The sequence below is a fragment of the Pristis pectinata genome, chromosome 10, assembly GCF_009764475.1.
Source record: "Pristis pectinata isolate sPriPec2 chromosome 10, sPriPec2.1.pri, whole genome shotgun sequence".
In the NCBI taxonomy this organism is placed as follows: domain Eukaryota; kingdom Metazoa; phylum Chordata; class Chondrichthyes; order Rhinopristiformes; family Pristidae; genus Pristis; species Pristis pectinata.
In genome coordinates this window covers 7,571,527-7,715,705 of record NC_067414.1, presented here as the reverse complement: position 1 = coordinate 7,715,705, position 144,179 = coordinate 7,571,527, and the positions used below count along the sequence as shown (strand labels likewise).

General features: G+C 45.8%; 1 protein-coding gene across 1 annotated transcript; it reads right to left on the bottom strand.

Annotated features, from left to right (window-relative positions):
• Nucleotides 1–40,143: 40,143 nt before the first annotated feature.
• fam83b (family with sequence similarity 83 member B) lies at nt 40,144–89,362 on the bottom strand. The gene is made up of 5 exons (XM_052024378.1): nt 89,071–89,362; nt 85,893–86,378; nt 72,093–72,257; nt 51,033–51,157; nt 40,144–46,345 (listed from the first exon to the last, which is right to left on the bottom strand). The coding sequence occupies exons 2-5, from the start codon at nt 86,331–86,333 to the stop codon at nt 44,197–44,199; spliced, it is 2,880 nt and encodes a 959-aa protein (XP_051880338.1). The 5' UTR covers nt 86,334–86,378; nt 89,071–89,362; the 3' UTR covers nt 40,144–44,196.
• Between the last annotated feature and the right edge of the window lie 54,817 nt (nt 89,363–144,179).

Sequence of the window (144,179 nt, the reverse complement as noted above, 5' to 3'; positions counted from 1 at the left end):
CTCCCAGCACGCACTGCCCCCGGGAGGACTGCGCCGGGGACGAGAGGGTCGCCCACCTCTTTGCGGGCTGTAGGTTTGCGAGGAGGGTGTGGCGAAAGATGCAAGGGTCTTTGTCACGGTTCAACCCCAGCAGCAGCGTAACAGAGGATTCTCTGATCTACAGGCTGTTCCCGGGGAAACACACAGAGACGGACGTCAACTGCTGCTGGAAGGTCATCAACTCGGTGAAAGACGCCCTTTGGTCTGCACGAAACTTGTTGGTCTTCCAGCACAGCGAGATGTCCGTAGGGGAATGCTGCCGGCTGGCACATTCCAGGCTGCAGGAGTACGTGCTGAGGGACGCACTGAAGCTGGGTGCAGCCAACACAAAGGCTCGGTGGGGAAGGACTACAGTTTAGGGTTCTTCTGCCACTGGAGAGGGAGGGGCGGGGTCAGGTGAGGAAGCCGCTAAATATTGTAAATACGGGACTGGGTAGCCCCCAGGGAGCCACACGTGTGGCATCGGTGCTGTTTTTTTATATAAAAAGGTAACACTAATGAATGATCTGTACAAGAATGTAAAGGCTTGCACTGTTTTATAATTGTATATAGTTTGTCTTTTATTATGAATAAAGTTTATTTTGGAATAAAAAAAACTTCATACAGGCCTCTCAAGGGCTGCTGTACTTGGCACAGGTGTGGCCTGTTCCTCGCTCCTCCAGCTTGTGAATCACCCGTGCCGTCTTCTGGTTCATCTGGGGATCCAAGATGGAGCGGGTCCGCCGGGTCACCATGCACAAGTCCCTGGACAATGGGGGCAAAGGTGTCCCCAGTGTCGCCCTCATCCCGATGACCACCTTCGTCTGTGGCTGCATCAGGCTGTGCATGGAGCCAAAGTATGTGGGCACGTGTCACTACGTACCAAGGTTCTACCTCTCCCTGCTGTTGCGAAGGATGGGCCTGGCCCTGTTGCCACGTAACATCCCAGTCAGCTGGACGTTGCCGCGCTACCTGTCCTTCGTAGAAAAGTTCTTCCAGACCAACACATTTGACCACAAGTCCATCAGGCAGTGGTCAGCACGGAACATCCGGCAGACACTGCAGGAGAAGGACTTGATGGACACTGTGGGTTGGTTCCCTAAGCAGACTGTCCAGACCATCTGGCAGAATGTCTCATCACCAGAACTCACCAACAAGCACCAAGACCTCGCTTGGCTGGTGATGAGAGGGGCCCTCCCAGTCAGATCCTTCCTGCATGGTCAGAACATTACTCCCAGCGCGCGCTGCCCCCGGGAGGACTGTGCTGGAGACGAGACGGTCACCCACCTCTTTGCGGGCTGTGGGTTTGCAAGAAGGGTGTGGTGAAAGATGCGAGGGTCCTTGTCATGGTTCATCCCCAGCAGCAGCGTAACAGAGGATTCTCTGATCTACAGGCTGTTCCCGGGGACACACATGGAGACGGACATCAACTGCTGCTGGAAGGTCATCAACTCGGTGAAAGACGCCCTTTGGTCGGCCCGAAACTTGTTGGTCTCCCAGCACTGCGAGATGTCCAAAGGGGAATGCTGCTGACTGGCACCTTCCAGGTTGCAGGAGTACGTGCTGAGGGACGCACTGAAGCTGGGTGCAGCCAACGCAAGGGCTCGGAGGCGAAGGACTACAGTTTAGGGTTGTTCTGCCACTGGAGGTGGAGGGGCGGGGTCAGGCGAGGAAGTTCCTTAAATATTGTAAATACGGGATTGGGGGTAGCATCCCAGGGAGCCACATGTGTGGCATCGGTGCTGTGGTTTCTATAAAGAGTAACACTAATGATTGATCCGTACACGAATGGAAAGGTTTGCACTTTTTTATTATTGTATATAGTTTGTCTTTTATTATGAATAAAGTTTATTTTGGTAAAAAAATAACTTCATACAGGGAAAGACTCTGGCTGTGATCCTAAAGTCACTGGACACTGAGGGGCTGGGCTCTGTGCAACTGTTTCTGTTATTGTTTTACCTTGTATTACTTCAATGCACCGTGTAATGAATTGATCTGTACGAACAGTATGCAAGACAAGTTTTTCACTGTACCTCGGTACATGTGACAATAATAAAGCAATTCCAATTCTACTGCGTTCGGTGCTCCAAGTGTGGCCTGCTCTACATTGGTGAGACCAAATGTAGACTAGGTGACCATTTCGCAGAACACCTGTGCACTGTCTGTAACCGCGACCTGCATCTCCCCGTTGCCAGTCACTTCAACTCCCCCTCCCACACTATCACTGATATATCAGTCCTCAGCCCCACTGCAGGGAGAATTCCAAGCGCAAACTGGAGGAACAGCACCTCATTTTCCGTCTTGGAACCTTGCAGCCTAACGGCACGAACATTGAATTCTCCCACTTTAGGTAATCCCCACCCCCTTCCCCACAACCGCCCCCCCCCACCCCACACCATGCTTCTTCTCTTCTTCCCTTCCCTAGCCATTTTTCCTCTCTCTTCTTACCTTTGACCCATCCCCCCGTGGATCTACTCTCCCCTCCTCCCCCGCACCTGCCTATCACTATCTCTTACCTGCATCTACCTATCACCACCCTGTGCCCACCCCGCCTCCCCTCTTCTGTCCACCTATCACGGCTCTGTTTTTCCCTCCTATATATCGGGCTTCCCCTTTTCCTATCTTCAGTCCTGAAGACGGGTCCTGACCCGAAACGTTGACCACCTGCTTTTCTCCACGGATGCTGCCTGGCCTGCTGAGTTCCTCCAGCTTCATTGTGTTTTTCATCCAATTCCAATTCCAACTGCCTCTCGAGGACTTCACTGATTCAATGCTTAGAGATGAGAATTTAATGATGTAGATGTAATGTAAGGGAATGTATTGGATTGCTTAGAACAGTGAGTGAATAACATGTATTTACTTACAGACACTTCATTGGAAGGGTGTCCACACATTCCACCAGCCTGTCCGTAGACTCTCGATTGCTGCCTTCCTCGTTTTTACTGCTCTTTCAAATTTCATATCATTTGCAAATTTAAAACTGTGAACTGTAATCTAGCCGCCAGGACAATAATCTATCAAAGCAGTGGTCCCAGATTTGAACTCTGACGAACTCCACAACACACCTCCATCTGGTCTGAGAAACCGTTTTCACTGCAACTCTCATTTCCATGCCAACACCCAATGTATCCGTGCTGTTACTGCTCTGTATGTCCCTCAGGCTTCCATTCCGTTAACAGTTAACTTCTTGTACTTCATCAGATGCACCTTGAACCTCATCACCAAACTCCAAGACCTGGTATTCAACACTTCCCTCTGCAACTGGATCCTTGACTTTCTGACCAGCAGATCGCAATCAGTGAGGATAGGCAGCAAAACCTCCAGCACGATTATTCTCAACACTGGTGCCCCACAAGGCTGCATTCTCAGCCCTCTACTCTACTCCCTAAATACTCATGACTGTGTGGCCAGATTCTGCTCCAGCTCCATCAAAAAGTTGGCAGATGATACCACTGTAGTGGGCTGTATCTCAGATAACGATGAGTCGGAGAACAGGAAGGAGATAGAGAGCTTAGTGACATGGTGTCATGACAACAATCTTTCCCTCAATGGCAGCAAAACAAAAGAGCTGGTCATTGACTTCAGGAAATGGTGCGTGTACATGCCTGTCCTGGTCCAACCACATAGACACCATGGCCAAGAATACTCATCAGCACCTCTACTTCCTCAGGAAGCTAAAGAAATTAGACATGTCCCCTTTGACTCTCACCAACTTTTATCGATGCACCATAGAAAGCATCCTATCTGGATACATCACTGCTTGGTACGGCAACTGCTCTGCCCAAGACCGCAAGAAACTGCAGAGAGTTGTGGACACAGCCCAGCGCGTCATGGAAACCAGCCTCCCCTCCATGGACTTTGTCTATACTCCTCGCTGCCTTGGTGAAGCAGTCATCATAATTAAAAATCCCACCCACCCGGGACATTCTCTCTTCTCCCCCCTCCCATCAAGCAGAAGGTACAAAAGCCTGAAATCACGTACCACCAGGCTCAAGGACAGCTTCTATTCCACTGTGATAAGACTATTGAACAGTCCCCTAGTACAATAAAATGGACCCTTGACCTCACAATCTACCTCGTTATGACCTTGCACCTTATTGTCTACCTGCACGGCACTTCCCATGTTGCTGTGACACTTTGCATTCTGTTATTGTTTTACCCTGTACTACCTCAACGCACTGTGTAATGAATTGACCTGTACGAACGGTATGCAAGACAAGATTATCACTGTACCTCAGTACATGTGACAATAATAAACTAATTTACCAACTTCTTTTTCTCCTCAATTTGCACTAATGTGTTTATGTTTATCTTGTCATATAGGTTATGTATACCATAGAACCATAGAACCATACAGCACAAAACAGGCCCTTCGGCCCACCATGTTGTGCCGTCCATCAAACCACCCTCACACTATCTAACCCTTTCTTCCCGCATATCCCTCTATCTCACACTCCTCCATATGCCTATCCAACAAACTCTTGAACCTGTCCAATGTATCTGCCTCCACCACCACCACCAATTTAAGTTTATATTAACTTGTGTTTGTCATGTCTGTAATGCACTGTGCTGCTGCTGCAAAAAGCTAATTTTTATGCCACTTATATCCTGGGTATGTATGCATATGACAATAAACTTGAACTTGAATTAACGGCAGTGTAGGACAAGGGAGTATGTCCGATGTCAAAATCATTTTGTTTTGGGGAAAAAGATGGAATGCATGTAAGTGAGTGATGCAGTCCCCCAGTACGTGAATTCCTGCAATAGAATCGAGACTATGTATCATATACGACGTGTGCAATCTTGGTTAGTACCACTTAAGAATTGTACCCGCTGTAAGCTATTGATCAGTGTTTCAGCTTCCATTGCCTCTCCCACCTCTGGGGAAAAGCTGCCTGCTTGGTAATTGGTAAACTGGTTTATCATTGTCACATGGACTGAGATACAGTGAACAACTTTGTTCTGCATGCCTTCCATACAGATCATTTCATTACATCAGTGCATCGAGGTAGTACAAGGGAAAAGCAATAACAGAATGCAGAATAAGGTGTTACCGTTACAGAGGAAATGTAGTGCAGGCAGACAATAAGGTGCAAGGTCATGACGAGGTAGATTATGAGGTCAAGAGTCTATCTTAACATATAAGAGGTCTGTTTAATAGTCTTATAACAGCGGGATAGAAGCTGTCCTTGAGCCTGGTGGTACGTGCTTTCAGGCTTTTGTATCTTCTGCCCGATGGGAGAGGGGAAGAAGAGAGAATGTCCGGGGTGGGTGGGGTCTTTGATTATGTCGGCTGCTTTAATGAGGCAGCAAGAAGTGTAGACGGAGTCCATAGAGGGGAAGCTGGTTTCCGTGACGTGCTGAGCTGTGTCCATGACTCTCTGCAGTTTCTTGCAGTCACGGGCAGAGCAGATGCCATACCAAGCTGTGATGCATCTGGATAGGATGCGTTCTATGGTGCATCAATAAAAATTGGTGAGGATCAACAGAGACATGCTGACTTTCTTTGGCCTCCTGAACGAGGTGAGGCACTGGTGTGCTTTCTTGGCCATGGCGGCTACATGGTTGGACAAGGACAAACTATTGGTGAAGTTTATACCTAGGAACCTGAAGCACTCAACCATCTCCACCTCAACAATATAGTAGTAGACAGTCTTTTTGCAAATTATTTTTAATAAGTTCTTTCATTCATTTGGTCTGTTTTAATAACTGGCTCTCACTACTAAGTGTGTGAGTGAGAGGGGGTGGGAAGTATTGGGGCGATGGAGGGGGAGACGAGATTGAGACAGGCACATTTCCATACTTTGTCCTTTCACTATTCCTTTCAAAGTGAGGAAATTCTTGCAGAAGAGCAGAACACTATTGCGTTCACAGGAGAAGACAGCTGACACTTTCCATATGTTGCGTACTTCTCTTGCATCTTCACGGCAAAAATTTCTTCCTGAAGAAGATTGTTTCCATTGTGGTTGAGGGACATTATACTTTGTCCAAATAAGGTCAGAGTTTTTGGCACAATGAACATGCACCAGTCCTCTGAAGGGTACCGAAAGGGCCAACATTGAATGTTGCCTTTTTCTGTAAATTGACAGCAGTTGTTAATTAAATCCTGTTACGTTTGATATCCTCCGTCAGAAAGGAGCCAGAAATGATGGAATATGGAGCAAAAAAAAAACGAGCTGCTGGAGGAACTCAGGGGGTCAGGCAGCGTCTGTGGAGGGAAGTGGACAGTCGACGTTTCGAGTCTGGGCTGAAAGAGTAGAGGGGAGATAGCCAGTAACAAAGAGGTGAGGGGAAGGGGGTGGGGCCAGAGCTGGCAGGTGATAGGTGGATCCAGGTGAGGAGGGGTTGATTGGCAGATGGAGTCAGGTAGGAGATAGCGACAGAGGCTGTGAGGTAATAGGTGGAGGTAACAAGGGGATGATGATTGAGATAGGAACATAATGGGCCTTATCCAACATTGGCATGCATTTAAGGTGAGAGGGGGAACGTTCAAAGAAGATGCACGGGGCAAATTTTTTTTTATATATATGCACAGAGAATGGTGGGTGCCTGGAATGAGCTGCCAGGGGTGTCATGCTGGAGGCAGATATGATAGAGGCATTTAAGAGGCTCTTAGGTTGGCACACAAGTTTGGAATTGGAATATTATTGTCACATATACTGAGGTACAGTGAAAAACTTGTCTTACATGCCGTTCAGTATGCAGAGAATGGAGGGATTATGGACTATGTGCAGGCAGAAGGAATTAGTTTGATTAGCTGTCATTAGCTTAATTAGCTCAGCACAACATCGTGGGCTGAAGGGCCTGTTCCTGTGCTCAGAATCAGGTTTATTACCACTGACACATGTCGTGAAATGTGTTGTTTTGCGGCAGCAGTACAGTGCAAGATATAAAATTACTATAAGTTACAAAAATAAATATATAGTGCAAAAAAGGAATAACGAGGTAGTTTTCATGGATTATTCAGAAAACTGACAGCAGAGGGGAAAAAGCTGTTCCTGAAACGTTGAGTGTGGGTCTTCAGGCTCCTGTACCTCCTCCCCGATGGTAGTAACGTTGAAAGGGCATGTCCTGGGTGGTGAGGGTCCTTGGCGATCGATGCCACCTTCTTGAGGCATCGCCTCTTGAAGACGTCCTCAATGGTGGGGAGGGTTCTGCCCTTGATGGAGCTGGCGGAGTCTACAACCCTCTGCAGCCTCTTTCAAACTGGTGCATTGGAGCCTCCATGCCAGGCGGTGATGCAACCAGTCTGAATGCTCTCCACCGTACATCTGTAGAAATTTTCAAGAGTCTTTGGTGACAGACCAAATCTCCTCAAACTCCCAATGAAGTAGAGTGGCTGGCATGGTTTCTTTGTGATTTGTGATATTCTCCTGCATATTTGTAATATTTTGCTCACTTAGTCTGCCATTGCAGACAGATGGGGTTGGGGAAGGACAAGAGATTGTAGTGTATACAATTTATGTAGTTGCATATATAATTGAAAGAATATAGTTGTTCTCCTCCAACCCAGCAGAGGTCTTCACGCTTTTGGGACTTATCTTGTTGTCACTGCTTTGTTTTTTGGCAGACAGTTTTGGTTTGCAGAGCTGTGCTTGAAGACTTCAGTTTAAAACTTCATTTATACAGCACATTAACAGGCCCTTCTGGCCCAATGAGCCCGCGCCGCCCAATTACACCCACGTTAACCTACTAACCCGTACGTCTTTGGAATGTGGGAGGAAACTGGAGCAGCTGGAGGAAACCCATGCAGACACGGGGAGAACGTACAAACTCCTTACAGACAGCGGCTGGAATTGAACTCCGATCGCTGGCGCTGTAGTAATGTTAAGCTAACTGCTACGGTCAGCAGGCTTGAAGAAAAAAACTTCAAGGATGAAATGCAGCCTCCACCTTTCCTGCATGTTAAGACATAGCATGGATGGAACCGGGAAATGCAAATGCCTCCCATCCATAGGCTGCAGTCTGGACAGTGCCAAGCTATCGTCCCTCAGCCCTGCCTCGCGGTTGGGTCCACCACTGTGCTAACAGAGTTGCTCACGGTCCACTTGCTCCAAATCTCGCAGAAAGCTCTGTTCAAGGTTGGGGCCGGTTTCCTCCAACGTCCCAAAGATGTGAGGGTTGGTGGGTTAATTGGCTGCTGTTAGTTGCCCCCCAGTGTGTGGGTGAGTGGTAGAATGTGGGGGGGGTGTGTTGATGGGAATGTGGGGACAATGAAATGGGATCACACATCCGCCCCGGGTTACAACAAGGTTCTGCTCCTGAGCACTGGTCATAACCCGAACAGTTCGCAAATTGGGAATGGAGACACCCGGCAATATACTTAAATAAAAACATCGGCCAACCGAGGGCAAGATGTCCTTCAACCAGGGCGTTGAACTCAACCATTCAGATCTTCGTCCAAGATGCAATGATATCGCAGCGAACTGAGTTCCCAGCCAGCAGAAGATACCTTCTGTATCCAGTAAATCCATCCCTCCAGTCTCCCAGATGCACAATCGTGTGTTCGGGCTGTACGCAAGTCAGCTGTTCATAACCTGGAGAGGACTTGTATTCTAAATGATGATCAGCACAGATTCGGTGGGCCAAAGGGTCTCTTTCTGTGCTGTAGCTCTCCAAGCTCCTCCCCGTTGCACAGAGGTCTTCCTGCAGGCCTCCTACAACAGGCACACACCCCCACCACCTTCTGTAGGCTGCCCCTCACTGCGGATGTCCTCTGACACCGAGGCAACAGAACTGTGGCCAATGCTTTCCCCCTGTCAAGATAGCTGAGCTCTCACATCCAGTCAGATGATGTCTGCAGGAGGTATCTGAGTTGGCAGCGATGGCTGTCATATCATGCGGCTACGCTCTCTGGCGTGTTTGGGCAAGGTTGGCTGTCTGACAGGAACAGGTTGAGATGAAGGGGTGGTGTTGGAAGAGGGATAATGATGTCCCATCTGCAGCTTACAGTCAATAGAGGGATGACTACGGTGTGAGAGGAAGGATTAGTTTGAGCACACCATCGTCTTTTGAAGTCTCAGCCATGGACTCTGTTAAGAACATAAGATACCTTTATTAGTCACACGTACGTCGAAACACACAATGAAATGCATCTTTTGCATAGAGTGTTCTGGGGGCAGCCCTCAGGTGTCGCCACGCTTCCGGCGCCAACATAGCATGCCCACAACTTCCTAACTCGTACGTCTTTGGAATGTGGGAGGAAACCGGAGCACCCGGAGGAAACCCACGCAGACACGGGGGGAACATACAAACTCCTTACAGACAGCAGCCAGGATTGAACCTGGGTTGCTGGTGCTGTAATAGCGTTATGCTAACTGCAGTCTCCTCCAGAAGAGTAAAATATTGCTTGTTCTCCTGACTCACCTTTGTTTAAGTGCATCTGTAACCCATGGCCCAACAAGAAAAGGAACTGTGTGAGCGAGGGTCTGAAACGGGCTCAGATGATGTGTCACGTTTGAATAGTCGGTTGTGTGATGTGGATGAAAGGTTTGCAACACTGCAGAGTGTAAGGGTGCAGTAGAGCTTTTGTATGTGATCTACAGCTGCTGGTCGATGGAGATTGTTAGCAGGTGAGAAATGGGGTACCGTGAGTGAGCAGTGCCCATCATTTGGTGAAGTTATTGGGATATGTCATTTAAAGGTGCATTCACTGGCCTTCACCACTTGAAGTTTTTTTCCCCACATTGCATCCAGCTCCTTGGAGCTTGTCTCCTGACATTGACCAGCTAGCTTCCTTCCATCTTGCGTTTGGAACATTTCCTGGCTCCCTGAGGATACAGGACCTCTCTCTCTTGCCTGCTCTGTTACACAATAAGATTATTGCTGGTCTTTTTAGCTCAGTGCCACTTTCATGCACTAACACCATATTCCTTTAACATCATGGGTAAGGAGTTTGTACATCCCGTGTCTGCGTGGGTTTCCTCCGGGTGCTCCGGTTTCCTCCCACATTCCAAAGATGTACGGGTTAGGAAGTTGTGAGCATGCTATGTTGGCGTCGGAAGTGTGGCGACACTTGCGAGCTGCCCCCAGTATCTTTCAAATGCAAGTGATTGAGCTTCCACAGCTGTTGAGTGGAGAGTTCCTGGAATTCCTTTACACTTTCTAGACAGAGGCTTCAAGTTCACAAACAGGCACTGGTTGTCCCTGTTATCTCTTCCTGACTCCAGTGAGAAAATCTTCCAGCCCCTGCTGCAGCCAGAGAACAATTCCATTTCAAGAAGAGAAGCCTAACTTTATTTTTTTTTAAAATATATTCAAGGGATGTGGGCTTCGAAGGCTGAGCCAATGCCTATCCCTAGCCCTCGAGAAAGTGGTGGTGAACTGCCTTCTTGAACCGTTGACGTCCTTATAATGCAGGGCATGCCCACAATACTGTTAGGAAGAAAGTTCCAGGATTTTGGACTCAGTGACGGTGAAGAGATCAGTTGTTAGTTAGTGTGGTCTATCTTTAAGTGGTGCCAAGTACTGAGGAGATGCTCCCCCCCACCCCGCCGTTGAGTGTGCAGCCAATTAGCAGCAGGTTCTGTGGCAGCTACACATTGCAATCAGAGAAAGACGTGAGAAAAAGTTTGCTTCATGCCTGCGCTGGAAGCAAAGGGCACAGGTTCAGTATGCACCGTCTTAAATAATAATATTAAGCAGCAAGGAATGTCATGTGGAAATATTTGAGTTACAGCCTAGGGAACTGCATTGTTCAAAGACTATTGAATGGATCTCTTGCACGATAAGATGGACTCTTGACCTCACAATCTATCTCATGGCCCTTGCATCTTATTGTCTGCCTGCACTACACTCTGTAACTATAACACTCTCTGCTGCATTCTATTATCGTTTTACCTTGTTCCACCTCAATGCACTGTAGTAATGAAACAGTCTGTATGGATGGCATGCTTTTTTCTACCTTGGTCAGTTGAGGGGTCAGCGGTGGAAAGGGTGAGCAACTTCAAGTTCCTGGGTATCAACATTTCAGAGGATCTATTGATGCAATCACAAAGGCATGCCAGCGGCTCTACTTTGTTACGAGTTTGAGGAGATCCAATACAATTAACCAATTACTAATCTTTTAGTAATCATGACCGGGGTCAGTTTTTTGTTTCATGGTTCCTTGCAATCAGTTTCGTCAGGATACACCATTCATTATAATAGTTCACCTTGCAGAGAAAGGGCATTCATCACACAATTGATACATCTGTGTACAATAAATCAGATTATTATCACTGACATATGACATGAAATTTGTTGTTTTGCAGCAGCAGTACAGTGCAAAGACATAAATCTATAAATGAGAAAGATAATTAGTGCAAAAAAAGGAAAAATGTAGTATTCATGGACTGTTCAGAAATCTGATGGTGGAGGGGAAGAAGCTGTTCCTGAATGATTGTGTATGGGTCTTCAGGCTCCTGTACCTCCTCCCCGATGGTAGTAACGAGAAGAGGGCATGTCCTGGATGGTGAAGGTCCTTAGTGACGGATGCCGCCTTCTTGAGGAACCGCCTCTCAAAGATGTCCTTGATGGTGGGGAGGGTTGTGCCCGTGATGGAGCTGGCTGAGTCTACAACCCTCCGCAGCCTCTTGTGATCCTGTGAATGGGGGGCTCCATACCAGGCGGTGATGCAACCAGTCAGAATGTTCTCCACCATACATCCATAGAAATTTGAAAGAGTCTTTGGTGGCGTACCGAATCTCCTCAAACTCCTAATGCATTAGAGCCGCTGGCATGCCTTCTTTGTGATTGCAACAATGCATGGGGCCCAGGATAGATCCTCTGAGATGTTGACACCCAGGAACTTGAAGCTGCTCACCATTTCCACGCTGACCCCTCAATTGACCAAGCCTATGCAAGTTCAGATGCATTCTGGTTCATGGTGGACTCCCCCTCTCTTTCATGTCTCTGGCATTATCCCTACCCCCCGCTATTTAATTTCACCAAACCCCCCACAGTTCAACCCCCAGCATCACTTCACCTTTAAACCTCCTGCTTCAGAAATATGTCCAGTCAGACTGGTGAAAGCATTAACCTGATTGGTTCTAATAGTTTTCATTGGTCTCCTCCAAGTGATCAGAACACTGCTTTAAAATAACCTCCTAACCCACTGAAAGTGCTTCTTTTCCTTCCAAAACATTATTGGTATTGATATTGGTTTATTATTGTCACTTGTACCGAGGTACAGTGGAAAAGCTTGTCTTGCATACCGATCGTATAGGTCAATTCATTACACAGTGCAGTTACATTGAGTCAGTACAGAGTCCATTGAGGTAGTACAGGTAAAAACAATAACAGTACAGGGTAAAGTGTCCCAGCTACAGAGAAAGTGCAGTGCAATAAGGTGCAAGGTCACAACAAGGTAGAATGTGAGGTCATAGTACAGTTTATTGTATAAGGGAACCGTTCAATAGTCTTATCACAGTGGCGTAGAAGCTGTCCTTAAGTCTGGTGGTACGTGCCCTCAGGCTCCTGTATCTTCTACCCAATGGAGAGGAGAGAAGAGAGAATGTTCTAGGTGGGTGGGGTCTTTGATTATACTGGCTGCTTCACCAAGACAATGAGAGGTAAAGACAGAGTCTAAGGAGGGGAGGCTGGTGTCCGTGATGCGCTGTGCTGTGTCCACAACTCTCTGCAGTTTCTTGCGGTCCTGGGCAGAGCAGTTGCCATACCAAGCCGTGATACATCCAGATAGGATGCTTTCTATGGTGCATCAATAAAAGTTGGTGAGAGTCAAAGGGGAAAAACTGAATTTCTTTAGCCTCCTGAGGAAGTAGAGGCACTGGTGAGCTTTTTTGGCCGTGGCTTCTACATGATTTGACCAGGACAGGCTGTTGGTGATGTTCACACCCAGGAACTTGAAGCTCTCAACCCTCTCGACCTCAGCACCATTGAGGTAGACAGGTGCATGTACACTGCCCCCTTTCCTAAAGTCAATGACCAGCTCTTTTGTTTTGTTGACATTGAGGGCAAGGTTGTTGTCATGACACCATGCCACTAAGATCTCTATCTCCTTCCTGTATTTGAGATACAGGCCTACAATGGTGGTATCATCTGCAAACCTGTAGATGGAGTTAGAGCAGAATCTGGCCACACAGTCGTGAGTGTGTAGGGAGCAGAGTAGAGGGCTGAGGACGCAGCCTTGTGGGGCACCAGTGTTGAGATTAATTGTGCCGGAGGTATTGCTGCCTATCCTCACTGATTGCCATCTGTTGTTTAGAAAGTCAAGGATCCAGTTACAGAGGGAGGTGTTGAGTCCTAGGTCTCGGAGTTTGGTGACAAGCTTGCTTGGAATTATTATATTGAAGGCGGAGCTGTAGTCAATAAACAATAGTCTGACGTAGGTGTCTTTACTATCCAGATGCTCCAGAGCTGAGTGTAGGGCCAGGGAGATGGCATCCGCTGCAGACCTGTTTCGCCAATAGGTGAATTGCAGTGGGTCCAGGTTGTCTGGGAGGCTGGAGTTGATGTGTGCCATGACCAACCTCTCAAAGCACTTCATGATGGTGGATGTCAGAGCCACTGGTCGGTGGTCATTGAGGTATGTTACCTTGCTTTTCTTCGGTACCGGGATGATAGTGGTCTTCTTAAAATAGATAGGAACCTGAGATTGAAGCAGGGAGAGGTTAAATGTGTCCGCAAATACTTCTGCCAGCTGATCAGCACAAGATCTGAGCACACGGCCAGGGACACCAATTTTACAGGTCAAAAAATAGTTTTAAAATTGTTGTCAAGTGTCAGGAGTTTTTGCTTCCATTAGAAACTTGAAGTCAATGGTTAAGACACAAGATATATTACATAGAAAATTACAGCACAGGCCCTTCAGCCCACAATGTTGTGCTGACTTTTTAAACCAACTCTCAGAACAATCTAACCATTCCCTCCCACATACCCCTCTATTTTTCCAATCATCCATGTGCCTATCTAAGAGCCTTTTAAATGTCGTTAATGTATCTGCCTCCACCACCACCTCCGGCAGTGTGTTCCATGCACCCACCACTCTTAAATAAAACTTACCTCTGATATTCCCCCTGTACTTTCCTCCAATCATCTTAAAATTATGCCCCTCGTGTTAGCCATTTCTACCCTGGGAAAAATTCTCTGACTGTCCACTGGATCTAAGCCTCTTATCATCTTGTACACCTCTATCAAGTCACCTTTCATCTTCCTTCTCTCCAAAGAGAAAAGCCCGAGCTCACTCAAACTATCCTCATAAGACATGCTCTCCAATCCAGGCAGCATCCTGGTTAAATCTCCTCTGCACCCTCTCTAAAGTTCCCACATCTTTCCTATAATGAAGTCACCAGAAATGAACACAATACTCCAAGTGTGGTCTAACCAGAGTTTTATAGAGCTGCAACATCACCTCGTGGCTCTTGAGCTCAATACCCCGACTAATGAAGGCCTACACTCCATACGCCTTCTTAACAACCCTATTAACTTGTGCGGCAACTTTGAGGGATCTATAGATGTGGACCCCAAGATCCCTCTGTTCCTCCACACTGCTAAGAGTCCTGCCAATAACCTTGTATCCTGCCTTCAAATTCAATCTTCGAAAGTAAATCACTTCACGCTTTTCTGGGTTGAACTCCATCTGCCACTTCTCAGCCCAGCTCTGCATCTTATCAACATCCCGTTGTAACCCTCAACAACCTTCTACACTATCCCCAACACCACCAACCTTTTCATCTGCAACCTTACTGACACACCCTTCCACATCCTCAGTTAAGTCATTTATTAAAAAAAAAATCACAAAGAGCAGGGGCCCCAGAAGTAGTTTCCTGCAGAACACCACTGGTCACCAACCTCCAGGCAGAATACACTCTATCTACACACCCTCTGCCTTCCATGGGCAAGCCAATTCTGAATCCACACAGCCCAGTTTCCCTGGATCCCATGCTTCATGACCTTCTGAATGAGCCTATCGTGTGGAACCTTATCAAATGTCTTACTGAAATCCACGTGAACTACATCCACTGCTCGACCTTCAATGTGCTTTGTCACATCCACAAGGAATTCAATCAGGCTCATGAGGCATGACCTGCCTTCACAAAGCTATGTTGACTATCCCTAATCAGACTGTTTCTCCAAATGCTCATAAATCCTGTCCCTAAGAATCTTTTCAATAATTTGCCCACCACTGAAGTAAGACTTGCTTGTCTGTAATTCCATGGTTATCACTGCTACCATTTCTTAAACAAAGCAACAACATTTGCTACCCACCAATCATCTGGCACTCCTCCTGTGGCCAGTGAGGATGCAAAGATTAATCTCCAAGGGCTCAGAAATATCTTCCCTCACTTCCCGTAGTATCCTGGGATATATCCCATCCAGCCGCAGGATATCCTAATGCTTTTTAAAGTTCAAGCACATCCTCCTTATTAACATCAAGATGTTTCCAGCTTATCAGCCTGTTTTTACGCTTTCCTCACGAACGTCAAGGTCTCCCTCACAGGTGAAGACTGAAGCAAAGTATTCCCTTAGTTATTCCCTACCTCCTCTGACTCCAGCGTATGTTTCCTCCTCTATCCATAATTGATCCTACCTTCACTCTGGTCACCTTCCCATTTCTTTCCACATACGAGTTGGATGCCTTGGAGGTTTTCCTTAATCCTGCTCGCCAAGGCCTTCTCATGCCCCCTTCCAGCTCTCTTAAGTCCATTCTTAGCTTGTTTCTGGCTACCTTGCAACTCTCTAGAGCCCTGTCTTCCTAAACCTTAAGTCAGCTTCTCCTTCCTCTTCAGTCGATATTCCACATCTCTTGTCAACCCATGGTTCCTTCACCCTACCATCCCTTTTCCAGCCTCAGTGGGACAAAGCTATCCAGAACCCCTTCAAGTGATCTCTAACAACCTCCACATTTCCATTTCCTGAGTACATCTGCTCCCAATTACACTCCCAAGTTCCTGCCTAGTAGCATCATAATTCCCCCTGCTCCAGTTAAATACTTCCCATATCGTCTGCTCCTATCCTTCTCCAAGGGTAAAGGTCAGGGAGTTGTGGTCACTGTCTCCAAAAATTCTCACCCACCGAGAGTTGACACCTGATCAGGTTCGTTGTCTAGTACCAGATCCAGAATGACCTCTCCTCTCTTCAACCTGTCTACATGTGTCAGGAATCCTTACTGGACACACCTAACAATTCTGCCCGATCCAAATCTTTTTGCATTAAGGAGGTGCCAACCAATATTAGGGAAGTTGAAATCACCCATGACAACAACCCTGTTATTTTTGCACCTTTCCAAAATTTGCCTCCTGATCTGCTCCTTATAAGATTTCTTCATTAGTCACATGTACATCGAAACACACAGTGAAATGCATCTTTTGCATAGAGTGTTCTGGGGGCAGCCCGCAAGTGTCACCACGCTTCCGGCACCAACGTAACATGCTCACAACTTCCTAACTCATACGTCTTTGGAATGTGGGAGGAAACTGGAGCACCCGGAGGAAACCCACGCAGACACGGGAAGAACGTACAAACTCCTTATAGGCAGTGGCCAGAATTTAACCCGGGTTGCTGGCCCTGTAATAGCATTATGCTAACCAATACACCTACCATGCCTGCCCTCCTTAGTGTCTCTGTTGCTATTGGGGAGGGGTAGGGTCTATAGATATGCCCAATAGGGTAATCCGCTCCCTTCCTGCTTCTGACCTCAACTCAAACTGACTTAATAGATGATCTGTCCAGGACATCTTCCGTTTCTGCAGCTGTGATACTATCCTTGATCAGCAATACCACTCCCCCAGCTTTTACCTCCCTCCCTGTCCCTTTTAAAACATTTAAACCCCGGAACATCCAGCAGCCATTCCTGCCAAGTCTCTGTAATGGCCACAGAGCATGGGTCATGGAACTACAATGCTAAGTTCATCACCCTTTTTCCCTGATACTTCTGGCATTAAAATAGACACACTTCAAACCATCCAACTGACTGCAATTTTGCCCTTTCAACTGCCTATCCTTCCTCACAGTCTCTCTACGCGCTGCATCAACCTGGACACCAACTGCCCCATCCTCTGACCTGTCACTCTGGTTCCCATCCCCCTGCCAAACTAGTTTAAACCCTCCCCAGCAGTTCTAGCGGACCTGTCCGCAAGAATATTGGTCCCCCTCCAGTTCAGATGTAACCCATCCCTTTTGTGCAGGTTGTACCTTCCCCAGAAGAGATCCAATGATCCACAAATCTGAAACCTTATCCCTTGCACCAACTCCCTCAGCCACACATTCATCTGCCAATCAATCTATTCTTACCCTCACTGGCACATGGCACAGGCAGCAATCCAGAGATTACTACCATTGAGGTCCTGCTTTTCAGCTTCCTACCCAACTCTCTATATTCCCTCTTCAGGACCTCATCTCTTTTCCTACTTATGTCATTGGTACCAATACGTACCACGACTTCTGGCTGTTCACCCTCCCCCTTCAGAATGCTGCAGACCCGATTCAAGATATCCCTGACCCTGGCACAGGCAGGCAACATACCATCCAGGAGTCCTCTTTCACATCCACAGAATCTCCTGTCTGCTCCCCTAACTGTGGAGTCCCCTCTCACTACCGTCCTCCTCTTCTCCCCCTTCCCTTCTGAGCCACAGAGCCAGACTCAGTGCCAGCAACCTGACCGCAACAACTTTCCCCTGGTAGGTCGTCTCCTCCCCCCCCAACAGTATCAAAAGCAGTATACCTGTTATTGAGAGGAATGGCCACAGGTGTACTCTGCACTATTTGCCAATTCCCTTCCCCTCTCCTGACAGTCACCCAGCTACCTGCCTCCCGCAACTTAGGTGTGGCTACCTCCCTGTCGCTTTGATCCGTCACCCCCTCACTCTCCCGTAGGAGCCGAAGGTCATCCAGCTGCAGCTCTAGTTCCCTAACACGGTCTGTAAGGAGCTGCAGCTGGATGCACCTCGTGCAGATGTAGCTATCAGGGAGACTGGAGGTCTCCCACATTTGGCAGGGAGAAAACACCACTGACCCTGGATCCATTTTCACTACCTTAGCTAGGCAATAATAGACAAACAAGAAAAGCCACTTACCTTAGCCTCTTCTCGCCAAAGCCTCAGCTCCCCCAATCTAACACTGAGTCCACTCCAACAATGGCCACTCTACTTGACCCTACCTTCTTATTATTGGGTTGTTGCCAATCGGCTAATTTCCCATTCGATTATCACCTAACAATTCGCAGCTGTGCCTCTTACATCACCAATTGCCTGTCCTGGTCAAATCAGTAGATGCTGCGGCCAAGAAAGCTCACCAGTGCCTCGACTTCCTCAGGAGGCTAAAGAAATTCGGTATGTCCCCTTTGACACTCACCAACTTTTATCGATGCACCATAGAAAGCATCCTATCTGGATGCATCACGGCTTGGTACGGCAACTGCTCTGCCCAGAGGACTGCAAGAAACTGCAGAGAGTTGTGGACACAGTCCAGCGCATCACAGACACCAGCCTCCTCTCCTCCATGGACTCTGTCTTTACCTCTCACTGCCTTGGTGAAGCAGCCAGCATAATCAAGACCCCACCCACCCGGGTCAGTCTCTCTTCTCTCCTCTTCCATCAGGTAGAAGATACAGGAGCCTGAGGGCACATACCACCAGGCTTAAAGACAGCTTCTGTCCCACTGTGATAAGACTATTGAACGGTTCCCTTACACGATGAGATGGACTCTGACCTCACGATCTACCTTGTTGTGACCTTGCACCCTATTGCACTACATTTTCTCTGTAGCTGTGACAGTTTACTCTGTACTGTTATTGTTTTTACCTGTACTACCTCAAAGCACTCTGTACTAACCTCAATGTAACTGCACTGTGTAATGAATTGACCTGTACGATCTGTATGCAAGACAAGTTTTTCACTGTACCTTGGTACAAGTGACAATAATAAACCAATACCAATACCAATACATTGTCTGGAAATACCTGGAAAAGAACTGGGTCCCGACATTCCCCACTTTATATGGCTCCCACTTCTCACAACAAGAGTCCCACTTCTCGCTCCAAGTCACAGCTCTTGCTACCCGGAAAACTAGGCTCAGAGGAATCCATTATAAAGAAAAATCTAATGCCAACATTGACTTCAGCCTCATTTGCAAATTTGCCTTTGGGTATTTCCATCAGGACAGTTGCTCTTGGAATTTGTACTTTAAATTATTAATGACAACAGTGCAAAAGTATTCCATTGGTTGTAAGATGCTTTAGAATGTCCTGAAAGAAGTGTGAAAGGTGCTATACAAATGCAAGTCAACCAGCTGTGAATTTAGCCTGAGGTGCAGACAGAAGTGACCTTGTGTAAAGTAATATTTTAGGAGGCATGTAAAGTCAATAGGAAATATTTGACATAGTGTCCGAGAGCTGTGTTGTAAATCTTTCAGTAAACATGACCAGGGTCAGTTTTTTGTTTTGTGGTTCCTTGTAATCAGTGTCTTCAGGAGATACCATTTATTATTATAGTTCACCTTGCAGAAAATGGGCATTTATCACACAACTGATACATATTTGTGCTTAAGAAATTGATCAATGCAGCAGATATGTCCAGGGCTGGTTTGGAAACGTTCGGTGTCATGGACAAACCTTCTCACTTTCAAGACTCTGGCATTGACACATGACAGATCCAAGGGCATTTTTCATAATGAGGAAGGCTGCAATCATTGTAAATCTTTGCATTCACTTCACCTGCCCTTGTCTAGTGTGAATAAAATGCAGTATTTTGACAGAGTGTTGCGGGTGAACACCTAAATGCAACAAATTATTGCAAACTGAAAATGTTGATAATGTTGACAACCTGAAATGCCCTTTGCCACAGTTGCCCTGACACCCACTGCCAGGGCATTCCTCAGGCCTATGGAGCTGTGCCTGCAGAGATTAATTCTTGGAGGCAGATACTGGATGTTCGGCTGGGAGAAGTGGGCCTTGACCATCCTCTTTGGCTTCTTTAAGAGGCATAGATCGAGTGGACAGTTAGAGACTTTTTCCCAGGGCGACAATGACTAACGTGAGGGGACATAATTTTAAGGTGATTGGAGGAAGGTATAAGGTGGATGTCAGGGGTAAGTTTTTTTACACAGAGAGTGGTGGGTGCGTGGAACGCACTGCCGGCAGAGGTTTGTGGGGGGCAGATACATTAGGGACATTTAAGAGATTCTTAGATAGGCACATGGATGTGCAGAGAATGGAGGGCTATGTGGGAGGGAAGGGTTAGATAGATCTTAGAGCAGGATAAAATGTCGGCACAACATTGTGGGCCGAAGGGCCTGTACTATGTGGCAGGCATTGTAGTGTAATGGCTAGCATAATGCTTTAGAGTGCCAACGACCCAGGTTCAAATTCTGGCCACTGTCTGTAAGGAGTTTGTACGTTCTCCATGTGTGTCTGCGTAGGTTTCCTCTGGTGCTCCGGTTTCCTCCCACATTCTAAAGACGTACTGGTTAGGAAGTTATGGGCATGCTGTGTTGATGCTGGAAGCGTGGCAACACTTGCGGGCTGCCCCCAGAACACTCTACGCAAAAGATGTATTTCACTGTGTGTTTGATGTACATTTGACTAATAAGATATCTTCTATTATCTTAATGTTCTATGTTCTATGTTCTTCCATTCTCCCAGTTATGCTCACTAGAGGCCTGGTTCACCCAAGTCCACAGAGCAACTGGTTTGAACAGAAGCATTGTTGTACTTCCGAACCTGGTACACTGCTCCCATAGGTAGTGGAAAACCTCTAACACTATCAGAGGTAAGAAATGTAGAACACACGAAATAGCAACTAATGTGTGTTTGACTGATGGTAGCTCTGTGAGATATGGTGGGTTGAAGGGAGGTATATTTTGATACTTAATGTTGTGTACAGCTGTACATGGGTAAGTAAGGGCTTGGACTAGAGCCTGAAGGTATAAACTAGTGGTGCAAAGTCACCATCTGCCTGTCCTGCATTCTTCCAATGGGCAACGACTCCTCATTTACCATACTCTGGCGCACTGCCCCAGAGATGTCCATGTGCTCCAGAGATGCCATTTGGTTACAGCAGTGGCTTCATTTCAATAGTGCTGTAAAGAGCTTCAAGACATCCTGTTAGGGGTATGAAGTCCCACATGAATGCAAAGCCTTTCTTCTTTTCACTGTGCCCGATTTCTCAGCTGCACCCTCGCACCCGACTCTGAATCAGCAGTTTTTTTGAGATTGGGAACAATCCCCTTCAACAACCAGCAGATGGAGCATCCTGGTGACCGGATCCCAGTCCCTCGGAACACATTCGTGCCCTGCATTGTGCTTGCCGCAGCTGTGAAACAGCCCATACTCTCTAAAGTTCGCGGGGAAAATTAAACGCTGGATAATCCCACAGTTGAAGAACAGTGCGTAATGCTGTGCCCACATTACAGAAAGAATGTAGAGACGTCAGACAAGGTGCCATAAGAGTTCCAAGGATGACAATCAGAACAGAGCCCTTGAGCCCTTGTATCAGACAGAGGAAACCGGAAGGTTGGGTTTCTACAGAAAAGGAAAAGGTCAGAAAGGACATGAAAGAAGGTTTTAATATGATGAAGGAGGTCAATCAATTAAATGTAGAGATGATGTTTCTGCTTGTAAGGACACCTACACCAAAGCTGCTGATAAAAGAGAACCACTTATAAATCCAACTGCAAACTTAGTCATGACTTCATCACCCAGAGGATGTTAAGGTTTGGGACTTGTCACCTTTGGAAATAGTTAACAGAACAGAACAAGTTATTTTAAGGAACTGGATGAACACAAAGGAAAATATGCTGAAATGGGTTAATAAGGTAAGATATCTTTATTAGTCACATGTACATTGAAACGCACGGTGAAATGCATCTTTTGCGTAGAGTGTTCTGGGGCAGCCCCCAAGTGTCGCCACGCTTCCGGTGCCAACATAGCATGCCCGCAACTTTCCTAACCCGGGAATTGTGGGAGGAAACCAGAGCACCAGGAGGAAACCCACTCAGGCACGGGGAGAACGTACAAACTCCTTATAGACAGCGGCTGGAATTGAACCCAGGTCGCTGGTGCTGCAATAGTGTTACGCTAACCGCTACACTACCGTGCCAGCCCTACGTGGTGTAGGTGGAAGGAGTTTGTGTGGAGCATCCATCATTTGAATTCAGTGACCTGAATCCCTGCTGAACACTTGAGCACCCTGAGGAAAAATCCACGCGGTCACAGGGAGGACATGAAAACTCCACACTGACAGCACTGGAGGTCAAGATTGAACACGGGTCTCTGGAGCTGAGAGGCGACGGCTTTACCAGCTACACTACTGTGTCATCCCAAGGTCACTCAGGATCATTTCAAAGATGATTCTTTGCACCTTCTGTTTTTTCAGTAATTTGGTGGAAAACTGGTTGTTTCTTCTGCAGGATTTCACTAATGCTACCTTATTGTAGAAGTGTATAAAAAATGAATGAGACTCTTGTATACTCTGCAGTAATGCTTGGCAAGATAAGAACACTTCAGGAGGTCATTTGTTCCTTTCAAGAATCTGTGTGATTTCATTGTCCATGTTATTACCAGTTCCTGAACAATTTATCTTCGGCATTAAAGTGAAAATGAGTGGCAACAATCCAATTTTTGGAAATGATTTCATTTGCCATTTGTCAGATGCACATTTAACCATTTGTCAGATTCATGATTTTGAATGTGTCATGAAAAAGTTCTGGAGGCAGGCTCAAACTTTGTAATCACAGCTGATAGTGCAGCTTATTCAGTTCAAGCTGAGGGAAGATGTGCATCTCCATTCCATTTGGAATTCCATTCGCATGTGAGAAGGTGCAGACATGACCTTGACTTGGGAGTGAAAGTAAGTTTCTTTTGAGAAGCGCACTTGGAGAACAGTGTACAGTTTTGGTTACCCTGTTACAGGAAAGGTGTGGTTAAACTGGAAAGGGCGCCTAGGGCAGGCACGGTAGTGTAGCAGTGAGTGTAACGCTATTACAGCGCCAACGACCCAGGTTCAATTCCCGTCGCTGTCTGTAAGGAGTTTGTACATTCTCTCCGTGTCTGCGTGGGTTTCCTCCGGGTGCTCCGATTTCCTCCCATATTCAAAAGAACGTATGGGTTAGGAAAGTTGTGGGCCTGCTATGTTGGCGCTGGAAGTGTTGCAACACTTGCGGGCTGCCCCCAGAACACACTACGCAAAAGATGTATTTCACTGTGTGTTTCAATGTGCATGTGACTAATAAAGATACCTTATCTTCTTAGAGGGCCTGAGTTATAGGGAGAGGTTGGCCAGGCTAGGTTTTTATTCCTTGGAACATAGGAGAATGAGGGGCGACCTTATAGAAATGTTTAGAATTATGAGAGGCAGAGATAAGGCGGACAGTAAACAGACTTTTCCCCAGGGTAGGAGTGTCCAAAACTAGGGGGCATAGATTTAGGGTGAGAGGGGAAAAGTTTAAAAGGGACCTGAGGGGCAACTTTTTCACAGAGGTTGGTGAGTATATGGAACGAGCTGCCAGAGGAATGGGTGAGGCAGGTACAACAGTATCATTTAAGAAGCACTTGGATAGGTACATGGAGGGTGGGGCTTGGAGGGGTATGGGCCGAATGCAGGCAATTGGGACTAGCTGGGTGGGACTAGCCGGGACTAACTTTTATCACTGATGTCCTTCTTTGGTAAAATAACCCTGAATATGGGGGAACACTATCACTGGAAGTCCATTTGCCTGGGGAGCTGGATGCATCTGTTCCACAAGGAGGCAAGTCTGGCTCCATCTTGTACACACAGGTATGCACCAGGACACAGCTTGCATTTTAATTCATGGTCAAGTACAAAACATGCAAAAAGCTGAAATAAGATAAGGTATCTTTATTAGTCACATGTACATCAAAACACACAGTGAAATGCATCTTTCTGTGTAGAGTGTTCTGTGGCAGCCCGCAAGTGTCGCCACGCTACCGGCGCCAACATAGCAGGCCCACAACTTCCTAACCCGTACGTCTTTTTGGAATGTGGGTGGAACTGGAGGACCCAGCGGAAACCAGCCTCCCCTCCATGGACTCTGTCTATACCTTTCGCTGCCTTGGTGAAGCAGCCAGCATAATCAAAGACCCAAACCATTCTCTCCTCTCCCATCAGGCAGAAGATACAGGAGCCTGAGGGCACGTACCACCAGGCTCAAGGACAGCTTCTATCCCACTGTGATAAGACTATTGAACGGTTCCCTTATACGATGAGAGGGACTCTTGACCTCACAATCTACCTTGTTATGACCTTGCACCTTATTGTCTACCTGCACTGCACTTTCTCTGTAGCTGTGACACTTTACTCTGTACTGTTATTGTTTTTACCTGTACTACCTTGATGCACTCTGTACTAACTCAATGTATCTACACTGTGTAATGAATTGATCTGTACGAACGGTATGCAAGACAAGGTTTTTCACTGTACCTCGGTACAAGTGACAACAATAAACCAATACCAATAACAGACAGCTCTTAAAGGTTTACTGTGTCCCACTAATGTGAGTTCACTATCTCTCAGTCTGTCACTGAAGGTAAGGGAGGTGGGAGTCATTGATCAGAGAAGGAAAGACTTCTGCACCACTCACAACCCTTTTGGAATGTCCATTGGGGTAGTATTTGGAATGTTATCACTGTTGGAATGGAGAAAGTCCAGCAGCCAATTTAGGCACAGCAAGCTCCACAAAGAGTCTTTGGGTCTTGCTACTGTGTAATGTCACAAACCAGCAACAAAAGAAACACACTGAGCATGATTTAGTGTTGAAAACTATTTTATTAATCACTACTTATGATAATACGTAAAATAAAAGTAAAAATGTTAGTATGTTAGAATTAAAAAATGTTAAACCTCGAACGTTAACCCCAAAACTAAACTCGTCGTGTGTGTGTGTGACAAAGTCCAAAATTCCCAGTTCCGGAATGGTTCTTAAAGTTCAGTTCTGCAAGCCATAAGGTGAAACATGAGCAAGGGCTTCTTCACAACCACCGTTGTCTGAAGATAAGATGTAGATGTAGAAAAACATAGAGAGAGTACATACGAAATCCAAATGTTCCACGATGGAACCCAAACGACACTTCAGTGTTTACTCGGTAGTGACTTCCTCACCCCGAAAAGCATCCGAACCGTGGTCGTCCACACACAAATACCTGTTTCCTTCTACAGGTCAGCAACAAAGTGAACTCCACCGGATTACTTCCAACTTCCATACATGGATTTCAGTGGCAAACACAGTTATTGTTTCTCATCCATCGATAGAGAAAACAAGCAGGCTGGTGTCTCTCTCCCTTCTCTCTCTCTCTCCTTCTGACCTCTTCAACAAAGTCATTACGTCCTTTATCTTCTATTGACGTAAGCACGCCCCACACACACAAACACACACACTCTCTATCTTAAAGGGACTTTCACTGAGTCCATAACAGTAATGATCGTTGTGCTCACAGTCTCGTTTTGCGCTATCTGCTTCCTGGACTGTTGGTTTCTCCCTTCTGGGGAAGACGCTGCTACATTTAATGTGACCTTAGTAGAACTGGACTGAAATTCACCCTGAAATGAACAGTCATGTTGTGGGCTTCTCAGTATTCTCTGTGCAAACCGAAGTGTCTGTGAAATAGTGCAATCCGGTGTGCAGGGATACGTTTCACACTGTGCAAACCGAGGACCTTCTCTTCACACCAACTTGTCAGTCGGGCAGTAAATTCCTGACACAAGTAACAACAAATGTTTTTAAATTAACAAAAAAGAAAGATTCCACCCACTGTCTGTAAGGAGTTTGTATCCGTGTCTGAGTGGGTTTCCTCCGGGTGCTCCGGTTTCCTCCCACATTCCAAAGATGTACGGGTTAGCAGCTGTGGGCATGCTACATTGGCACCAGAAGCGTGGCAGCACTTGTGGGCTGCCCCCAAAACACTCCACACAAAAGAAGATGCATTTCACTGTGTGACTCGATGTACATATGACTAATAAAGAAATATCCAATGTCCATATCACCTTGAAGTTGGAAGTAACTGAAGAATGGAATTTAAACAAAAAAATAAATCTCATGCTTTATCTGTCAGGCTTCTGTATAACAGCCTCAGCTTCAAAGACTGTATTTTGAATCTTTTGTGAAGAGCAAAAGGAGAAAAGTCCTCGACCTTGTAATCATAATTTGCTGCATATTGAAGCTTATTTGCCTTGCACAAAGACAAAGTGAAGTGTGCTTCTAATTCCAGTCTGAAACTGAATTAATTTTTGAAAAGTTATGGATTTCCTTCAATGTAAGTGTTATAGAAGTGCTTAAAAGTTTGGATGGAAACTGAAATGAAAGAATTTGGCTTATTATTATCACATGTACCGAGGTACAGTGGAAATCTTTGTTTTGCATACAGATCATTTCATCACATCTGTACATTGAGGTAGTACAAGGGGCAAAGCAATAACAGAATGCAGAATGAAGTGTTATAGAGAAAGTGCAGTGCAGGCAGACAATAAGATTCAAGGTCATGACGAGGTAGATTGTGAGGTCAGGAACCCATCTTATCATACTAGGGGACCGTTCAATAATCTTATAACAGCAGGATATTCTCCCCACATTCCCGTCAACTCCCCCCAGATTCTACCCCTCCCCTATGCACTAGGGACAGCCAGTTGAAGAGTGACCCGGTAGAGGTATATAAGATGATGACGGGCATAGACAGAGTGAAAGCACATAGTCTTTTTCCCAGAGAAAGGGTGATAAAAACAAGAGGGTAGAGGTTTAAGATCAGAGGTGAGAGATTTGAAAGGGACATCAGGGGCAGCTTCTTCATGCAAAGGGTGGTGCGTATTTGGAATGAGCTGCCAGAACTAGTGGTTGAGGTGGGCGCATTAGCAACGTTTAAAAGCCATCTCGATAAGTCCATGGATAGGAGAGGTTTAGAGGGTTATGGGCCAAACATGGGCAGATGGGACTAGCTCACTGGACAAGACAGTTGGCATGGACAAGTTGGGCTGAAGGGCCTGTTTCCATGTTGTGTGACTTTATGACAACTTACAGCGGCCAACTAACCTACCAACCTGCACGTCTTTGAGAGGTGGGAGGAAACTGGAGAACCTGGCGGAAGAGGAAACCCATGCGGTCAAAGGGAGAACGTGCAAACTCCACATAAACAGCACCAGAAGTCAGGATTGAACCGGGGTCTCAGGCACTGTGAGGCAGCAATTCTACTCGCTGCACCTTCGTTCCACCCAGTGTGCTTATCTCCTGAATCAACGTGCATTGCTCCATTGCAAATCTTGATTCACAGAGTTAACTCACCTACACCTAAGACCAATACCACACAGTCCCTCTGATACACCTCCTTACATGAAAAAATGGGCCCAGTAGCTTCCAATATTTTTGGAATATTATGATGCCAGTTGTGATCTTAAAATGCTTTACATAGCATGCATACAGACCTACAATACACACTGTGCCAGATGCAATATTGGTGCAGAACTTGGGCACCTAATGTCAAAACCTACCAACATCTGCACACATGAAGCAGCATGCAGGATTTTGCTCGATCCATAAACATTATTTAAAGGGTTTGTCTTATTGGTTAGGTGTTGGTTAATTCTTTCCTGTCATTGTTGCATGTATGGAAGTTTTCTTTCTGTTATTACTTCAAGTTCTGTAGTTTATAGGGGGTGGTGGGGCTTGTGCTGAAGTCAGTTTCAATGCCAACGAGTGACTTCATACAGATGACTGAGAATGAACAAAGGTATTGGAGAGCAGGGCAAGGTTGCTAGAAGAGGAAAGGGCAGTTCTCCTATCTGTGATGCTTAATGTTGGCCAGAAATCTGCGGACTTACGACAAGAGCATGTCTGTGAATGGAGGTAACCTGAGCCCAGCAACTGACATGGGCTGGCTGGAGCCCAACTCAACTTTGGAAAAAACACGGGAAGAGACAGAAGGCACAAGTCCTTCTTTGGGAGAAGAGCAATGAGGTAATGCAGCCTGTAACCTTAGACTAGATCCAATGGAGATTGGACACAGACTGGCCAGCTAAGACAGAACCAACGAAATTGAAACACAATGGTGCGGAACTGATAAGAAAGAATAAAAATGGAGTATTTTGGGTGTAGAAGCAGCGAAAACTCCATCAACTCCGACCAACCAGCGCAGAAGTGGATGATCCCACATTGGAGACGTGGAGATTACGTTGGGATCAAGAGGGACACCTGGCCAGCATGCAAGGGCGGCACGGTAGTGTAGCAGTAGCTTAACGTTATTACAGCGCCAGCGACCCGGCTTCAATTCCCGCCGCTGTCTGTAAGGAGTTTGTACGTCCTCCCCGTGTCTGCGTGGGTTTCCTCTGGGTGCTCCAATTGCCTCCCACATTTCAAAGTCATACGGGTTAGGAAGTTGTGGGCATGCTATGTTGGCGCCGGAAGCGTGGCAACACTTGTGGGCTGCTCCCAGAACACTCCATGCAAAAGATGCATTTCACTGGGTGTTTTGATGTAAATGTGACTAGTAAAGATATCTTACCTTATCTATTTCCAAGTGCTGACCTTTTTGTTCTGATTGTTCAGGGAGTGTCAGGGAAACCTAGTGGGTGTGTGTTCGGACAGTTAGCCTTGTGTGAGTTGCCTGTTAACTTTTAACCAAACTGTATGAATTGCAAGCAACATACAAAATGCTGGAGGAACTCAACAGATCAGGCAGCATCTATGGAGGGAAATGGGCAGTTGATGTTTCGGGTCGAGACACTTCATCAGGACTGTATGAATTACGTGTCTCACTTTAACTGAACCAATAAAGACAACCAGTAGTCAATACAGATTCTCTCTGTGCCTCACCAATCATTGTTGTCGAGGGCAGGAACCTGCAACATTAATATTTGGGATGACTGCCTTTAAAACTCCTTTAATCTGGCATGTTGGGACTTTGGTCATTCCGGATGAGCAGATTTTATGGACTATTGGATGTTACTTTAGTCTCCTTGGAGCGACGGAGGATGAGGGGTGACCTGATAGAGGTGTATAAGATGATGAGAGGCATTGATCGTGTGGATAGTCAGAGGCTTTTCCCCAGGGCTGAATTGGTGGCCACAAGAGGACACAGGGTTAAGGTGCTGGGGAGTAGGTACAGAGGAGATGTCAGGGGTAAGTTTTTTTACTCAGAGAGTGGTGAGTGTGTGGAATGGGCTGACGGCAGCGGTGGTGGAGGCGGATACAATAGGGTCTTCTAAGAGATTTTTGGATAGGTACATGGAGCTGAGTAAAATATAGATCTTTGGGTAAGCCGCGTAATTTCTCAGGTAGGGACATGTTCAGCACAGCTTTGTGGGCTGAAAGGCCTGTATTGTGCTGTAGGTTTTCTACGTTTCTATGTTTCTATGCTCCATCACTTTTCTCTTTCAGTGTTACATAGCAGAGTGATACATTTTACAGTCAACGCTAGGTCTGAAGGGAGCAAGGGAACCAGGATGCTGGTGAGTTGGAAGGGAGTGTGGGTTCGGGGGTCCCAGCATCTGGTTGGGTGCAAGGTGGACATCACCTGGGGAATTAGATAAGATCTTTATTAGTCACATGTACATTGAAACACACAGTGAAATACATCTTTTGAGTAGTGATTTTGGGGGGCAGCCCACAAGTTTCGCCGTGACAAAGCAGTAGTTGGCTGCTGAGTGTCAGGAGCAGTACACACATGCCTCCAAGTGCACAGCCCTTGCACACCTGCACTGTATTTCTGCAGGGTAACCCATGCTGTCATACAAAGCAGAAGAGAGAGCATGTGCCAAAAATATACTTCCATGCTGGAATAGCCCTGCGGGTCTCGATCCCCACCAGGGGGTAAACTGACGAGCAGCTGAAGAGTGAGATGAAGAGGGCAAAGGAAGGGGGCAAAGAGGAGAAAAACATGACGATGCTGGAGGAACTCAGCAGGCCAGGCAGCATCCGTGGAGAAAAGCAGGCGGTCAACCATCCTCAAAGGGTCCCGACCCGAAACGTTGACCACTTGCTTTTCTCCACCGATGCTGCCCGGCCCGCTGAGTCCCTCCAGCATCATCGTGTTTTTCATCTAGATTCCAGCATCTGCAGTCCTTTGTTTCTCTGACAAAGAGGAGAAGCTGGAAGCAGAGGACGCAAAAGGGGAAGGTAAGTCCAGAGAGCCTTGTGTCCTATCTTGGCTGAACATGAGCAAGTATAAAGCAAGAGAGATACCAGTCAGTTCAACTACAATCCCCAGCTATTCTTTCCACAGATGCTGCCTGACCTGCTAAGTGCACCTGGCATTTTCTGTTTTCATTTCAGATTTCCAGCAGGTTTTTGCTTTCCTTCAATTCCCAACAGACTTACATTGGATAATCACCTCATTCTCTGGCCCATGATAGTGACAAAAGCACATGCAAAGTATATATTCCAATCCAAGATTACCTATTATGTCGTGCTGCACTGCCTACAAAGATAATCAACTCTGTGCATCGTTTAATGTTTCTTCCACTTTGTGTTATCTTCCTGACAGTGACTGCAGACACTTTTAGAGATTACGCTGGTATTTAGCATGGAAACAGGCCCTTCGGCCCACTGAATCCATGCCGATCATCAAACGCTCATTTACATTAATCCTACACCAATCCCATTTTATGCTCCCCACATTCCCATCAATTCCCCCTCAGATTCTACCCCTCACCTACGCACCAGGAAACAATTTACAGCGGCCAGTTAACCTACCAACCTGCAAGTTTCTGAGATGGACCAGAGCACCTGGAGGAAACCCACGCGGTCACGGGGAGAATGTGCAAACTCCACACAGTCTGCACCCGAGGCCAGAATCGAACCTGGGTCTCCAGAGCTGTGAGGCAGCGGCTCTACCAGCTGCGCCATTCTGCCACCCTTCTTGAGGATTCAGCACAATGGTGGTGCCATGCATTCTGTGCCCTTACATTGGGCAGGCACGGTGGTGTAGCCATTAGTGTAACACTTTACAGAACCAGCGACCTGGGTTCAATTCCAGCCACTGCCTGCCTGTAAGGACTTTGTACGTTCTCCCCATGTCTGCCTGGGTTCCCTCCGGGTGCTCCGGTTTCCTCCCATATTCCAAAGACATATGGGTTAGGAAGTTGTGGGCGTGCTATGTTGGCACCAGAAGCGTGGCAACACTTGCGGGCTGCCCCCAGAACACTCTACGCAAAAAGATGTACTTCACTGTGCGTTTTAATGTATATGTGACTAATAAAGATATCTGATCTTATATCCAAAATCAATGGAGCTTAAGAAGATAACCAAAACATGTAGATTTTGCTCACTTTCTCCTACACCAGACCCCGGAGTGAAAAGCTTGAGGTCCTGGCGACTTGTTAATCTTTCACCATTGCTTTCACCGTTATAGTTATATCCAGAGGCCTGGACTATTGATTTAAGACGTGTTCAAATCCCACCACAGCAAGTGGGGATCAGAAGGTGATTTCTGCATGCCATACAACATAATCAGCATGCACTCGACAGAGCTAAGCCACCACACAGCCAACAGAACAGATCTAAGCTCTGCAGTCCTGCCACGTTCAGTCGTGAACGGTGGTGGACAACGCAACAACTCACCGGAGGAGCAAGCTCACAAATGTCCCCATTCTCAACAATGGGGGAGCCCAGCAGATCAGCGCAAAGGAGAAAGATGATGCGTTTGCAAGAACCTTCAGCCACAACTGGTGAGTGGATGTTCCGTCTCAGCCTCCCCCACTGGTCCCCAGCATGACAGATGCCAGTCTACTGCCAATTTGATTCACTTCATGTGATATCAAGAAACGGCTGAAAAGCACTGGATACAGTAAAAGCTATGGGCCCCGACAACATTCTGGCAATAGCACTGAAGACTTGTGCTCCAGAACTGGCCATGGCCCTTATCCAACTGCTCCAGTACAGGTACAACACTGGCATTTAGCCGGCGATGTGGAATATTACAGGTATATCCTGTTCATAAGAAGCAGGATAAATCCAACTCGGGCCAAATACTGCCGCCTTATTCCACTCCCAATCAACAACAAAGTGATGTGATGGAAGGGATAATCACTGGTGCTACCAAGTGGCACTTGTTCAGCAACAACCAGCTCATGTCAGGGGTTCCGCCAAAGTCACTCAGCTCCTGACCTCATTACAGGCTCAGTCCAAGCACGGACAGAAGAGCTGGGCTCCGGCGGTGAAGTGAGAGTAACTGCCCTCGACATCAAGGCAGCATTTGATGGAGTACATCATCAAGGGCCCTGGCTCAACTGGAGTCCATGGGAATCAGGGGGAAAACCCTCCACTGGGTGGTATCATACCCAGCACGAACGAAGATGGCTGTGTTGGTTGGAGGTCCAGGGAGAATCATTTATTAATTTAAATAACAGTAATATTTTAGACCATAAGACAAAGGAGCAGAAGTCGGCCATTCCGCCCATCGAGTCTGCTCCGCCATTCTATGATGAGCTGATCCATTCTCCCATTTAGCCCCACTCCCCCGCCTTCTCACCATAACCTTTGATGCCCTGGCTACTCAGATACCTATCAATCTCTGCTTTAAATACACCCAATGACTTTGCCTCCACAGCCGCCCGTGGCAACAAACTCCACAGATTCACCACTCTCTGGCTGAAGAAATTTCTCTGCATCTCTGTTCTGAATGGGCGCCCTTCAATCCCGAAGTCGTGCCCTCTTGTACGAGACTCCCCTACCATGGGAAACAACTTTGCCACATCCACTCTGTCCAGGCATTTTAACATTCGAAATGTTTCTATGAGGTCCCCCCTCATTCTTCTGAACTCCAAGGAGTACAGCCCAAGAGCCGTCAAATGTTCCTCATATATTAACTCTCTCATTCCTGGAATCATTCTAATGAATCTTCTCTGAACTTTTATTCTGTTTACCAGGCTCTTATTTATCTCTCGGTGTCTATTCTTTCCCACTACCTCCCTATCACTTTTGACAAGTGCACTGTTTTTGAGTCATAGAGTTGTACAGCATAGCCACAGGCCCTATGGCCGACCACGTCCATGCTCGACCGCGTCCTTCTTGCCCATCTACACTGATCCCATTTGCCCACACTGGGACCATATCCTGCTGTGCCTTGCTCATTTAACTATCTCCAAATGCCCCTTAAATGTTGTGATTGTGTCTGATTCCCCCACCCTCCTCTGGCAGCATGTTCCAAACATCAACCATCAAAAACTTACACTTTAGACCCCCATTAAAACTCTTTCCTCTCACCTTAAACCCATGCCCTCTTGTTGTTGATACCATGGGAAAAAGATTCCAACTATCCACCGCATCTATCCCTCTCATGGTCATATATATTTCTATCAGCATTTTATTTCTAACTAATCTACGATAGTCCAAATGTTCATATTTTCCTGATTAACCTTTCATGTATTTGTTTTTCCTCCGTCTCCATGGTGCAGCTGTTTACAGAACCTTACACTGTGAAAACTGCCTCTGACTGCTGCTAGCCCAGCAGAGACAGCTTCCCCTCCCAACCTCCGCTAGGAGCTGGTTTTGTATTTTCTGCACCACCCATTACCTTAACCGTGCCTTGTTCAGGTAACGCGCTCTCAGCACTCTAAGGGTTAATTTTCTCTTTTAAGCCTTATCCGTGGAAGTATGTGTGTAAACAACCACAGGAGATATGGGAGAAAGTTCAGCCAGAAGTACCAGTCAGCTTACTCAAAACTTCTTCAAGCACGGATTTAATATGCTTTCCCATCTTTAAAGTAGTTTCTGGTAAAAATTTGGGGCATTGCATTCTCTACATCAGACATATTATGTTTGTTTACAGTATGTCAACATGTCACTGATGTTTTATCTCCAGGTGTTCCACCTCCCAGTAAAACTCGTGGGTTCACTGGAAAATTTATTATACTATTGCGTAACATCGAAACAAAAAGTGAATTAAGTGTTGGCATAGTAAAAGGATTAATATCCAACACTCCAGACATGGAAAAGCATTCTGACTGTCTGCATCACGGCTTGGTATGGAAACTCCAATGCACAGATTCACAAGAGGCCACAGAGACTGGTCGACTCAGTGTAGCGGTTAGCATCACGCTATTACAGCACCAGCGACCGGGTTCAATTCCGGCCGCTGTCTGTAAGGAGTTGTACGTTCTCCCCGTGTCTGCGTGGGTTTCCTCCGGGTTCTCTGGTTTCCTCCCACATTCCAAAGACGTACAGGTTAGGAAGTTGTGGGCATGCTATTAAATGGAACATTCTTTTGTAGGGACAGCAGACTATCTGCATAACAAAATCATTCCAAAGGCATACAGGTTAGGAAGTTGTGGGCATGCTATGTTGGTGCTGGAAGCGTGGCGACACTTGCGGGCTGCCCCCAGAACACTCCACGCAAAAGATGCATTTCACTGTGTGTTTCATGTGACTAATAAAGATATCTTACCTTATCTGAGGTACAGCTCTCCCCACCATCAAGGACATCTACAAGAGGCGAACGTCTCAGGAAGGCGACATCCATCAACAGGAACCTCCACCATCCGGGCCGTGCCTCTTCTCGATGCTGCCATTGGGCAGAGGAGGTACAGGAGCTTGGAAAACCCACACCTCAAGGTTCAACAACAGCTTCTTCCCCACTGCCGTCAGGTTCTTGAACCGACCTGAAAAACCCTAATTCTATCTTGGACTATATCTCCCTCAACTTGCACAGATGTCGTTATGTTTAATTTTGTCGTGTAAGTTATGAATAATTTATGATAATTTAAGTTCATGTAATTGATGTGTGTCATGTTTATAATGCACTGCGCTGCTGCTGTAAAAAGCTAAGTTTCATGGCATTTATACCCTGGGTATGTATGCCCATGACAATAAACTTGAACTTCCAGACAATCTGCCGGTCTGGCACCACCAAAGTCTCGAGGATGCCTGATGATTGGAGTTTCACTGTAAGTGGGAACAGAGGTGAATGCAGATGCATCATTGCTCACTGAGGGTATTGGCTGATTTGGCAGGAGACAGAGATCCCAGTGACATGATGTCATAACAACAACCTCTCCCTCAATGTCAGCAGAACAAAAGAGCTGGCCATTGACTACAGGAAGGGGGGTGATGCACACACTCCTGTTTACATCAATGGTGCTGAGGTCGAGAGGGTTGAGAGCTTCAAGTTCCTAGGAGTGCACATCACCAATAGCTTGTCTTGGTCCAATCACGTAGACGCCATGGCCAAGAAAGTTCACCAGCACCTCTACTTCCTCAGGAGACTAAAGAAATTCGGCATGTCCCCTTTGACCCTCACCAATTTGTATCAATGCGCCATAGAAAGCATCCTATCCAGATGCATCATAGCTTGGTATGGCAACTGCTCTGTATGAGACCACAAGAAACTGCAGAGAGTTGTGGACACAGCTCAGTACATCACGGAAACCAGTCTCCCCAGCACACGGATGCTGCCTGACCTGCTGAGTTCCTCCAGCATCATCGTGTTTTTCATCTAGATTCCAGCATCTGCAGTCCTTTGTTTCTCTTTCCCTCCACAGACTCTGTCTACATCTCTCATTGCCGTCAGCAAAGCAGTGACCACACCCACTCTGGACATTCTCTCTTCTCTCTCCCCCTCCCATCGGGCAGAAGATTCAAAAGCCCAAAAGCACGTACCACCAGGCTCAAGGACAGCTTCTACCCCGCTGTTATAAGACTATTCTACAGACCTTTAGTACAATAAGATGACTCCTAACCTCACAACCTACCTCGTCATGGCCGTGCACCTCGTTGTCTGCCTGCACTGCACTTTCTCTGTAACTGTAACACTTTATTCTGCATTCTGCTATTGTTTTCCCTTGTGGCCACTTCAATACACTGACGTGATGAAATGATCTGTATGGATGGCTTGCAAAACAAGGTTTTTCACTGTACCTCGATACATGTGACAATAATAAACCAATTACCGATTTCAGGCAGAAGCTTGCCAAAGGGGTATGCTTTAAGAAGAGTCCTACAGAAAGACAAACTGAGAGATCTGGGGAAAGGAATTCCAGAGCTTAGTATTTAATCAGCGGAAAATTTGACTGGCAGGAAATACGAATGAGAAGGAAGCAATTATTTTGCAGATGAAATTTCATAACAGATCGTATCAGACTTGGAAGAGGAAATTCAAATTAATTTACAACTTCTTGCCTTAGTGGTAAGTTGGTGGGGGCAGCATAGTTAGAGTGAACATAGAACATAGAACAGTACAGCACCAAATAGCCCTTCGCCCACAATGTTGTGCCGACACAGCTAATCCCTCCTACCTACACAATGCCCATATCGCTCCATTTTCCTCTCATTCATGGTGTTCAGTATCTGATTTAATTCAAGTAGAAGCATACTTCATTCAGTTTTCCCCTGCGGTGAATTAGGTTGTTCATCCCCTGCTGTGGGCTTGCACTAAATTGCTTCAATTTCATTCTGACACACGGTATCCAAGCAACAAATCACAGCCTGTGTAACCTGAAATGTAAACTTAGTGAGCTGACTGAAATGCAGTTAAGGTGCAGTCTGATGACTCTCAACCCCAAGGGTGAAGCCATAAACTCATCCCTTTTATTGATCTCCAGGTGCAACTGTGATTTCTAGTCCTCTCTACAATAAAGTTCTTGGCATATTTTATTATCACAGACATAGATGACGTGAAATTTGTTGATTTGCGGCAGCAGTACAGTGCAAAGACATAAAATTACTATAAATTACAAAATAAATAAATAGTGCAAAAAAAAGGAATAACGAGGTAGTGTTCATGGGTTCACGGACCGTTCAGAAATCTGATGGCGGAGGGGAGGAAGCTGTTCCTGAAACATTGAGTGGGGGTCTTCAGGCTCCTGTACCTCCTCCCTGATGGTAGTAACATGAAGAGGGCATGTCCCGGGTGGTGAGGGTCCTTAGTGATGGATGCCGCCTTCTTGAGGCACCGCCTCTTGAAGATGTCCTTGGTGGTGGGGAGGGTTGTGCCTGTGATGGATTTGAACATCTGCAGCCTTTTGTGATTTATGGATTTATGCCATTTATGAGAAGTGTATTGGAACATAATGAAAGGTTCAGAGGGATATAGGCCACACGCAGGCAAAAGGGACTAGCTCAGGTAGACAACTTGGTCAGCATGAATGAGTTGGGCCGAAGGGCCTGTTTCCATGCTGTATAACACTGACTCTAGGCTGTAAAAGATTCACAGGGATGTGGCCAGAACTGGAGGGCTTGAGTTATAAGGAGAGGCTCGATAAGCTGGGGCATCTTTCCCTGGGGTGTAGGAGGTCTAGTCGAGGTATAGATAAGGGGGATGGTCACAGTCTTTTCGCCAGGGTGGGGGAGTCTAAAACAAGAGGGCATAGATTTAAGGTGAGAGGGGAAAGATTTAAAGAGGACACGGGGGGCGACCTTTTCACCCAGAGGGTGGTGGGGATATGGAACGAGCTGCCAGAGGAAGTGGTAGAGATGGGTACAATTACAGTGTTTAGAAGACACTTGGGTAGGTCCATGTTTAGGAAGGGTTTAGAGGGATAAGGGCCAAACACAGGCAAATGGGACTAGCTGAGGTAGACAACCTGGTCAGCACGGATAAGTTGGGCCAAAGGGCCTGTTTGCCGTGCTGTATCACTCTGTGGCTCTGTGACCCAATGATAGAGACGATCAATGATGAATGACAATTTATTTGAATGTTAAGCACTTATACCTACCAAAGATAATTCAACTTATTGGAACGTAATCACATTACAAAAGAGGTCTTAAAGCATTTTAAGGTGGATAAATCCCCAGGGTCTGTCCAAGTGTATCCTAGGGCATTGCGGGAACCCAGGGAAGAAATTGTAGGAACTCTGGCAGAGGTATTTGCACCATCTTTAGCCACGGGTGAGATTCCAGAGAACTGGAAGGTGGCAAATGTTGTGCCTTTTCTTTAAGAAGGGCTGCAAGGACAAGCCAGGGAACTACAGATTGTGATCCAACATCGGTAGTGGGAGAGTTACAGAGGGGATTCTGAAGGACAGGATCTGCCAGATTTGGAAAGGAAAGGACTGATTCAGGATAGTCAGCATGGCTTTGTGGGAGGGAAATTGTGTCACACATATTTGATTGAGTTATTGAAGAGGTGATGAAGAGGATTGAATAGAGCAGGGTTGTAGATGCTGTCCACATGGAATTTAGCAAGACCTTTGACAAGGTTCTGCATGGAATGGACCACATGGTATCCAGGGTAAGTTAGCCAATTGGATGCAAAATTGGCTTGGTAGAAGGAGTCAGAGGGCTGTAGTGGAGGGTCGCTTTCCAGATCGGAGACCTGTAACCAGTGGTGTGCAACAGGGACCAGTGCTGGGTCCACCGGTGTTTGTCATGACATTTACATCAACAATTTGGATGAGGATGTAGTTGGCAAGGTTTCAGGATGACACCAAAATTAGTGGTGAACAGTGAGGAGTGTCATCTAAGGCTACAGCAGGATCTGGATCAACTGGTGAAGTAGGCCAAGGGATGGTAGATGGATTTTAACTCGGAAAGGTCCGAGGTGTTGTATTTTGGTAAGTTACTCCAGGGCAGGACTTTAACAGAAAATGGTGGGGCCCTGGAGAGTGTTGTAGAACAGAGAGATCTCGGGGTACAGGTACATTGTTCCCTGAAAGTGAAGACACAGGTAGACAGGTGGTGAAGAAAGTGTTTGGCACGCCGGCCTTCATCAGTCGGGGCACTGAGTACAGGAGTTGGGATGTCATGTTACAAGTGTACGAGTCGTTGGTGAGACCACACTTGGGGTATTGTGCAGTTCTGGTCGCCCAGCTATAGGAAGGATGTCATTGAGCTGGAAAGGGCGCAGAAAAGAATTCACAAGGAAGATACTGGCACTGTTCGGAATCTGGCTCACAGGGACCCTGGTACCCACACTCATCTGGTTCAATTTCCCACTTTCCCTTGAAGCTTACTGGGTTCAATGGAAACTTATTGTTCCACTATATAACATCTAAAAAAAAGTGAATTAAATGTATGTTGGAGTATTTATAACAGTGACATCCAATAGACCGGAAAATCTGCTAGTCCAGCACCACCAAGAGTGCCAGATTAACAGAGTTTTACTGTTCTCCTGATCATCTCCACAGTACTATGAAGCGCTCTAATAATCTGCTCACTATCGCTCAGCTGGGTTTCAGCAGGACAACCTCATCGTGGCTGTGGTCCAAACATAGCTCAAAGAGCTAAATTCAAAAGGAAGGATGAGGATGCCTGTCCTTAATGTCAAGGCACCGTAGAATGAAGTTTGGCATCAAGGAACCCTGGTAAACTTGAAGTCAATGTGCATTAAAGGGAAAATTCTCCAGTAGTAGGAGAATTCCTTGCACAAAGGCAAGTGGCAGGCACAGTAGTGTAGTGGTTAGCGTAACGCTATTACAACGCCAGCGACCGGGGTTCAATTCCGGCTGCTGCCTGTAAGGAGTTTGTACGTTCTCCCCGTGTGTCTGCGTGGGTTTCCTCTGGGTGCTCCGGTTTCCTCCCACATTCCAAAGACGTATGGGTTAGGAAGTTGTGGGCATGCTATGTTGGCGCCGGAAGCGTGGCAACACTTGTGGGCTGCCCCCCAGAACACTCTACGCAAAAGATGCATTTCACTGTGTGTTTCGATGTACAGGCGACCGATAAAGATACCTTATCTTTTTGCTTATCAGTCACCTCAGCCCCAGGCCACTAATGCAGGAGTTCCTTGGGGCAATGTGCTAGACCCAACCATCTTCAGCTGCTTCATTCCATCAGAAGACCAGATGTGGAGAGGTTTGCTGATGATTGTACGATGTTCAATTCTTTTTGCAGTTGCTAGGTCAATGAATCGGCCCAGCAAAGCCCAGTAATTATCTACTTGTCTGTCAACACCCACAGTCTAGGCTTAAGAAAGGTTACTTCAGGAAAGTACTCGAGAGTATACCATGGAATTAGTGTTAGTCAGTGATGGATACCATCAAGCGCTGATCTACCCTAATCCCCTCTACCCTCTGCCTTGGTGATTGAAATGTTCATCCAGATACTCCCTAAATGTTGTGAGTGTATCTCACCCCACCACCTTCTTAGGCAGGTACGGTTCAGATCAAACTACCCTCTTGGTGAAAGAAATGCTTCCTCACAGATCCTCTCTGAGTCTCTGGTCTTATACATCTCTGCTACGGGGAAATGTTTCCAACTACCTAATGTATGCTTCTCATAATTTTGTATACCTCTATCCAAACCCTCCTTAGCCTCCTCTGCTCCAAGGAAAACAAGCTTAGCCTGTCCAGTCCCTCCTCATAATGGAAACATTCCAACAGTACCTTAGTGATGGGAACCAATATTCAACAGCTAATGAATGACAGCCCGGAAAATGATAGTGATTTCAGGACATCCAATGGAACTGATATCCTACAATGATTGAGGAAATCTACCACTCATAAATCTCTATTAATGGAGTTTGATGATGAAATGATGATTAGTTATTTCCTCTTTGATTACTAACTCTGATGTCTTGCCGACAATAGATGTTAAACTAACTGGCCTGTCGTTCTCTGCCTTCTATCTTCCTCCCTTTATGAACGAGGGAGTCAGATTTTCCAGTCTTCTGGTACATAGAGTCATGGAGTTAAACAGCATGGAACCAGGCCATTCGGCCCAACTCATCCATGCCAACCCAAGTGCCTTGAGCTCATCTCGTTTACTTGTATATGGCCCATATCCCTCAAAACCGTTCCTATCCATGTACCTGCGCAAATGTCTTTTAAAACATTGTAATAGTACCTGCCTCTACCACTTCAATGGCAACTGCAACTGTTCTGTCTGGGACCACAAGAAACCGTAGGGAGTTGTGGACACAGTTCAGCACATCGCGGACACCAGCCTCCCCTCCATGGACTCTGTCTATACTTTTCGCTGCCTTGGTAAAGCAGCCAGCATAATCAAAGACCACACCTACCCTGGACATTCTCTCTTCTCCCCTCTCCCATCAGGCAGAAGATACAAAAACCTGAAAGCACGTACCACCAGGCTCAAGGACAGCTTCTATCCCACTCTTGTAAGACTATTGAACTGTTCCCTAGTACGATAAGATGGACTCTTAACCTCACAATCTACCTCATATGACCTTGCACCTTGTTGTCTACCTGCACTGCACTTTCTCTGTAGCTGTGACACTTTATTCTGCATTCTGTTATTGTTTTACCTTGTGCTACCTCAATGCACTGTGTAATGAATTGATCTGTACGAACGGTATGCAAGACAAGTTTTTCACTGTACCTCGGTACAAGTGACAATAATAAACCAATTCCAATCCCTCTGGCAGCTTGATCCACATCCCCACCACCCTCTGTGTGAAAAACTTGCCCCTCAGTTCACCTTTAAATCTTTCCCCTCTCAGCTTAAACCTATGCCCTCTAGTTTTAGACTCCCCTACCCCAGGAAAAAGACTGACCATTCACCTTATCTCTGCCCCTCATGATTTTTTAAACCTCTATGAGGACACTGCTCAGCATCCTTCGCACCAGGGAAAACAGTCCCAGCCCATCCGACCTCTCTTTATAATTCAAGCCATCAAGCAACATCCTTGTGACCTGCTCACACCTTTAAGGAATCTATTTAGTTTTGAAAAAATATTCACCCCAATGGGTCCACTATCTCTGCAGCCACTTCCTTTAATAACCTTGGGTACAGGCCATTGAATCCTGGTGATTTACCTGTCTTTAGCCGCAGAAGTTTCCCTTGTGATTGGCACTTTTACAAATTCCTCCTGGTTATTTGAAATGTACCCATCCTTTACCTTAGGATATTTGCAGTGTTCTCCACAGTGGAGACTAATGCAAAAAATTGGAAAGGACACGAGGGGTGTTGTTACTATTTGCATTAAATGACGCCAAGACTTGCAGATTTCAATAAAAATCCCAAAAATTTAATAAACCCACCTTATTTTTAATAAACCCACTGTACAAAATTTGCAGCAGATAGCAGCTGTAATTTAAAAAAAATATTTCTACAACTGACCTTGGATATACTACAGGAAACAAGGCAGAAATATTTATTCAACAACATATCAAAAACTATCATTGGTTGTTCCCAGTGAAAATTCCAGGTTAGTCCTTTCCCAGGAATAATGATGCCCAATTTCTCAAGAATACCAGAGGATGTTCAGGCTGGAGTTTCCCTGATTGTACATATTCCATTACAACTAGTTTACTGTCTAGACTACTGGAATAATATGGAAAGAAGCCTCTCAAGGGAAAATATAGGGTGTCTGAATGTCAAAGAGATGACCAGGAAGGTATAATGATGACAGAGTGCACAAATGGGTCAAATTCTGTATTTGTGTACGGTTTCTCTGCTAATTGCTGATTACCACAACTTAAACTTGTTCAGATGCACGAAAATGGACTCTCAAACTTCAGTGTCGGAAGGTATCCTTAGCTGAATGTACCAAATTCATAATTTGGTGGTGTAGCTAATGTTCCGCTTTCAAATTTTGGCTTGTCTGTGCTACAGGCAAAGTTTGGAAGGGGACTGAGTATTACCTTATTGAATACTGAGTACAATTGTCCGAGGATGAATTTCTACCCAGGTTCGTGCTAGGACTCAAGGGGTGATTAAGTGCGACTTCTGTGGAGTAGTGTAGGGGCAGCTGATACTGATGGTGTGGCTGACGCACGGTGGAACTCTCCACAGTGTCTCACAATCTGAGGAAGAGGGTGCAGTTGGCAATAGTGGTGGTGGGAGAGGAGGAGAGAGGGCCTGTGTCTGCAGGAGCCGTCCTCACCCTCCGTTCTTTCCTCTCAGTCCCTCCTGCACCAATGGTTGCTGCTCTGCTTGGTCTCAGTGTGTTCCTACCCTTCCTGCACCAGACTAAGGGGGACCTCCAGAAGATGCCACCTCTCACAATATTGTCAGCTTGGACTGGCACCACGCTTGCTTTCTTTAGGTGAGGTCCTCAGAGGTGTTTTCTTCTCTCCAATGAATGCTGCTCTATAGCTGTTGATCTCTTGAGAAAGTGAGCCATTGTCCTAAGATGTATCAGGGTCCGGCTCCAGTAGCATTGACCGGGAGATGGCGAGTATCCCTGCTTGAAATCAACATGAGCACTGCCTGTGGATATTCCCAACTGAGAAAGGTTGTCAACTGAAGCACGAGCCAATACAAAATACCATCCAACTTCCTCAATGAGTACAAACAGGAGAATCAACTGTTCAACTACCTTTAGATAGTTGACTCCTGCATTGACTTCAGCTCCTTCACACAAGGTGATGTTCTGACCCAAATGCCAGCTAACCTGGTGCTTGGCTTAAATACTTTGTCACAGACATCTCTTTAACCCTCTAATGCCTCCGATGTTCATAGAACCATAGAACAATACGGCACAATACAGGCCCTTCGGCCCACCATGTTGTGCCACCCTTCAAACCACACCTAAGACTATCTAACCCCTTCCTCCCACATATCCCTCCAACTTAAATTCCTCCATATGCTTACCTAACAATCTCTTGAATTTGTCCAATGTATCAGCCTCCACCACCACCCCAGGCAGCGCATTCCATGCACCAACCACTCTCTGGGTGAAAAACCTCCCTCTGACATCACCCTTGAACTTCCCACCCATTACCTTAAAGCCATGCCCTCTTGTTTTGAGTATTGGTGCCCTGGGAAAGAGGCGCTGGCTGTCCACTCTATCTATTCCTCACAATATCTTGTATACCTCTATCATGTCTCCTCTCATCCTCCTTCTCTCCAATGAGAACAGCCCTAGCTCCTTTAATCTCTCCCCATAATCCATACTCTCCAATCCAGGCAGCATCCTGGTAAATCTCCTCTGCACCCTTTCCAACACCTCCACATCCTTCCTATAACGTCGCGACCAGAACTGGACACAGTACTCCAAGTGTGGCCTAACCAGAGTTTTGTAAAGCTGCATCATCACTTCGCGGCTCTTAAACTCGGTCCCCCGACTTATGAAAGCTAACATCCCAGTTAGCAGTCAGCTTATTCCCCCACTGGTAACTGAAGGGGTTCATGCCTCTATTGCAGTAAATGGCAAATCCTAAATCAATGAAACTCAATAATCCTAACTTTCTTAAGGCATTATTTTACAATAAGATAAAAATATAGAACCAGTCAAACAAAAGGCATTGCATTTTGCAATACCTCTTACAGCATCGTTGTTGCATTTGAACAATTATGCTTAGTGCAATTTTAGCACTATCTTAGGGTTGTTGCATTGTATTAGATTTGTTAACATCAGCATGAGTGTGAGTGTGGCAAGAGCAATCTCAGAGGAAAGGTTTTCCTTCCTTATCTTTTAGATCTGAATGTCCCCACAAACCTCTGCATAAATTTTTCAAACTTGTTTTCGTTCTGGGGAGCTGTTTGGTGTGCACGGTTTCCATGAACCATAAATAATCTTGAACCATGGCGTGAGTCATTACCAACTGAGGTATTTCGGTTGCCAGCTAATGGATGTATTGGCAATGGATTCGAAACCTTTTCTTCCCGTGTCGAGTTGCTATTTTGTGGTGTGTACAACTTTTCAAAACGGCTGTAAACTTTCCGCTCATTGGGATTGTACTGTGCCCTTGTGGTGGTGACCTTGGCTTGGGGCTCCTCAGGTTTGGTGTTTACACGAGAAGAGTAGGACTTAGAGGGACTGGAACTTGTACCCTCTTCTTTTATGTGCAACTCTTCTGTGGAAAATCGTGGTGCGGATGCATCTCCCATTGTCCTGAACTCATTCTCGTGCAAGTGGACATCTGAACTTGACAGCACATTTCTATTAGATCGAGTAACTCTTGGAGTGTTCGTGGAGTTTGAAGATATGCTTGCCGTCCGAACCTTTTGCTCATTCCATGCAAACTTTGTTACCTTTCTCTTATTATGATGATCATCCTCAGAGGTCAAAGTATCAGCACTGCCACTCATTTTGCTGGATGCATCTGACCCTCTACTTCTCAGTCCATGATCTCTTTTCTCGTGTGAGATATTGAGGAGAGACTTGATTTTCTCTGAGCTTCTCCTGATAAAAGTTGGATGTTGTTCAAGTGTTTTGCCATTTCTCTCCAAAGGCCAGACTCCTGGAGTTTCATTTCCCTTCGTGTGGTTTAGAGTTGGGATTGATAACGTCCTGCCAACAGAGGAATTAAAAGTTGGCTTGCGCATTGAGCTTTGCTCATTCAATTGTGCTTGGAATCTCTGACTGAAACTATGTTGACGTTGGAGGTTAGAAGATTGATTAAATTCAGCATTGCTTTGAAAAGGTCGCTGTCCCAATCCTGCCTCAGCTGGAACTTTCAAATGTTCCAACGAATTCTGTTTATCTGAGTTGAACAGAGAATGCACACCTTTGTTTGTGGCAAGACCTTGAGGAGTTGTTGACCCTGAATCTGGACCTATAGTTGAAGTAGTTGATTCAGAGTTATGACTGCCAACATACTCCTCTGCCATTAAAGGAGCATTGTACACCAGTGAAGAACGCAACCTGGATTGCAACAGAGTGGGGCTGGTTTTCACTTCTGTCCTGCCCATTAATTCTGAATTTCCTTGCATCCTGTGGCCAGTGGGGTTCTCGCCCCTGTCGATCATGCTGGGAGTAGTATGTTCGTACGGGTCAATGATTGAGTTTGTTTGCGATACAGCAGGATCACTGAGGTAACTTTCAATCCTCCAGTTCCGTAACCCTGCCCTTTTCATACTTTCTAGGGTAGGTAGCTTGTGGTTGGCGGGCAAATGGAGTGTCCTAGGCCCGTGGTAAGTGCTCCGAATGTTGGAGCTTCTTTCAAAAGTTGGCATCATTCTGCCTTGATTCCACTGGTCAAACGTTTTGCCGTGGGAACGGGGTATAAAATCCCCCCGGATCGAAGAGCTAACACTTTCGTTTTCCTCCAGTAAGTTATGACTGCTTCGTTGAAATAAGGGCTTGGGGTTTGTTGATCGACTCAACAAAAGGTAAGGTGATGTTTCTTGCTGCTCGCCAGCATAGCTATGCCTCTTCCAAAAATCACTCTTCTCGTAACCCTGGAGGCGGCTAATTCTATTCGTTGCATCCACCTCATTTGTAATGGGAGGCTTGCCATACAACGTCCGAGTGTTCGATTTGTGACTAATATTATCCCACTCATTTTGTTGTACGTTGCGTCTTCCATAAAACTTTTGGTACAAGGTGTCAAGGGTGTGCCTTGTGGGGTTCATTCTACTGAAGGGCTGCTGCTGGCTGGAAGATGAAGCAATCGATGTCACAGAATGCTGATAGAACTCACGGTTGATACCATTTTGCAAGATTAACGATTTCCTTTTCTCCGCCAGTAGTCCCGAACTTTCTGTTAAAAACATGCTGGGGATGTCTGAGCGGGCGTATAAAGTCCGAAACTCTTCATCATACGATTCCACCAGTTGTCCAGAGATCACCTGCACCATACTGAGGTTTATCTTTTCAAAAGACCACATGAAACTGAAAAAGAATAATTCACCTATTTTAGTTGCACAAAGAACCAGCTCGCTAAACTTCCAAAGGAAAATTAATCAAAGCCAATTCAGAATTGTGTAGCCACGCAAAACTCCGTTAATCCGGCACATTCATGACTTCGGTGAGACCGGATTAGCAAATACTCTGGATTATTGGATGTTCATTTATTAATACTCCGACAAAGTTTTAATTCAAAGCAAAACAAAAACCAAGCTGCTGGAGGAACTCAGCGGGTCAGGCAGCATCTGTGGAGGCAAAGGGATAGAGAAACAAAGGACTGCAGATGCTGGAATCTAGATGAAAAACACGATGATGCTGGAGGGACTCAGCAGGCCAGGCAGCATCCGTGGAGAAAAGCAGGCGGTCAACGTTTCGGGTCGGGACCCTTCTTCAGGCAAAGGGATAGTCAAGGTTTCAGGTCGAGACCCTCCATAGATGCTGCCCGACCCGCTGAGTTCCTTCAGCAGTTTGTTTGCTGCAATGCACAAGATGCAGGTCAGGCAGCATCTACGGAGGGAAATAAACAGTCGACGTTTCGGGTTGAGACCCTTCATCAGGACTGGAAAGGAAGAAGACAGAAGCCAGAATGAGAAGGTGGGGGGAGGGGGAGGAGCACACGCAGGCAGGGGACAGGTGAGTCCAGGTGAGAGGGGGAAGGTAGGTGTGTGGGGGAGGGTGGATGAAAGGGAGTGACGTCAGAAGCTGGGAGCTGACGGGTAGAAGAAGCAAAGGGCCGAAGAAGGAGGAATCCGGTAGGAGAGGGCAGTGGACCATGGAATAAAGGGAAGGAATTTAAGATAGAGGGATATGTGGGAGGAAGGGGTTAGATAGCCTCAGGTGTGGTTTGAAGGTCGGCACAACATGGTGGGCCGAAGGGCCTGTATTGTGCCGTATGGTTCTATGGAGGTGGGGAATAGATGGGCAGGTCATGAGGGTGGGGGAAGAGAAGGGATGAGGGGGCCACAGGAATGAGGGGAGTAGGTTAAGAAAAAGAAGAAAATGGAAAAGAAGGTGAAGGGAAGAGGGGAGGGGGATTGGAATTGGTTTATTATCGTCACTTGTACTGAGGTGCAGTGAAAAACTTGTCTTGCAAACCGATCGTACAGATCAATTCATTACACAGTGCAGTTACATTGAGTTAGTACAGAGTGCATTGATATAGTACAGGTAAAAACAATAACAGTACAGAGTAAAGTGTCACAGCTACAGCGATAGTGCATTGCAATAAGGTGCAAGGTCACAACAAGGTAGATCGTGAGGTCAGAGTCCAGCTCATCGTATAAGGGAACCGTTCAATAGTCTTATCACCGTGGGATAGAAGCTGTCCTTGAGACCGGAAGGTAGAGAAATCGATGTTGAGGCTGTTTGTTTGCTGGTCCAGATTCCAGAATCTGCAGCCTCATGTGTCTCTCAGAGTATTAATTCAGGGAGCCTGGTAATTTTAAAGGGAGTGGGTGAACAGACCAGGTGAGTTTAAAGGGAATGCGGGAGTTGGGGGTCCAGTGAGTGGAAGGCAGCGCTGGATGCTGGACTCCAGTGCGTGGTCGGGGAAAGTAGATTATTATCTAGGAGGAGAGAAAATCCAAAGCACGGAAGTACAAAGGGACTTGGGGGTACTCGTGCAGGATACCTTAAAGGTTAACCACCAGGTCGGATCGGTGGTAAAGAAAGCGAATGCTATGTTGGCATTCATTTCGAGAGGTATAGTGTATAAAAGTAAGGAAGTGTTGATGAGGCTCTACGGGGCACAAGTGAGGCCTCATTTGGAATATTGTGCGCAGTTTTGGGCCCCACATCTTAGGAAGGATGTGTTGACGTTGGAGAGGGTTCAGAGGAGATTTACGAGGATGATTCCAGGAATGAAAGGGCTTACGTATGAGGAGCGTTTGTCGGCTCTTGGACTGTACTCACTGGAGTACAGAAGAATGAGAGGGGACCTCATAGCGACATTTAAAATATTGATAAGAAAGGACAGGGTAGATGTGGTTAGGCTGTTTCCCTTGGTGGGTGAGTCCAGGACCAGAGGGCACAATCTTAGAATTAGAGGGTACAGTTTCAAAACAGAGATGAGGAAAAATTTCTTTAGCCAGAGGGTGGTGAATTTGTGGAACTCCTTGCCACGTACAGCAGTGGAGGCCAGATCAGTGGGGGCGTTCAAGGAGGAGATAGATAGATATCTAAATAGTCAGGATATCAAGGGATATGGGGATAAGGCTGGAAATTGGGATTAGAATAGTTGTTTTTTTTTCTTCTTCTTCTTCCCCCATTCCCCATTCCTCATTTCTATTTCCCTTTTCTTGGAGCAGACTCGATGGGCCGAATGGCCTGCTTCTGCTCCCTTGTCTTGTGATCTTGTGAACCCTGCCACATAAATGGGGAACGAGACAAACATCACCTGGTGAGCCAGGTGTCCAATCATCAGGACTTCCAAGTGGTCGGATGGTGGATTATCAGAATTTTACTGTACATTCTGGTGTTTACTAATGAAGCTCTGTCTGAGGGTGAGCTGTATGGGATGATTTGCTCCCAAGTGCAGAGAACATAGAACAGTACAGCACAGAACAGGCCCTTTGGCCCACAATGTTGTGCCGACATAGCTATTCCCTCCTACCTACAGAATGTCCATATCCCTCCGTTTTCCCATCCAAGCCCCTCTTAAAAGCTCCCAATGAATTTGCCTCCACCACCCTATCAGGCAACGCATTCCAGGCATCCACCACTCTCTCAGTAAAAAATGTACCCCTCACGTCCCTTCTGAAACTACGCCTCTCACCTTAAATGCATGCCCTCTGGTATTGGATCGCTCAATAATGGGAAAAAGATATTGCTTGTCTACCCTATCTATGCCCCTCATCATTTTATACACTTCCAACAGATCACCCCTCAGCCTCCACTGCTCCAGAGAAAAGAGCCCAAGTTTGTCCAGCCTCTCCTGATAGCACATGCCCTCTAATCCAGGCAGCATCCTAGTAAGCCTCCTCTGCACCCTCTCTGGAGCCTCGACATCCTTCCTGTAGTGAGGTGACCAGAATTGCATGCAATACTCTAAATGCGGCCTAACCAGAGTTCTACAGAGATTCATCATAACTTCTTGACTCCTGTACTCAATATCTCGATTAATGAAAGCAAGCATTCCATAAGCCTTCTTAACCTACCTGCGCAGCCACTTTCAGTGAGCCATGGATTTGCAACCGAAGGTGTCTCTGCTCTTCAATACTGTTAAGGGTCTTGCCCTTAAGAGTGCACTGCCTCTTGACATTAGTCCTACCAAGGTGCAACACCTCACATTTATCCGGGTTAAACTCCATCTGCCATTTCTCTGCCCACATCGGCAGCTGATTTATATCCCGCTGTATCCATCGCCAGTCTTCTACACTATTCACAACTCCACCAATCTTGGTATCATCTGCAAATTTACCAACCCACCCATCAACATACTCATCCAGGCCAGTTATGCTTGTATTATTTAAGGACTCTATCTGAACCCTTAATCCGTGCTAATAGTCTGCTTTTTCTTAATCTGTCTAAAAAAGTATGATTACATTGCTTGAGCAATGTCATAAGCTAATAACCTAGCCAATACATAGCCATGGTATTAACTATTAATGGCAATGCAGATAATTGCAGGACAGTCTCACAGCTGGTAGAGCCACTGCCTCACTGTGCTGGAGACCCGGGTTCAATCCTGACCTCCAGTGCTGTCTGTGTGGAGTTTGCACATTCTCCCTGTGATCGTGTGGGTTTCAGCTGGGTGCTCCGGTTTCCTCCCACATCCCGAAGACCCGCAGGTTGGTGGGTTAATTGGCCACTGTAAATTGCCCCCAGTGTGTGGGTGGGCAGGAGAATCTGGGGGGGTGGGGGAGGGGGAGTTGATGGGGATGTGGGGAGAATGAAAAATGGGATTAACGTAGGATGAGCATAAATGGATGGTTGGTGGTCAACATGGACATGGTGTGCTGAAGGGTTTGTTTCCATGCTCTGTGATCCTATGACTCGACAGAGGGATATAAGGCAGGCACGGTAGTGTAGCAGTTAGCGTAACACTATTACAGCGCCAGCGATCCGGGTTCAATTCCGCCCGCTGTCTGTAAGGAGTTTGTACGTTCTCCCCGTGTCTGCGGGAGTTTCCTCTGGGTGTTCTGGTGTCCTCTCACATTCCAAAGACGTACAGGTTAGGAAGTTGTGGGCGTGCTATGTTGGCGCCAGAAGCGTGGCGACACTTGCGGGCTGCCCCCAGAACACTCTACGCAAAAGATGCATTTCACTGTGTGTTTCGATGTACATGTGAATAATAAAGAAATCTTATCTTATCTATCTTATAGCACAGAAATAGACCCAAACTCGAACCTGCAGTGCTCTCTGCAATCATTAGAACTGTGAGGCAACGGTTCTACTCTCTGCACCACACACCGGCCGATCAGTTCATCTGATTCATTCTATGTTCATGCACCTCTTCCAGCCCAATATTATCTCAACCAATGAGCACAGGCTTCTATTCCTTTCTCCCTCATGTTTATCTAACAACCGCTTAAGCTTATCGCTTGAAGTTGATCACCTCAATTGCTATTTAGTGAAAGCAAGCTCCACATTCTAACCAGCCTTTGGATAAGGATGCTCCATCTGAATTATTCATTGGATTTACTGGTGCTATCTACTGAAACTGAAAACCTACCTGTATGTTCCATATACCACTGTCTTACAATCTACCAGAAGGAATTTCTCCATCATCTTTCCATGGAACTTGCTTCCTGATCTGCAAAGGTAATCCAATCCCTTGACTGTTCGGATCCGGATGTTCTGTGGAAAGAAGATTGGGTTGAAATTAGAAATTGCTTCAATCCAGCAGGAAAGGATAAAGGGCCAAAATGAAATTGCCCATTAGTTTTATTAGTAATATCAATAAATGTAAACTTTAAAACAAAATATCCTTTATTTAAGTGTCTGTGAGCACACTGACTGTGTCTATCATATGCTATTAGAGTGTATCCAATATTATTTGAATGTGATTGTAAGAAATAAGCACTTTTTAAACATTGGGATAATTTTACTTTGACTGGAACAGCTTATATTCAAAAGGTATCTGGCTACTTTAATGCTTTCTCAGCATCTCACCCCCCACACTTGTTCTACAAAACTCACACCATCCCTCCTCATATTAGGCTCTGTTCCCCTGCACCTGGTGACCCACACTGGCTCTTGTGTTAAAGACCTGTTCCTTGTTTCCAAGTCAAGCCACAGTCTCAGCCCATCACGTCCTCGGCGAATTCTTCCAGCCCGACTATCCTCCAGGCTACTTGTCCCTCTCCAATTCTGACCTTTCACACTTCTCTGTTTATAATCACCTCACCAATGGTGGTAAGTCTTCAGCTACAAAGCTCTTAAGTCCTAGAGTTCCTTTCCTATTAATTCTGAGTTGGATATACAGAAGGCAGGGTGAGGGGAGGTGGGAGTGGGAGGGCTCTTTAACTCTGAGTGAGTCTGTGTGGGGGATCTTTAATTCAGTTTGGTTCTTTACAGGGGCTATTTAACTCTGAGTGAGTTCCCTCCCTGTATCTGTCTGTCTTTCTCTCCTTTTCAAAGACATTCACTAAAATCTACCTCTGCTATCATGCTGAGTATATCCCAAAGTTCCTGACAACTAATGGAGACTCATTAAGTGTACTGATATTCTGTAGCAGGGATAATTGATCTTCAATGGGAAAACAACTTACATATATAGGATCTTTATTAGTCACATGTATATGGAAACACACAGTGAAAATGCATCTGTTGCGTGGAGTGTTCTCAGGGCAGCCCGTAAGTGTCGCCACGCTTCCGGCGCCAACATAGTATGCCCACAACTTCCTAACCTGTACGTCTTTGGACTGTGGGAGGAAACCAGAGCACCCGGAGGAAACCCACGCAGACACGGGCAGAACATACAGACTCCTTACAGACAGCAGCCGGAATTGAACCCAGGTCACTGGCGTTGTAAAGCATTATGCTAACCGCTACACTACCGTACTTTTGCTTGTGTGAAGTATAATCCCGATCACCTTCAGCTTTGCCAGGGGACGATGCCCCTGGAATTGAAGGCTTTTGTCCATGTTTGGAGCAAGATAGTGAAGAGATCAGATGACAAGTGGTCCTGGTGAGTTGTGGCAGCCAATATTCATCCAGCTTGCTCCCACAAGTTGCGGCGTGATAATGACCACATGATCTGCTTATATGTTGATTGAAGGGTAAATGTTGGCAGTGACACTGGGGGTAACCCTCTGCCTGTTCTTCCAGTAATGCTACACAATCCTTTAAATCCTCCTAATAGGTCTGACATCTGTGCAAAAAGTCAGTGCCTTCGACACTACTGATTTAACAGCCTCGGTTATGAGCTCAAGTCTCCGGAATGGGACTTGAACCACAATCTTCCAATTCAGAGTGAAAGCGTCACCAACTGAGACACAGCAAAGCCCATAAAACACTGAAAGCAACCATTCAACCCATTGGATTCATGCCAGCTCCCAGCAGAATGAATCCCGTCAGCCCATTCCCCTCTCTTTCTTCCCCTGTAGCCCTGCATCTTATTCCCCCTCCCACACACCTGTCAAGACCCCTTGGATTCTTTTTGGCATCGACCTACTAAGTGGGAGTTTACAGAAGCCAATTAACTCACCAGCTCATTTTAGGGATGTAGGAGGAAATTAGAGTATCCGGAGGTCAGGATTAAACCCCTGTGAAGCAACAGCTCTGCATAGCTGTGCCACAATGCCATCCGGGTTTCCAGCACTCCTGCTCAGCTACTTTTCATCACCTCTTTTGTGTTCAGTGGAATGAACCAACTTGTGTAGACATCTGCACCAATGATGCTGGGAAGCTTGACACATCAATGCAGTCAGTCACGCAGCAGATCTATTTAAGATTCTCACAAGGACTTCGGACCTGTCTCCTGAACTCAAAAGGTCTACATAATGGTTGAGACTCAATGATGTTTTGGAGCATCATTGTGAAGCATATCTAGTAGGCCCCCAGTGGAGTATACACCTTCGTACGTGGAACCACTGGGCTCTGCTACTTTAATGTTTAGGATGTAGGTAGCCTTGAAATATTGCAAGATTGGTCCCAATTCTGAAATATGCTGGGATGGTGTCTGTCACCTTTTTGTAGATTATCCATGGCACCACAGATCCCAGCTAGAGCAAATGGGACACGGGAACAGCAATAGACCATGTAGCTCCTAGACCCTGTTCCACCATTCATTTGGATCACGACTGATCCATGTCTTAACTCCAATCATCCATCTGGATGCTGCATCTCTTAAAATTCTTGTTTAACTATTTCAGATTCAGAAGTTTCAATGTTTGGTAGGGTGGGTTTGAGAGTGGGTCTCAGATTGCATTAAGATTTATTTTGGGGGAAGTGTAAATAATATGCTTGCTTTACCTGGTACTGATAATGGACGACAACATCAGTGGGAATGTTGTCGTCCATTATCAGTACCAGGTAAAGCAAGCATATTATTTACACTTCCCCCAAAATAAATCTTAATGCAATCTGAAATACCTACTATTACAAAAGCAAAATAGTGTGGGTTCATTGTGGGGACACTAATTTCAGAAAGTCACAAAAAAGCATGCTGTAGGAAGACAAAAGATGAAACTTCTGGAAATGTTCTATCAGTCAGGCAGCAGCTGTGAAGGGAATAACAGGGTTAATGTTTCAGACTGGCACTGATGGAAGCGTTAACTTTCAACCAATGTCGTACGGAAGTAATGAGAGGCAACCCGATCTCAGAGAAAGATTACTAGACCTGGAATGGGTAGTTTGCCTTATCAGCCAAGATTAGGCAGGATAGGCTTGTAACTGCTAAAGTTTAGGAGCATGAAAGGGTCTTGATTAAACATATAAGCTCCTGAGGGATTTGACAGAGTGCATCAAGAGAAGTTGTTTCCTCTTGTGGGAGAATTTAGAACTTTGGGTCACTGTAAAAATAAGGGGTCACCCATGTAAACTGAAGTGATATTTTTTTCTCTCAGAGGGTCAAAAGACTTTGGAACTCTCTTCCCCAGTGGAAGCAGGGTCTTTGGTATTGGTATTGGTTTATTATTGTCATTTGTACCAAGGTACAGTGAAAAACTTGTCTTGTATACTGATTGTACGGGTCAATTCATTACACAGTGCAGTTACATTGAGTTAGTACAGAGTGCTTTGATGTAGTACAGGTAAAAACAATAACAGTACAGAGTAAAGTGTCACAGCTACAGAAAAAGTGCAGTGCAATAAGGTGCAAGGTCACAACAAGGTAGATCGTGAGGTCGTAGTCCATCTCATTGTATAAGGGAACCGTTCAATAGTCTTATCACAGTGGGGTAGAAGCTGTCCTGTATCTTCTACCTGATGGAAGAGGAGAGAAGAGAGAATGTCCCAGGTGGTTGGGGTCTTTGATTATGTTGGCTGCTACACCAAGACAATGAGATGGAAAGACAGAGTCCAAGGAGGGGAGGCTGGTGTCCGTGATGCACTGGGCTGTGTCCATAACTCTCTGCAGCTTCTTGCGGTCCTGGGCAGAGCAGTTGCCGTACCAAGTCGTGATGCATCCAGCAGCTGGATGACCTTCGGTTGGTTAGGGAGAGCGAGCAGGAGATAGACAGGAGTTATAAAGAATATGTAGACAGCACCTCAGTGGCGGTCCCCCTCAAAAACCGATATCTCATTTTAGATTCGGTTGGAGAGGATGACTTCATAGAGGAAGACCTCAGCAGCCAGGACTTTGGCACCGTGTCTGGTACTGTGGTCCAGCAGAGGAAGCGACATGCAGTGATTATTGGGGATTCGATAGTAAGGGGTACGGATAGCAGATTCTGCGATACCGACAATGAGTCTCGGATGGTGTGTTGCCTCCCTGGTGCCAGGGTACGGGATATCACAGACCGTGTCGAGAATATTCTGAGAGGGGAGGGTGAGCAGCCAGAAGTCTTGGTACATGTAGGTACCAATGATGTAGGTAGAAAAAGAGAAGAGGTCCTGAAGGAGAAATACAAGGCATTAGGGAGAAGGTTGAGAAGTAGGACCTCAAGGGTAGTAATCTCAGGACTACTACCCATGCCGCGTGTCAATGATAGGAAGAATAGAAAGCTCTGGCAGTTAAATGCGTGGCTGAGTGACTGGTGCAAGGGGCAGGGCTTCAGATTCTTGGATACCTGGGACCTTTTTTGGGGGAGGCAAGACCTATTTGCTAAGGATGGGTTGCACCTAAACTCCAAAGGGTCCAATATCCTGGCGGGAATGTTTAATTTAGTTGTAGGGGAGGGTTTAAACTGATCTGGCAGGGGGATGGTAACCAGGATGCTAGGTTACAAGATGCTAAGGTGAGGGAGGAAGTGTATAGAAACGAATCCATTGAGGATGGCAAGAAGGACAGGCAGGTGATAAGTCAGGATAATTTACTGAATAATAGAAGTACAACAAATCAGGATGTTAGGATACAGAATGTTAGGATCGGGGATGAGGATGTTAGGATACCGAATGTTAGGATAGGGGATGAGGTCTACACGAACATGTCTAAGATAGTAGGTAGCGAAGATAGTAAGAAGGATGGACAGGTAGAAAGTCAGGATAATCTGCTGAACAATAGAAGTACAATAAAATCAATAGCAGATACCAGTCTAAACGTACTATATTTAAATGCACGTAGCATCAGGAATAAAGTAGATGACCTAGTGGCACAACTACAGGTTAATAAATATGACATCGTTGCAATCACTGAGTCGTGGCTTCATGATGGATGTGATTGGGAACTGAATGTCAAGGGGTACACAGTGTATAGGAAGGATAGGCGGGTAGGCAGAGGGGGAGGTGTGGCCATGATGGTTAGTAGTGATATAAAATCAATAGAAAGGAAGGACATTGGGTCAGAGGAGATGGAATCCTTATGGGTGGAGCTAAGAAATAGCAAGGGTAAAAGGACAATAGTAGCAGTCATATATAGGCCCCCGAACAGCAGTCAGGAAGTGGACCATAAGTTGCAGATTGAGATAGAAAAAGCGTGCCAGAGTGACAATGTGAAGATAATTATGGGGGATTTTAACATGAAGGTGGACTGGGAAATCCAGCAAGGCAGTAGTACTCAGGAGAGTGAGTTTGTGGAATGTCTAAGGGATGTTTTTCTGGAGCAACTTATTGAGGAGCCCACCAGGGGATCGGCTGTTTTGGATTGGGTGCTGTGTAGTGAACCCGAGGTGATTAGGGAACTAAAGGTAAAGGAACCACTGGGAACAAGTGATCACAATATGATTGAGTTTAGTTTCAAGTTTGAGAAGGAGAAGCTGATAACTGGTGTATCGATATTTCAGTGGAATAAGGGAAATTACAAAGGTATGAGAGAAGAGTTGGCCCAAATTGATTGGAGGAGTAAGTTAGCTGGAGGGACGGCGGAGGAGAAATGGAAGAAATTTCTACAGGAAATAAGGACAATGCAGGACAGATATATTCCAAGAAAAAAGAAGGTTTTGAATGGAAAAAAGGCACAGATGTGGATAACGAGGGAGGTGAAGGATAAAATAAAAGCAAAAGGGGCGGCGTACAAAGTAGCAAAAATTAGTGGGAAAACAGAAGATTGGAAAGTTTTTAAAAATCTGCAGAGAGAAACTAAGAAGGTCATTAGGAAAGCAAAGATGAGTTATGAAAGGAAGCTGGCGGACAACATTCGGAAGGATTCTAAGAGTTTTTTTAAATACATAAGGAATAAAAGAGAGACACGGGTTGACATAGGACCAATTGATAACGGTGCAGGAGGTATTATAACGGACGATAGTGAGATGGCAAGGGAATTGAATGAATATTTTGCATCGGTCTTCACCGTGGAGGACATAAGCAATGTGCCCGTTAGTCAGGAGTCTCACGAATTGGAACTGAGTTCAGTTGAGATTAATAGGGAGAAGGTGCTAGGAAAACTAAAGGGGCTTAAGACTGATAAGTCTCCCGGACCGGATGAGGTGCATCCCCGGGTTCTGAAGAAGGTGGCTGTAGAGATAGCGGAGGCATTGGCGATTATTTTTCAGGAATCAATAGATTCTGGCATGGTTCCGGAGGACTGGAGGGTAGCGAATGTAGTTCCGTTGTATAGAAAGGTGGGAGGCAGCACAAAGGCAATTACAGACCTATTAGTCTGACATCAGTGGTGGGAAAATTATTGGAATCTATCCTCAAGGAGGAGGTTACCGAATACCTAGAGGCGCAAGGCAAGATTGGACCTAGTCAACATGGTTTTGTGAAGGGGAGGTCCTGTCTGACCAACCTATTGGAGTTTTTTGAAGAAATCACAGGTAGGGTGGATAAGGGAGAGGTAGTAGACGTTGTGTATTTAGACTTTCAAAAGGCCTTCGACAAGGTGCCTCACAAGCGACTGATTAATAAGATGAGAGGTCATGGAATTACGGGTAGGATAGCAGAATGGGTGGAGCATTGGCTGGTTGGCAGGAAGCAAAGAGTGGAAATAAAAGGATCTCGTTCTGGTTGGTTACCGGTTACTAGTGGTGTGCCGCAGGGGTCGGTGTTGGGGCCGCTCCTTTTTACCTTGTACATCAATGATTTGGATGATGGAATAAATGGTTGTGTGGCTAAGTTTGCGGATGACACCAAGATAAGTGGAGGAGTAGGGAGCATAGAGGAAATAGAAAGGATGCAGAGGGACCTAGACAGTTTAGGAGAATGGGCAAGGAAATGGCAGATGAGATTCAATGTTGAGAAATGTGCAGTTGTACACTTTGGAAGCAGAAATAAGCGGGTAGATTATTATCTAGAAGGAGAGAAGATTGAAAGTACGGTAGTACAAAGGGACTTGGGGGTACTCGTACAAGATACCTTAAAAGTTAACCACCAGGTTGGATCGGTGGTTAAGAAAGCGAATGCTATGTTGGCATTCATCTCGAGAGGTATAGTGTATAAAAGTAAGGAAGTGTTGATGAGGCTCTACGGGGCACCAGTGAGGCCTCATTTGGAATACTGTGCGCAGTTTTGGGCCCCACATCTTAGGAAGGATGTGCTGACGTTGGAGAGGGTTCAGAGGAGATTTACGAGAATGATTCCGGGAATGAAAGGGCTTATGTATGAGGAGCGTTTGTCGGCTCTTGGACTGTTCTCACTGGAGTACAGAAGAATGAGAGGGGACCTCGTAGCGACATTTAAAATATTGACAGGAAAGGATAGAGTAGATGTGGCTAGGCTGTTTCCCTTGGTGGGTGAGTCCAGGACCAGAGGGCACAATTTTAGAATTAGAGGGTACAGTTTCAAGACAGAGATGAGGAGAAATTTCTTTACCCAGAGGGTGGTGAAATTGTGGAACTCCTTGCCACGCACAGCAGTGGAGGCCAGATCAGTGGGGGTGTTCAAGGAGGAGATAGACAGATATCTAAATAGTCAGGGTATCAAGGGATATGGGGATAAGGCTGGAAAATGGGATTAGAATAGTCTTTTTTTCCCCACCCCATTTCTTTTTCCCTTTTCCTTGGAGCAGACTCGATGGGCCGAATGGCCTGCTTCTGCTCCCTTGTCTTGTGATCTTGTGATGGTGCATTGATAAAAGTTGGTGAGAGTCAAAGGGGACAAACCAAATTTCTTTAGCCTCCTGAGGAAGTAGAGGCGCTGGTGAGCTTTCTTGGCCATGGCATCTACGTGATTTGACCAGGACAGGCTATTGGTGATGTTCACTCCCAGGAACTTGAAGCTCTCAATCCTCTCAACCTCAGCACCGTTGCTGTAGACAGATGCATGTACACTGTCCCCTCTTCTGAAGTCAATGACCAGCTCTTTTGTTTTGGATAAGCAAAGTTACCATGGCTAGATGGGAATATTACCCATGATCTTACTGACTGGTGCAGTAGAGCTGAGTTGCCTACTCCTGCCCCTAATTCATACCTTCACTTGAAATGAATGAGATTCTGAGGGAGAATGATAAACTAGATGCCATGAGAATGTGTCCTCTTGGAACTAAGGGGCAGAGCTTTAGAATAAGGGGCTGTCCAATTTAGACAGAGACAAAGGAGAATTTCTTCTCTCAAGAAAGTTGCAGAGGCTGAATCACAGATTAGATGTACTGCTGAGATTCAGTGTACTTCCACATTACAGCAGTTCAGGTAATGGAAATTCACCTTTTTAGAATTCAAAATCTCTACCAAAAAGTCTGAGATGCAGAATAAAAAATTCACTTTTGAAACTTACGTGAAAAAAACACAAAATGGATAGAGAGAACTGAACTAGTTTACCAAGAACAATGATTGCAGGCTGCTGATTCACAGCGGGAGGCCACTTAAGAGATTTGCTCTGGAAGCTGACAAGGCAATCCCTTCTATTGATACTTGTGCAATGAGTACTTGTACTTTATCAAACAACGTTACATCCATTTCTAGTTAATTAAAACAACAACCCTTTCTCTTCTGCTGACAATACAATCTGAATTCCCTTGCCTATAGACCACTCGTGGGGGGGGGGGGGCATTAGTGTTGAAAGAAAAACTTCCTGTAGGAACACATTTCCACCTATTACATGGGTTTAATGGGGCCTTTCCGCAGTGCAGGGGTACTCTGTGCTCACATTCGTGACCTGTAGGGTTGTGGGCAACGGGCAGGAAAGCAGAGCAGACAGCAAGATGAGATTAACCATCACCTTATTGAATGGTGGGGCAGGATCACAGCTTAATGTGGGCTAATGCTCCCAGTTCTCATGTTCGTGACTCCACCCCTGAATGTCTTGGCTCTAATGTTCAGGTTTTGGCCCTTTGTTCTGAACTGTCTGACCTGAAAAAAAAGGTTTCAGTTTACCCTATTGTCTTTTTTTAATCAGGTTGTTGAGCGGTACAGAGTAACTTGGCCAGGTAAAGGAGATTAGTTCTAGTTTTTCATACTGTGGGTAAACATGGTCCCTTACAGAATGGACAGTCTCCGCGTTTTAACTTCCAAGCAAGCTGTTGCTCTGAAATCGACATCGCAGAGTAAGTTGGGGGTGGAGGAGAATTCCAACGCAGTGGTTGCCAAGGCAAATGAAGCTACTTTTACCCAATAATAGAAAGCAACAGTGAATCTGTAAACTGTCTCACAGCACAAGCATCACATCATTTGCGTTGGCTGCTCTACACACAAAAGAAAATTTCAAAACAATGTTTAAGAACAGTTGGTGTTAAAAATGTACACAAGGCACTGCATTGTCTGGTTGGAGCATTGTGTAGAGAGAAAAATCTGTTGTAGGAACGCTTAGTGCTGAAAGGCCACAGAACCACAAGGAGGAAGAATTCATCCCAGTTGCATGTTTAGGATCATTTGAGTGTGTGAGGGGATATTTCTATCGGTCATTGGACCAAACTCCAGCAAGGTAAGCACTCAAGAGGCTTTTGAATCATACATCTGAGTTTTAGAACATAGAACACTACGGCACAGTACAGGCCCTTCGGCCCACAATGTTGTTGCTGACATTTTCATGAAGCTAAGCTTATTCCCATCACCTCAAAGCTCTGGAGAGACATCACCGACACTATCTCCACAGAATGCTACAAGTCCACTGGCAGGATAAGTGAATCAACGTCAGTGGCATCTCCCAGGCTAATACGTCCAGTACTGAGACTCTAATTATCCTCGGTCCTCTCTGATGGGCAGCCTACACCACGCGTGTGCTCGACAGAGGATTCCCGAAAGGAACGCTCCACTGGGAACCCCGTCGCAGCAGGAGATCACCGGGCAGAGAGGGGAACAGAGTCGAAGATGTACTCAAAGCATTCCAGAGAAAATATAACATCCTCGCCGACTCGTAGCAAAATCTGGGACAGTACAGAACACGTTGAGTCTCCTTGATGGGAGAAGGTGAAAGCTTCAAGGAGAGCAAAAACCTTCCAAACAACCCCTCACCCACTTCCCCCATCAGGTTCCTTCGCCCCAACTGTGACAGAGTCTGCAGGTCCCACACTGGCTTCATCTGCCACCTCCGAACCCATAGAGTTGGAGTGGATGGGTCACCCTCGGCCCCGAAGGACTTCCTGAGATGAAACAATGATTTTGATAACTTACATTATTAAGAAATTGATATAATTAATAGTCTGGGGTTGTTGATTCTGACAGATGGAAGCCCTGTAAGAAGGCAGCTTGGTTCCACAGGTGTAAATATTGGATCAAATTTTCCGAGGTTCTATTTTACTGGCAATATCCAACCTGCAACTCGTGCCTGATGGCTTTATGAAAACCCAGATGTCTGGTTCGAAAGGCAAGGCCTCGAGTGCTTACCTTGTTGGAATTCAGTGAAAAGAATGATTGAAATAGCTCCCGTGCATTTAAATAGCCCTAAGCATGCAACGGGGATGAATTCTTCCTTTGAGGTAGCCCAGACTCAGAAGCAGAGAGGAAGGGAGGAATTCTTGGTTTGCCTTTGCTGGGAGGTGGCTCCCAAGATGCGGAAACCTTTTCCAGTCTTGTCACAGAGAGATACAGGCCAGCACCACACTGAGTCCACACCAACTTACACTAAGCCACAATTTTTTTTCCCTGTGCAGAACAATTAAACAAAGGTAAGTAATTTGTTTTTGTTCAAAGTTCACATCCCAGTCAGTGGTGTGGATTCTTTCCAATAAAGAGAAATCAAGTTGGCAGAACATTTCCTCAAAACCCAGTTTATAGAGGTTGTTCTGCTCTGAGACTACAGATCCTCAATCAAAGCCCTAACCTACGTTATTCTTCCCACATTCCAATCAACTACCACCCCACCCCCAGCACCCTTTCACCCTGTCTCTCCCACCCATTGATGTCAGAGGTGGCTCCTGACATTTGGAAATGACTTCCGGTCTTGTCATAGATTGCACAGAAACAGTTCTTTGGCCCACTGAGTACACACCGACCATCGGGTGTCCAAAAACGCTAACCCCACACCAATCCCATTTCTTTATTCTCTCCACACCCTCAGATCCTACCACTTGCTTGCACACTAGGAGCAATTTACAGTGACCAATTAACCTACTGACCTGCACGCCTTTGGAATGTGGGAGGAAACCGGAGCACCCAGAGGAAACTTAGTCAGTCCCAGGTGCAAAGTCCACATGGACAGCACCCATAGTCAGGATCGAACCCGGGTCTCTGGAGCCGTGAGGCAGCAGCTCTACTGGCCAAGTCACCGCGCTGCTATTGCTATGAGCCTTTATCTTTGGGGAAGCCCAGCGAACTAAGCCACAATTGTTTCCTGTGTAGGGCAATGAAACAGAAGTGAGTTATTTGTTTTTGTTCAAAGTCCACATCCAGTCAGCAATGTGGATTCTTTCCAATAAAGAGAAATCAAGTTGGCAGAACATTTCCTCAAAGCCTAGTTTACAGAGGTCGTTCTGGCGTGAGACTACAAATCCTCGATCAAAGCCCATCGGGTATTGGAAACATTCAGATAAAATAAGATTATAAGATTTCTTTATTAGCCACAAGTACATTGAAACACACAGTGAAATGCATCTTTTGCGTAGAGTGTTCTGGGGGCAGCCCGCAAGTGTCGCCACGCTTCCAGCACCAAGATAGCTCGCCCACAGCTTCCTAACCCGTACGTCTTTGGAAGGTGAATCTCACCTGAGTGGAGACAGAATCGTCTCTCCTGAGGAGTGAATACATGAACAAGCTCACTCTCCATGGTGTGAGATCAGATCACTTCCATTGTTTCCTGTTAAATGGTGCAGTGATTGTAGTGGCTCGGACGGAGCTCAGAGCCCATCCTGGCAGGTTGTGGAATTCAATGGAGCTGGTTGCCTACTTGCAGACTGAGTGGTCCAGGAGGGAATGATGGTGGGGATCTGTCAGACTGACACAGGAACTCAAGTCATTCATTAATGTCTTTTGAGATGGATGGGCACCCAGTCTGTCCCACATCCAACTCCAGTCACACTCAAACAGCAATCTGCTGGAGGAACTCAGTGGGTCGAGCAGCATCTGTGTGTGTGTGGGGGGGGGGGGGGGGGGGGGGTGGGTGGCGGGGAGGAATTGTTGACGTTTCGGATCGAGACCCTGTATCAAGAACTACATCAATTCCTTTCCCTCCCACAGATGCTGCTCGACACGCTGAGTTCCTCCAGCAGATTGGGTGTTGCTCCACATTCCAGTGTCTGCAGTCTCCTGTGTCTCTAGTCTCACTCAGCTCGATCCACTCCCGTCCAGCAAACTCTTTGCACTTCTTTTTCTTGCCTTTGCTGCAGGTACAAGAATAGGCCAGGTGGCCCTTTAAGTCTGATCTGCCATTCACATGACTCCACAAACCGGTCCTTTGCCCACATCCCCATAATCACTTTGATTTCAACTTAAACAGTGGCAAATATCAATTGCCATCTGCAGGAGAGAGTCCAAGCTCCCACTACCATTCATGTGTTGAAATGGTTTGCAATTGCACTGCTGAGAGATCTGGTGCTACCATCTATCCCCGTCCCTTCCCTGCACCACCTCAGATAGGCCAATTGCTAATGCTCCTGATATTGCATCAAATAAAAATTATAGAGAAGAATTCTGCATAACAAAGATATTCAGCTCATTACATCTGGGTCAGCTACTTGAAGGAGCTATTTAGTTCTCCTGCTATCTGGGCCCACAGATTATCCCGTCAGATAATTAGAGCAATTCATTTTTAAAATGTAATGTGCGTGCTAAGACACAAATCCTTGTCTCACAGCCAGCTCTACCGTCAATCATCTTGAGACTATGTTGCCAGTTACTGATCTTTCAGCACTGCAGGTAGTCCCCCTTTCTTTATTTTTGTCATGATTTAGAACACATGTAGAAAATCTCCCCTCGATTTCCTCTGCTCTGAGGATAACCCAGCTTCCTAGTCTTCCACATAAATCGTCCTCAGATCCCGGAGCCAATCGAGCAAATCTCCTTTGCACCCTCTCCAAGGGACTGTCTTCGTTCCTAACGTGTAGTGTCCAGAACTGGAACCAACTGGGCCAGACCCTTCACTTCTTAAGGTTCAACACACAAAATGCTGGGGGAACTCAGCGGGTCAGGCAGCGTCCGTGGAGGGAAATGGATAGTCGACGTTGCCATTTCCCTCCACAGATACTGCCTGACCTGCTGAGTTCCTCAAGTGCTTTGTATGTTGCTCCAGATTCCAGCATCCGTCATCTTTCTTGTGACTTCAAAAGGTTCTTTGGAACTTCGCTACCACTTGGTTTTTCTCAGCCGGTCCATCTATGCATAACGCTATTACAGCGCCAGCGACCCGGGTTCAATTCCCGCCCCTGTCTGTAAGGAGTTTGTACGTTCTCCCCGTGTCTGCGTGGGTTTCCTCCGGGTGCTCCGGTTTCCTCCCACATTCCAAAGACGTACGGGTTAGGAAGTTGTGGGCATGCTATGTTGGCGCCAGAAGCTTGGTGACACTTGCGGGCTGCCCCCCAGAACACTCTACGCAAAAGATGCACTTCATCGTGTGTTTCGATGTACACGTGAATAATAAAGAAATCTTATCTTATAAAGGTCTTTGTATCTGGCTCCCCCTGGGCCCCTGGTTTCTCTTTTCCTGAACCCCATTTAAAATTGGTCTGTCCAGTTAACATTGCTTTTCTTCAGTCTTCCTACCAGAGTGAATCACTCTTCAGTTCTACATTATATCTGCGGTGTACTCGGCATTTCTTCTGACAGTACACATTCTCGTGAAATCTGCTACCAACTTCCTCATTATACTTCTGAGCTTTGTGTAATTTTCAAATTTTTAAATTGTGCCTTATATCACAATGTCCTGTAACTAATGGACATCAAAGGGGGCATGGAGTCTAATACCATGGAGTTGTACAACACAGAAACACATGGCCCATCATGTCCATTTCAACAATTACACTCATCTGTACTGGTCCCATTTATTTGTATTTGACCTGTCGCCTTCCATGCCTTGGTGAATCAGGTTCTTGTCTAGACGCTTCTTAAATGCTGTGAGGTGTATTCCAGATTCAAATAACCCTCTAAGTGAAGAAACTCCACTTCGTATCCTTGCTAAGCCTCCTACCTCTCATAGTTAACCTATCTCCTCTTGAACAACCATGGGGAAAAGATTCTTACTGTCCACCTTATCTATCCCCCTTTGTATGCTTCTATCAGGTCACCTCTCAGCCTCTTCCTCCCTGAGGAAACAAACCCAGGATGCTGCCTGGATTGGGGAGCATGCCTTATGAAAACAGGTTGAGGGAACTCGGCCTTTTCTCCTTGGAGCAATGGAGGATGAAGGGAGACCTGATAGAGGTGTATAAGATGACGAGAGGCATTGATTGTGTAGATAGGCTTAGTAGATAGGCAAATTACTAGGCTTACCCATAGCCCTCTAGTTTACTCAGCTCCATGTACCTATCTAACAGTCTTCTGAAAGACCCTATCATATCCGCCTCCACCACCGTTTCCGGCAGCCCATTCCACACACTCACCACTCTCTGAGTAAAAAACTATCAGAGGAAGGTTTTCTACCCAGAGAGTGGTTGGGGCATGGAATGCGCTGCCTGGGGCGGTGGCGGAGGCAGGTACATTGGTCAAATTCAAGAGATTACTAGATAAGCATATGGAGGAATTTAATATAGAGGGATATGTGGGAGGAAGGGGTTAGATAGTCTTAGGCGAGGTTTAAAGGTCGGCACAACATTGCGGGCCGAAGGGCCTGTATTGTGCTGTGCTGTTCTATGTTCTAAACAGAGTTCACATGGAATGTCTGTGATGGGATAAAGCCGGGGTGACCATCGGCATAAACTGTAAACAAGGTTATCTGGTAAATGAGTGAATGGGAACAGTTAGAGAGGGGGAACATAGACAGAAGAATGTAGTGCTGGAGTTTGAAATGCAGAGCAGGAAGAGATGTCCAGCAGGTTAGCCTGGGGTTTTCCTCCTGTCCCAGAGGAAAAGAATAAAAGAGAAGAAAAAAAAACAATCTGAGCTAATATCACAGATGGATGAGAGATACAGGCAGAGCAATCAAGTTATCTGAAGTGGAAGTGAATTGCTACTTCACCTGGACAGAACGTTTGGGTCCCAGGAGGAGGGGTGAAAGGACGGGTGTTGCATTGCCTCCAGCTGCAAGGGCAAGTACCTCTAAGAAAGGGCCGGTTGGTGGGAGTAGGAGAGTGGACCAGGGGGTCACGAAGGGAACGGCCCTTCTGAAAGGGAAGGGGAGGGCGAGATGGGGATCCTGATCTGTACAAGAGATCGAGGGATGACCTTCGGAAAGCTATCAGGGATGCCAAGAGACAATACCAACTCAAAATAGAGTCCCTGACCAGCCGCCAGTTATGGCAGGGCTTATGTGCCCTAACAGGCTACAAGACGAAGTTGGGCTGCATAGCTAACAACAGCGCATCCTTATCTGATGAACTTAACACATTCTATGTTCATTTTGAACAAAAGGGAAGTGGATTGTCACCATCCACCCTGACAGCTACCAACGCAGCTGAACCTGTGACCACAGTGGAGGACCTAAGGTCAGTCTTCCGGAGAGTGAACACAAGGAAAGCACCTGGCCCAGATGGTGTCCTGGGCCGCGTGCTCAGATCTTGTGCTGATCAGCTGGCAGAAGTATCTGCGGACACATTTAACCTCACCCTGCTTCAATCTCAGGTTCCCTCCTGTTTTAAGAAGACCACCATCATCCCGGTACCAAAGAAAAGCAAGGTAACATGCCTCAATGACTACCGACCAGTGGCTCTGACATCCACCATCATGAAGTGCTTTGAGAGGCTAGTCATGGCACACATCAACTCCAGCCCACCAGACAACCTGGACCCATTGCAATTCACCTATTGGTGAAACAGGTCTACAGCGGATGCCATCTCCCTGGCCCTACACTCAGCTCTGGAGCATCTGGACAGTAAAGACACACACGTTAGACTATTGTTTATTGACTACAGCTCTGCCTTCAATACAATAATTCCAAGCAAGCTTGTCATTAAACTCCGAGACCTAGGACGAACACTTCCCTCTGTAACTGGATCCTTGACTTTCTAACAAACAGACCGCAATCAGTGAGGATAGGCAGCAATACCTCCAGCACGATTATTCTCAATACTGGTGCCCCACAAGGCTGCGTCCTGAGCCCTCTACTCTACTTCCTATACACTCATGACTGTGTGGCCAGATTCTGCTCTAACTCCATCTATGACCTCACGATCTACCTTGTTGTGACCTTGCACCTTATTGCACTGCACTTTCTCTGTAGCTGTGACACTTTACTGTGTACTGTTACTGTTTTTACCTGTACTACATCAATGCACTCTGTACTAATTCAATGTAACTGCACTGTGTAATGAATTGACCTGTACAATCGGTTTGTAAGACAAGTTTTTCACTGTAGCTCGGTACAAGTGACAATAATAAACCAATAACCAATACCAGATGTGTCAGGTGGTGAAATCTCTTTGAAGGTGACGGAAATTGGGGAGAAGATCTGCTGAATGCGGAGGATGGTGGGGTGGAAGGCCAGGACCAGGGGCACTCTATCCTTGTTCTGATTTAGATTTCCAGCATCTGAAGACTCTTTTTGATTTTGGTTTTATGAAGTCTGGTTAGACTGTATCTGGCGTACTGTGTTCAGTCTGGTTACTGTGAAATTGGTAATGATGCAGGCGTGTGCAGAGTCATCAGTATTGTACACTGGAGTTAACAAAGTTCAAGTTGGAAGAGACAGTCTGTGAATGATGCTTGAGATTCTTTTTAGTGTGCAAGATAAAGGGAGCATCTCATTGAAACCTACCGAATATGCAAAGGCCTGGATAGAGTGGACGTGGAGAGGATTTTTCCAGTAGTGGGAGAGCCTAGGACCAGAGGACACAGTCTCAGAATAAGAGGATGTCCCTTCAGAACAGAGATGAGGAGGAATTTCTTTAGCCAGAGGGTGGTGAATCTGTGGAATTCATTGCCACAGACGGCTGTGGAGGCCAAGTCATTGCGTATATTTAAAGCGGAGGTTCATAGGTCCTTGAATAGTAAGCATGTCAAAAGTTACGGGGAGAAGGCAGGAGAATGGGGTTGAGAAGGAAAAATAAATCAGCCATGATCAGATGGCGGAACAGCCGAGATGGGCCAAATAGCCTAATTCTGCTCCTCTGTCTTATGGTCTATCTAATTCAGAGTTTACAATGATTGTTACAAAGGAGCTATTTCCTCTGGGTGGGACTTCAGAACAAGTGATTTAACCTTAAAATTAGAACTGGCTGTTTAGATATGAGATGTACAAGCTCCTACATGCAAGCCTCCATCTTCAGTGTACTGTGGAAGCTTTATCCAGTAAGATAAGGCAAGATATCTTTATTAGTCTCATGTACATCAAAACACACAGTGAAATACATCTTTTGCATAGAGTGTTCTGGGGACAGCCCGCAAGTGTTGTCACGCTTCCGGCACCAACATAGCATGCCCACAACTTCCTAACCCGTACATCTTTGGAATGTGGGAGGAAACCGGAGCACCCGGAAGAAACCCACGCAGACACGGGGAGAACGTACAAACTCCTTACAGACAGTGGCAGGAATTGAATCTGGGACACTGGTGCTGTAATAGCGTTACGCTAATTGCTACACTACCGTGCCTGCCCCTAAACTTGTAGAATGGTGATTGATAGATTTTTGTTAGGTGAAGGTATAAGGGAAATGAATCAAGGACTGTCAATGATACCGATGAACCCTGATTTCATTGTTGGATGGGCTAGAGGGGGAGAATGGTTCCCCCTCTTGTTCCTATATTGTTGTACATCTGTCCCCAGAAAAAATTCCAACAAAATTCCTTTGCACTTGGATTTTCACTTTGCGTCTCATAAAGGATTTCTTTTTCCCAGAGAATGGAATGCAGATTCACCAGAATAACACAAGGCTAAGAGGGGTAAATTCTTCAAGCTGATTGGAGAACCTTTATTTATATTGCTCCTCGAGTACAAAAAATTGATGGATTAACCAAGGATAAACGGATTTAATGTGAATATAAGAGCTAATTCATTCAGGGGTTAAGTCAGTGGCCAGTGCTTCACACAATGAGTAGCAGGAGCTTGGAGCTCTCTCTCCCCTTGAGATGCAATGATTGTTGGAATGATTGTGGCTATTGTGGGCGAGATTTTTTTTTTTAATTAATTTTTTTTAAATTAATTTCATTTACAGCGTGGTAACAGGCCCTTCCGGCCCAACGAGTCCGCACCGCCCATTTTAAACCCCCAAATTGACCTACCCGTACGTCTTTGGAATGTGGGAGGAAACCGGAGCACCCGGAGGAAACCCACGCAAACACGGGTAGAACGTACAAACTCCTTACAGACAGCGACGGGAATCGAACCCCGATCGCTGCCGCTGTAATAGCGTCGCGCTAACTGCTACGCTACTGTGCCGCAATGTGCAGAGAATTTATTTCCACTCATTGAGCAGTGGAAGACTAGGGGACTGATTTTATCACTAGGCCTCTCAAGAGTGAAATTAGAAAACATTTCTACCCTGAGGGGTTTGGGACTCTGCACAGCTGCTCATTGCTTGTTGAAACCTAAGGGGCTTAAGAGGTATGGGAAAGGGCCAGTATATCGCAGAGAGAACAAAGGTCAGCTATGATCTTAGTGAATCATGGATCAGTGTCAAAGGACCATCTGGCCTGTTCTTGCTTCTATATTTTTATACGGAGCATAGGCAGGAAAATAGAGCTCAGGATCTTGATGCATCACGGCTTGGTGTGTCAGCTGCTCTGCCCGTGATCGCAAGAAACTGCAGAGAGTTGTCGACACAGCTCAGCACATCACAGAAACCAGCTTCCCCTTCATGGACTCTGTCTTAACCTCTCGCTGCCTCGGTGAAGCAGCCGGCATAATCAAAGACCCCACCCATCCCGAGCATTCTCTCTTCTCCCTCCTCCCATCGGGCAGAAGATACAAAAGCCTGAAAGCACGTACCACCAGGCTCAAGGACAGCTTCTACCCCGCTGTTATAAAACTATTGAACAGTTCCCTGGTACAAGAAGATGGACTCTTGACCTCACAATCTACCCCGTTATGACCTTGCACCTCATGGTCTACCTGCACTGCACTTTCTCTGTAACTGTGACGCTTTACTCTGCATTCTGCATTGTTTTTACCTGTACAACCTCAGTGCACTGGGTAATGAATTGATCTGTACGAACGGTACGCAAGACAAGTTTTTCACTGTACCTCCGTACAAGTGACAATAATAAACTAATTCCAGTTCCAAAGGCAGATCAGCTATGGAACTAAGTCAATGGTCAGATGCCAGTTCATGTCTGAGGAAGTAAACCACATCCTCATCTTTCTGCATTCCTGTATTTAGATGTACCAATTATCCTCACTCAGAAATGAGAATAAAGTAGAAAGCACTTTGCAAAATAATGTTTGACCGCCTTGATGTTCCTCTTGGGAAATGCTCTTCCGAAATTGTGAAGAAGGAAAAAAAACATATGGTTTGACTGAATGTTTTGCCAATTAGTTGTTGAGTCAACATGGTCTTGTTTGGTTTTTATTCGAGCAATAATGTGCCTGAACACGGTTGATAGAAGGCATGGTTGTTTGAAGCAGTCTTGACTTTCATCCCTACAGACCCCACTATCCTGGCCATATGGTAGTTCTGGCTAATGACAGAGGGGCTGCTGTACTCAGGGGCCAGACTGCGTGGAAACATTAAATAAATCAGCAAATGTAGTCCATGTCAAAATTACACACTCTATCCATTCCTAATTTTCATTTATTTTTTTCATCTGCTCTGATTTGTATGTGTTATTTACAATATCGGTGTGTCAGTAACTAATTTGCAGGAGACTTTATCTGTAATTCCCTTATTAATTCCCAATGATGGGAAAAAACTTGGTAAACTTTAATGAAATACATGATGATGCTGGAGGAACTCAGCAGGCCAGGCAGCATCCGTGGAGAAAAGCAGGCGGTCAATGTCTCGGGTCAGGATCCTTCTTCAGGACCGAAGATAGGAAAAGGGGAAGCCCAATATATAGGAGGGAAAAGCAGAGCAGTGATAGGTGGACAAAAGAGGGGAGCATCATCATGTTTTTCATCTAGATTCCAGCATCTGCAGTCCTTTGTTTCTTTGGTAAACCTTAAACTGGGCTGATCCTGAATACGGACAATAAACAATGCAGAAAGATGAAGGGGAGCTGAGGAAACACAGTGAAAAGAAAAAGACTCTTAGGAGACCTACACTGCTAAATGTGCAAAAATAATTGAGTTTTTCATCCCTCGTACACCAAGTCAGAGCTAACCTGATGGCAAACAAATTTATGTGGCAGTACCTCATCTACTGACCCGAGTATAAGGAAGCCCAGATTGAAAGAAATAAGTCTTGAAGAACAGATTGTTCTCACCCTCTGCAATGGTCTCAAAGTCTACCCCTGCTCCAACAAAGTACCAGGGCAGTGGTCTTTGCTGCCCAAAGTACCTACCAAATGCCTGCCCGACCCAACCTAGTGGGGCAGGAGCAGCAGATGAACACAACCTCCAAGATCCCCTTCAAGTCACACAGCATTGTGACGTTGGGCATAGATTGTGTCATGTCAAAAACACAAACCCAGTGAAGGTCAGATTCACCCTGTGATCATCTGCTCCTGTTGTGTCCTCCAGGGAGACGGAGGTCCAAGAATGTGGTTCAAGAATCAGGGTGAGCAGCCCAGGGACCGCTCTTTATTCAGTGTCTTTTAAGCCTGTGTTTCATGCATGCTTTACTGTTCCATCACCGCTTTGGAACAGAAAGCTGTGGGCCAACTAATTTCCATCCAGGCCTTCCAAAGAAAGTAACTCTTACCATCAGCCTCTGGAGGTGAACCCCTTGTTTCTCACACATGGTAGTAAAATGTTTGAAGTTGGAGTCATCAAGCACAATGTAGACTGGAACACCCCTGGCAGCAGCATCCAGCACGTCCTTGAAGATGTCTACGTCAGTGAATATATCCATAACAATAGCAATGACCTGTTCAGAATGTAAAACATTTTGACAGAACCTAGTTAGTCTTTGGTACTGGAACTGTCAGTCACTGCATCAATTTTCCAAAAATATCCTCTTTTGGAAGACAGTTATGATGGAATTTGTCTGAAATTCTGGGGAATTATAATATGAGTATATCTTATCTCAGGCAGAGCCTATGACACTAATGCAAGAAGGCGGAATTAACACAACTCGAGTGCAGAAGAGGTTTACCAAGGTGCTGCCTGGACTAGAGGCTGTGTGTTATAAAGAGAGGTTGGACAAACCTGAGTTACTTTCTCTGGAGTGGTGGAGGATGAGAGGAGAACTGATCGAGGTGTATATGATTAAAAAGAGGCATAGATTGACGGCCAGTATCTTTTTCTCAGGGTTGAAATGTCTAATGCTAGAGGGCACGCATTTAAGGTGAAAGGGGGCAAGTTCAGAGGAGATGTGCGGGGCAAGTTTTTTTTTACACAGAGAGTGGTGGGTGCCTGGAATGCACCCAGGGGTGCTGGTGGAGGCAGCTACGATATAGGTGTTTAAAAGGCTCTTAGATAGGTACATGAATGTGCAGAGAATGGAGGGATGTGGGAATTAGTTAGGGATTTATTTACTAGTTTACTTAGTTTGGCATAACATCATGGGCCAAAGGGCCAGTTCCTGTTCTGTACTGTTCTATGTTCTAAGCTTCTTATCAATGAAAGATAGTATCTGCTTAAAAAAAGTCCTGGGAAAAATAAAGTTCAATTATTTACCCAGTAAATATGTAATCAACTGAGCCAAACCTTGATTCTTATTTGTAAATTCAGGTTGAATTACGATATATTAGTGGTGTACTTAAAAAAGTATATTTATTTATATGTTACTGGTAATTTTATTAATATATTATTGATAGAGGTTTACAAAATGATGAGGGGTATAGACAGAGTAAATGTGAGTAGGCTCTTTCCGCTTAGATTAGGAGAGATAAGTATGAGAGGACATGGCTTTAGGGTGAAAGGGGAAAGGTTTAGGGGGAATATTAGGAGGAACTTCTTCACTCAGAGAGTGGTGGGGGCGTGGAACGAGCTGCCATCTGACGTGGTAAATGCAGACTCACTGTTAAGTTTTAAGAATAAATTGGATAGATACATAGATGGGAGAGGTCTGGAGGGTTCTGGACTGGGTGCAGGTCAATGGGACTAGTGGAATAAAGTTTCAGCACAGACTAGAAGGGCCAAATGGCCTGTTTTCTGTGCTGTAGTGTTCTATGGTTCAATAATTCTATACTTGTTAATGTATTAGTATGTGACTGTTTCCTTTATTAAGTTCCCAATTAGATGCATGATTTGGGGCCGCTGCCTCTTGGTGCCAGAAACCCGGGTTCAATCCTGACCTCGGGTGCTGTCTGTGTGGAGTTTGCACATTCTCCCTCTGAGCACATGGGTTCCCCCGGGTGCACCAGTTTCCTCCCATATTCCAAAGACGTGGAGTTGGTAGGTTAATTGGTAATTAGCTGGTAGGTTGTTAGGCAGCAGCTGTAAATTGTCCCTGGTGTGTAGGTGAAGGGTAGAATCTGGGGGGAGGTTGATGGGAATGTGGAGAGAATAAAACGGGTTTAGTGTAAATGAAGACACATGAGAGAGTGCAGATGCTGGAAATCTGGAGCAACACACACGAAATGCTGGAGGAACTCAGCAGGTCAGGCAGCACCTATGGAGGGAAATGAACAGTCGACGTTTCGGGCCGAGACCCTTCATCAGGACTGGAAAGAAAGAGGGCAGAAGCCAGAATAAAAGGGTGGAGGGAGGGGCAGGAGCAGGAGCTGGCGGGTGATAGGTGAGTCCAGGTGAGGGGGGAAGGTGGGTGTATGGGGGGGGGGAGTGGGAATGATGTGAGAAGCTGGGAGGTGATAGATTGAAGAGGCAAAGGGCTGAACGAGATGGAATCTGATAGGAGAGGACAGTGGACCATGGAGTAAAGAAAAGTAGTGTAAACGAGTGGGTCATGGTTGGTGCGGAGGGCCTCTCTCTGTGATGTATCTCTCTTTGTCTCTATGACTCCATGATATCGGGAGTCAAATTGGACAAATAGTGGTGCTGGTGTTTATGGGGAAGAGGCCAGAGGCAAGCCGGTATGACTGGGTAGGCGAACAACAGTACCACATTAACACGCAGTAGGGCTGATTCCATTTGACAGCCCGACAAATGGACAGTGGGTGGCAGGATCCCCAGCCACCTATCCAGGACATTCTCTCCTCTCTCCTCTTCCATCAGGTAGAAGATACAGGGGCCTGAGGGCACGTAGCACCAGACTTAAGGACAGCTTCTACCCCACTGTGATAAGACTATTGAACGGTTCCTTTATACAATGAGATGGACTACGACCTCACAATCTACCTTGTTGTGACCTTGCACCTTATTGCACTGCACTTTCTCTGTAGTTGTGACACTTTACTCTGTACTGTCGTTGTTTTTACCTGTACTACATCAATGCACTCTGTACTAACTCAATGTAACTGCACTGTGTAATGAATTGACCTGTACGATCGGTTTGTAAGTCAAGCTTTTCAATGTACCTCAGTACAAGTGACAATAATAAACCAACACCAATACCAAAACCAAGAAGTCAGCAATTGGGAGTAGGGGAGATCAGCCATTGGATGAAGGACAAGTTGGGAATCAGAGGACAGGAGGGCTGTGATCAGGGTTAGGGGATGATTGCACAACAATCTTTGCACCATTCTGCTGTTTTGAGCACGTTGCTGTATTTAGTGTTGTTATTATTTAGCAGAGTGGAGGAACAGAGGGATCTTGGGGTCCATATCCATAGATCCCTGAAGGTTGCCACGCAGATCAATAGGGTTGTTAAGAAGGCGTATGGTGTGTGGCTTTCATTAGTTGGGGCAGTGAGTTCAAGAGCTGCCAGGTAATGTTGCAGCTCTGTAGAATTCTGGTTAGACTACACTTGAGTATTGTGTTCAGTTCTGGTTGCCTCATTATAGGAAGGATGTGGAAGCTTTAGAGAGGGTGCAGAGGAGATTTACCAGGACGCTGCCTGGATTGGAGAGCGTGTCTCATGAGGATAGGTTGAGTGAGCTGGGGCTTTTCTCTTTGGAGAGAAGGAGGATGAGAGGTGACTTGATAGAGGTGTACAAGATGATAAGAGGCATAGATCGAGTGAACAGTCAGAGAGTTCACAGAAGTCAGAGTCAGAGACCTTTTCCCCAGGGCGAAAATGGCTAACACACAGGGACATAACTTTAAGGTGATTGGGGGAAGGTATAAGGGGGATGTCAGAAGTAAATTTTTTTTTCTTACACAGAGAGTGGTGGGTGTGTGGAACGCACTGCCGGCAGAGGTTGTGGGGGCAGATACATTAGGGACATTTAAGAGACTCTTAGATAGACACATGAATGATAGAAAAATAGGGGGCTATGTGGGAGGGAAGGGTTAGATAGATCTTAGAGCAGGATAAGATTTCGGCACAACATTGTGGACTGAAGGGCCTGTCCTGTGCTGTCTATGTTCTACATACACTGTTTACTCTGTGAACTTCATGTGAACAAAGAATTTCAGTGCACCCTAGTGTATATGACAATAAACTAATCTCAGCAATGACTTCCTTGGCAACTCGGGATGGAGCACTTTTTGCTCTTCTGAACCGTCAGGAAGTGCTCATATAGATTTGTGGAGGTCCCGAACCTCCAATGCATTCGAATATAACCAGGGGCAGGAGGAAAATACTGTTGCCTCATTCAATAAGATCCTGGTTAGACTTCTACCCTGTTCACTTTCCCACCCAGTCCTCATATCCTCACAGATTCTGGAATGTTGTCCGTTCCAGCCTTTAACATTCCCAATAAGTGAGCACCACTGTCTTCCAGGCTGAGAGAATCTTTTGAGCAATGGACTTTCTAATCATATTAGTCCCAAGCACCAACCACTTCCCCTAAGACTATGTCCTCTTACAGTCACAGAGCAATACAGCACAGATACAGGCCCTTCGGCCCAACCAGTCCATACCGACCTCAGTGCCCACCCAGCTAGTCCAAATTTTCTACATTTGGCCCATTTCCCTCCAAGCCCCAACCCTCCGTCTACCTATCCAAGTGCTTCTTAAATGATACTATTTTACCTGCCTCACCCACTTCCTCTGGCAGCTCGTTCCATATACTCAACACTCTCTGCATGAAAAAGTTGCCTCTCAGGTTTCTCTTCGATTTTTCCCCTCTCACCCTAAGCCTATGCCCCCTGGTTTTGGGCTCCCCTACCCTAGGGAAAAGACTGTTACCATCCATAATTTTAAACACTTCTATAAGGTCACCCCTCATTCTCCTACTTTCCAAGGAATAAAGACCTAGCCTGGCCAACCTCTCCCTATAACTCAGGCCCCCTAGTCCTGGCAACATCCTCGTAAATCTTCTCTGCGTTCTTTCCAGTTTAACCACATTTTTCCTATAACAGGGTCACCGAAACTGTACACAGTACTCCAAGTGTGGCCTCACCAACGCCTTGTACAACTGCAACATAATGTCTCAACTCCTGTACTCAGCGCCCTGACTGATGAAGGGCAAGGTGCTAATCACCTTTTTCACCACTCTGTCTACCTACGATGCCACTTTTAACGAAATATGCCCTTGTACTCCTAGGTCCCTCTGTTCCATTACACTCCCTCGTGCCCTACCTTTCATGGTATAAGTCCTACGCTGGTTTGACTTTCCAAAATGCATCACCTCGCACTTATCTGTAAACTCTTGCTCTGGAGGTTTGCAGGGGAACCTCTGCCATAGCATTGAATTTCATATCAGGCTTCCGAAAGGAACCATGGAACTGTATCCTTTAATTCCATGATCCCCAGGATGCTCAGGACCAAACCCAACATTTGCTAGCATTAGGGTGAGCAGAGGTTACATGTAGCTGGAAAGGCATTTGCTGGGTATGTTTTACTTTTTAACCTAACTCCACTCCTGCCAAACAGCTGTGGGATTAAGTCAAGGGTATGACTATGTGCACAACAGGCCCTCAGGGATAGCTGGGGGCACTATCATAGGTGATGACTCATTCAAGTGCAAATCAAGCAGATTCCTTACAGATTTTAAAATGTAGCGTAGGAGTGATTGTACGCAATTTCAAATTGCCTTAGAGAATGCAGGATTAGGGTAAGGGGTGAGAGGTTCCGAGGGGATCTGAGGAAGGACCTTTTCACCCAGAGGGTGATTGGAATTTGGAACGCGCTCCCTGAATGAGTTGTGAGGCAGAGACTCCGGCAACATTTAAGTACATAGATTTGCACTTGAATCACCAACACGGATCAGTCTATGGACCAAAGGTAAATGAGATTAGTGTAGATTGGTACTTGATGGTTAACATGGACATGATGGGCCGAAGGGCCTGTTTGTGTGCTGTATGACTCTATAACCATAATGCGAAGGGCCCTCGTTCAATCCTGCTAATAAGCTCCCCACGGGATCACGCCACACATTTGTATCATAGGCCTGTGCAGACAGGTCATGTGGCTTCCCAGACGGGAAGAGGGACTGAGACCAGCAGAGTGATCTAAAGGGAAAGTGATATTCAACTCTTGAGTCAGCTGGAGCAGAAATGGGGATCTGAGAGCCATTGATCTCAGCTGCCGTGCATTCCAAAGGTTCACCCACCCACTCCCACCTCACAGTGATTGCTCCTCTTCTCCATCGTAAATATCTCACCCCAAATCCAGGGATTATGACCCCTCGTTCTCAAGCCTCCTGCAGGGGAACAAACCTCCATGCATCCAGCATGTTTCAGAATTCTGTATGTTTCAATGAGTTCCCCTCTTATTCTTCTAAACTCTCATGAAAACAGGCATAGTCAACCCAATCTCTCCTCATGACTGTCCTGCTGTCTGAGGAATCAGTCCAGTGAACCCTTGCTGCATTCCCTCCAGAGAAAATATACCCTTTCTTAGGTAAGGACACACAACTGCACTTAATACTCCAGAAGTGGTCTCATCGACGCTCTAAATGATTGTAGTTAGGTGTGACTATCAACAACTTCTTTACATAGACTCAGGTAGAACAGTACAGCACAGGAACAGGCCCTTCAGCCCACAATGTCTATGCCAAACAAGATATTTATTTATTAGTCACATGTACATCGAAACACACAGTGAAATGCGTCTTTTTGCATTACTGAGGGTGTTCTGGGGGCAGCCCGCAAGTGTCGCCACGCTTCCGGCTCCAGCATAGCATGTCCACAACTTCCTAACCTGTACATCTTTGGAATGTGGGAGGAAACCGGAGCACCCGGAGGAAACCCACGCAGACACACGGGGAGAACGTACAAACTCCTTGCAGACAGCGGCTGGAATTGAACCTGGGTCACTGGTGCTGTAATGGCGTTACGCTAACCGCTACACTACCGTAAACACCACGCCAAATTAAACTAAATCTCTTCTGCCTGTACCTGATCCATATCCCTGCATATTCATGTGTCTATCTAAAAGCCTCTTAAGCGCCACTATCATGTCTGCTCCCACCACTACCCCTGGCAGCCCGTTCCAGGCACCCACCACTCTCTGTGTAAAAAAAACTTGCCCCGCACATCTCCTTTAAACTTCCGCCTTCTCAACTTAAATGCATGTCTTCTAGTATTTGACATTTCTACTCTGAGAAAAAGATTCAGATTATCTAGTTTATCAATGCCCCTCATAATTTTATAAACTTCTATCAGGTCTCCCCTCAGTCTCCGATGCTCCAGAAAAAACAACCCAAGTTTATCCAACCTTCCCTTATAGCTCAGTCCCTCTAATCCAGGCAGCATCCTTGTAAACCTCTTCTCAAGCCTCCACATCCTTCCTGTAATGGGGTGACCAGAACTACACACAATATTCCAAGTGCGACCTAACCAAAGTTTTATATAGTTGCAACATGACTTCCTATTATACTCAATTCCCCGACCAATAAAGGCAAGCTAGCCTTATGCCTTATTTACCACCCGATCTACTTGTGTAGCCATATTCAGGAAGCTATGGATTGGGACCCCAAGATCCTTCTGCCTACTCCTGGGGAGGTGAGCTGGGGTGGTTGGAGGGAGTTGGAAGTCAATTCCACCCTCGGCTCCCAGTGGGAGACTCTGTTTAAAAAGCAGGATGGGAACTGTGGTTACTTCGATCTACCTTTGCTAGTACCTGGTCATGAAGATGCACTGTGGTACCTTTCGTACCAATCTAATCAAAACCAGAGGAAATTGGGCACTAAATCGGCATCCTTCTGCGACCTTGATTCAGACACCCACTGATTTTTGGCCTAGCTTCATAGCACGATCATAGACTTACAACAATGGATTAGAGAGTATTAACAATGAGGAGAGTTTGGACAAACTTGGGTTGTTTTCTCTGGAGCATCAGAGGCTGAGGGACAAACTGATAGAAGTTTATAAAATTATAAGGGGTGCAGATACAGTAAACAATCAGATTCTTTTTCCCAGGGTGGAAATGTCGAACACCAGAGGGCATAGCTTTAAGGTGAGAGGGGGAAAGTTTAAAGGAGATTGATGAGGCAAGTTTTTTTTAAACACAGAGAGTGGAAGGTGCCTGGAACGTGCTGCTAGGATGGTGGTACAAGCAAATATGTTCAAAATGTTTAAGAGACACTTGGGCAGGCAGAGAATGGAAGGATGTGGACAACATGCAGGTAGACAGGATCAGTTAGACTGCTCTACTCTCTCTACACTCATGACTGTTGGCTAAGCACAGTTGGCTAACACCATCTATATATCCGCTGATGACACCACTGTCGTTGGCAGAATCTCAGACGGCGACAAGGAGGCGTACAGGAGTGAGATAGATCGGCTGGTTGAGCGGTGTTGCTATAACCTCACACTCAATGTCGGCAAGACCAAGGAGTTGATTGTGGACTTCAGGAAGGGGAAGTCGGGAGAACACACACCAGTCCTCATTGAGGGGTCAGCAGTGGAAAGGGTGAACAGCTTCAAGTTCCTGGGCGTCAACATTTCTGAGAATCTATCCTGGGCCCAATACATTGATGCAATCATGAAGAAGGCACACCAGTGGCTCTGCTTCATTAGGAGTTTGAGGAGATTTGGGATGTCACCAAAGACTCTTGCAAATTTCTACAGATGTACGGTGGAGAGCATTCTGACTGGTTGCATCACCGCCTGGTATGGAGGCTCCAATGCACAGGATCGCAAGAAGCTGAAGGGTTGTAGACTCAGCCAGCTCCATCACGGGCACAACCCTCCCAGCCATCGAGGACATCTTCAAGAGGCGATGCCTCAAGAAGGCGACATCTATCATCAAGGATTCTCACTATCCAGGTCATGCCCTCTTCTCGTTAATACCATCGGGGAGGAGTTACAGGAGCCTGAAGACCCACACTCAATGATTCAGAAACAGCTTCTTCCCCTCCGTCATCAGATTTCTGAACAGTCCATGAACCCATGAACACTACCTTGCTATTCCTCTTTTTTTGCACTATATTTGTTTTTGCAATTTATCGATTTTTACGTCTTGCACTGTACTGCTGCTGCAAAACAACAATATTCACGACATATGTGAATGATAATAAATATGATTGTCATCATAGTCAGCACAGAAGGGCCTGTTCCCGTACTGTACTGATCTAGGTTCAATGAATGTAATCGGTGCCCCTATGCATTCTATTATCTCAGTTATTCAGGCTATAAGGATCCAGCCCTCTCTTACAGCATGTTGATAGGGTGGTAAAGGCGGCATATGGCATGCTTCAGTAGTCGAGACACTGAGTTCAAGAGTCAGGAAGTTACGCTGCAGCTCTATAAAACTTTAGTTAGGCTGCATCTGGAGTACTGCATTCAGTTCTGGTCGCCCCATTATAGGAAGGAAGTGGAGGCTTTGGAGAGGGTGCAGAAGAGGTTTACCAGGATGCTGCCTGGATTAGAGGGCATGTGCTATCAAGAGAGGTTGGACAAACTTGGGTTGTTCTCTCTGGAGCGGTGGAGGCTGAGGGGAGATCTGATAGAGGCTTGTAAGATAATGAGAGGCATAGATAGACAGGCAGTATCTTTTCCCCAGGGTTCTGATACCAGAGGGTATGCATTTAAGGTGAGAGGGGATAAATTGGAAGGAGATGTGTAGGGCAAGTTTTTTTTTTACACAGAGAGTGTTGGGTGCCTGGAATGTGCTGCCAGGGGTGGTGGTGGAGGCAGATACGATAGAGGTGTCCAAGAAGCTCTTAGATAGGCACATGAATGTGAGGGAAATGGTAGGACATGGACACTGTGTAGGCAGAAGGAATTAGTTTAGTTGAGCATTTGATTACCAATGTTTGTCACAACATTGTGGGCCGAAGGGCCTGTTCCTGTGCTGTTCTGTTCTATGTTCTAAAACTGGGTGTAACATGTATTTGTGCTTGTACCTCAAATGACCTGGATTGGTTGTGCTGGAGATTGGATGCAAGTAGATCTGAACCTTCAAACAAGAACAGATAACGCTGGAAACAATGAGCAGTGTCTGTGGAAACAGTTAACATTGTCATCATTTTCTGTCTTTGTTTCAGGTTTCCAGCATCTGCAGTGTTTTTCGATTTTCATATCTTAATCCTCACTCATCATTGAGCCCAGAGGATCAGCCAAGGGGGTCGCGTAGGTTTACTTTCCCACAGCATCCAAGGCAGAAGTGGGAATGTGATCGCATCCCAACAAGGAGGGGAATGGCAAAGGTATACAGAACCAGAATTGGGGAAAAGCATCATAGAGTCAAACAGCACGGAAACAGGCCCTTCGGTCCAACTGGTCCATGCTGACCAAGATCCCCGTCTAAGCTAGTGCGATTAAGATAAGATATCTTTATTAGTCACATGCACATCGAAACACACAGTGAAATGCATCTTTTGCGTAGAGTGCTCTGGGGGCAGCCCGCAAGTGTCGCCACGCTTCCGGCGCCAACATAGCATGCCCACAACTTCCTAACCCATACGTCTTTGGAATGTGGGAGGAAACCGGAGCACCCAGAGGAAACCCATGCAGACACGGGGAGAACGTACAAACTCCTCACGGAAAGCAGTTGGAATTGAACCCAGGTCGCTGGCGCTGTAATAGCGTTGCACTAGCCACTACACTACCATTTGGCCCATATCCCTCTAAACCTTTCCTATCCATGTACCTGTCCAAGTACCTTTTCAATGTTGTTAATGTACCTGCCTCAACCACTTCCTCTGGCAGCTCGTTCCATATACTGACCACCCTCTGGGTGAAAACGTTGTCCCTCAGGTTCCTATTAAATCTCTCCCCTCTCACCTTAAACCCATGTCCTCTAGTTCTTGATTCCCCAACCCTGGGAAAAAGATGGTGTGCATTCACCCTATTTATGTCCTATGTTAGCTCTCTAAACGGGATAGACTGGCAAAGGTGAAGCATCTGTCCAGCCCTCTAATGAAATAAGACCTCTTGCACATATCACAGCAACATAGCACGGAAACAGACCCTTTGGCCTACTAAGTCCTTGCTGACCATCAATCACCCATCCACACATCCCAATTTACTTACCCCACATTCCCATCAGCACCGTTTACACTGCTCGTACACTAATCCACCTTCCCATCAACTCCCCCCCAGAGTCTGCCACTCACCAACACACTAGGGGCCAATAAACCTACCAACACACAAGGGGCCAATAAACCTCCCAACACACACCTCTGCTTCTCTCGCTTACCCTGGGACTTGGGCCGAAAGGGAGGGGATAGAGGCACTGATTACATTCATAGAACATAGAACAGTGCAGCACAGGAACAGGCCCTTCAGCCCATCATGTCTGTGCCGACCACGATGCCAATCGAACTAATCCAGTCTGCCTGCACATTGTCTGTATCCCTCTATTCCCTGCCTAAATGTCCCTTAACCATTGCTACTGTATCTGCTTCCACCATTTCCCCTGGCAGCGCGTTCCAGGCACCCACTGCTCTCTGTCACAGGGAGGGCGTGCAAACACCACACAGACAGCACCGGAGGTGGGGATTGAACCCAGGTCTCTGGCACTGTGCGGCAGTGGCTCTACCAGCTGCGCCACTATTCCACCTTATCATTTTAACTTCCCACAGGCAATAACAATGCACTGATGATTTTGTTTAAGCCTTAGCTACCTCGAAAGGTCTAGATCATCTAACACAGCCCTATTCATCTGAATGCTGGTCTTCACTCAAAAGGGGTGAGGCAAGTTTGTTGCTCATTGTCCCTTCTTTAACCTCGATTTATATTTTCAATTAATTAGATAGATAGATATCTTTATTAGTCACATGTACATCGAAACACACAGTGAAATGCATCTTTTGCATAGAGTGTTCTGGGGGCAGCCCGCAAGTGTCGCCACGCTTCCGGCACCAACATAGCATGTCCACAACTTCTTAACCTGCACGTCTTTGGAATGTGGGAGGAAACCAGAGCACCCGGAGGAAACCCACGCAGACATGGGGAGAACGTACAAACTCCTTACAGACAGTGGCCGGAATTGAACACAGGTCGCTGGCGTTGTAATAGCCTTACACTAACTGCTATACTACCGTGCCTGCCTATTAGCAGCAATTTCAAGTGTTTTTTAAATACATTTACCATTTTTATTTTTAAAAAAATTTAATTACTTATTTTTATGCAACTCTTCCCAACCTAAATATGTTTACCATTTTTATTTTTTTAATATTTTGATTATTTCTTTCTGTGTACAACTGTTCTCAAATTGTGAAAAGTTCTTTGACTGCAGGGCTGTCAAAAAGCCATCAGGGCAGTCCACGGGCAGGGCCTGTGACCCAGTCACTGTATGTGGCCCACTGCAACTCAGAGAAAGATTTCATCGACAGGATCTGCAGTTGAAAAAAATTTAGTTCAGCTCGATGGGGGCATTGTGGGTTGTGCGGGCTGGAGTCAGTGTGAACCAGCTTCAAGGAAAAGATCGACATTAACTAAATATGAGTTTAAGAACCAGGTTGTATCTGGCCTGTGTTGGGGTATCATCTCTCTTTCACTCTTTTGACCACTTAAGTAAAACACTTCCTCAGCAGGGACACGGATTTACCGACCAACCCAGAGGTAGCTACTGGCGAGGTTCTTGGTAGGAAGAGGGCAATGGGATCTGGACAGGCAGCAATGTTTAGCGTCTCGAGCAGGGTGAAGCTCTGCCAACCTGCTTCTATCAACCCACAGGTGCGCTGCATGCTGCCAAAGTTGCAACAATCTGGGCTCCAGTCTGGATCTTTCAGGGGTAACTAGTTCTTAAATCCAATCAGTAGTGGGCAGCCCAATGCTCACGGGAAGGTAATACAATATCTTCTAGGTGACCTTAGGGCATCTTATTTCAGAATCAGAATCAGATTTATTGTCACTGACTTAGATGATGTGAAATTTGTTGTTTTGCAGCAGCAGTACAGTGCAAAGACTTAAAATTACTATAAATTACAAAAATAAATAAATAGTGCAAAAATAAGGGAATGATATGTTCATGGACCATTCAGAAACCTGATGGCAGAAGGGAAGAAGCTGTGCCTAAGTTGTTGAGTGTGGGTCTTCAGGCTCCTGTACCTCCTCCCTGATGGTAGAAACAAGAGGGCATGTCCTGGATGGTGATATTTTGTTAAAGGACGATATAAATGCAAGCTGACTTGTTGCTTGTTCCCTCCCTTTTTCTTTTACATTGACCTCGCTGCTTCTTTGCCCAACTCTGGAGTACATTTTTCACTATCTCTCCGCTCCTTGCTGCTTACGTATTCCCGTCCCTACCTTCTGCATTGGTGGATGAAGGCAATGGTGCTGTGGGACACTTCTTTACCAGGGCTGTACATGACAAGTTGCTTACCGGTTGGGTTGTATTGCAAAGCGTGGGCCACTCTCTTAGCAGTCTACTGTTCTGGTCTTCAACTCTGCTTTGTTACTTCACCAGAAGAATTCATGCTTTGGAAATTCGTGGGTGGAATTCTCACTGCTGAGTTCAGGTTATTTTCAGTCACAGCCCATTCCTAACCTTGTCAGAGTTGCCTTGAAATGATCTTGGCTTATGAATTGAGGTGGGCGGGGGTGGGGAGGGCATGCACGACACTGGCCACTGCCTTCCAGTGACAAAGACCCAGGTTCAATCCTGACCTCAGGTGCTGTGTGGAGTTTGCGCGTTCTCCCTGTGACCGTGTGGTGCTCCGGTTTCCTCCCACGTCCAAAAATATGCGGGTTGGCAGGTTAATTGGCCGCTGTAAATTGCCCCTTGTGTGTAGGTGAGTGGTAGAATCTGGGGGGAGTTGATGGCAACGTGGAGAGAATAGAACTGGGTGAGTGTAGGAGCAGTGTAAATGGGTGCTTAAAGGTCAATACCCTGCTGAAGACCACTGCATGTGCGTGGGAGCCTCCTTGAGATAGTGCATCAAATATATGAGTGCCTTTAAGGTAATTTTATGCCGTGGAATGTGCAATAAGTGACAAAAGTTGTGCTAAATGATAGATTATCTAGAACATAGCACAGAACAGGCCCTTCAGCCCACAACATTGTGCCAACATAGCTAATCCCTTCTACCTGCAGAAGTCCCACATCCCTCCATTTTTCTCTAATTCATGGGCCTATCCTAGCCCCTCTTAAAAGCCCCCAATGATCTAGGCCCATCTATCTTATTCAGGAGTAATGTTTACTGGTAAGTAATTCTGGTACCTGCCGTCCATTCTTGATGAGCTTCCTCACTATCTCCTTGATCATGGGCGAGTCCTCCCTTGGTGGATGAAAACGCAGATCAATTTTGGTTTCGGTCTCCAGGCCTTTTATAACGTAAGGCCATCCCAGGTCTAAGTCTGGGGCTTCTGTGTCAGACTGAACGGGCCAGTAGGTGCCAGAGGAAGAGCCATCTGTGTCATCCACGGGAGTACTGATGCTTGATGAAAACAACTTCTTGACATTGTCCTTGATAAAATAAAGCTCCTCCTCAGCCAGGAACTGGCCCAGCCCTTCCTTTGCAAGAAATTCTTCATAGCCAAGGATACCTTCATCCACGAGCTTATCGATAGCTAAACGATACCACTCCTTATAGTGGGGCTCAACATAATCCTTAGATTTATATTCATCACCCAGGGAAGAGATGTGGGAAGATAGGTTCATGTTTACAGAGATTAACGTGGAATATTCAGGACTGAATCGGTACACCTAGTGCAGGAAGAAAAAACAATTTTACCATTCTGAATAACAGCAGGAAATCCAACCCAGAAACAAACAATGGAAGCATCTTACAATAACAACCCCTTACAGAATTCCTTATTAAAAAACAGTTCACTCCTGCTTCACCTGAAAAAAAGTTGAAGTGAAATGACTGCTGTGAGAAACCAAACGGTCTAAGCTTTCACACCCAAAATTAAAAGAAAAATCTTGGCTGATTTCAGGTGGTTAAGGATTCAAAGGTTACTTGTCAAAGCATGTTTGAAGCTTCAGTGCCTGCTTAAAGTGTACCTGGAGTTTCAACGAGATGTGTTTCTTTTTAAATGTATGATAGTCAATGAGTGTACTGGTTCTCAGTATTGTACAGATCATTGGGATACACTTGCAGCACTAGATAAATGGGGTGGACAGATATACAGTATAGATAGGTGGTACAGTGGCCCACCTAGAGCCTCTGCCTCACAGCTCCAGTAACCTGGGTTCAAGCCTGACCTCCAGTGCTGTCTGTGTGGAGTTTGCACATTCCCCCTGTGACCGCCTGGGCTTCCTCTGGGTGCTCCGGTTTCCTCCCACATCCCAACGCGTGCGGGTTGGTGGGTTAATTGGTGACTGTAAATTTCCCAAGTGAGCTAGTGAGGGGTGGAATCTGGGTGGGAGTGGACGGGAATGTGGGTGGACAGGTTACAGGGAAATGAATGTGGTGAATGGGATTGCACTGTGACCCAGCATAAACTCAATGGGCTGAATGCTTCCTTCTACATCACAGGGAAACATGGGAAAGAGTCCTTAGAGGTGGCCGAGACAGGGTGCTTGTCATTGTTCCCCAGAGTGCAGAACACAAGAGCATAGATAGGGTGGACGAGGGCAGAGATAGGGTGGACAAGCAATATCTTTTTCCCATTATTGAGCAATCCAATACCAGAGGGCATGCATTTAAGGTGAGAAGGGGTAGGTTCAGAACAGATGTGAGGGGTACATTTTTTACTCAGAGAGTGGTGGATGCCTGGAATGCGTTGCCTGATAGGGTGCTGGAGGCAAATTCATTGGGGGCTTTTAAGAGGGATTTGGATGGGCACATGAATGAGAGGAAAATAGAGGGATATGGGCATTCTGTAGGTAGGAGGGATTAGCTATGTCGGCACAACATTGTGGGCCGAAGGGCCTGTTCTGTGCTGTACTGTTCTATCTTCTATCAGGAAGATCTGGTTGGAATCAATTAAAATCTAGACAGGTCACAGCTAGAATACTGCATACAGTTCTTTGACAGCATCAGAGAGGGCACAGAGGAGATTGAAGGCGTTTCTGGGGCTGATGAATTTAATGGAGAGGACAACAAACAAGGCTGGGTGGAGATTTATTTGACAGAAAAGGCAAAATAACCGCAGATGCTGGAAATCTGAAATAAGAATCAGAAGATGGAAGGAAATGCTCAGGCAGCATCTTGTGGAGAGAGAATCAGAGTTAATGCTCCAGGAAAGTGAATCTTTCACAAGAAACTTATTTCAGCTCATGGGAAACCTTTAGGTAGAGCGAAAAGGCAGAGTCTACAGCCCTCAGTAACCGTGTCAGCAACTCAGGGCATGAAGTTACTTGTGAAAGGATTGAAGGGTGAGGAAGGTTAACCAGGGAGTGATGGAGACCAGCACCTCACTGCCTGAACAAGTGGTGCCGGTAGGTACTCTCACTGTCCTGTAGAAACACAGGGATCGATACTTTAAGAGCAGTGACCTTCAAGGATTCAGATGGAGATCTGGGAAGTCAGTGTTATATAATTAGCCCACCTCACCGTTCCAGAGACCCCGGTTCGATCCCGGCCCCCGGCGCCGCCTGTGTGGAGTTTGCATGTTCCCCCTGTGACCGCCTGGGTTTCCCAGTTCTCTGCCACATCCCACAGAGGAGTTGAGCGGCAGTTGACCGAGTGCCACAAGTTAACGACCGGCGTAGGTGAGCGACAGGAGAATCGGTGGGAAGTTAATAGAGAGTGTAGATAACTGGGGGAGGGGGTGGGGCTGCTGTGAACCAGCATAGGCTTGATGGGCCGAACGACCTCATTCCATCAAAGGAAATGAGCTAAAAATGAAATATGAGCTCCCAATGAGTCATGAAGTCATCCAACACAGAAACAGGCCCTCCCACCCCCTATGTCTATGCCAACCATCAGGTACTTATCCATACAAATCCCAGTTACCAGCACTGTATCCTTCAACGCCTGTCCACTATAAGTGTCTACGCACGGTCACATTAATCTGAATCACCTTCCACTCTCAGCCATAGATATTGGAAGCAATGGAACTAAATCAGCACTGAGACTGCACATTAAGGGAGTTCTTCTGTGCTTCCAGTTGGGCAGAACAAAGTCCTTCCACTATAATGACAATTGTCACCAAACAGCTCGCTTCTGATATCAACACCGTGACCATGTTCACGCAGAGGGTCGAAAGTGACCCCAGTAACTCGACCGGCTTGTGACCTGACTTAAATGACCGTGACTACCTGTCCGCACTGACCCGTGGTCTCATTCCTCTCCCATTGTACCTTCCTCTGAACGAGGTGGATGACTTTTGTTTGAAACACGATTTCTTCCTTCGGGGCAAAACAAAAAAGTTCTCAGCGAGATTCGAGAAGAAGTCGCCAGCGAGTCTCAACCCCAGACACAGGTGAGAGGTTTGAAACTTTGACTTACTTTGTGGAGTTCTGGAGAGTGCGGACCCGTCGAGAGTGTGATGACCCTTTTCCCCACTTGTCTCTTCTTGCAGCAGCCAGCTCGACCTCGCTGCGTGGGTACTTTCTCTGTGGCAGGTTACAAAGTGAACGATTGGACTAATTACGTGATTGGGGCACGGCACTGGGGCACAGGGCGTGGAAACCAGTTCCAACATGTAACTGTATTAACGCGCCTGTGTGTCAAACCAGCTCTTGAAGCCGAGCCAGAAGTTATGCAAAACCAGTTCCATTCTGTGAACCACCCTTTCACTTCAATCGCGCCAAGGGCTATGAAGGTATTTTTCAAACTGACCCGGTAAGACTGTGAATGCGAAATTGGAAGAGGCGCGATTCCATCTGAAGGCGACGACCGAAACTTTTTGTCACGTTTTTACAATTAGTGAATCATCCGTGGGACTGTCGTTTCTAATCCCTCCCCCCCCCCCCCCCCCCCCCCCCCCCCCCTCCCACCACACACACACACAGATAGTATGTCAATTCGACAAGTGTTGTGTAATACCCCCCACCCCAGACCACAAGGGAAGGTGTGCTTGTGGGGTATATTTTTCTCTACCCTTGCATTAAAAACATTAAAGAAAATTGGCCAGAACTTGTCTCACTTCCCAAGGCCAGAAATGAACTGGCCTGTTTCCAACCCCCACACCTGCCCGTCACTATCTCTTACCTGCATCTACCTGTCACCACCCTGTGCCCACCCCGCCTCCCCTCTTTTGTCCAACTATCACTGCTCTGCTTTTCCCTCCTATATATTGGGCTTCCCCTTTTCCTATCTTCCGTCCTGAAGAAGGGTCCTGACCCGAAACGTTGATGGCCTGATTTCTCCACGGATGCTGCCCGGCCTGCTGAGCTCCTCCGGCATCATCGTGTTTTTCATCTAGATTTCAACATCTGCTGTCCTTTGTTTCTCCTGTTTTAATCGTAGAGTTCTACAGCACAGAAAACCTGATGGAGGATTTTAAAATTATGAGAGGCATAGATAGGGTAGATAGTCAGAATCTTTTCCCCAAACACCAGAGGACATAGTGTAGCGGTTAGCATAACGCTTTACAGCGCCAACGACCCAGGTTCAATTCCCGCCGCTTTCTGTAAGGAGTTTGTACGTTCTCCCCGAGTCTGCGTGGGTTTCCTCCGGGTGCTCCGGATTCCTCCCACATTCCAAAGACGTACGGGTTAGGAAGTTGTGGGCATGCTATGTTGGCGCCGGAAGCGTGGCGACACTTGCGGGCTGCCCCCAGAACACTCCACGCAAAAGATGCATTTCACTGTGTGTTTCGATGTACATGTGACTAATAAAGATATCTTATCTTTTAAGGGTAGAGGGGGGAGTTTAAAGGTGACGTGAGGGGCAAGTTTTTTTACACAGAGAGTGGTAGGTGCCTGGAATGGGTCACCAGGGGTAGTGGTGGCAGCAGGCGGTCTGGTGGAGTTTTAGACAGACACATAAATTTGATGGGAATGGAAGGATGTGGATGATACACAGGAGGAGGACATGTAGTATAAATTAGCAACAAGCTCGGCAAACATCGTGGGCCAAATGGCCTGTCCAGTGCTGTATTGTTCTATGTTCCATGAAAAGAGGCCCTTCGGCCCAACTCGTCCATGCTGATCAAGTTGCCTACCTGAGTTAGTGCCTGCGTTTGGCCCACATCCCTCGAAATATTTCCTAACCATGTACCTGTCCAACCGTCTTTCAAATGTCATTATTGTACTCTCCTCCACCTCTTCCTCTGGCATCATCTTATTGTTCAGTTCTACAGGGGGACTCCCACTTGTACAGAGAAAATTGAGTCTGTCTGGTTGTCTGACCTGGAGCATTTAGCATAATGATTCTCAGAATCAAGTTGATTATCACTGACATATGTTGTGAGATTTGTTGTTTTGCGGCAGCAGTACAGTGCAAGGTGTAAAAATGACTATAAGTTACATAAATAAATAGAGTGCCAAAGAGGAATAACGAGGTAGTGTTCATGGGTTCATGGACCATTCAGAAATCTTATGGCGGAGGGGAAGAAGCTGTTCCTGAAATGTTGAGTGTGGGTCTTCAGGCTCCTGTACCTCCTCCCCGACGGTGTTAATGAGAAGACGGCATATCCTGAGTGGTGAGGGTCCTTCATGATGGATGCCACCTTCTTGAGGCACCGCCTCTTGAAGAAGTCCTCGATGGTGTGCCCGTAATGGAGCTGGCTGAGTCTACGACCCTCTGCAGCCTCTTTCGATCCTGCACGTTGGAGCCTCCATACCAGGCAGTGATGCAACCAATCAGAATGCTCTCCAGTGTACATCTGTAGAAATTTGCAAGAACCTTTGGTGACATACCATATTTCCTCAAACTGCTAATGAAGTAGAGCCATTGGCATGCCTTCTTCGTGATTGCATCAATGTGTTGGACCCAGGATAGGTCCTCTGAGATGTTGATGCCCAGGAACTTGAAGGTGTTCACCCTTTCCACCGCTGACCCCTCAATAAATACTGGTGAGTGTTCTCTTGACTTCCCCTTCCTGAAGTCCACAATCAGTTCCTTGGGCTTGCTGATGTTGAGTGCGAGGTTGTTGTTGCGACACCACTCAACCAGCCGATCTATCTCACTCTCCAAATTCTGTGATGTTGGATATTGTGATACTGGTAGGTCCTAACACCAGCCTGGATCTCATCACATTTATAGATATAGAGTCACAGAGACATACAGCATGGTAACAGGTCCTTCAGCTCACTAAGTCCTCGCCAACCAGCAACCACCCATTGCACTAACCCTACATTAACCCCATTTATTCTCTGCACATTACCATCAACTTCCACCAGATTCTACCACTCCTAACACACCAGGAGCAAGTTGCAGCGGCCAATTAATCTATGAAACTGCGCATCTTTAGGCTGTGGGAGGAAACCAGAGCACCCAGGGGAAACCCATGTGGTCACAGGGAGGATGTGCAAACTCTACCCATCGGAGGTCAGGGTTGAACTTGGGTCACTGGAGCGGTGAGGCAGTGGCTCTACCAGTTGCACCACCGTGCTGTCCAGTGGTGACTCTAGTGTTCTTGAGAAATAAGGTAAGGTCAGTGTGCACAATCGCAATCATTTCACAGCATGATGAGAAGTCGGCTGTCTTGCATTGTGAGGAGCTGACTATCTCAGGACACAAGCAAAAGACAAACTGCTGGAGGAAGCCAGCCAATCGAGCAGCCTCGGTGGAGGGAAATGGACTGTCGACATTCCGGGTCGAGACCTTTAATGTCGACAGTTCAGTTCCTTCTGCAGATGCTGCCCAATTGGCTGAGTTTCTCCAGTAGTTTGTTTTTTCGCTCCAGATTCCAGTGTCTGCGGTCATTGTGTGCAGTTCTGGTCAACTACCTACAGGAAAGATATCAATGAGCTTGAAAGAGTGTAGAGAAAATTTACAAGGATGTTGCCGGGACTTGAGGACCTGAGTTATAGGGAAAGGTTGAATAGGTTAGGACTTTATTCCCTGGAGCGCGGGAGAATGAGGGGAGATCTGATCGAAGTATACAAAATTATGAGGGGTATAGATAGGGTGAATGCATGCAGGCTTTTTCCTCTCAGGTTGGGTGAGACTAGAACTAGAGGTCATAGGTTTAGGGTGAAAGGTGAAATATTTAAGGGGAATCAGAGGGGGAACTTCTTCACTCAGAGGGTGGTGCGAGTGTGGAATGAGCTGCCAGCGGAAGTGGTGGATGCGAGTTCAATTGTAACACTTAAGAGAGGTTTTGGACAGGTACATGATGGGAGGGGTTTGGAGGGATATGGTCTGCGTGCAAGTCAATGGGACTAAGCAGAAGATCAATTCGGCATGGACTGGATGGGCCAAAGGGCCTGTTTCTGTGCTGTAGTACTCTATCCATGACTCTTGTGTCTCTATCTTACGACATGGTTGGATGGGTAGAGGGGGGACAGGTATCATTGGCCTGGATAAGTGGAAGCCCCTCTTCCCATATCAACGAGTGGGCAAAAGGGCTCCTGTTTCCCACCTTGTTCTCGAGTACCTTTGCCTGCTTGAGTGAGTGATAAAACTTTCTGTTTTGGAAAAACTAGCTGGGTGCCAGAGGTCTGTTCACCTTGGATGGATTACTGTTCCAGGCAAGAAACTACTTGTACATTGGAAGTCTGAACCTGCTAATGGTAGAATTCTATCAGCCAGGTAGAGAAGTGGCTTCTCTTTTACTTCCCATCGCCAAGAAAGAAAAAAACACTAAGGGATGGTATATTGTTCATTTGTACATTTTGGTGTTGCATAGGTCAAAGTCAAGTTTATTGCCATATGCACAAGTCCACATGTGCACAGGTGCAATGGAAAACTTACTTGCAGCAGCATCACAGGTACATAGCATCAGAGAAGCAGCATTCCACGAGAAAAACATAAATTAGACATAAATTGTACACAATTTTACAAGAAAGAACACAAAAAAAAGGTCCATTGTGGTACAAAGTGTTCAAAGTGGTCATAGTTTTGCTAAGGGTTGTGTCAGTTGGTTCAAGAACCGAATGGTTGAAGGGAAATAGCTGTTCCTGAACCTGGTGGTGTGGGACTTCAGGCTTCTGTACCTCCTGCCCGATGGTAGCTGCGAGAAGATGGCGTGACCTGGATGGTGGGGATCTTTGATGATGGATGTTGCCTTCTTGAGGCAGCACCTCCTGTAAATATTATTGATGGTGGGGAGGGATGTGCCCGTGATGTATTGGGCATAGTCCACTACTCTCTGCAGCTTCTTATGTTCCTGTGCATTTGAATTGCCGTACCAGACCATGATTCCACCAGTCCGGATAATTGTTACATCATGGTCTGATAAGTCAAGCCTTCGATAGGCAAATCTAATCCTGGCCATCTCCATTGGGATAGAATTTCTCACAGCAATGTCACATGACGTGTAACTTCACAGTTGAAAGACATATGCAGATAACATATAATTGTGATGTAATGGTGGGTGTCACAGTAGCACAGCGGGTAGGGCCGCTGCCTCAAAGCACCAGAGACCCGGGTTCAATCCTGACCTCGGGTGCTGGCTGTGTGGAGTTTGCACGTTCTCCTGGTGACCACGAGGTGCTTGGGTTTCCTCCCACATCCAAAAAATGTGCAGGTTGGTGGGTTAATTGGCTGCTGTTAATTGTGTCTAGTGTGTAGGTGAGGGGTCGAATCCAGGGGGAGTTGAGAATGTGGGGAGAATAAAAAATGGGGTTGGTGTAAATGTGTGGCTGATGATCAGTGAGGACCTGAAGCCGTCTCCATGTTGTATATCTGCATGATTCTAAAATACCACAGTAATCCCCCTTTGAGAGGTTGCCTGATGAAGGGTCTCGACTTGAAACGTCGACTGTTTATTTCCCTCCATAGATGCTGCCTGACCTGCTGAGTTCCTCCAGCACTTTGCGTGTGTTAATCCCCCTGTAATTTGATTTTTTCTCTAAAATCTCTATTATTATAATTCACATTGTTTATTACTATGCAAAAACATTAATAATATGTGCCCATCTTATTTCATTTTAATGTGCATCTAATTTTATCATTTATGTATTCATTTCCTCATTTTGTATCATCAGTAAATATATGTCACCATAATATAATCAGTGTTGGGTTACAGTCCTGCTGTGTTTACAGAGCAGTGCACTATGCACTGTACTACAAGAGAGCAAAAGACCTGTCAAGCTTCAAATGGCTTACATAATGTCACACTTGGAAACAGAGAAAAGAGGTTCACTCACCGACGGTTGGCTTGTCGACAGAAGCCTTAAAACTGTCATTCATTAACCACCAAGTGACCGAAAGTATCTGCAGGCCTTTAACCAGGACTTGCTGACACAGGGCACCCTCCCACAAGAACAATTGAAGAGTTGATTTTTAAGAGTATTACTGCATATATTTTAACTGTGAATTAGGTAAAGCACTGACTGAGTTGGTATGAACTCTGCACATTTTTCAATTGATCTGTTTTTCTGTGAACCATGATTTGTAACTGCAAAAGTAATTTTTTGCCCCAAAAGGACACATACAGCTGTTTTATTGATAACATTGGCTCCGATTGGAGCAGGCTACCCAGGCCAGGTGACCTCTGAGCAACATCATCTTAAATCAAGTGGTATTTGTAAACAGTGTTAATGATAAGGTCAACTTCAGCGAGGCTTTTGACAAGGTCCCTCATGGCAGTGTTGCATGCGATTCACAGTGACTTGGTAGTTTGGATTCAGAGATTTACCAGGATGCTGCCTGGATTGGAGAGCATGTCTTATGAGGATAGGTTGAGCGAGCTCGGGCTTTTCTCTTTGGAGAGAAGGAGGATGAGAGGTGACTTGATAGAGGTGTACAAGATGATAAGAGGCATAGATCGAGTGGACAGTCAGAGACTTTTTCCCAGGGTGACAATGGCTAACACGAGGGGACATAATTTTAAGGTGATTGGAAGAAGGTATAAGGGGGATGTCAGGGGTAAGTTTTTTACACAGAGAGTGATGGGTGCCTTGAACTAACTGCCAAGGATGGTAGTGGAGGCAGATATAATAGTGTGATCAAGAAGCTTTAAGGGAGACACATGAACATGCAGGGAGTGGAATGATATGGATCATGTGCAGGCAGAAGGGATTAGTTTAATTTCATGATGTGGGACACAGACATCGTGTGTTGTAGTGCCTGTTCCTGTGCTGTACTGTTCTATGTTCTATGTAACTCTGTATGTATATGTATAACAACTAGAATGTATAAGAAACAGAACACTCAGAGGAAAAGGTACAATTCAATGGGATGTAGATAATCTGGGATTGATGAATCCATATTAATTCCAAAGCTGCTGGTGAATTCAGGAATCCTCGTGACTCCTGGGTCCATTGAATTGAATGTACTTTCAGGTTGGGGAAAGAAACCCTAAAACGTTAAAGTTATGGATGCATCAGGTTTAATGTCATTACTGTTATTGTTTTGATAGTTTGATATCTTCATAAACTACTTGCCGTTTCATGATATCTTTAAGGTAGAAGAATTCCTAAAATTTCCAAGGAGCACAGAAGTGACCAATAACTTTATGAGGATTTGAAGGGAGCTTCTTAAAGAGGAGGAGGGAGAAATTCCAGAGCTCACATGATCCCATTTTGATGCACATGGAATATATGACATAAGCACAACTAATGCTGTCCTGTATCACAGACTAGCAATAATGATGTAAAAGGGCTGACATTGTATCACCACCCTGTGCCCACCCCGCCTCCCCTCTTTTGTCCACCTATCACTGCTCTGCTTTTCCCTCCTACATATTGGGCTTCCCCTTTTCCTATCTTCAGTCCTGAAGAAGGGTCCTGACCCGAAACATTGACCGCCTGCTTTTCTCCACGGATGCTGCCTGGCCTGCTGAGTTCCCCCAGCATCATTGTGTTTTTCATCCAGATTCCAGCATCTGCAGTCCTTTGTTTCTCTGACATTGTATGGTATCCTGGTTAGACAGGGCAGTAGTTACAAACGGAGACACAGGACACTGTAGATGCTGGAATCTGGACCAACAAACAATCTGCCGGATGAACTCAGCGGGTCGAGCAGCGTCTGTGGGGGGGAAAGGAATTGTTAATATTTCGGTTCAAAACCCTGCTTCAGGACTGAGAGTGGAGAGGGGAGATGGCCGGCATAGAGAGAAGGGGAGTGGTGATATGGGGGCCAGAGGAACCCTTTGCGTTCCCGCTTATCTCCCTCCAGCAGCTGTCTCCAACATTCACACGACCCTCCCTCCACCTCGTTCCAGCTGCCTCTCATTTTTTTCTCTTTGTCTGCCTCTACCTGCCGCTGGCTCCCAACTCCAAACCCACCCCCCCCACCCCTCCCCTACCCTGCCCGTCATCTTACACCCCTCCTCGGTCCACCAATCACCTCGGGCTCCTGTCTCACCACTCCCCTTCTGCTCCGTATACTGGCCATCTCGCCTCTCCACTCTTGGTCCTGAGGTAGGGTTTCGACCCAAAACATCGATAATTCCTCCCCACCCACAGATGCTGCTTGACCCGCTGAGTTCCTCCAGCAGATTGTGTGTTACTCCAGTTGTTACAAATTACTCCGGTTGATATAATCCTTGGGACATCCCAGAACCTCTCCTGCCCTCCAACTATTATCTCCTTCATTGTGCACTTGTCCCATACAGTCAGTGAGAAGGGATCTGGGGGCTCTCTGCCCGGAATCAGTTGACCCATGTTTTCTCTTTCAAGTCGGCTACCGGGTGTGGTCAAGTGTGAGAAAGTTCAGTTGTAAACTTTCCGCAATTCCAGTCGGTATAGGAACACTCAGCACCGAAAATAACTCAGCGATGAGCTCACGTATGACACACAGAGGCATCCGAGACAGGGTGTGACACAAGTCCATTACCTTTGGGCATAAACTGTGCTGAAAATATTATCACTGGGTAAAATTGCCATGTGTCCATAATATGGCGGGCACGGTGGTGTAGCGGTTAGTGTAATGCTACTACAGTATGAGCAACCCAGGTTCAATTCCGGCCGCTGTCTGTAAGGAGTTTGTACCTTCTCCCCGTGTCTGCATGGGTTTCCTCCGGGTGCTCCAGTTTCCTCCCACATTCCCGGGTTAGGAAGTCGTAGGCATGCTATATTGGTGCCGGAAACGTGGTGACACTTGCGGGCTGCCCCCCAGAACACTCTACACAAAAGATGCATTTCACTGTGTGTTTCGAAGTACATGTGACTAATAAAGATCTTAATCTTATCTTAATGTTGCTTCTGAATGGTCAGCTCATTGCAATTCACCAGTGCTGCTTGTCCACTCAAACCACTGCCTTCAGGGATAAGGTTCTGGGTGTGACTCTGTTACTCTGCTGTGTTCAGGATGAATGTGGAAGATCGCTCTCACCCAGATTGGCTGCTATCCTAACCATGATTTGCCTCACTGAGCCCCCAGTCTTTGAAAAATTTCAGGACCCTCCACAGGGTAGAGTCATAGAGTAATACAGCATGGAAACAGGCCCTTCGGCCCAACGTCCATGCTGACCAAAGTGCCCACCTAAGCTAGTCCCATTTGCCTGCATTTGGCCCATATCCCTCTAAACCTTTCCTATTCATGTACCTGTCCAAGTGTCTTTTAAATGTTGTTACTGTACCTGCCTCAACTACTTCCTCTGGGAGCTTGTTCCACATACGCACCACCCTCTGGGTGGAGAAGTTGCCCCTCAGGTCCCTTTTAAATCTCTCCCCTATCACCTTAAGCCTATGCCCTCTAGTTTTTGGTTCCCTTTTCCTGGGAAGAAGACTGAGTGCATTCACCCTATCTATGCCCCTCATGATTTTATACACCTCTATAAGATCACCTCTCAGTCTCCTATGCTCCAAGGTATAAAGTCCTAGTCTGCCCAACCTCTCCCTATAACTCAGGCCCTCAAATCCTGGCAAATTCTCGTAAATTTTCTTTGCACTTTTTCCAGCTTTAATGACATCTTCCCTATAACATGGTGACCAAAACTGTACACAATACCCCAGGTGCGACCTCACCAGCGTCTTCTACAACTGCAACATGATGTCCCAACTCGTATACCCAACACCACCTCTGATGAAAGCCAGCGTGCCAAACGCCTTCTTCACACCCTGTCTGCCTGTGATGCTGCTTTCAGTCAACTATGTACCTGTACTCTTGGGCGCCTCTGTTCAACAAAACTTCCTAGAGCCCGACCACTCACTGTAGAAGTCCTACCTTGCACTCATCTGGATTGAATGCCATTTTCCGATCCTTGGCCCACTTACTTCACAGTATTTTTTCTTATTTATTCATTTTCAGGACACTAGTACCAGTGGCCAGCCCAATAGTTGATGATTGAGCAACACACAAAAAGTGCGGGAGGAACTCAGCAGGTCAGGCAGCATCCATTGAGGGAAATAAACAGTTGGCGTTTCAGGCCGAGACCCTTCATCAGGACTGATTGATGAGCATTTATTGTCCATTCCTAACTTTCCTTGCTGTAGTCCTTCTGGTGAAGGTGTTCCCATAGTGCTGTCGGGGAACGAGTCCCAGCATTTAGCCGCATCAATGACAATATATTTCCAAGTCAGGATGGTGTGAAAGTTGGGGTGGTGGTCATCGGTAATGCTGTCCTTGTGTGTCTGTTGCCCTAGTCTTTCTTGGTGGTAACGGTCACATGTTTGGGAGGTGCTGATAGAGCAGCCCAGGTAAGTAATTGTAGTGAATTCTGTCAATGATAGCACACTGTAGCCAATCTGTGCTGGTGGTGGAGGGAACAAATGTCTCAGGTGGTGGATGAGGTGCCAACAAAGCAGGCTACCTTGTCCTAGATGTTGCCCATCTTCTTAAGAGTTCTTGGTGCTGTTCTCATCCAGGCACGTGGAGAGCCGTCCATCATGTACAAGCCTTCCGATTTGTGCCTTGCAGATGAAAGAGCCTTGGAGAAGTCAACTGCAGGATACCTGACTTTGGACTTACTCTTGTAGCCGCTGTATTTATGTTACTTGTTCAAATGAGTTTCTGCTAAGTGATGACTCCCAAATTGTTGATTGTGGGAAAATCAACAATGGTAATAACACTGGCGGTCAATAGCCTGTCCTGGTCCAACCATGCAGACGCCACGGCCAAGAAAGCTCACCAGCGCCTCTACTTCCTCTGGAGGCTAAAGAAATTTGGCATGTCCACTCTGACACTCACCAGCTTCTGGATGCAACATGGCTTGGTATGGCAACTGCTCTGCCTGGGACCACAAGAAACTGCAGAGAGATGTGGACACAGCCCAGCGCATCACGGAAACCAGCCTCCCCTCCATCTATACCTCTCACTGCCTTGGTGAAGCAGCCAGCATAATCAAAGACCCACCCACCCGGCTCATTCTCTCTTCTCCCTTCCCTCATCAGGCAGAACATAGAGGAGCATGAGGGCACATACCACCAGACTCAAGGACAGCTTCTATCCCACGGTTATAAGACTATTGAACGGTTCCCTCATACGATGAGATGGACTCTTGACCTCACAATCTACCTTGTTATGACCTTTCACCTTATTGTCTATCTGCACTGCTCTTCTCTGTAGCTGTGACACTTTACTCTGTACTGTTATTGTTTTTACCCTGTACTACCTTAGTGCACTCTGTACTACCTCAATGTAACTGCACTGTGTAATGAATTGATCGGTACGAACTGTATGCAAGACAAGTTTTTCACTGTTACCTCGGTACAAGTGACAATAATAAACCAATTCCAATACCAATAAACGTTTCCATTTCTGACCTTATGACGGAAGGGAGATTATTAATGTAGCAGCTGAAGATGGTTGGGCCGAGGACATGGTCCTGAGGATGTTGTGGTACTAAGATTATTGACCTTTGACAACCACAAACATCTTCCTTTTATGAGATATGGCTCCAACCACTGGAGTGTTGAAGCTCACCAGCGCCTCTACTTCTTCAGGGGGCCAGAGAAATTTGGCATGTCCCCTCTGACACTCTCCAACTTTTATTGATGCACCATAGAAAGCATCCTATCTGGATGCAACCCCTTGAAGCTCATTGGCTTCAGTGTTACCAGAAGTCCATAAATCCCACATCCAGTCAAATGCTGTCTTGATGGACAGTTCAGTCACTCTCACCTCACCTCTGTAAATCAGCCCTTTGGTTCATGCTTGGACCAAGGCTGGAGATGAGTGTTCCTGGAGAAACACAACCTCATTTTAGGAACTTGCCAGTTTAGCTCCTGGGATGTGATAACAAAATTGTTTGCCCTTCCATTCATGAGTTGCCAGTTGTGAACATGTGCTGCTTGATAGCACTGTCAAAGACACCTTCCATCGCTTTGCTCATGACTGAGTGCAGACGAATTGGGCAGTAGTAATTGGGCTTCATCCTGCTTTGTGAACAGGACATATCTGGGCAATTCTCCACATTGCTGGGTAGATCCAAGTGTTGAAACTGTATTGGAACAGGTTCAGTTGCTGCTCTGAGTCTGTCCTGGTTTGGCTCCTTGCTTTAGCTTTGGAAGCGTTGCTATGAACTGTTCTGACTACAGCTGAACCATTTCATCCACAACAAAGACATTCTTTTGAATGTAGTTATCACAGTACGTATAACATGGGGCGGCACAGTGGCGCAGCTAGCAGGGCTCTTGCCCCAGGACATCAGTGACCCGGGTTCAATCCTAACCTCCATGTGAAGTTTGCACGTTCTGTCCACATGGATTCGTCCGGCTGCTCCAGTTTTCTTCCACATTCCATAAGAGGTGCAGGTTAGAGTTTGTGGTTATGTAGGTCATAAAGCAATTAGATCTCACTGTAAAGCTATTAGTTATCACAAAACCTATCACATTGTAAGACTTACAACGACTTCTGGTGTCTAAGTATGCATAGTAAATGGGGAAATGGGGTAAGTTGGTGTAAGAGACAGTTTGCTCCTCCACAGAATGTGCCTTTGCAGTCTTCATTGATGTAATCAAAGTCAAAGTTGAGTCTATTGTCATCTGCACAAGTCCATCTGTGCCCAGGTGCAATGAAAAACTTACTTGCAGCAGCATCACAGACACATAGCATCAGATAAGCAGCATTCACAAGAAAAACATAAATTAACAGAAATTATACACAATTTTTACAAGAAAGAACACAAACACAGAACAAAAAAGGTAATGTCCATTTTGATGTAAGGTGATCAAAGTGGTCATAGTGTTGCTGTACTGAGGTAGTGATTAGGGTTGTGCCGGTTGGTTCAAGAAATGAGTGGTTGAAGAGAAGCAGCTGTTCTTGAACCTGGTGATGTGGGACTTCAAACTTCTGTACCTCCTGCCCGATGGTAGCTGTGAGAAGATGGCATGGCCCGGATGGTAGGGATCTTTGATGATGGATGCTGCCTTCTTGTAGATACCACCGACGGTGGGGAGGGATGTGCCCGTGATATATTGGGCAATCAACAATCAACAAAGAACCAGTGTTTTGATGTGAACTTCAACATTCTATGATCTATTCCTGTTCGAAAAAACAACTGGAAGTGTTAGACCTTGCTTGAAAGAGGCATATCCACACTTTTAATATTACACAGATACAAGTCGTGCTGAACAACATCACTGGATCTAAAATATTAGAGAGCTTAATCGCTTCAGAGTAAAACTTATAATTTTGATTTTTAAAATAAAGTTATTTATTTAAAGTTTGAGAAATACATTTCAAGATCTATCTTAATTCTATTTATATGTCCCAGTCTTTATATTGCTTCTGAACAATGATAAATAAAATTAGAGCTTTTTACGTCCTGTTTTTCTGTCTGAATTATTTTTAAAATCTGATTGACTGCTCAGCCAGCTTGTTCCTTGACTCCAGGGGTCTTGAACAGAAGATGCCATCCAGAGATGTCTCTACCAGTGAGCTTGCTAAATTGTTGCAGGCAGCATACTTTGAGGCTGTAAGTATCAGGCCTTCACTGCTGGGTCTGCGAATGTAGATACAAGTATGATATTGCTTCTCTTCTTCTCCATGTCCTTCTGCAAAGTCTTACCATTACAAAGCAGATCTTCCCTTGGCATTATCTTCATGCTACACCATCCAGGCACCAGAAAAGGAAATCACTCTCAACAGATTTTTACGTGGTACCAATTCCCTCACTTACCTCCTCAAGAAAAAATGTAGCTGCAAGTCTGAAAGCCATCCCATTATCAATCATGGATATGCCTTCTGAGGTGTTGGAAGCTAGCTGAAACATCCTCAGCTCCATCACAAGCAGACTAGGTGACCGTTTTGCAGAACATCCACGTTCCGTCCGTAACCGCGATCTGCATCTCCCCGTTGCCGGTCACTTCAACTCCCCCTCCCACACTATCACTGATATGTCAGTCCTCGGCCTCCTCCACTGCCGGGAGAATTCCAAGCGCAAACTGGAGGAACAGCACCTCATTTTCCGTCTTGGAACCTTTCAGCCTAATGGCATGAACATTGAATTCTCCCACTTTAGGTAATCCCCACCTCCCTTCCCCACAACCGCCCCCACCACCCCACACCATGCTTCTTCTCTTCTTCCCTTCCCTAGCCATTTTTCCTCTCTCTTCTTACCTTTGACCCATCCCCCGGTGGATCTGCTCTCCCCTCCTCCCCCGCACCTGCCTATCACTATCTCTTACCTGCATCTACCTATCACCACCCTGTGCCCACCCCGCCTCCCCTCTTTTGTCCACCCACCACTGCTCTGCTTTTCCCCCCTATATATTGGGCTTCCCCTTTCCCTACCTTCAGTACTGAAGAAGGCTCCTGACCCGAAACGTTGACCGTCTGCTTTTATCCACGGATGCTGCCCGGCCTGCTGAGTTCCTCCAGCATCTTCGTGTTTTTCACCTTGATTCAAATGTGTTTTCTGATGAGTTCTCCCGTGGAATTAAGAGGTCATTGCCAACGTTGTTATTTACTCATTATGAAACACTTGGAGGCCATTCAGCCCATTGCACCTATGCCAGCTGCCAACAGAGCACTCCTATTGGTCCCAAGCCCTTCCTCTTATTTCTCTGCTGCTCTGCAACATTTTCTCTCTTTCACCTGCCCATCGTCTCTCCCTAGATTCTTTTATCACTTTGCCTACACTCAGAGGTGGTTGACAGTAGCTGGTCACTTACCTACACTCAGGGGTAATTAACAGTCGCTGGTGAACCCACCAATACGTCTTTGCAATGTGGGAGGAAACCAGAGCAACTGGAGGAAACCCACAGGGTTACAGGGAAAATGTACAAACACCACACAGACAGCACTGAAATCAGGCTGGCTGGAGCAGTGAGGCAGCTGTGGTAACTGGTGTGCTAACATGTTTACAATAGCATGCATTTACATGCGTAATTGTGAGAACAAATAGTGACAAGAGTTTCGTATCCAAATGAAGCTTATTATCCTCCGTGAAAATGAACTGTATGCCAGTTTTTGACCTGTAGAACTTATCACGTTCTTTGGCCCAGGTCTGTATGTCCCATTGATCAAGTACACTGCATCAAAGTCAAAGTCGAGTTTATTGTCACATAAGATGATGAGATGTATTGATAGGGTAGATAGTCAGAGGCTTTTCCTCAGGGCTGAATTGGCGGCCACAAGACGACATAGGTTTAAGGTGCTGGGGAGTAGATATAGAGGAGATGTCAGGGGTAAGTTTTTTACTCAGAGAGTGGTGAGTGCGTGGACTGGGCTGTCAGAAGTGGTGGTGGAGGCGGATACGATCGGGTCTTTTGTTAGATAGGTACATGGAGCTGAGTGAAATAGAGGGCTAAGGGTAAGCCTAGTAATTTCTAAGGTAGGGACGTGTTCGGCACAGCTTTGTGGGCCAAAGGGCCTGAATTGTGCTGTAGTTTTTCTACGTTTCTATGTTTTCTATGCACAAGTCCATGTGTGCACAGGCGCAATGAAAAACTTACTTGCAGCAGCATCACAGGCACATAGCATCAGATAAGCAGCATTCACAAGAAAAACAAAAACATAAGTTATACATAACGTCTACAAGAAAAAACACATTTGGAACAACAAAAAATAAATCCATTGCAGTGCAATGTGCATAGTTCTGCTTCTGCCGTTACTTGTTGGATAAGTTTGAGAAGGGCAATCGTACACCTGTGTACGACAGGACTAATAACTTACTTACTTAACCCAAGTAGTTTAAGGATTCAGGAGTAAGGGGCAGTGCAGTGGCGCAGCGGGTAGATCCACTGCCTCACAGCACCAGTGACATGGGTTCAATACTGACCTTGGGTGCTGTCTGTGTGGAGTTTGCACGTTCTCCCTGTAACCGTGTGGGTTTCCTCTGGGTGCTCCGGTTTCCTCCCACATCCCAAAGACGTACGAGTTGGTAGGTTAATTAGCTGCAGTGAATTGCCCCTGGTGTGTATTGGTATTGGTATTGGTTTATTATTGTCACTTGTACTGAGGTACAGTGAAAAACTTGTCTTGCATACCGATCATACAGGTCAATTCATTACACAGTGCAGTTACATTGAGTTAGTACGGAGTGCATTGATGTAGTACAGGTAAAAACAATAACAGTACAGAGTAAAGTGTCACAGCTACAGAGAAAGTGCAGTGCAATAAGGTGCAAGGTCACAACAAGGTAGATTGTGAGGTCAGAGTCCATCTCATCGTATAAGGGAACCTTTCAATAGTCTTATCACAGTGAGGTAGAAGCTGTCCTTCAGTCTAGTGGTACGTGCCCTCAGGCTCCTGTATCTTCTACCTGATGGAAGAGGAGGGAAGAGAGAATGACCCGGGCGGGTGAGGTCTTTGATTATGTTGGCTGCTTCACCAAGACAATGAGAGGTAAAGACAGAGTCCAAGGAGGGGAGGCTGGTGTCCGTGATGCGCTGGGCTGTGTCCACAACTCTCTACAGTTTCTTGCGGTCCTGGGCAAAGCAGTTGCCATACCAAGCCGCGATGCATCCAGATAGGATGCTTTCGATAAAAGTTGGTGAGTGTCAAAGGGGACATATCAAATTTCTTTAGCCTCCTGAAGAAGTAGAGGCGCTGGTGAGCTTCCTTGACTGTGACATCTACGTGATTTGACGAGGACAGGCGAGTGGTAGAATCTGGCGGGTGGTGGGGGGGTGGGGGGAGTTGATGGGAACATGGAGAGAATCAGACATAGGCTAAGGGTAGGATTACTGTAAATGAATGATGGTCGGCATGGATTCAGTGGGCCGAAGGGCCTGTTTCTGCGTTGTATCTTTCCAGGTTCCATGACTCCATGAATAGCTGAGGGGGAGGGTGAATCAGGAGCAGAAAAAAAATAAAAGAGGAGGAAGAAAAAATGAACTAAAAAAAACGAACAGGAAAGGAAAAGGGAGAAAAAAAAGATTACGATCTGAAATTCTTAAAATTACTCAGAATTATTCACACCTTGAAAGAATAAGACTCAACAGTTTAAGCTGTTCACTTCCTGACTGAGGAGATTAATTGGCCTGCATCCACAAATATAAAGTAATTAAAAAGTTACTATTAATAGTCAGACTTAACACTATGTGCTAGCTTTAATGGATAATTAATTTCTAAACCCAGCAAGTTCCAAAGAATAACAGGAGCAAGCAGAGAAATTTAAGTTCCACTGCTTCTGGAGGGGAACGTTTAAGAGGGACATTTTATAAAGAAAATAAATAATACTGCAGATGTCAGAAATTTGGTTTTATGGACATTTAACCATATCAACACACGAAGAAAAAATGATTATCATTTCATATCATTTATACAGTAAAGCAGTATTTTTATAGATTCCACCAGGTGGATCAAGGAAGCTGTAAAATAACATGCCAGCAAAGTTACTTTGGATTTATTCTGTCATGGTAGGAAGCATCTGTCACGAAATGAGAAGCAATTCTCCCAATTGTCACAAAAACTTCTGAGAAATGCTTGACATTATGGTTTCCCTTTGGTTTCCATGAGCCATATCACATTTTATATTTTATATTTCTTTATTACGGCTCTAATTCATTAGCAGTTTGAGGAGATTCGGAATGTCACCAAAGACTTTTGCAAATTTCTACAGATGTATGGTGGGGAGCATTCTGACTGGTTGCATCACCGCCTGGTATGGAGGCTCCAATGTGCAGGATCACAAGAGGCTGCAGAAGGTTGTAGATTCAGCCAGCTCCATCACAGGCACAAACCTCCCCGCCATCGAGGACATCTTCAAGAGGCGGTGCCTCAAGAAGGCGGCATCCGTCACTAAGGACCCTCACCACCCGGGACATGCCCTCTTCTCGTTACTACCATTGGGGAGGAGGTACAGGAGCCTGAAGACCCACACTGAATGTTTCAGGAACAGCTTCTTCCCCTCCATCATCAGATTTCTGAACAGTCCATGAACCCATGAACACTACCTTGTTATTCCTCTTTTGCACAACTTATTTATTTTTGTAACCTATAGCAACTGTTGTTTTCATTAGCAAAGAACATTTGCTTGGTTCGGATGGAACCCCTGTTCTCAATTGCATCGGAATTTAAATATACATTAGAACAGGCCTTTGTATAACAACCCATCTCCAACAATGCAGCAATCCTTTATTATGTTGATGATTTAGATGAAGGCATTGTGAATAACATTAGCAAGTTTGCTGATGATACAAAGTTGGGTGGCAGTGCGACATGTGTAGAGGAAGTTAGGAGAATTCAAGGTGATTTGGATAGGTTGGGTAAGTGGGCAGATACTTGGCAGATGAAGTTTAATGTGGATAAGTGTGAGGTTATCCACTTTGGGAGCAGGAACAGGAGGGCGGATTATTATCTGAATGGTGTGGAGTTAGGTAAGGGGGAAATACAAAGGGATCTAGGAGTCCTTGTTCATCAGTCACGGAAAGTGAATGAGCAAGTGCAGCAGGCAGTGATGAAGGCTAATGGAATGTTGGCCTGTATTACAAGAGGAATTGAGTACAAAAGCAAAGAGATTCTTTTGCATTTGTACAGGGCCCTGGTGAGACCACTCCTGGAGTATGGTGTACAGTTTTGGTCTCCAGGGTTAAGGAAGGATATCCTGGCTATAGAGGGCGTGCAGCGTAGGTTTATGAGGTTAATTCCGGGGATGTCGGGACTGTCTTATGCTGAGAGGTTGGAGACACTGGGATTGTACACACTGGAATTGAGAAGATTGAGAGGGGATCTGATTGAAACATACAGGATTATTAAGGGATTGGACAAGATAGAGACAGGAAATATGTTCCAGATGTTGGGGAAGTCCAGGACCGGGGGGCATGATTTAAGAATAAGGGCTAGGCCATTTAGGACAGAGGTGAGGAAAAGCTTCTTCTCCTAGAGGGTTGTGAATTTGTGGAATGCACTGCCTCAGAGGGCAGTGGAGGCCAATTCTCTAGGCACTTTCAAGAAGGAGCTAGATAGGTTTCTTATAGATAGGGGAATCAAGGGATATGGGGACAAGGCAGGAACAGGATATTGATTGTTGAGGATCAGCCATGATCTCAAAATGGCGGTGCAGACTTGAAGGGCCAAATGGTCTACTTCTCCTCCTATTGTCTATTGTCTATTTTCCCATCATCCTTTCTAATTTGTAGGACACTCAAGGTGACCATATTACAAACTCAGATTTCAATCTTTGGCTCATTTAAATTGGTAAATTGGTTTATTATTGTCACTTGTACCGACGCACAGTGAAAAACTTGTCTTGCATACTGGTTCATACTGATCAATTCTTTACAACAGTGCATTGTGGTAGTACAGGGTAAAACAATAACAGAATGCAGAATAGAGTGTTACATTTATAGAGAAAGTGCAGTGCAGGTAGACAGTAAGGTGCAAGGCCACAAAGAGATAGGTTATGGGATCAAGAGTCCATCTTATCGTACAAGGGACCGTTCAATAGTCTTATAACAGTGAGATAGAAGCTGTCCCTGAGCCTGGTGGTACGTGCTTTCAGGCTTTTGTATCTTCTGCCCGATGGGAGAGGAGAGAAGAGAGAATGTCCAGGGTGGGTGGGGTCCTTGATTATGCTGGCTATTTTACTGAGGCAGCAAGAAATGCAGACAGACTCCATGGAGGGGAGGTTGGTGTCTGTGATGAGCCAGGCTGCGTCCACAACCCTCTGCAGTTTCTTGCGATCCTGGGCAGAGCAGTTGCCATACCAAGCCGTGATGCATCCAAATAGGATGCTTTCTATGGTGCATCGATAAAAATTGGCGAGGATCGACGGGGACATGCCAAATTTCTTTCACCTCCTGGGGCACTGGTGAGATTTCTTGGCTGTGGTGTCTACGTGGTTGGACCAGGACAGGCTATTGGTGATGTTCGCTCCAAGGAACTTGAAGCTCTCAACCCTCTCGACCTCAGCACCGTTGCTCCCATTCCAGTAGGGGGTCTTTAGATCGTAATCTTCTGGCCAGAGACAAGAATGCAATCAACTGCACTACATCTCAGAATGTACCGACTGCTCATAATATTGAATGAAGTCTGGTTATTTTCATGTGATAAAACAGCAGCTATCCACCATCTTCCCAAAGTGACAATTACTGAGGCTGTAGGTGCTGGCACAGAAACCATTGAAACCAAGCTTGACATTTGTATCTGCCACTCACATCTTCCAGTAACACTGCCTCTGTATCGCAGAGAGTGCCAGGAAAGCTGCCTGATTTCTCCCAAAAGCTCCACACCTCTTACAAGCAAAGAGGTGTTGCCAGAACTGGAGCAAGTCAGCTCAGCACACATATCGGAATTCAAACATGGAAGCTTGTTGTGGTTGTGGCTCAGGTCCAAACCTGCAGTGTTTTCTTCAAGCAGGTCCCTGATAAGAAGAGAGGACTGGCAGGTTTGGTCTCTGCCAGAGCAATGGTCTTGTGATGTAGCAGACAAACGAGGAAACAAAGTGCAGAGCTTGGATACCTGAAACATAATCAGGAAGTGCTGGAAACCAGTAGAAACCACTCTATCAGATCTGATCCGAGTCCCATTCCTGGAACATTATCTCCCATGAAGGTGACAGACATGCAGCTGAAAAGTGCTGGGTGGAACAAATTTGTTTAAGCCTTAAATGTATTTTTATTTCATTAGTGGAAAGCCACAGATGAATCAGCCATCTAAGTGTGGAGATAAATGCTCCTTGCTACCTGCTTGGGATCAAGGGTTCCAGTCTGGTGCTGTGGGTACGGAGGCAGCTGATGTGGTCAGTGTGGGAACAGTAGACAGGGGGTACCTGACAGGGCAGGCAGGTGGATGGGGAGACGGGGAGTCTGGGGGTCTGAGATGTGGTGGTCTCCTTGTTTCACGTATACAGGTCCTCTGTGTGTTCCCAATGCACGAATTCGAGGTTCTTATCACCATCCTGAAGGCTCCTTCTCCTCTTTCTGTGGGCAGGGGTCTGAGGTTCTCAGGAGTTAAGGCAACATTGCATTTTTTTCAGGGAGGCTTTCAGCATGTTCTTGGTTCTTGGTCTGCCCAGTAGTGTCCTGCTATTACAGCCCAGAATGGAGCATCTCGAGAGTCTGGTGTCAGGCATAAAAGTTCAAGTTACTTTATTGTCATTCAACCATATGCTGTGAAACACATGGAGGAACGAAATGTCGTTTCCCCCAGACTCAAACAACAAAGGACATACATTGTCACAATGTCACATGAAGAGCGAGATCACAGAGAACCCAAATGTGGAACACCGGAATGAGACTGGAATCATGATGCTTCCTTGGTACTGAACACAGAACGACGAACCGAAGGAATCTCGCCTCAGGACTCTGAGATGGAGTCCTGACACAGAAACAGGATTTTCTGGGAGAAACCGCGAAACCAGGACTGCTCTAGAGTTAACGGCTCGAAGCAGCCTGCAGACGACATATACCCAGGGATAGACCAATAATCTGACAACCAGTGTTTGTGAAACCAGGGTTCTTATACTAGTCTCCTGATGGAACTCAGGTGTGTCTCATTAGGCAAATAGTAGTGCATGGAAACCATGTGCTGCACAACAAGGTCCCATCAATGGGGATAAGGGGCAGAATCGAGAACCAGCACTCGGAACCATGACATACATAGAACAGAGGACATACAATAAACGAAGACAGAGAAATTGTACAAGCACAAATAGTGCAGGATACAAAATTAATGCAAGGTTAGTGCAAAACCGAGTTGGACGAAGAAAATACAGAACTCAGTGTGTTGCACTAAATGTATAAACATGTTCAGCAGCGGCCAAAGTTCTTGTACACTGTTGTGAAAACCAGGACTTTTGACGCGGCATTTGTCTGAAACTGCCTCCAGGGTATTCCGGACCCTGACAGCCTGTGGGGAAAAAAGCGTTATACAGTCTAGTAGTTCTGGCCCGGATGCGCCGGTACCACTTGCCAGACAGCAGTGGGACAAATAGGTTGTGGAAGGGATGAGCCCAGCATAGTCAACTGAGCGTATCTCAGTGGAAACCCAAGAGACTGCAGATGCTGGAACCTGTAGTGAAAACCAAACTGCTGGAGGAACTCAGCAGGTTGAGCAGCATCTGTGGAGGGAAATGGACAGTCAATGTCTCAGGTCGAGACCCTTCATCTTCAACTTCCACTCATGTTGTTACATTTAGTTTATTTTGTCCTGTAAGTTATGTATAATTCATTGACAATTTAAGTCTATGTTAACTTATGTACGGTAGTGTAGCGGTTAGTGTGACGCTATTACAGTGCCAGTGACCCGGGTTCAATTCCGGCCGCTGTCTGTAAGGAGATTGTACATTCTCCACGTGTCTGCGTGGGTTTCCTCCAGGTGCTCTGGTTTCCTCCCACATTCCAAAGACGTACGGGTTAGGAAGCTGTGGGCATGCTACATTGGCACCGGAAGCGTGGCAACACTTGTGGGCTGCCCCCAGAACACTCTACGCAAAAGGTGCATTTCACTGTGTGTTTCGATGTACACGTGACTAATAAAGAAATCTTATCTTATCTTATCTTATGTACTGTGCCGCTGTTGCAAAAAGCTTACTTTCATGGCATTTATACCCTGGGTGTCTATCCTTATGACAATAAACTTGAACTTGAAACCTGAAACTCATCTGGACTGAAAGATAGGGGGGAGATAGTCAGTATAAAGAGGTGAGGGGAAGGGTTGGAGCAAGAGATGGCGGTTGATAGGTGGATCCAGGTGAGGTACAAGAGCCTGAAGACCCACACTCAACAATTCAGGAACAGCTTCTTCCCCTCCACCATCAGATTTCTGAACGGTCCATGAACCCATGAACACTGCCTCGCTATTCCTTTTTTTTTGCAGTATTTATTTATTTTGTAATTTCCAGTAACTTTATGTCTTTGCATTGCACTGCTACTGAAAAACAACACATTTTATGACATATAAATCAGTGATAATGAATGTGATCCTGATTCTGATTCTTAGAAAAATGACAGGCAGATGGAGGGGGGAAGGGTTGAAATAGTGACAGAAGCCGGGAGGTGTCAGGTGGAGGCCACAAAGTGTCTGCAGATGATGGATCTCAATACTGGTGCCGTCTGCCTGGGAGAGGAAACTGATGTTAGTTCACCTTTCCTTCCAATGAGTTTGGAGGAATTTGCAGAGACAGTGCTCATGGTACCTCTTCAGTGCCTTGAAGTGCCTGCTGTAGCTGGTGCAAGGTTTGATGTGCATCTGAGTTTTTCCCCAGGTCTGAGGCATATCCTTTTCCTCAATTCACCAAAGGGCATGTGGCTGGAGCCGAGGGTTGGGATCATGGTCAGGATTGCGGCCAGACCTGGGAATTGGGAATGGGGCTAGGTAACCAGCCTCCCCTCCATGGACTCTGTCTATACCTCTCACTACCTCGGTAAAGCAGCCGGCATAATCTAAGACCCCTCCCACCCCGGACATTCTCTCTTCTCCCCCCTCCCATTGGGCAGAAGATACAGAAACCTGAAAGCACGTACCACCAGGCTCAAGGACAGCTTCTATCCCGCTGTTATAAGACTATTGAATGGACCTCTTGTACAATAAGATGGACTCTTGACCTCACAGTCTACCTCGTCGTTGCCCTTGCACCCTATTGTCTGCCTGCACTGCACTTTCTCTGTAGCTGTGACACTTTATTCTGCATTCTGTTATTTCTATTCACCTTTAATACCTCAACGTACTGATGTAATGAAATGGCATCAGTACGTTGAGGTATACACCATACCGGTGTATGGATGGCATGCAAAACAAAGGTTTTCACTGTACCTCGGTACATGTGACAATATTAAACCAATTTATCTATTTTATGTGGCTGGGCTCAGGAGGTGGAGACTGTAGTGTAGCTGGGAGTGTGCAGGGTGGGTCAGGGGGTGAGAAGGGTGGAGGGAGGCAGTGGCCAAGAAGTCCTGCAACTTGGCCTCATGCATATGTGTGTGTGTGTGTGTGTGTGTGTGTGTGTGTGTGTGTGTGTGGATGTATATGTGCATGCATATGTGTGTGTGGGCATGCATACATGTATGTGTGTGCATGCATGCATGTGTATGTGCATGCATACGTGTGTGTGTATGTGCATGCATACGTGTGTGTGTATGTGCATGCATACGTGTGTGTGTGTGCATGCATACGTGTGTGTGTATGTGCATGCATACGTGTGTGTGTGTGCATGCATACGTGTGTGTGTATGTGCATGCATACGTGTGTGTGTGTGCATGCATACGTGTGTGTGTATGTGCATGCATACGTGTGTGTGTATGTGCATGCATACGTGTGTGTGTGTGCATGCGTACGTGTGTGTGTGTGCATGCATACGTGTGTGTGTGTGCATGCATACGTGTGTGTGTATGTGCATGCATACGTGTGTGTGTGTGCATGCGTACGTGTGTGTGTGTGTGCATGCATACGTGTGTGTGTGTGTGCATGCATACGTGTGTGTGTATGTGCATGCATACGTGTGTGTGTATGTGCATGCATACGTGTGTGTGTGTGTGTGCATGCATACGTGTGTGTGTATGTGCATGCATACGTGTGTGTGTGTGCATGCATACGTGTGTGTGTGTGTAGAAGTGAACAAGTGCACACATGCCAGGTGGTACCCACTCCTGTGCCCACCTTTATGTGTGTGCATCAATACCAGTGTAAAAGAACCTGGTCTCCGGTCATCCTGACCTCCCTTGCCAATGGATCAAGTCCTTGTCCTGTCAAATTGGTAAATTGGTAAATTGGTTTATTATTGTCACTTGTACCGAGGCACAGTGAAAGACTTGTCTTGCATACAGTCCATACAGATCAATTCATTACACAGTGCACTGCGGCAGTACAGGGTGAAAACAATAACAGAACGCAGAGTAAAGTGTTACAGCTACAGAGAAAGCGCTGTGCAGGCAGACAATAAGGTGCAAGGTCATAACGAGGTAGATTGTGGGGTCAAAAGTACTGGCTAACCATTCAATAGTCTTATACCAGCAGGATAGAAGCTGGTCTTGAACCTGGTGGTACGTGCTTTCAGGCTTTTGTATCTGCTGTTCAGTGGGAGGGAGGAGAAGAGTGGGGTCTTTGATTATGTTGGCTGCTTTACTGAGGCAGCGAGACGTGTAGACAGAGTCCATGGAGGGGAGGCTGGTTTCCGTGATGCGCTGAGCTGTGTCCACAACTCTCTGCCATTTCTTGCAGTCCTGGGCAGAGCAGTTGCCGTACGAAGCTGTGATGCATCCGGATGCTTTCTATGGTGCGTCTATAAAAATTGGCGAGGGTCAAATGGAACATGCCAAATTTCTTTAGCCTCTTGAGGAAATAGAAGCGCTGCTGAGCCCCTGTGGTAGTTGGTATACAATGGCTACCCCACATTCAAAGAAATCTCATTTAAGCAACTTCACTCCACAATGTGAAGTTCAGGACCTGGAATGTCGGACTTTTCTGGACAATCCCAACAATGATAGTACTGAGTTTGCTTTAATAGTTCAGGGATTCAGATACTTTGTTGATAAGATAAGATCTTTATTAGTCACATGTACATCGAAACACACAGTGAAATACATCTTTTGCGTAGTGATTTTGGGGGTTAGCCCACAAGTGTCACCACACTTCCGGCGCCAACATAGCATGCCCACAACTTCCTAACCTGTATGTCTTTGGAATGTGGGAGGAAACCGGAGCACCCGGAGGAAACCCACGCAGACACGGGGAGAACATACAAACTCCTTACAGACAGCAGCCAGATTTGAACCCGGGTCTCTGGCACCGTAAAGCATTATGCTAACCACTATACTACTGTGCCTCGTGTGATGACAGCACTCCACTAAGTGAATCATGACAGGCAGGAGATAAATAAAATAAAAAAGATAATGAATTTTTGAATATAGAATTGTTTTCAGGTATTATTTGCCTAGTTGCTCGAAAGTAAATCATAGTTGCATATTTTTCACGTGGTGTAATTGAGTTCGAAGGTATTTTTTTAACACAACATTGACGTTTGAATGTATCCATTAAAAGCCAAGACCAGGACTTTCTCCACACATGCTGAGGCACTTGCAAAGAGAAATTGTTGCCTACAATCCGTGGGAACGCCCATAGTCGACTAGTTTATGAGGGATAGACTTCTTACACTGTGACGTGTGATACAGAAATGTTTTGGAAGATATTTAGGAGTGCAACTTTGTTCTGCAGTTGTTCATAGATTACCAGACTTTTAAAGTCAGACTGTACCAGGTTTGTTTTGGAGGAAAGCCAATTTTGGGGTTGTAAAACCTTTTATCTGTTGAGAACACGTTTTCAGAATGTTGATGCCTCCCCACCTTAAAGTCTCACAAATGTTTCCGGAAAGAGATTTCACATCTTGTTAAAATGGAAGAAGATCTGGGTGCCATCATTTACCAAGCTCAAGCAGGGACACGTGTGACTATATGGCTCCGCAAAGGCAGTTGCTGGTAGGACCAGGAGGTGAGTCATGATATTTGTTTTGGTGTCAAGGGTGTAATTAGCTCGTCAGCATATTTCAGTCTTTCAATGTTTCATCTTTCAATTTGCATTTCAGCATCTTCCAGATGTGTCAGTCATGTACCAGACGATTACATTAAAACTCAATTTAATTTACACTAAAATTAAATTGGAAAGTCTCCAATCTTTCCACTGATTGTATCAAAGGTCAAAGCCGGGTTTACTGTTATATGCACAAGTACATGTGTGCACAGGTGCAATGAAAAACTTACTTGCAGCGGCATCACAGGCACACAGCATTAGGGACACAACATTCACAAGCTAACCAGAAATTAAACATAAATTATACAAAATTATACAGGAAGGAAAACAATTAGAACTAAAATCCATTGTAGTGCAATGTATCTTCTTGTAATTTGCTGACTGTGGCAAATCCTACTGCAAACACAAACAAATAGCAGGCAGTTAGGCCCTGCAATGTTATTTTTCAGCAGTTACTTCTGTTTAATTGATTGACACTTGAGTACCAGGATCACAGCTGTTTCACAGAAGCGCTACCAGCTGATTCAAGCCAGAGTTCAAGAGCTGATAATGACACAGGTGGCTAGAGCTGTGGCTTTAAGGAACAGCTTAAAGTAAAAAAGGCGACTTGAGGAGACATTTCCAGGGCTTGGCAATTCATGCCTGTTAGTGGTGGAATAAGAACATAGAACATAGAACAGTACAGCACAGAACAGGCCCTTCAGCCTATCAGTGTTGTGCCGACATAGTTAATCCCTCCTACCTACAGAATGCCCATATCCCTCTATTTTCCTCTCAGTCATGTGCCCATCCAAGCCCCTCTTAAAAGCCCCCAATAAATTTGCCTCCACCACCCTATCAGGCAATGCATTCCAGGCATCCACCACTCTCTCAGTGAAAAAAATGCCCCTCACGTTTCTTCTGATCCTACCCCCTCTCACCTTAAATGCATACCCTCTGGTATTGGATCGCTCAATAATGGGAAAAAGATATTGCTTGTCCACCCTATCTATGCCCCTCATCATTTTATACACTTCCAACAGATCACCCCTCAGCCTCTGCTGCTCCAGAGAAAAAAGCCCAAGTTTGTCCAGCCTCTCCTGATAGCACATGCCCTCTAATCCAGGCAGCATCCTAGTAAACCTCCTCTGCACCCTCTCTAAAGCCTCGACATCCTTCCTGTAGTGAGGTGACCAGAACTGCACGCAATACTCTAAATGCGGCCTAACCAGAGTTCTATACAGATGCATCATAACTTCTTGACTCCGATACTCAATACCTTGATTAATAAAAGCAAGCTTTCCATAAGCTGCCTTAACCACCCTGTCGACCTGTGTAGCCACTTTCAGTGAGTGTTTGGCTTTGGAATGTTTGGTTTTGGGAATGTACAAGAGTCCGGGAAAGAGGAGCACAGGTATCTTGGAGGTTTATAAGGCCAGGGAGGTTACACAAAGAGGGAAGTCTGACACCATATCAGATTTGAACAAAAGGATGACAATTTCAAAGTGGAGGTTTTGAAATTGGGAACCAATGTAGTCAAAGTCAAATTTGTTGTCACATGCACAAGTGCATGTGTGCACAGGTGCAATGAAAATCTTACTCGCAGCAGCATCACAGGCACCCAGCATCAGATACACAACATTCACAAGAAAAACATAGACATTGTTACGGACTCAGCGAAAGTCCCTTTAAGATAGAGAGTGTGTGTGTGTGTGTATGTGTGTGTGTGTGGGGCGTGCTTATGTCAATAGAAGATAAAGGACGTAATGACGTTGTTGAAGAAGAAGAAGAGGGAGAGAGAGAGAAGGGAGAGAGACACCAGCCTGCTAGTTTTCTCTATCGATGGATGAGAAACAATAACTGTGTCTGCCACTGAAATCCATGTATGGAAGTTGGAAGTAATCCGGTGGAGTTCACTTTGTTGCTGACCTGTAGAAGGAAACAGGTGTTTGTGTGTGTGGACGATCACGATTCGGATGCTTTTCGGGGTGAGGAAGTCACTACCGAGTAAACACTGAAGTGTCGTTTGGGTTCCATCGTGGAACATTTGGATTTCGTATTTACTCTCCCTATGTTTCTCTACGTCTACGTCTTATCTTCTGACAACGGTGGTTGTTGAAGAAGCCCTTGCTCATGTTTCACCTTATGGCTTGTGGAACTGAACTTTAAGAACCATTCCTGAACTTGGAGTTTGGGACTTTGCCACACACACACACGAAGAGTTTAGTTTTAGGGGTTAACGTTCAAGGTTTAACATTTTTTTTTGAATTCTAACATACTAACATTTTTACTTTTATTTTACGTATTATCATAAGTAGTAATTAATAAAATAGTTTTTAGCACTGAATCATGCTCAGTGTGTTTCTTTTGTTGCTGGTTCATGACAACATAAATTTCTACAGATGTACAGTGGAGAGCATTCTGACTCATTCCAGCACCACCTGGTATGGAGGCTCCAATGCGCAGGATCGAAAGAGGCTGCAGAGGGTTGTAGACTCAGCCGGCTCCATCACGGGCACAAACCTCCCCACCATCGAGGACATCTTCAAGAGGCGGTGCCTCAAGAAGGCGGCATCTATCACTAAGGACCCTCACCATCCGGGACATGCCCTCTTCTTGTTACTACCATCAGGGAGGAGGTACAGGAGCCTGAAGACCCACACTCAACAACTTAGGGACAGCTTCTGCCATAAGATTTTTGAACAGTCCATGAAGCCATGAACGCTATTTCATTATTCCTCTTTTGCACTATTTATTTTGTCATTTATAATAATTCTTAGGTCTTACATTTTACTGCTGCTGCAAAACAACAAATTTCACATCATGTCAGTGATAATAAACCTGATTCTGATTCTGAAATTGTACACATTTTTTTACAGGAAAGAACACAATTAGAACAAAAAAAAACAAAGTCCATTGTAGTGCAAAGTGGTCAAAATGGTCATAGTGTTGTTATAATGAGGTTGTGATGAGGGTTGTGCCGATTGGTTCAAGAAGTGAATGGTTGAAGAGCATCTGCTGCAACAGCCAGGACCTCCCGGTGGCCCCCCACTTCAGTTCCACATCCCACTCCCACACTGACATGTCCGTCCACGGCCTCCTCTACTGCCACGTTGAGGCCAGACGCAGGTTGGAGGAACGACACCTCATATTCCGCCTTGGGAGTCTCCAACCTGATGGCCTCAACATCGATATCTCTAACTTCTGGTAACCCCACCCCTTTTTTTTCTCCCCCCCCCCCACCACTCCTTTGTCTCCCCTTATTCCTGTGACTCCCTTCTCCTGCCCATCTCCTCTCCTGCCCTCCCCCATCCTTTATTCCATGGTCCACTGCCCTCTCCTACCGGATTCCTTCTTCTTCAGCTCTTTGCCTCTTCTACCTGTCACCTCTCAGTTTATTACATCTTCTCCCCCTCCCCCACCCACCTACCTACCTTCCCCCTCTCACCTGGACTCACCTCTCCCCTGGACTCACCTGTCACCTGCCTGCGTGTGCTCCTCCCCCTCCCCCCCACCTTCTTATTCTGGCTTCTGCCCTCTTCCTTTCCAGTCCTGATGAAGGGTCTTGGCCTGAAACATCAACTGTTTATTTCCCTCCATAGATGCTGCCTGACCTGCTGAGTTCCTCCAGCACTTTTTGTGTATTGCTCCAGATTCCAGCATCTGCAGAATTTCTTGTGTCAATGGATGAAGGGAAGTAACTGTTCTTGAACCTGGTGGCATGTACCTCCTGCTCGATGGTTGCTGCGAGAACATGGTGGGGATATTTGATGATAAATGTTGCCATCTTGAGGCAGCGCCTCCTGTAGATACTACCGATGGTGGGGAGAGATGTGCCCGTGAGGTATTGGGCAGAGTCCACTACTCTCTGCAGCTTCTTATGTTCCTGCGCATTTGAACTGCCGTATCAGACCATGATGCAAGCATAAGACATGGAACATAGAACACTACAGCACAGTACAGGCCCTTCAGTCCACAATGTTGTGCTAACATTTTATCCTGCTCTTAGATCTATCTAACCCTTCCCTCCCACATAGTCCCCTATTTTTCTATCATTCATGTGTCTATCTAAGAATCTCTTAAATGTCCCGAACGTATCTGCCCCCACAACCTCTGCCGGCAGTGTGTTCCACACACCCACCACTCTCTGTGTAAAAAACTTACCCCTGACATCCCTCTTATAACTTCCTCCAATCACCTTAAAATGATGTCCCCTTGTGTTAGCCATTGTCGCCCTGGGAAAATGTCTCTGACTGTCCACTCGATCTATGCCTCTTATCATCTTGTACACCTCTATCAAGTCACCTCTCATCCTCCTTCTCTCCAAAGACAAAAGCCCGAGCTCACTCAACCTATCCTCATAAGACATGCTTTCCAAGAGAGCCTTAGGGTGCAGAGGAGATGTACAAGATGATAAGAGGCATAGATTGAGTGGACAGTCAGAGACTTTTTCCCAGTGTAACAATGGCCAACACGAGGGGACATAATTTTAAGGTGATTGGAGGAAGGTATAAGGGGGATGTCAGGGGTAAGTTTGTTACACAGAGAGTGGTGGGTGCATGGAACGCACTGCCGGCAGAGGTTGTGGGGGCAGATACGTTCGGGACATTTAAGAGATTCTTAGATGGACACATGAATGATAGAAAAATAGGGGGCTATGTGGGAGGGAAGGGTTCAATAGACCTTAGAGCAGGTAAGATATTGGCACAACATTGTGGGCCGAAGGGCCGGTACTGTGCTGTAGTGTTCTATATTCTATGTAATAGGTCCCAGGACATCATTGTAGGAGTTCGTCCGGGCAGTGTCCCAGGCTCAACCATCTTCAACTGCTCCATCAATGACCTTCCTTCCATTTTAAGGTCACTTGAAGCCTCCCCTCCAAGTCACACACCATCCTAAATGGACGGCCCTTCATCAACAACGGGTTGAAATCCCTCAGCTTCCTACCTAACCATGAAAGGACCTTCACCAGTAGGACTGCAGTGGTTCAAGAAAGCAGCTCACCACCACCATCTCGAGCGCGATTATGGGTGAACAATAACCCTGGCCTTGCCAGTGATATCCAAATGTAACTTCCAGAGATATAACCACAATATCCCATTGTGATTAAAAAAATACACTTTAATCTCCACATGCAGAAACTAATGCCACATCAGGGAGATTAAGAGATACATTCTACAGATACCAAACCACCATAGCCTGTTTTACACAAATGATATCACACCCTTAGGACACAAGTAATCCACTCCACCACTCTGCAATAATCATCTAAAAAACCCCGTCCTTTTGTAGTTCACTTCTCTACGTATTATGCATTCTGCCACAAGATACGATATCTTTATTAGTCACATGTACATTGAAACACACAGTGAAATACATCTTTTGCGTAGAGTGTTCTGGGGGCAGCCCACAAGTGTCGCCACGCTTCTGGCGCCAACATAGCATGCCCACAACTTCCTAACCCGTACGTCTTTGGAATGGGGGAGGAAACCGAAGCACCTGGAGGAAACCCACGCAGACAACCTCCTTACAGACACTGGCAAACCAAAGTAGTTTCTTTAATTTACGCAGTTCCAAGTGTTCCACATAGACACCACGAAAGCTCACCAATGCCTCTACTTCCTCAGGATGCTAAAGAAATTTGGCATGTCCCCATTGATGCTCACCAACTTTTATCGATGCACCATAGAAAGCATCCTATTTGGATGCATCACGGCTTGGTACGGCAACTGCTCTTCCTGGGACCGCAAGAAGCTGCAGAGAGTTGTGGACACAGCCCAGCACATCAAGGAAACCAGCCTCCCCTCCATGGACTCTGTCTATACCTCTCGCTGCCTTGGTAAAGCAGCCAGCATAATCAAAGACCCCACCCACCCCGGACATTCTCTCTTCTCCCCTCTCCCATCAGGCAGAAGATACAAAAGCCTGAAAGCATGTACCACCAGGCTCAAGGACAGCTTCTATCCCACTCTTATAAGACTACTGAATGGTTCCCTAATACGATAAGATGGACTGTTGACCTCACAATCTACCTCGTTATGACCTTGTACCTTATTGTCTGCTTGCACTGCACTTTCTCTGCAGCTGTGACACTTTACTCTGCATTCTGTTATTGTTTTACCCTGTATTACCTCAATGCACTGTGTAAGGAATTGATCGGTATGAATGGTATGCAAGACAAGTTTTTTACTGTACCTCAGTACATGTGACAATAATAAACCAATATGAATTCCATTCCCAATTCAGTGTTAGCACATGCCTTTTTAGCTACTGACGCATTGAAGAAATTAATTCTTTCTTCTATTCACATTTTTTTGCTTGCATTTCCTGTGAGTGGTGAACCTAATGTTGTGCCTGTTACACTGTTCTGAACACTGATGAATCAATAGTCTAATAATGATATGGGTCTGATTTCCCATCAACACTATCACTTATGGCCAAGGCTGAAATGCCCTTCTGTGCATTTTTAAGTTCTGGGCAACCTCTCTCCCTCCAAGTAAAGCACTTAATAATGAAAGAATTCTAATTAAGTCTATACTGGCATTGATTTGCAAGATTTTGCAATATCTCTTCAACCCTAAATGTAGAGTTTAGATATAACACTCTCAGGGGAAAAAAATGGTTTTCTTTGCTTTCCTCGCTGCCTTGGTAAAGCAGCCAGCATAATCAAAGACCCCACCCACCCCGGACGTTCTCTCTTCTCCCCCCTTCCATCAGGCAGAAGATACAAAAGCCTGAGAGCACGTACCACCAGGCTCAAGAACAGCTTCTATCCCGCTGTTATAAGAATCTTGAACGGTCCCCTCGTATGATAAGATGGACTTTTGACTGCACATCCTACCTCATCATGACCTTGCACCTTATTGTCTGCCTGCACTGCACTTTCTCTGTAACTGTAACACTTTATTCTGCATTGTTATAGTTTTTCTCTTGCACTACCTCCATGCAACGATGTGATAAATTGATCTGTATGGATGGCATGCAAAACAAAGTTTTTCATTGTACCTCAGTACATGTGACAATGATAAGATAAGATTTCTTTATTAGTCACATGTACATCGAAACACACAGTAAAATGCATCTTTTGCGTAGAGTGTTCTGGGGGCAGCCCACAAGTGTCGCCACGCTTCCGGCGCCAACATAGCATGCCCACAACTTCCTAACCTGTACGTCTTTGGAATGTGGGAGGAAACTGGAGCACTCGGAGGAAACCCACGCAGACACGGGGAGAACGTACAAACTCCTTCCAGACAGAGGCCAGAATTGAACCTGGGTCACTGGCACTGTAATAGTGTTACGCTAACCTCACCAAACACTTTCAGGAAAAAAATGGCGTCCTTTGGTTTATTGTTTCGATCTTCTGTCTTTTTTTCATTTTCTCTCACCGACATTGCTCAGTCATGTGATCTTGCATTGAAAACTATCCCCACCAGTTGCAAAGGTAGCTCTTACTCATGGTCCCACGTCTCACACATGGAGTAAACGTGTTAATTAGACAGGTAGTGCTGGTGAGAGTACTGGTGAGTGGGAACTCATTCCATTGTGGAATGTTGGAAGATGATTTACGTGCTGTTAGATCTTAGAGTATAAGTGCCAAGCACTTTCCAAGATATCAAATGCTTTAGAGTGTATAAGATTTAACTTTATTTAAGATGTGCATTCCACAAACAGCAGCTCAGACACAGAAACAAAGGAGCGTGCCTTTATACTGAACCAAAGCACACAACCTATAATTAATTAGTACAAACACTCTAAAGGATTCCGTGAAATCTAAGATTTAGATTAAGGACTTGGGTTTTACATGGAACTGTCAAATGAAGTATTATTGTGTAAACGGAATATAGACTGAAGTCCTGCTGAAATTCTCCTTTCAGTTGAGGAAATAAGTGGAGTGGAACGGAACTGATGTGGTTGTTCTGAGAGCTGGCAGAAACTCAATGGGCTGAATGACCTCCCTCTATGAATCAGAATCGGAATCAGGTTTATTATCACTGACGTATGTCATGAAATTTGTTGATTTGCGGCAGCAGTATAGACATTGTGGGCCGAAGGGCCTATTTGGTGCTGTACTGTTCTATGTTCTATGTTCACTCTAACCTATGCTGCCCCCACCAACTTACCACTAAGGCAAGAAGGTGTAAATTAATTTGAATTTCCTCTTCCAAGTCTGATACGATCTGTTATGAAATTTCATCTGCAGAATAATTGCTTCCTTCTCATTCGTATTTCCTGCCAGTCAAATTTTCCGCTGATTAAATACTAAGCTCTGGAATTCCTTCCCCAGATCTCTCAGTTTGTCTTTCTGTAGGACTCTTCTTAAAGCATACCCCTTTGGCAAGCTTCTGCCTGAAATTGGTAATTGGTTTATTATTGTCACATGTATCGAGGTACAGTGAAAAACCTTGTTTTGCATGCCATCCATACAGATCATTTCATCACATCAGTGTATTGAGGTGGCACAAGGGAAAACAATAGCAGAATGCAGAATAAAGTGTTACAGTTACAGAGAAAGTGCAGTGCAGGCAGACAACGAGGTGCACGGCCATGACGAGGTAGGTTGTGAGGTTAGGAGTCCATCTTATTGTACTAAAGGTCTGTAGAATAGTCTTATAACAGCGGGGTAGAAGCTGTCCTTGAGCCTGGTGGTACGTGCTTTTGGGCTTTTGAATCTTCTGCCCGATGGGAGGGGGGAGAAGAGAGAATGTCCAGAGTGGGTGTGGTCACTGCTTTGCTGACGCAATGAGAGATGTAGACAGAGTCCGTGGAGGGAAGAGAAACAAAGGATTGCAGATGCTGGAATCTAGATGAAAAACACGATGATGCTGGAGGAACTCAGCAGGTCAGGCAGCATCCGTGTGCTGGGGAGACTGGTTTCCGTGATGTACTGAGCTGTGTCCACAACTCTCTGCAGTTTCTTGTGGTCTCATACAGAGCAGTTGCTATACCAAGCTGTGATGCATCTGGATAGGATGCTTTCTATGGCGCATTGATACAAATTGGTGAGGGTCAAAGGGGACATGCCAAATTTCTTTAGTCTCCTGAGGAAGTAGAGGTGCTGGTGAACTTTCTTGGCCATGGCGTCTACGTGATTGGACCAAGACAGGCTATTGGTGATGTGCACTCCTAGGAACTTGAAGCTCTCAACCCTCTCGACCTCAGCACCATTGATGTAAACAGGAGTGTGTGCATCACCCCCCTTCCTGTAGTCAATGGCCAGCTCTTTTGTTCTGCTGACACTGAGGGAGAGGTTGTTGTTATGACACCATGTCACTGGGATCTCTGTCTCCTGCCAAATCAGCCAATACCCTCAGTGAGCAATGATGCATCTGCATTCACCTCTGTTCCCACTTACAGTGAAACTCCAATCATCAGGCATCCTCGAGACTTTGGTGGTGCCAGACCGGCAGATTGTCTGGAAGTTCAAGTTTATTGTCATGGGCATACATACCCAGGGTATAAATGCCATGAAACTTAGCTTTTTACAGCAGCAGCGCAGTGCATTATAAACATGACACACATCAATTACATGAACTTAAATTATCATAAATTATTCATAACTTACACGACAAAATTAAACATAACGACATCTGTGCAAGTTAAGGGAGATATAGTCCAAGATAGAATTAGGGTTTTTCAGGTCGGTTCAAGAACCTGACGGCAGTGGGGAAGAAGCTGTTGTTGAACCTTGAGGTGTGGGTTTTCAGGCTCCTGTACCTCCTGCCCAATGGCAGCATCGAGAAGAGGGCACGGCCCGGATGGTGGAGGTTCCTGTTGATGGATGTCGCCTTCCTGAGACGTCACCTCTTGTAGATGTCCTTGATGGTGGGGAGAGCTGTACCTCAGATAAGGTAAGATATCTTTATTAGTCACATGAAACACACAGTGAAATGCATCTTTTGCGTGGAGTGTTCTGGGGGCAGCCCGCAAGTGTCGCCACGCTTCCGGTGCCAACATAGCATGCCCACAACTTCCTAACCTGTATGCCTTTGGAATGATTTTGTTATGCAGATAGTCTGCTGTCCTACAAAAGAATGTTCCATTTAATAGCATGCCCACAACTTCCTAACCTGTACGTCTTTGGAATGTGGGAGGAAACCAGAGAACCCGGAGGAAACCCACGCAGACACGGGGAGAACGTACAAACTCCTTACAGACAGCGGCCGGAATTGAACCCGGGTCGCTGGTGCTGTAATAGCGTGATGCTAACCGCTACACTGTGTCGACCAGTCTCTGTGGCCTCTTGTGAATCTGTGCATTGGAGTTTTTTTTAACATGTATAGTGTTTAATACACCTCAAGTGGCTGAACAAGGAATGGCTGCTTCCTAGCTTATTGGTTTGTCTGTCAGGTGAATACATGTTTTTTCATTGGTTGGTTTGGCCACAGGTATCTAATAGGTTTCCTGATTGGACTATTGTGAGCTAAAGCGCACCTCTTACCTCAGGTATAAAAGGTGTCATTTTTTGTTAATCTCTCTCTTGCTCCTCTCTCTCTCTCTCCTCTCCTCTCTCTCTCTCTCTCGCCCCTCGCCTCTCTTCTCCCTCGCCTCTCTCTCTCTCTCGCCTCTTGCTTATCTCTCTCTCTTGCCTCCCTCTCTCTCTTGCTTATCTTGCTCTCTTCCCCCACCCCACCCCCCACCAGCCCCAACTCATCTTTAGTTCCTTTTGTCTCGGCTCATCTCCCAGTAGTAAAGCCAGTGCCGTGTGCTCTGTGACTGTTTCTTTGCTTTAAACTTTTCCAATAAAACTTTGTGAAGCACCAAGTTGTTTTCAACTCATTCTTGGACTCCTAAGAGAACCTGCGGATTTGAAAGTAACCAGATCTGACACTGGGGATGCCCAACATGTTAGGCAGCAACTGTGTTTCAGATCGATGACAGGAGATCAATTGATGAAAGGTCATCCACCTGAAACATGTACTCTGTTCCATCAAATGGTCTCTCATCAAGTGTCATAAGTCTGCAATGTTAACTCTGTTTCTCTCTCCACAGACGCTGCCCATCTTGCCGAGTATTTCTTATTTCCTACTTCAGATTTCCAACATCTGCACTATTTTGAAAATATTCTCAGATCTTCTCTCATCTGAGATCATCAAAGGTACATTGGCCTGGATTTAACGGATGGCGACAAAGCAACAATGATCACTTTTGACCTCAAAGAAAACCACAGCAAACGTCTAATGATCAATATGCTAAGAATCATTTGTAGGGCAACTGCTCTGCCCAGGACCGCAAGAAACCGCAGAGATTTGTGGACACAGCCCAGCGCGTCACGGAAACCAGCCTCCCCTCCGTGGACTCTGTCTACACTTTTCGCTGCCTCAGTAAAGCAGTCAACATAAATAAAGACCCCGCCCAGCACGGACATTCTCTCTTCTCCCCTCTCCCATTGGGCAGAAGATACAAAAGCCTGAAAGCACGTACCACCAGACTCAAGGACAGCTTCTATCCCGCTGTTATAAGACTATTGAATGGTTCCCTGGTACGATAAAAGGGACACTTGACCTCACAATCTACCTCATTATGGCCTTGCACCTTATTGTCTGCCTGCACTGCACTTTCTCTATAACTGTAACACTTTATTCTGCATTCTGTTATTGCTTTTCCCTTGTACTACCTCAATGTACTACCTCAATGAAATGATCTGTATGCATGGCATGCAAACCAAAGTTTTTCACTGTACCTCAGTACATATACCAACACTAAACCAATTCAATTCCAACTCAATTCAATGATGACTTTGTTGTGTGGGATCAGTTCAGAGATGTGCTTCAGGTCCAGCAACAGCAGTGAATGAGAGAGGCACAGAATTCTCCTGGGCAATAAACCAGGAACCTTGAGGCACAGTTCTCATCAATGTACTAAGGGTATCCACAATGCTATTCCTAGGCAGGTGATTGGCCAATTCCACTGTCAATCAAGCCAGGCGACGGCTTTGTTGTAAAAGAGGCAGATTGATTTGAAACTCATGATTTGTGTGGACTCATTATCCACTCACGGGTAGAAGCTACTTTCTACTGCAAGTTAGCTCTGCTTCCCCCACTATTCAGTTGGAACCTGTTTACAGAATGCAGGGACTTTGTTTGCTTTCCAATCAATTATTTTCTATACGTTCAGGCTAATGCTTCCAACACAATGGATTGGGGAGTTTTGCAGGTGTAGGATTAGAGAGGGTTAATAATGAGCAAAATAGGGTGTAGCTTGTGCTGATGTGGTAACAGGGAACCACTGATAAGGTTCAACAATAGAGAGATGGGGTGCAGCGAGGAATGCACCACAGTACGGAAGCTTGATGGTTATTTTACAGCATGCCACAATTGTTGTGGCCAAAACTTAGATTTGCTGTTAACTAAGTTACACTTACGGATAATTAAGTGTTTTATTCTGTAATCAAAACTTAGTTTTACTATTAAGTAACTCTTTTGTGTAATGGCATAATAGGAGAAATGTAACAATCAAAACTTAGTTAATTAAATTTTCTATGTAATCACGTTCCCATCAACTCCTCCCAGATTCTATCACTCACCCACACAATTGTGTCAACTGACATTGAATCTACCAACCAACATGTCTTTGGGAAGTGGGATGAATCTATGGCACCCAGAGGAAATCCATGCAGTCAGAGGGAGAATGTGCAAACTCCACACAGATAGCAGCGGAGGTCGGGATTGAACCCAGGCCTCTGGGACTGGGTCTACCAGCTGTGCCACTCTGCCAGTCTGCGTTGTTCATAGAGTCCATTCAATCTCTTACAGAGCACAGAATAAAGGTTAACATGCTCAAAGTCTGTGGGAGAACCCACTAGATCAGAGAAAATCTGTCTAAAACTTTTTAAGAATGTATTTTAACATCTTACAGAGCACAGAATAAAGATTAACATGCTCAAAGTCTGTGGGAGAACCCACTAGATCAGAGAAAATCTGTCTAAAACTTTTTAAGAATATATTTTAACATCTATTTGATTTGAAATTTTTACCTGGGCAAATTAAAATCCAGGTAAATAACACTGGATTTTTACTGCTTGTGTTTTTCAAGCAATAATTATGGCTCAGTGTGCTATTAAAATCTTTGTTACACCTCATGCAACAAGTCGTAACCCTTTCAAGGTTAAAGCCTCCTCCCATATTCAAGGTCATTACCAACCATCACACTTGGAGTATTGTGTTCAGTTCTGGTCACCTCATTATAGGAAGGATGTGGAAGCTTTAGAGAGGGTGCAGAGGAGATTTACCAGGATGCTGCCTGGATTGGAGAGAATGTCTTATGAGGATAGGTTGAGTGAGCGAGGGCTTTTCTCTTTGGAGAGAAGGAGGATGAGAGGTGACTTGGTAGAGGTGGACAAGATGATAAGAGGCATAGATCGAGTGGACAGTCAGAGACTTTTTCCCAGGGCCACAATGGCTAACACGAGGGGACATAATTTTAAGGTGACTGGAGGACGGTATAAGGAGGACGTCAGGAGTAAGTTTTTTACACAGATAGTGGTGGGTGTGTGGAACACACTGCCGGCAGAGGTTGTGGAGGCAGATACATTAGGGACATTTAAGAGACTCTTAGATAGACACATGAATGATAGAGAAATGGGGGGCTATGTGGGAGGGAAGGGTTCGATAGATCTTAGAGCAGGATAAAATGTCGGCACAACATTGTGGGCTGAAGGGCCTGTACTGTGCTGTAATGTTCCATGTTCTATGTAACACACGAATTTCTATCAGAATAGGACATATGGTATATGGTGATTAACGTTGTTGCTGCTCATCCACTGGACAGGAGTGTCACACCCTCGGAGAAGTGCAATATCTCTTTCCAAAGCAGGTCGACGGAGCCTGGCACTGATTGCTCAGAGGAACAGCACCTCATATTCCGTCTGGGCAGTCTCCTACCTAGTGGCACGAACATCGAATTCTCAATCTTCCGGTAACCCGCTCCCCCTCTGTCCCTTCTCCCACTTTTTTCTTTTCTCTCCTCCTGATCCACCCCGGTCCCCCATCCACCCACCTCTTCCCCCCCCCCCCCCCCCCGCCCTCTCCAGCCATCCGTCACCCACACACCCCTCCCCACCTCCCTCCCTTCATTCCACGCTCCACCTTCTCCTCCAATCAGATTCCATCATCTTCAGCCCGTTGTCACTTCCACCTCTCACCTCCCAGCTTCTGACATCATTCCCACTCTCCCCCCCCCCTCCCTCCCCTGCCTACCACCTCCCCTCACCTGGATCTACCCATCACCTGCCACCCCTTCCCTCCACCTTTCTGTACCGACTACCTTCCCTCTATCTTTCAGTCCAGATGAAGGGTCTTGACCTGAAACATTGACTGTCCATTTCCCTCCATAGATGCTGCCTGACCAGCTGAGAGCTTTGTGTGTTGCTGCACCCAATGCTTTGTTTCCTTTCTTTGAATTGTGTTTGGTGATTAAAGATGAAAGGGTCTGGGCTTCCCTTGTGCAAGACAATTCCAAAGATTCCTATGCTCCGTGAGAAAGAAGCTTCCCTGCATCTTGGCACGAAGTGGGTGATCATATTCCATAAAACCACGGCCCATAGGTTCCTGCTTTTAGTCTTCCTTCTTGAACAAAGGAGTCACACTTGTGGTTTTCCAATCCGCCGATGGCCCCTGGAATTCAGTGAGTTCTGAAGCATTTCAACCAATGGGTCCGCTACCTCAGTCGCCACTTCCTTTAAAACCCTTGGGTGCAGGTATTCACGTCCTGGCAACTTGTCCGGTTATCATCCCACTAGTTTTTCCAATAACCTTGTCCCTCGTGATGAGGATTGTTACAAGTTCTTCCATGCTGTTTGAAACCAGCACATTCATTACCTTAGGGATGTTTGCAGTGTTCTCCACTGTAAAGACTGATGTAAAGTGTTGGTTGAAAATGTCTGCTGTTTCCTTCTTTCCCGTTCTCTATTCTTACTCTCCCACACTCCCACAAGGAAGGCGCACAAGTGCCCTTATTTTCTTAGAAGGTTCAAAGGAGTTTTGCTTGTCACTGAACACTCTAAGAGATGTACCATTGAAAGTATCCTGACTGGTTCCATCATGGTCTGGTACGGCAATTTAAATGCACAGAATCGTAAGAAGCTGCGGAGAGTAGTGGACTCAGCCCAATACATCGCGGACACATCCCTCCCCACCATCGGCGGTATCTACAGGGGGGTGCTACCTCAAGAACACAACATCTGTCATCAAAGATCCCCACCATCCAGGCCATGCCATCTTCTCACATCTACCGTCGGGCAGGAGGTACAGAAGCCTGAAGTCCCACACCACCAGGTTCAAGAACAGCTACTTCCCTTCAACCATTTGGTTATTGAACCAACCTGCACAACCCTAATCACTACAGTTTAGCAACACTATGACCACTTCGATCCTTTTGCACTAAAAGGTTCTTTGATTATTTTTGTTCTAATTGTGTTCTTTCTTGTAAAAATTGTGTACAATTTATGTTTAATTTATGTTTTTCTTGTGAATACTGCTTCTCTGATGCTGTGTGCCTGTGATGCTGCTGCAAGTAAGTTTTGCATTGCACCTGTGCACACATGGACTTGTGACAATAAACTCAAGTTTGACTTTGACATACCTCTGCCACCCTTTTCCTCTATCCAGAGAAGCCCTTGTTGCTTGTTCTACAGTTGCCTGTAAATTTTGTTGCTCCATATTAAATTTTTAGTGTCTTGCTAGTTGTTCCTGAAAAATTCCCAGACCCTCGTCCAATCATTAGTCCCTTCCACTTTGCAGGCTCTTGTTTTTGAGTTAATATATTCCTTGACCTTTGTTAGCCACGCTTGGTTCCTCTCTCATTGAATCCCTCTCTCTATTTGGGATAAATTTCAATCGAGTATTATAAACTAGCTGCTTAAATTTTTGCTTCTGTTCGTCCACTGACCTCATCCTGAGCCTATTTATCCAGTTTAATCCAGGTCCCCCCAACTTCATGCTATTGGTACTGCCCTTATTTAAGATGAGGAGATTGACTCTGGTCCCCAGGTGTCCACCCTGTATCTGAAATTCTACTTTGTTCTGATCACCACTCACTGAGGGACTGCTAATCTCAAGACCTCTTATGAATCCTACCTTATTACACATGAGCACATCTGAAATAGCCTGTTGCTGGGTAGGTTCTATAATATATTGCTCTATGATATATTCCTGACGCACTCCTCAAATTTCTTTGCCATGTTATCTTTGCCAGTTTGATTAGTCCATTCAGTATGCAAATTAAAATCATCCATGACACTACAGTTCCCTGTCTTACATACTTTTGATATTTCCCCATTTCCGCTTTCCCGTTTGAGATGCAAGGCTTTGGAGGTCTATAGACCAGTCCCACCTGCGTCTTCTTTTCCCGAACATAAAACATAGACCAGTACAGCACAGGAACAGGCCCTTCGGCCCACCATGTCTATGCTGAACACGATGCCAAATTAAACTGAATCTCTTCTGCCTGTCCATGATTCATATCCCTCCAGTCCCTGCACATGCCTATCTAAAAGCCTCTTAGATGCCATTATCATATCCGCTTCCACCACTAACCCTGGCAGCCCGTTCCAGGCATCCACCACTCTCTGTAAAAAAACTTGCCCCGCACATCTCCTTTAAACTTTCTCCCTCTCACCTTAAATTCATGCCCTCTAGTACTTGACATTTCTACCCTGGGAAAAAAGATTCTGACTGTCTACCCTATCTGTGCCTCTCATAATTATATAAACTTCTATCAGGTCTCCCCTCAGAACAAGAACATAAGAAATAGGAGCAGGAGGAGGCCATCTGGCCCGTCGAGCCTGCTCTGCCATTCAATAAGATCATGGCTGATCTGCCCGTGGACTCAGATCCACCTACCTGCCTTTTCCCCATAACCCCTAATTCCCCTACTATGCAAAAATCTATCTAACTATGTCTTAAATATACTTAATGAGGTAGTCTCTACTGCTTCCCTGGGCAGAGAATTGCACAGATTCACTATTCTGTGGGAAAAGCAGTTCCTCCTCATCTCCGTTGTATTCCCCCACATCTTGAGGCTATGTCCCCTAGTTCTAGTCTCACCTACCAGTGGAAACAACCTTCCTGCTTCTATCTTATCGATCCCTTTCATAATTTTATATGTTTCTATAAGATTCCCTCTCATTCTTCTGAATTCCAGCGAGTATAGTCCCAGGCGACTCAATCTCTCCTCACAGGCTAACCCCCTCATCTCCGGAATCAACCTAGTGAACCTCCTTTGCACCACCTCCAAATATCTTTCCTCAAGTAAGGAGAACAGAACTGCACACAGTACTCCAGGTGCGGCCTCACCAGTGTGTTATTATGTGTTATTATGTAGTTATAATAAAGAACTACAGTTCCCAGTAGGCAATGCAAGGGGTCACATGGGGGAACAGAGGTAGGCTGTACAAAGAGAGGGAAAGCAAGCCAGTCTGTTGTTGGTTAATAAAATGTTCAGATGTTAAACCCACGCAAAGTTTGTCTCTTGATGAAGGACAAATATAAGAACCAGTATCCTGCTTCCGACACTCCAGAGAAAACAACTCAAGTTTGTCCAACCTCTCCCTATCGCTCATACTCTCTGATCCAGGCAGCATCCTGGTGAATCTCTTTGGCATCCTTTCCAAAGCCTCCACGTCCTTCACGTAATGGTGTGACCAGAATTGCACACAATATTCGTTATTTCCATCCAACCAATTCCATACCACTATCCACTGAATCTATATCACTTCTCAGCACCGCACTGAATCCCTCCTTGATTAACAACACCACCTCACCTCCTTTCCCTTTTTACCTGTTCTTTTGGAACATTGAATATTCTGGAATATTGAGTTTCTAATCCTGGTCACCCTAGATGTCTCTGTACAGCTATTAGATCAAACTTAGTCAAAAATTTTCCAATCTCCTGTGACTAAAGTTGACTGTGAATCTTGACTGTAAAAGCTATGCCTACTTTTTGGTTCATTATGTGGAGCATCAATTTCGCTGCCCCCAAATTCACTTGGACCGTTTCTGACACCTCTCTCCCCTTCCTTGATCTGTCTGCCTCCAACTCAGAAGACAGACTATCCACTGACGTCCAGATGAAGGGTCTCAATCCGAAATGTCGACTGTCCATTTCCCTTCACAGATGCTGCCTGACCCGCTGAGTTCCTCCAACATCTTATTGTTCCAGGTTCCAGCATCTGCAGTCTCTTGTGTCTCCAAGCTTAGTTGTTATTACTTGTAAGAAAAACACAATGATGCTGGAGGAACTCAGCAGGCCAGGCAGCATCCGTGGAGAAAAGCAGGCGGTCAACATTTCGGGTCAGGACCCTCCTTCAGGACTGAAGGTAGGAAAAGAGGAAGCCCAATGTTTAGGAGGGAAAAGCAGAGCAGTGATAGGTGGACAAAAGAGGGGAGGCGGGGTGGGCACAGGGTGGTGATAGGTAGATGCAGGTAAGAGATAGTGACGGGCAGGTGTGGGGAATGGACCGGGGGAGACAGGAGGGTGTCTACTTATCTATCTTGTTACAAATGCTGTGTGGATTCAGTAAAGGAACCTTAAGCTTTGATTTTTAAAATATTTGCTTACTTTGGATTCACTCTCTGATGCACACATTTCTTATATTTTCTGTTCCTTCCTATCAGGCTTTGATTTTCATTTTCCCCTCACTACCCAGTATCATTGCACTCTCATTTCTTTTTAATTTATTAAACTTCCTGTCACTAGAACCTTCCCCCTCTAATTACGTCAAAGCCCTGCCTTTAACCTTATTGATGCAATTGTGCTTGCATTGAAGAAATTTTCCAAGTACTATCAACTGGAAAATGAAAAAATCCCTTCAGAGATATAAGATATCCTTATTAGTCACATGTACATCATAAAATTCAGGTGATTCATAAAATCAGTAGAGAACAACATAGCGTAATACTATTAGAGCGCCAGCGACCCGGGTTCAATTCTGGCCACTGTCTGTAAGGAGTTTGTACGTTCTCCCCGTGTCTGCGTGGGTTTCCTCCAGGTGCTCTGGTTTCCTCCCACATTCCAAAGACGTGCAGGTTAGGAAGTTGTGGGCATGCTATGTTGGCGCCGGAAGCGTGGCGACACTTACGGGCTGCCCCCAGAACACTACGTAAAAGCTTCATTTCACTGTGTGTTTCGATGTACGTGTAACTAATAAAGATATCTTTATCTTACAAAAACCCATCAAAAGGAAAGAGAAATAGAGGTAGGTGTGCGTTTAGAATTTCAGAGCAGAGGGTCAAGGAAAATTGCTTTGAGAAGCTCACCAGATCTTTGAGAAAACTGAAGAGATTTGTCTTGTGTTAGAAAATGTGAATGTTCATCTTAAAGTTATTGTTACATCAGCAGGACCGGATGTGAATGTCGAACAGAAACCTTTCAGAGTGCCAGATGAAAGCTCAGATGTAGGAATAAAGAGAGCTCAAGAACAGGAGAACATTGGAAGTGTGAGATGAACATGGGTCAGAATTGTGTGCATGGTGAAATATGCAACAAATACAGAGAGAGCAATCATTCTGCAAAGAAGTGGCCTTGAAGACAATCACCGGCACATAACATTCAACCAGAACCATTAGTGAGGAACCACGGACAACAGGTTATGTGACTGTCTAGGTTAGTGCTTATGGCTTGGATGATGGGAAATGTGTGACACACAAATTAGACTCAGGCAGCTACCTGAGATGTCAAATAGTCACAGGATCAAAAGGTAGCGCAATTCTACTTCACTTATGCTGTAGGGTAGTTAAGAAAGTTTATGGGGTGTTAGCTTTCATAAGTCGAGCGATCGAGTTTAAGAGCCACGAGGTAATGATGCAGCTCTATAAAACTCTGGTTAGACTACACTTAGAGTACCGTGTCCAGTTCTGGTCACCTCATTATAGGAAGGATGTGGAAGTGTTGGAAAGGGTGCAGAGGAGATTTACCAGGATGCTGCCTGGTTTAGAGAGTATGCATTATGAGGAGAGACTAAGGGAGCTAGGGCTTTACTCTTTGGAGAGAAGGAGGATGAGAAGAGACATGATAGAGGTGTACAAAATATTAAGAGGAATAGATAGAATGGACAGACAGCACCTCTTTCCCAGGGCACCAATGCTTAATACAAGAGGGCATGGCTTTAAGGTAATGGGTGGGAAGTTCAAGGGAGATATCAGAGGTAGGTTTTTTTACCCAGAGAGTGGCTGGGGCATGGAATGTGCTGCCTAGGGCGTTGGTGGAGGCAGGTACATTGGGCAAATTCAAGACATTACTAGATAAGCATATGGAGGAATTTAAAATAGAGGGATATGTGGGAGGAAAGGGTTACATAGTCTTAGGCGAGGTTTAAAGGTCGGCACAACATTGCGGGCTGAAGGGCGTGTATTGTGCTGTACTGTTCTATATCCTATGTTATAAGGATAATGATGCAATTATTAGGAGTTATGATGTGTCTGTTAAATGTCTTTTAGCCAAGAACAGAGGAGTGTTTACTGCAGAAATATTCCCCGGTGTTTAGTGATAGTACTGGACAACTTAAGGGAGAGTGCTGGATCAAACTTAATAAAGCAATCAACACAGGCTCAAGGATGCGTGCTTAGCCCACTGCTCTACTCTCTCTACACTCATGACTGTGTGGCTCGGCACAGCTCAAATGACATCTGTAAGTTCACCGATGACACCACTGTTGTTGGTAGAATCTCAGACGGCGATGAGGAGGCGTACAAGAGTGAGATAGATCGGCTGGTTGAGTGGTATCACAACAACAACCTTGCACTCGATGTCAGAAAGACCAAGGAATTGATTGTGGGCTTCAGGAAGGGGGAGTCGGGAGAACACGCACCAGTTCTCATTATGGGGTCAGCAGTGGAAAGGTTTTAAATTTTAAGTTTTCAGCAGTTTTATGTTCCTGGGTGTCAACATCTCAGAGGATCTATCCTGGACCCAACACTTTGAGGCAAACATGAAAAAAGCACGGCAGTGGCTCTACTTCATTCAGAGTTGGAGGAGATTTGGTACGTCACCAAAGACCCTTGCAAATTTCTACAGATGTACGGCGGGGAGCATTCCGACTGGTTGCATCACCATCTGGTACGGAGGCTCCAATGTGCATGATCGCAAGAGGCTGCAGAGGGTTGTAGGCTCAGCCAGCTCCATCACGGGCACAACCCTCCCTACCACAGAGGACATCTTCAAGAGGCGGTGCCTCAAGAAGGCGGCATCCATCACTAAGAACCCTCACCACCTAGGACATGCCCTCTTCTCATTACTACCATCGGGGATGAGGTACAGGAGCCTGAAGACCCACACTCAATGATTCAGGAACAGGATCTTCCCCTCCGCCATCAGATTTCTGAACTGTCCATGAACCCATGAACACTACCTCGTTATTCCTTTTCTTTGCATTATTTATTTATTTTTGTGATTTACAATAATTTTATGTCTTGCACTGCACTGCTGCCGCAAAGCAGCACATTTCACATGATATAAGTCAGTGATAATAAATCCGATTCTGATTCTGAAACAACAGATCTGGTAAAACATGTTCCAAGTAGGATGACTGTGGCCTTAAGAAGTAAGCTGACAGAAACACTGGATGGTCTAGTCAGACCAGATATTCCAGTGCCCACAGTTCGACTGCTTGAATCAGACCAATGGTAACAATATCCAAAAAGGAGGGATCACTTCATTTCTATGAAGTGATCCCTCCTTTTTGGATATTGTTACCATTGGTCTGATTCAAGCAGTTTGAATAAACCTATTCAAATAGAGCATTGTTCAGTGCTAACAATAGGAGCTTAGCTACATACCAACATGGTGTTAAAGCTTTTATGATTAATAAACCATAGCATCATGTGGGGAAGTTGATTTGTTTGTGTGTTTAGATGAATAGTTGCCAGATTTACTGACCTTCCATACACCTATTGGGCAATATTGCTCGAAGTGTGTGCCATCAGTTCTGCAGCAACACACACAAAATGCTGGAGGAACTCAGCAGGTCAGGCAGCATCTATGGAGGGAAATAAACAGTTGCTATTTTGGGCCGAGACCCTTCATCAGGACCCAGGTTCCTCCAGCATTTTGTGTGTGTTGCTCCCTATTTCCAGCGACTGAGTCTCTCTTGTATCACCATCAGTTCTGCACCAGTTTCTCCTTCCAAAGAAGTGTTGGCAGAATGACTTTGGGAACTAGAAGTCGGAGTTGTGTAATTCATTTTGAGGCTCTGAGTGTTGTTGGCATTTATTGACAATCCCAAATTGCCCTTGAGAAGGTAGTGGTGAGCAACCTTGTTGAACCACTGCAGTCCTTCGGGTGAAGGAGCTCCCTCAGTGCTGTTGGGCAAGTGTTTCCGAGATTTAGACCCTGTGACGATGATGGATATACTTCCAAATCAGGATGGTTCAACTTGGAGGGGAATCTGCAGGTGATGGTGTTTGTATGCACCTGTTGTCATTGTCTTCCACGAGGGTAGGTGAGGTGCTACTGGAGTAACCTGGGTGGCTACTTTGGAGCGTTTGATGTCTCTGGGCCTGTACTCGATGGACTTCAGAAGGATGAGGGGGGATCTCGTTGAAACCGACCCTGAAAGGCCTGGATAAAGTGGATGTGGAGAGGATGTTTCCTTCAGTAGGAGGGTCTAGGATCTAAGGGCACAGTCTCAGATTAAAGCGACGTCCCTTTAAAACTGAGATGAGGAGGAATTTCTTCAGCCAGCGAGTGGTGAATCTATGGAATTCATTGCCACAGAGGGCGGTGGAGGCCAAGTCATTGGGTGTATTTAAGGCAGAGATTGACAGGTTTTTGACTGGTAAGGGGGTTAAGGGTTACGGGGAGAAGGCGGGATAGATCTTAGAGCAGGATAAAATGTCAGCACAACGTTGTGGGCGAAAGGGCCTGTACTGTGCTGTAACGTTCTATGTTCTATGAAAGAACTCTTCAAATGGTTTAGCTTCACACACATAAAAAGAAGCAAATAGGGCTTCAGTTACTTGTTCGTGCTTGAGACATGAACATCACTGACAAGACCAGCATTAGTTGTGACCTTTAATGAGGGATGGCTCTTTAGTAATTCCTTATAAGTCCACAAGAACAAAGATGGCTGCTTCACTGTCTGGTCAGCCAGAGCTTCAAGTCGTCAATGAGGTCCTGTTGAAGGGGTTATATCTCCAGCTTGGATGGGTTCTTTGGTTGTTTAGATCTCACATTCAGCTTCCCTACAGAATACAAGGTGGCACTTTAGTACTGAGGGAGGACTGCACTGCAAGAGGTGCTATTTCTCAGTCAATATTCAAAGAAAAGCAAGGAAGTTCTCTCCAGTACCTTGGGCACTATTTATCCTTGAACCACCACCACTAAAAAGAGATCACTTACTTTATTGGGATATAGAGCATAGAAGGCACAGGAACAGGCCCTTCAGCCCACAATTTCTGTGCTGAACACGATGCCAGATTTAACTAAATCTCTTCTGGCTTCACATGGTCCACATCCCTCTACTCCCTGCGTACTCATGTGTCTATCTAACAGCCTGTGAAACACCACTTTTGCATCTGCTTCCACCACCACCCCTGGCAGCCAGTTCCAGGCACCCACCACACTCTGTTCAAAAAACTTGCCCCGCACATCTCCTTTAAACTTTCCCCCTCTCACATTAAATGCACGTCCTCTAGTATTTGCCACTTCTACCCTGGGAGAAAGATTCTGACTGCATACCCTATCTATGCCTCCCATAATTTTATAAACTTCTATCAGGTCTCCCCATCAGCCTCTGATGTTCCAGAGAAAACAATCCAAGTACGTCCAACCTCTCCTTATAGCTCATACCCTCTAATCCAGGCAGCATCCTGGTGAACCTCTTCTGCACGCTCTCCAAGGTCTCCACATCTTCCTGTAATCGGGTGACCAGAACTGCATGCGATACTCGAAGTGCAGCCTAACCAAAGTTTTAAATGTGCTGTGCACAAACTGATTGCCATACTTTGCACATTATTTGTGATCTACTCCAAAATTGACAAGAACAGGACCAAGATCTGTCATCCATTCTCAGGTTTCAATCTCCTTTCCAGGTGTAGTCACCTTAACAGGCGAAAGGATACCTATCTAGCATCATTTTTTCATTTGCCAATTTCCTTCAGGACCTGAGTGTAGCAATGGCCAATTTGTACCCAGAGAATGACATTCTTCAATGAGAGAACATGTTGAGCTGGCAGGTTAAATCAAGGGAATCAGGAGTTGAGACAGAATCTTGATCCAGAGAGTGTTTGTTCCTTGTTATTCCCATCCTAAACTGGGACCACCTTCTTTTTTGAGCACAGTGGGGCAAAGTTCTTCTCCTCTTTGCCTTCCTCTGGTTGTCTTGTAGCGGTTAGCGTGATGCTATTACAGCGCCAGCAACCCGGGTTCAATTCCGGCCACTGTCTATAAGCAGTTTGTACGTTCTCCCCGTGCATCTGCGTGGGTTTCCTCTGGGTCCTCCAGTTTTCTCCCACATTCCAAAGACGTACGGGTTAGGAAGTTGTGGGCGTGCTATGTTGGTGCCGGAAGCGTGGCGACACTTGTGGGCTGCCCCCAGAACACCCTACACAAAAGATGCATTTCATTGTGTGTTCTGATGTACACGTGACTAATAAAGATGTCTTAGCTTATCTTGCCCTCAATTCTGAAACATATAGGCATAAGTTTAAGGTGAGAGGTCAAAGATTTAAAGGGGAGCAGAGAAGCAGGTTTTCCACACAGGGGGTGGTGGGTACATGGAACACGCTGCCAAATGTACAATTCAAGTTTAAGTTTATTGTCATAGGATACACACACACAGGATATAAATGTCATGAAAATAGCTTTCTGGAGCAGAAGCAGTACATTACAAACATGACAAACGTAAGTTATAAACTTAAATAACCATAACTTACAGAACCAAATAAAGATAACAACATCATTGCAAGTTGAGAGAATGAGAAAGGAATATAGTCTGAGGTAGTGTTAGGGTTTTTCAGGTGGGTTCAAGAACCTGACGGCAGTGGGGAAGAAGCTGTTGTTAAACCTTGAGGTGTGGGTCTTCAGGCTCCTGTACCTCCTGCCTGATGGCAGCATTGAGAAGAAGGCACGGACCGGATGGTGAGGGGGGGGGGGGGGGGTTCCCTGATAATGGATGTCGCCTTCCTGAGACGTTACCTCTTGTAGATGTTGTCAATGGTGGAGAGAGCTGTGCCCCATATATTTACAACTACAGTTAGAGTGTTTAAAAGACATTTGGACAGGGATATAGAAAGGAACGGTTTAGAGGCATATGGGCCAAATGCGGGCAACTGGTCAACATCATGGTCAACATGGATGAGTTGGGCCAAAGAGCATGTTTCCGGTTGTATAAGATTTCTTTATCAGTCACACGTACGTCGAAACACACAGTGAAATGCATCTTTTGCATAGAGTGTTCTGGGGGCAGCCTGCAAGTGTCGCCACACTTCTGGCGCCAACATAGCATGCCCACAATTTCCTAACCCGTATGTCTTTGGAATGTGGGGGGAAACCGGAGCACCCGGAGGAAACCCACGCAGTCACGGGGCGAACGCACAAACTCCTTACAGACAGTGGCCGGAATTGAACACAGGTCACTGGCACTGTAATAGCGTTATGCTAATCGCTACACTAGTGCACACATTCTGAGTTATGACTGGGCACACATTGACATATCACTACATCACAAAATGTGTCCTTGTACAACGCTTTGCCATAAAATAACTTGAGATCAACAAAGAACAGTTTTAAGACTGCACAAAATTTCACAGCTAATCATGTGAAGTATAATTAAACATTGCTCAATAGGTTAGTGGTAACAATAGTTGAGTAATGGATTCAGACCTTTCATTGTTTACACATTGCTGTTAGTCTTGCTATTAAGGGTTACCCTGTCAATTCACAATTGAGACAAAAAAAAGATCCTCTTCAGGTGAAGCCATATATTACCGAATCAGAGAGGAGATCAGCATAAACTATAGATACTTCAAAGAGGACTTAAGGTAACAGAAAGTGGATGGTGCAGCTCTATGCTTGAACTTTATTAAATATTATTAACTTTATTAACTACAGTGAATCACAGAGCAACATTGTGAGTCTGAGTCATTGATACTGTGGCTCAATAGCATTAAAAGAAAAGGAGATACATAATTCCACTAAATGTCAAGCCTTGCACAGAAGTTGAATTCACACTTCTGTGAAAAATAGCCTCAAGGGGTGACTGCAGGTATTTGTCGCGTCCAGTTACGAGAGGTAATGAAGCAACATAACATAATAATTCACCTCTCCTGGGGAATAATTGGGTTCCTCTAAATTAATAAGCTGCACAGAATGGTTGAGGAAAAAAAGGTTTTTAATGCAAGTTGCCAGTGAATAAATAGAAGAAACTTTCAGCAAGATCAGCTGATACTGTCTCATGACCTTCAACGTAGCAAACCTATGGACACCAATGTTCTGCATACAATTTCCTGGGAAAGCATCTGTGCGATGGACTTCTGCCATCATGTAGGCTCCGAACTGTTTGCTCTTTCATTTTTACTGACTATTCCCTTTCTCAAAGCACCTTCTCATGCAGAGGAGAAGCAACCCCTGCCCTTTTCCCTCTTCCTTTCCAAGTATCCAGGGACCTAAACAGTCCTTCCAGGTGAGCCAGCAATTCTTCCAGGCCTGTGTATTGCACTCGATACTCATGGTGTGGTCTCTTTAACAATGGAGCAACTAAACGTAGACCTGAAATTCATCCTATGGGGTTCACCCTGAGCTTCCAGTTGTTTGTCACTTTAATCCTCCATTTCTTACTCTAACCTGAATGTCTTTAGCCTCCTACATTCTTCCAATGCTGCCTAACATTAGATCAAGGAAAAATACTTCTGCTTCCTCTACTTCAGGAGGCTAAAGAAATTCAGTACGTCCCCTTTAACCCTCACCAACTTTTATCGATGTACCATAGAAAGCATCCTATCCGGATGCATCATGGCTTGGTACAGCAACTGCTTTGCCTGGGACCGCAAGAAACAGCAGAGAGTTGTGGACACAGCTCAGCACATCACAGAAATCAGCCTCCCCTCCATGGACTTTGTCTACACTTCTCGCTGCCTTGGTGAAGCAGCCAGCATAATCAAAGAGCCCACCTACCTGGGTCATTCTCTCTTCTCTCCTCTCCCATCGGGCAGAAGGTACAAAAGCCTGAAAGTACGCACCACCAGGCTCAAGGACAGCTTCTATCCCACTGGTATAAGACTGTTAAATGGTTCCCTAGTGCAATAAGATGGACTCTTGACCTCACAATCTACCTCGTTACGACCTTGCACCTTATTGTCTGCCTGCACTTTCTCTGTAACTATCACACCTTATTGTGCATACTGTTATTGTTTTCCCTTGTACTACCTCAATGTACTGTTGTGATGAAATGATCTGTATAGATGGCATGCAAAATAAAGTTTTTCACTGTACCTCAGTACATGTGACAATAATAAACCAATTTACCAATTTACTTCTTCTTAAGCCTATGGCACTTAATATTGCATTTCACAATTTCAGGGAGCCACTCTTTTATTCTCTCTCCACAGATGTAGCTGCCTCTTTGTCAATTTGTTTTCCTGTTCTGTCTCCAGCTTTTAAAGTTTGCACCCTATCGCAGTCATTCCCTCAAGTCTCTCCACTCTTCCCCTCTCTGTTTGGGTAAGCGAGGGCCTTTCTCTTTGGAGAGAAGGAGAATGAGAGGGGACTTGATAGAGGTGCACAAGATGATAAGAGGCATAGATCCAGTGGACAGTCAGAGACTTTTTCCCAGGGCCACAATGGCTAACACGAGGGGACATAATTTTAAGGTGATTGGAGGAAGTTATAAGAGGGATGTCAGAGGTAAGTTTTTTACACAGAGAGTGGTGGGTGTGTGGAACACACTGCCGGCAGAGGTGGTGGAGGCAGATACATTAGGACATTTAAGAGGACTCTTAGGGACACATGAATGATAGAGAAATGGAGGGCTCTGTGGGAGGGAAGGGGTTCGATAGATCTTAGAGCAGGATAAAATGTCAGCGCAACATTGTGGGCCGAAGGGCCTGTACTGCGCTGTCGTGTTCTATGTTCTATGTAATTTGAAACAACTGTTTTCCCCTCACTTTTCCAGTTCTGCTGAAGGGTCGTTGACCTGAAACTTTGAATCAGTTTCTCTCCACCCTGACTCTGTCGAACTTTCTGAGCACTTTCGACCGGTATATGTGCACGCACATGTTTAATGTGCGTGAGAACTGTGTTAGTTACATATCCGTGCACTGTGTTGTACATATTTTGAACACATGAGTGAAGTGTGAATCAGAATCAGAATCAGGTCTATTATCACTGACATATGTTGTAAAATGTGTCATTTTGTGGCAGCAGTACAGTGCAAGACATAAAATTACTGTAAGTTACAAAAATAAATAAAAAGTGCAAAAGAGGAATAATGAGGCAGTGTTCATGGGTTCATGGACCGTTCAGAAATCTGATGGCAGAGGGGAAGAAGCTGTCCTGAATCGTTGAGTGTGGGTCTTCAGGCTCCTGTACCTCCTCCCCGATGGTAGTAACGAGAAGAGGGCATGTCCCGGGTGCTGAGGGTCCTTAATGATGGATGCCGCCTTCTTGAGGCACCGCCTCTTGAAGATGTCCTCGACGGCGGGGAGGGTTGTGCCCGTGATGGATCTGGCTGCATCTACAACCCTCTGCCGCCTCTTTCGATCCTGCACATTGGAGCCTCCGTACCAGGCCGTGATGCAACCAGTCAGAATGCTCTCCATCGTACATCTGTAGAAATTTGCAAGAGTCTTTGGTGACAG

Bases quoted from the DNA above. Each gene is read 5' to 3' on its own strand.
- fam83b (XM_052024378.1), bottom strand. From the start codon at position 86,333: ATGAACCTATCTTCCCACATCTCTTCCCTGGGTGATGAATATAAATCT. The intron at 51,158-72,092 runs GTAAGAGTTACT...TTCTTTCCACAG, and splicing joins TTCACCTCCAGAGGCTGATG to AACATCCGGATCCGAACAGT. The intron at 46,346-51,032 runs GTAGGTTTTCAG...ATTCTTTTTCAG, and splicing joins GTGGTATATGGAACATACAG to TTTCATGTGGTCTTTTGAAA.